The sequence below is a fragment of the Phalacrocorax carbo genome, chromosome 3, assembly GCF_963921805.1.
Source record: "Phalacrocorax carbo chromosome 3, bPhaCar2.1, whole genome shotgun sequence".
Lineage (NCBI taxonomy): Eukaryota > Metazoa > Chordata > Aves > Suliformes > Phalacrocoracidae > Phalacrocorax > Phalacrocorax carbo.
Genome location: NC_087515.1, coordinates 110,982,841 through 111,127,019, shown reverse-complemented (window position 1 = coordinate 111,127,019; position 144,179 = coordinate 110,982,841). Strand labels below are relative to the sequence as shown.

Sequence of the window (144,179 nt, the reverse complement as noted above, 5' to 3'; positions counted from 1 at the left end):
GGATTTTTTTTGAAAGGATGACATGCTTAGAGAGGGTTTATTGTTGTAAAATTATTTTCTTCTTGGAAGTTTTGCTTCCAGTTTTAAACTCTGGATTCATAGTTCATTTAAGAAAATTAGTTATAGAAGCTACCAGAACTGAGGTGTTTTCAAGTTCCTGAGTAGTGTATCTCCCAGCTGTATCCTTATACTGCATTAAGGCATCATACTGGTGGAAGCTGCTATTCTCATGTCTAACGCTAAGGTTTTAATGTAAAAACGACCCAAGAACAAGACAGAAAAAGCACAGTGCATCACTTGAGCAGCATCTTTATCTGGACACTCCAGTTCCCAGAAGTGCACTATGGCGCGCCCCAGGAACTAGAGAGGCGCAGCTTGCTTTCATCAGCAATCATAGTCTCCAAAAGGCAAGAACTACAGTTGTCTTTACAGTTTGATCTGCTGGTTAAGTGCGGTGAATCTGTAGGAAAATAACAGTGCAGCACACACTGGACAAAGACTAGAAATTGGAGCCCAAGAGTTAAAGTCATAAAATATGTCATTGCAAAAAGATTTATATAACATTTATCTACCCTGCTGTGCCTTTCAGAAACTTAATATTATTTGACTTTGCTTGGTATTATTTAGTGCTGATGAGACTTATACTCACTGCTTTAAATAACCCAGTCTCATGTATACTATTTGTTTGTTACTACAGATGCAATGTTATCTTGTATATTTATGTTCTTTACTACCATTTTCTCTTGGAAAATCTTAAAGCTTAAAAATATTGCAATAAGAGTGGCTGATTTTATCTGATGTGATTTATCCTTGCAAGGGCAGGTTCAACCCTTTAGGTCTCTCTTTTTCAATGAGCGTATGTAATTCAATGACTTTTCCTGCATCAGCAGGGAGATTGCTGCATTATCTAATAGGCTTCTTCCATCTCTAACTTGTAAGATCGTATTAATGCCAATAGGAGTTTGAATTGTGTAATAAGGCTAATGTATTTACAGAAGGCCAAGATAATGGAAATAATGAAATCTGGACTGAGGAACTTTCAGATTTTAATAAGATAATCTGCTGATTTTTTTCCTGGACCAAGATTTTTTCTTTTGTACTCAGCAGCTCTCCTCATTGACTTTGTCCTCCATTTCAGAGAACTCTTATATGAATGTAATCCCACAAGAAATTAAGTATGGCCATATATAAACTGATTAGTTAAACAATGCTTGACAGCAGGGGCTTACATGCAGAGACTGAAGGGAATTTGGGACAAAAGTCCAGACTGCGACCTTCCCAGGTACTAACGTCACTGTGTAGGAAGGAAGACTATGCACCACCCTAGAGGAGCCCGGAGTGAAGTCCTCTTTTGATCTTTGCCTACCCCTACAGAATTCATTGACCTTGCTCATTGCATTACCACTTTATCACAGTGAGGTCTATTCGATGCAGTAACATGGGAAATATAAGGGGTTTAAAACTGTCCCAGCCTGGGCTACCCATCCAGGCAGACGACAGCTAATTTCATAAGGTAATTACACTCTCCAGCCTGTCCCCCTCACAACACATAAGAGTAGAGGCAAGTTGGTTTTAGAGGAAGTACCAGTTGGAAGAGTCTATTTTATGAAGCACTCATGTAAAATGTGCTCTTTGATATTAGTGAAGCAGCACTGATAATCCAATGTGGTCATAGAGTTTTATAAAACACACACAAATACAAAAAGCTTTTCCTTGCTAGCTGAAAAGTTTAATTTCCAAAAAGAATAGTTGCTGGGCAAAAAAAAATACTTCTAATATCCACTTCAAACACTCTCAAGATAGAATGAAATCTAAAATATGATCAAAAATTCAGAGTTTGTTGCTCTGTGGCCTCTCTGTTCTGAAGCAGAGTGACATGCACCTGTCCACAAACATAACATGATTTTTTTGTTTGTTTTCTGAAGTGTTAGCTCAAACTCTGTGATGTTTTCCCTGGATTTTTGTGTGCTGCCAGATGGGACACACTGAGTACTAAAACGTTGACTGTTAGCACACCAGCATCACTTTCTGTGAAGCACTTTCAGACTTGAGTTTATTTTAGAGGCAGTCGAACAGTGAATGTCTCCAGAGGAAAGCTTATTAGTATTGTGGCATTTCTGAACCTGCTTTCCTGCAGCTCCTGTGCAGAGTGTCCGCTGCGCTTTTTGTGGTACAGCGTCATTTTCCACTGGCTCCAAAGAATGCCTTTTTGTGTTGCAGTGGCTCACCTGCTTAATAATGGTAAATTGTTGTATAATCATTAACCAACCAATATCTGTTAAAGTAAAACTGAAATAAGGAAAAACAGATGTTGTTTTCTGTGTTTAATGAAAAAGGCTTATGCATCCTCATACCGTATTGTCTGACCTTTCTTGGGTTTGGACCTTATGTACCAGACAGAGGCATTTATCACATAATCCATGTATTTGAATGCAGTTTACAGAATTACCCAGAATACATTAGGAAAAGCAAAACAACAGCCCTTGGCAAACGAGTTAGTGAGCATAACCTCTGAGCAAATGAAAGCAGGACACCTGAGAGCTGCAGATCCCAGAATGCAACTGCTCACATGCTCAGTCATCCCCCAGAGGCATATGAAAAGTTTTACACTTAACAAGAAGCCAGAACATTTCACTTGCTTCAAAATTTCACAGCAAGGTGAGGAGGAATAAATATCACCCCATCACCAGTGCACTTCAATTATTTCATTCTATTGTAGAAATAAAAAAAGCCACTATTTAATTTTTTTTTTTCAGATTGAAACAGTTTCTGACACATCAGAGCAGAATGGAATAAGTACTTAACCCATAGGGCTAATAGCAAATGTGAAATGGGGACCACAAGCTAAAACTTCTGTCTTCAGAGGGCACAAGTCACCTTAGAGATAGTATTGCCATGGTAGTAAAGCAAACTGCAAGGATAACTTTGAAGGTATTGGACCCCATTTTACTGGTATAATTCAGGTGATTAACTCAGAAGATTTTCCTCTTAAAACAAGAGATTTTATAGCCTGAAAGAAATGATCCTTTTATGGTAATCAAGGCTTCAGCAGGGTCATTATTCTCTCTCTGGGACCCAGTCACCACTGGAGAGGAAAGGTATCATACCAAAGAGGCAAGAAGAGCAATAAGACTAGCAGCTGCCATAATCTTACTTCATCACTAAAGACATTGTACACTAGTGCAGAAGTTCAGTATCTCATGAGGGACCCAATCCACTGCAATCATTTCTAATATTAAGTAGCAAAGTCATATAGATAGGCTAAAATTAATGTCATTGCTATCAAAACTATGTCAAAAAAACGCACCTCCACCCTCTCACTTATTGTCCTCTAGGAAACCAACACCTTTCCTCTCAAGGGAAGTCTATTGACATGATTTTGGCTTTCCTTGTATTGAGCCAGATCAAAGGTTCATCCAGTTTAGTAACTTGACTCTTACAATGAGCAGCAACGGATACACAGGAAAGAATAAGAGTAGGTCACGTGTAGAGTGCTCCCTTCTCTGTTATGCACTTCTCGTTTCTGATAATCTAGGTGTACTGCATCTTGTTGAATGAAATACACAAGTTCATTCTGTTTTGATGCAAAGCAATACCTTTTATTTTCAGCTTTTTGTTTGTTTGCTTGATTTTAAGCTGTTGCCAGCTAATTTCACTATTTTCCCTCATTGTATTTTGTCATACCATGGTCCACAGATACAAACATGACAACTTTCCAACTATACCAGTTGCTCTAATTAAAGATAGTCTCTCTTCCTGCAAACATCGGTCTGCCATTGGCTGCTTCCTAGCTCTTGCTTGCTGAGATATAATGATGAATCTACCTTACATGCTTTACTCAAACAATCCATGGTTTTATACACCTTATCAAATTCTCTTCCAATTGCCTTTTCTAGATAAAGAGTCCAGGTCTAGCCTCGCTTCTAACAGAGATGAGAAGAAGGAGGAGCTACTGGTATAGTGTCCGAGGTGTTTAGTTAAGCTGGTCAAGAATATTTCACCAAAATATTTATTCTTGGAAATGTCAGTTTGTACAAACTTAGTATTTTTCCAAGCGCATTCCAATCTTGACAGATCTTTAGTAAAAGATTTCTCGAGTCAGGGTAGCTCTTCTGGCCAAAATAAAAAGGAGGAATGAAGGCATAAGTTCACAGCCTTTAGCTGTTGGGGTGGGTGAACACAAACATGTAAACTTCATGAACAACCTATCTTCAGGACTGATTCTTTATACTAGGTTAAAGGAATGCTCGCTAGATAAATAGTTAGTAATTTATCCAAGTCAAAGAATGAACCAGTGGAGTAGCATATTGAACCCACATATTTTCATGCCTGTGGCATTGCTGGCACAATGCACTCCATTCTCCTTCACCCTAGAGCTCTTTTACCAAGACTAGCAATATAAGGAGACTTCAAATCATAAAGTAAGAGTAAATTATTTTCCATTTTCACATCCTTTTACACTACCTGTGTGCCTGAGAATCAAACAAACAAATTGCTCTGAAATTATAACAGAAAGGAAAATAAATCTGTATTTACAGACTGGGATTAACCAGAACTGTGAAATCTGCCTTCGTTACTGAATAGTGTCTTGAGCTACCTCTGGACACCAGCCTCTGCCTTTGGTGAATCTAGCTTCGATGTTTTCTTTTGGAGGACTGTAAAGATTGAGGCATCTAAGGGTCATTTATGGTGAAAGCCAGTTTTTCGGTTGTATGCCACAGTTGTCAGATAGTCAGCACGTTGCTGCTTATTTTGTATAAAGTCAGCTGTAGTGCTAGCTAGCATCGAGGATGTCATATTTAACATTTCATTTCTTGGCTCAGTTAAATATTTCAGAGAAGATGCTGCTGACTGTGAAAAGCTGGGAATGAAGTATTTGTACATGGAACTCAGCCCTTAGTAGATGCTTGACTTAACTTTAAAAAGTTTCAAGATTTTCTTTTTTTCTACGTTTAATACTGATATTATTTTGACAGAAACAAACAAGGCTGAGCCTTCTAAGGGCTCAATTTTCTCAGCTCCTGCCGAATTCCACATTAAGAGCAGCTCTGAATGGCTAGCGCATACGTGATGCAGATCAGAGCAATACTGTGATACTAACTAGAGTTGTACAGCAATATTAGCAGTACAGTTGTTCCTAGCAGCAAGGCAGACCGTTACACCACTTCCAGCCCTGGACACGATGTGGGTAACCCCACATAGCAGTAGGTAATTTCTTTAACCCAACAACCCAAAGGAATAATTAAAAAGAAGTATGCTTTGAAAAAGTTGCTATTTTTTTTCTCCGTGTAATTCTCTTGTATATTGGAAAAATCTTCTCCCTCCATCCTATTGCTAGGAAAGCAAGTGATCTTTCAGTGAAGCTGAACCAAAATGGAAAAATCAGTGAAGAATCAGTGTTCTTTACTATTTAAGCACCATGTACAAGTACAGCTTGGAACAAATTTACCTCTGCTGACAGGTGGAAGAGAGAGGCTTACTTGTGTTGATATAGCTACATGAGAAAGGAGCTAAATTGTCACTTTTCTCTACCATTCAGTATCCATGCTGGGAAGAGAGCTTATTATCACTATGACAATTACTCTCCTGTGCATTGCAATATGGATAGTAGCTCAGCTAAAGTATGTTGTCTCTGCTGAACTAAAAATGACAAATTTCACAAACTCATATTCAGTGTCAGTTTCTCCTTTGTTCTTCAATTTTTGTAATCCACAAGATTAAACTCCTGGTTAAATTGCTTAACAATTTCAGCACATACAGCTTATTGTTTTCACATTATCTAGCGCACCAAAATCCAAGCCAAAACATAGCCACCCAGATCAAATCTTTGAAAGGGTGTGGCTAGGAACAAATTTTTCTTTGTGAATAAGAATCAAAACCTTATATAAAAGATTCAAGACTGGATACTGTACAACCAGTGACAAAAATATTAATTTCTTAGTGATGGTGACAACAAAATGTCTCCTATTGGGTACCATACTCTTGGCTAAAGCAGGGAACACAGTTTGTACCCTTATTTTATCTGTCACTGTCCACAGTTCTCCGTGTTGCAACGAGTTTATGAAAATGCAAGGTCAGGTGAGGAAAGCCCCAGAATGATGCATGTTACTTTCAGTCACAAATATACCCTGAAGAATTATCAAAGATAAAGAATAAATGATACAAAGACAAAAAAAAGTCAAAAAAAGAACTTTGCAAAATATTTTTTAATCACTAAAAATAATTTTTTAACCTGCTAAAAAAGCTCAGGTCTTCAAGAACCATAAATTTAAGATCTCTCCAGGAAGATAATACAACTGATTTTCACTACTACATACCTAAATCGCTTATAATTCCTGTCTTAATTTAATGTTCTTGGTCTAATGAAAAATTTCATATCTGTATTCTGGAATTAGTTGCTTCCATTAAAGCAAAGGCTTTACAGGAGGCCAGGTAGATTAGGTCTTCCAGATTTTCTTTGTCTCAAAAATCAGATATCTTCTCAAAAAAAAGTGAACAAGCTAGTCTATATAATCTACCTTAAACTCGCTTTTCTTCAGTTTTCAGTTGTATCTTCCAGTGCTTAACTCATTCTTCTACAGTTTATTCTACAGCCTCCCCAGCTTTTAAGGTGAGACCAGCAGCCCCCACCAGGTCCACAGCAGCCAGATGTAGGGAAGACCTGGCCCAAGCCCTTTCTCTGCCCCAGACTTTTGCAGAGATCTTGCATTATTTATTTGTCTGTGACTCCAGTGGTTATCTACGAAATAAAACTGCCCTTCTTTTTGACAAGGCTGTGAAGAGATTTACAACAGTGATCAGTCGCACCCTATAAAGTACTTACATAAACAGCTGCCTACATGCATTTACATGCACACACCCAGCTTTTTCATTGAGATTTTACAGCTTTTACAAATGTTTTAGAAAGCATGAGAGTACTAGGCAGTATTTCTTCTCAGGCAACACATCTTCCTGTGAGTATTCATGAGGCTGATAGACACAGCTAATTGGATACCAATCAGTCTTTGATAAAGGTTCTGGATGTCCTACAGGGGAGGAAACATCACTTGCAAAACATTTATGGCTATGCTTCAGAAAAACACTCATGCCTCCTGCTTGCACATGCTACCAACTATTGTCTTTGCAAAGGAGGCAAAACATGAAATTCAAGGCACTTCTGCTTTAGAAGAGACACAAAAGGAAGCAGAAGGAATAAGTGTTGCAAATGTAGCTGTAGGGGATAAAGCTATCTTCTTTCCACTAAAAATGTCTGCAGAAAAACACTTGAGATAAGCTTCATTATCCTTCTATAGACACTTTTCTAACACAGGTGGGAGTCACTTAGGTAACTAGCAGATGAAGGGTTTGCTCAAGGTCAAGCAGAGTCTGTCAAAGTCACTGCTAAACCCAGTGAAAAAAATTACATTGAAATCCTCCTACAAAAAAGAATTCACGTTTTTTCAGAGAACATTTTGGGGGGCGGGGGGGGGGAGAGATGAGTAAGTTTTTCCATAAAGAGAATCGACAAATGTTTGATTTTCAGTTGTGTCTTTTTTAAGGCCTTGCATTTTTCATGCCTTTCCAGTGTTCTGTGTGGACAATACTGCTTCCCTCTTAGCTGCAGTCAGTGCCAGTAGTGGAATCTGGAAGTACTGATTTCCAGACTAAGTATTTGATTTTATGCTACAATATTTCAGACACATTATGTTAAAAACAAAACAAAAACCAAAAACCAAAAACCAACAAACAAAAAACTCAAAGAAAATAAAACTCACAAACCAGCTCCAAACTATCTACATAAAGCAAACAGAAATGCAGACACCGGATTGCGTCCAGGACTCCTGGTTTCCTACAACACTTACAAGACAAAAGTTAGGGCAGCATGCTGCAAAAAGATATGGGGCCTTTCCAGCAGTGATAGCCTTCCCATGTCTGCGATGCCACAGCTATAGAATTAGCTGTCAGACCCAAAATATCTCTACCACAGGCTGTACTTCCCAGATTTCCAAGGCCATAAATCAAGGCCATCCCCTGGAGATGGGGAGGGGAAAGCTGGGCAGTCCTGGCCTCAGCCCCACATGTATCTCCCACCTCAGTCCCTTTGCGGCAGCTCCTCTGCACCTGGTTTGATATGCGTTGGCCTGCTGGAGTCATTGGGGGATCTAAGGGGAGAGAGATCAAGGACAGAGCTTTAAGATGTGTATTTCCAATCAACTTCTTAATCTTTCCAATGTTTTGTTTGGATGGTTGTTTTTTTTCTCCTCTCTTCCTTATTATTTTGTAAAGGCCATGGGAGCTGCTGAAACAGGTGCTGGTAGGAGAAGCATAAGGTGCCTTCAGAGCTGACTCTTTAATTAACAAGTGAGGCTATTATAGGAGCAAAGATAGGCTAAAATAAAAATAATATTTCTGGATTTAAATGTTGCTGAGCTGTGACCAGCTCAGACAAAAATTTCAGGTATAGACAGGTACCTTCAGAAGCAGCTCAACCAAAACAGCAGAACTGAATTAAAACCTGGTTTGAGCCAAGTTCAAAATAAGAAGTTTGATCTTACATCTCATTACTTGATACTTGTCTTTGGTGATTCCTAAATTAATAGAAAGGCAGTATTTGCACTCCTTTTTGATTTTAAATTTTTCTGACTTCAGAAAAAATTAAGAGTTTCATGGGAGGGGAGAAAAATATGTGAGTCTTGGAGTGGGGAGGCTCCTGCATTTCTGAGGAATCACAGCGAAAAAGAAAATTTTCATCAGGGTTGGAAACCTGAACGTACATCCCAGTAGGAAGGCAGCAGGCAGCTGAAGTGCCACAGCACCATCTCCTGGAAGTTGGTCATTCCTGAATTTCTAAAACGAATTTAATAGTCATACAGATACATGAAATTTAATTGTCAAAACTTGGTGTAACTTTAATACATTTTTCTTTATGAAACTCCTTTAACAAATTATGAAACTAATAAAAATTATTCACAGTACTTATAATCTTTGCAGATATTTTTTCCATATAGGAAATTATCATCATTGGGCAGCACTTACTCCTTAAATTCAAGCATTTGATAGTAAATTATGAGAAAACGGCTAGTCATAAAACTTGCCAGTAAAGTTGGTTAGAAGTTGTCCTTCAAGAAAAAGAATTTGCTTAGTGTTTTTATTGTCTATGGTGAGAAAAATAATAATAAAAGTATCATCTAATTAATTCTGCAAAAAACATTTACAGCAGTCTTTAGGTCTTTAGAATTTTTAAATTATCAAGTTCTGCTGTCCTAGAATCATCTTTATAGCCTGAAAGTATAACCTGAAAGTAACCTTTTAAAAAAAAGTGATAGTTAATGTGTAAGTATGTCTTCTAAAAACAAAATACTAGTGCTATAATATTTTTCTGCCATGAGGGTTCTTGACGATTTCCTCCCAAACACTTACCAAAATTATTTAGCTGATCATAGCATCAGTCTTTGTAGGTTTTTCCTGAAAGCAAAGGTTTTCTTCCATCTTAAGAGAGCAATTTCCAACTCCTGCTGAGGGCATGACTCCTTGACTAAACATGCCCTGTTCATCTCCCATTCCAGCTTAGACCCTGTCCCCAGGGTGCCGATAACTTCTCCCAGCTACTGTTGGAATATCTACCTGAAATAATGTTGGCTCTCATATAGGAGGGTGTAGAGGACAAGCCGCAGTTTAAAGAGACCTGAGTGATGCAATTCACAACCTGGGTTTGGCAGCTCAGCTTTGTTTTCCAGTTCAAATATTTTGTGGTGGGACAGGACTTTCTCTTACTTTATTATTTTTCCATATTATTTTTTTCTGCAGGTGGGTGGACCCTAACTTTGAAAAAAGAGCAGAAAACACTGAGTTTAAGAAGTAGAATTTAGGTGAAGTCTTGCATTAATTAATAATTCAGAGGCCCCCGGAAAGGGATTCCTTTGCTACAACTTGGTTCAGCAATATTGATGAGCGTAACAGGCACACACCAGATCTCAATCGGCTGTACAACAATTTGCCCTCATGTACCACCATTGCGGCATATTTTGGTGTTTAGCCTGAATTTTTCTCTCTTTTCTGCCTGCTCTCTGCAAGAAGCCATGTCTTGTTGAGACACATCCAGAAACAGCTTATGTTTTTGCCGTATTCAGATTTCTGTTTTAAATTTACAGTGTGAAATGTATCAGCCAAGTTCTGCAGTTTCAGGCAGATCGCTCCATCCTGTGGCAGCACTGCTTCTTGCAGCAGCCCTTCCAGGCTCCCCCCGGGCAGGCTCCAGCGAGTCAGACCCCAGCACCCGGGCACAGCGCGGGCAACACACTGCTGTAAAGTTCCACACTGTCTGCACAGTCTGTGAATACTACCACGTGTTCTTTAATGCCATTGGCACCCCATCTATAAATATTGCACGTTCCCTCTGCAGAGTGCCTCTTGTAGCACTTGCCTCGCTGTTATGGCTCACTTTAATGTGCCAACTTGGAACGTTGTCTGGATGCATCCCTTTACGGCCAGCAAACAGTCCCCCAAATGACATGAGAGACACCTCAGAGGCGGCAGGGGTTTCAAATTTTACTCCTCTGAACATTTCTGATCCCAGCTAGTTCCACCAAGACAGTAACTTGAACTGAGCACAGAGGGTTAACACAATAGTGCATTCAAGATGGAAAGTAAATTTCTGTGTAGAAAAATAATGAAGAAACCACATCCAAAGACAGTGTTTAGCATAGGGCTTTTCCAAAATTATTTCAATAGTGAGTGAATCATGATCAAACACTAAAGTGCTATTTCATTTAAAAAAAAAAAAAAACATAGAAAAATAGGGCTAGAAGGAATCTCAAAACCCATATTGCTATAGGGTGAGATCACTTATGCTTTTGAATTATACTCTAACTATGCCTTCTAATTATACATACGTACTATACCTAGACCTTCTAACCCCCAAGCAACCTGTTCCACTTGTTCATTAACTTCATTTTAGTAAGCTTTCCCAGTGTCTGACATAAATGTCCCCTGTTTTTCTTCAATTCCCCTGTTTTTCAGTATAACCCTACTGGATGTGAAAAACAGAGTAGCCCTTTCCTCTCTGCACCAGCTCTCTACATACTAGAAGCCTGTTATTTTTTCTTCCTTCAGGTTCCTCTTCTTTAGGTTGCCCTCCCCTTTCACTATTTATGTCAATATTCCCTCATGCCTCGTGCTTTCTAGACCTCTAATTCAGCTTCCAGACTTTCCAGCTGGTTCACGTATTTCTTGTAGTAGTATGGTACTTGGAAGTACGGTACTCAAAATTAGTTGTAGTGGTCCAGCCAGGCCCTTACCAGTGAAGCAGAAAACTTTTGTTAGCAATTCTTCTGCCTTGCCATTTTTTTTTTCTTTGGTTGTTGTTTTTTTGTGTTTATTTTTTTTTCCCCAGACATGTAGATGTCTGCTTCTTTATATGCTCTTCTGGTATTCTGTCACCAAAGGTACAATATATTATATTATAATTATTATTCAAAATTCCAAAATGAATAAAAGCATACCCACCAGCTAGAATTCCACAGCCTTCAGTTTTGCATGTGAACTCTTCAAAGTCAAAGCACTCTTGTCCTTGAAACAGAGACTTGGTACACGTCAAATATATTAAAGATTAACTTTGTGATGAATGCTACAGTCTAACAAGAAGCTAGAAACCAAATGGGCTCAGAATTTAGAACAATGGCAAAATGCAGTCCTGGGTTTCTGTCCATCATACCTGGCTCAAAGGATTTCTAAGCTAAAGAGTTGTGCTGGCATCAGCTGTAGATTACATATTTTTATGATTTTTGTGAAATTCCAGGAGAAAGAATGTTGAAACGCTGCACATTTTACATATCAAAACCACCTGGACAGATGTTGCTGCAACTATTGACATTACGTCATGACAACTGAAATAGCATTGCATAAATCTCTCTAATGACCTTCATGAAGGTCATCAATCATTTTTAAGTGTGCATAACACTGAAGTGTAAGATAGAGAAGGTAGCATTGCTCCTTCAGATTTAGGGATGCATGGCACTTGGCCACAGCATTTTTAATAAACTCTCAATAATGAGAAAGTACATAGTGGTATGATCATGGCCTTGATTTATAGCTCAGTTACATCTGACAATTTTAAGATTTTATTTTTAAGTAACTTTACTCACAGTGTATCTCATTCTCTATTTCTGATAGCTGTAAAATGGACTTACCTAAGATACAGTTTGAAATCACTTCCTGACCAGAAATATATAAGGGACCTGGAAACATATAGCTATTATTTTCACATCTAGATAATCAGGATAGACTTAAGTAAAAATTAAAGACTTTCCTTAAACAAATAGTTTTATGACCCTTATAGCCCCCTATTTGCCTGGTTGAGGAACAGCAGAGGAGGTAGAGTATTGTAACTTGTAAAGATCTTGCAGTCTAAAACAGACTGATAAAGAGCAGGGCTTTGGGATGGCTAATAAAAGGTACTGGGAAGAATATCAGTTGGACAGAGTGAGGGACAATATTAAAATTAAAATGGCATGTCATTAGATGAGCAGCGTATTTCTTCTTTCCTCTTTGCCTTGAAATTATTAGTCCATGAATTTCCTGCACTCGTCCTGACGGGTGTGCTGAGCAGTACCTGCCTGCAGAGGCAAGGCGCTCCATGCATGCTGCTTTTCCCACACCAGACCTAACTGCACTGTCCAAAACCCCAGGTGCCACATGCAGACCACCCCTACACCACCTGAGTGGCATGGGGAGAGGTTGGACCTGGATTATTTTTGTGTACAGAGGTGATGCTGCAGGTCACTGTGCCAAGCAGCAGGGACAGGTATTCCTCCACAGCAGGGTAGTCTGTCTTACAGAGCTAAGGGATCAGCAGATGGGAGGAAAGGAAAAAGGATGCTGAGAAAAGGATACTGCAGCTAATGAAAGGAAAGGTAATGAAAATCGGTGTGAGAACTGAAAGGACAAAGTGCTGGAGTTTGGAAAAAGGCTAAGCATCTCACCCTCCACCAGGTCCCAAAGGCAGCAGAGATACTGGGAAGCCCTGCAATATACACCTTCCTGGAGCAGGTGTCCCAAGCTGGCTCGTCCCTCCTCGCTCCCCTCGTGGCCAGGTAACCCACACCTCCACAACTCTGTGATTTGGCAGTGTATTAGATCTGTCCCTAGACAAATGAAGAGGCAGTTTGATTGAGGAGGAGGGCAAAGAGTCTTTACTCCCGTTGTGCTGAAGGCAATGGTAAGGAAGAAGAATTTCCATTTATATAAGCACTAAATCCAGGCTGAATGAGCGGGAAGGTCAGTTTTGAATCATTTGTTCTGGAAATGTGGGGAAACAGATTTGATGACTTAGGGGCAGAAAGTAAACCAAGGAAAGGTGGAGGTGAAAACTGTATATAACCAGATGACAGGAAAAGTGGGGGGAAAAAAGGCTTGCTAAAGGAAATTACAAATTGAGGGTCAAAGTGACTGAAGGAAAACCAGGAGAGGACAAAATTGTGAATTTCCGAAAAATGACAGTGCATGCATACTAAAAAGAGCATTTCACTAGGGCTGGTGAGAGTTTCAGAGAACCTGAGGAGTGTCAGTGACACAAAGGGGACAGATTATATTAAATAAAAGACGTATTAATTATTTGGGATAAGCTTAGTAGAAAAACAGCAATTTAAAAAAAAAATGGTTGCTGGTACAGGAGTAGTTGCTCCTAAAAGCTGAAATAGTGTTGCAGTTTTACCAGATTCAGGGAAATCCAGGAAAACTCCTGTTCCCTTTCTCCTCCTGATTGGAAAACCAGGAATCTGATAGGACAGGCACAAAAAAAAGAGGTGAAATTGTATCAGAAATTGTATTTAAAATACAAACATACAACATAGGAGGAGTTATGGGAAGAATTAGATTGAAGATGCGTCAACATTTTAAAATTCAAAATAAACCAAACCAAACCAGTAACTATTTTTCCAGAATTAAAATAGCGTATTGTTTTTTATCTCTCTGCTCGCTGCCTATGAATAACATTTCGCAACAGATACTCTGCTCCTTTGCCCAATATATACTGAGACCACTGATAGCTCTGCAGTAACAGAAGCACTTAAAAACCTCTGTCAGACTTAAGCAGATGAAAATATACTAATGCTCATCAAAAGGAAAATATAGCACCAGCAAAATACAGGAGGGTGTGTACTTCATCTTGTTCTGGAAAATCTACCATACCATAAACACAGCTCTGATTCAATGTAGAAAAATAACCACACAGCAAGCTGGAAAAATAAGCTTTGCCACTTTCCTACTATTTCTTGCAATCTCTCCACATCTTCCTCTGTCATAGGTGATGGATGAAAGACCTGTGTGGATTTTTTAGGGTTTGGGGTTTTAGGAACCTCTCAAAGTACTTTGCTGAGGTTTCCAACTGAAACAATAATAGTCCTAGTCTTATGCCACACTGTTTAGCAGTAACTCTTAGAAGACTTTCTAGAATAGGTCTGTGTAATTATTTTTTTCTATTGACAAGTAAGTAACACCTGGCTCACAGGTAGTTCTTCTCTGAAAGGACTTTTCTTTTAAAATAAATTGTAATAGCAGTTGACTAACAATCAGCCTACTCTGAAGACTACCAAAATCAGTGTAAAAACTCCCAGTACTACTAACCCCAATGGCTTAAGTCAGATTCAACTGCAGCTTTCTTTTAGATCCCTCTCCACATCCCCTGCCAAAAACTACAGACCTTGTTTTGTTTGCCTCATAAAAAGTGCCAACCTAGGAGCTGCTGACCAACAGGTAGGGAGTTTAGGTGCAGTCCTGGAGATATGCACAGAAGTCAGTTCCAGAAATGAGTGGGGTCCTGGAAAGCCTGTTGTGCCTAAGCTCAGAAGTTTAGTCCAGACTGTTAATCTGATTTTAACTGTGGTGGCTCAGACACAGCCTTTGTGGGGGTTAGCTACCACTTGAGAAATGCTTATTGGTAAAATGTGATTGAAAACCTTTTCAGGTCATCAGCTGACAGGGTATCACATTTTGATTTAAAAATCAGTTTCAGCTTTGAAGTATTAAATCAGGGATTTACCTAGAAACACCCTTTCCCCTAGAAAGGTTGGGATTACTTAACTAGCAACAGATGGCAACAAGACAGAACTTTTTAAGGAAATTGGAATAAAACAGGATTCAGAGAGTTTACAGGGCTATGGAAAAGAGGGTAATAAGGCTGAGCAATTTCTCCTTGCTGGAGCTGACTCAGCAGCCATCTCTTCTACCTGCCCTCAGGGGAGCTATGTCCAGACTAGGGTCCCAACTGCAGGTGCTTTTATCTGGTTCACAGTCTGGATTTTCAGTAAATGTGGTTTATAGCAGAACCCAGAGAGCCAGGAAGTGTAATTTCCTAGAAATCAAACGGAAGAATTACAGGTAGGGAGGGTGGGCTGAGAAGCATGAGGGAACACAAAGACTTCATAGACATACCAGACCTGGAGACTCCAAGAACAAAGGAGCTGAGGTCTGCAGAAGGCCCAGCAAAGGAAAAAGGAACACATTTCTCCACAGGGAGAAAGCTGGCTGTGATCTACTGCTTCTGGCAGATGGAGCTTCAGCCTCAGCTGGCAATCTATCAAGCTTTAAAAAAAAGAAGTAAACTGTCTTGGCAATGAATGGAAAACCAACTGCAGTGCTGAACAAAGAAAAACCACATAGTCTGATGGCTAAGTGGTTCATGAACCCTGGTTGCAAAAGAAAATGAGAGGTGGTAATGGTTGGTGACTCACTCCTTTCAGTAGCAGCAACATCCATTTGTTGGTATAACCTAATGCTTATGGAGAGGTTCTGCCGAAATCTGAGCTATTTCACCTAGCCTGCCAAGGCTCATTCAGCCATCTGACATGTCCTCTGCGTGGCTCATTCACTTGGGAACTGATGCTACTGCTCTAGGAACATGCTAGAGAAAGCCATAAGAAACAGCAAGGCTCCTGAAGTGATGATGAGAGAATTGGAGCCTCAGCTGGTGTTCTTATCAATCCCATCAGAAAGGGTAAAAGCCTGAGCAAGGACAGACACATCCTGGAGATAAATATATGGATATACAGATGGTGCAGCTTAGAGGTCTTGGGTTTCCTGAAGGGGGGAGGAGGTATTCATAATAGGGTCATAAGAGGGACGAGAAGGAAATGACTGAATCAGTTGTAGATATGTGTAAACTATTTTGCCTTATATGATGCAGGATGCACATGTTCACTCTGAGATCTGGAATCTGGTGGGAGACAGACCTGTTGAAAGTCTCCAGGGTAATAACAGAAGGAGGAAAGGGCATCTTTGGGAAAGAAATACAGCAGGACGTAGAGAATGCAAAGCTGGGTATATTTAATTTAATTTTAGTCTTTTCATAGTCAGGTATCTAATTTAAACTAGACATGTAAGCTCCTATTGCAATCAGACCCTTCCACCTGTCTTAGACTGCTATTTTAGGATGGGAAGAATTGCCTCTGGATGAGTCTGTCTCACTACGTAGACTATGGAGGAAACCTAGATAACATAGTGTCTAAGATAGTTAAAGTTAAATTAAATGATACTCGCTTATACTGTAAATGTTGTAAAAAAATGCTGAGTGGAAACCAAGCCTCTTCTTGACGTGCTTCTGATCAAAAAGAAGGAAATGACTAAAAATGGGAAGGGGCAGGCAATTTAAGGGAGAATGATCAGTAAAGTGGTAGAACTGATAATTGTTTGAAATGGAGGAGGAGAGAACAGTAGAGAAGAGGCCAGTGGGCTTCAGAAAAACAGGTTTTCATAGCTCAGAGAATTGATTGCTAAGACCCAATAGGACACACAGCTGTAGGAAAGACAGTCCAAGGAAGCTGGCAGTTTCTTGAATAAAGGCACAAGAAAAATGAATGACAAAGTCAGTGTACGGAAGAGCAGCCATCTTGGTGACCGATTTAAGATTCTAGTTTAAAGGATCTAAAACTGTTTTCAACAGCCTTGCAAATCAGAACAGAGGAGACTCCTTTCACTCCCTCAGAAGTTTCTTCCTCTCTTGCCTCTTAGTTTCCCTTTAGTTGTAATGAAGATTAATCTTAGTTATAAGTTCCACCTCAAATTCTCCTTAATAACAAATACATGAACTTAACAGTGAGAGGCTAAACTTGGATTAGCTCTTCAGTACTTCACTCTTAAGAAAGAAATGAGTAAAATAAACACAGGTCAAACTGCTAGTGGCAAGCATGAAGAATAATATAAACATGCAGTGGCAATGTCAGAAAGACCAAAACACAGGATAACTCCAGTATAGTTGTTACAAAACAGTAACAAGAAAAAGAGTAACGAGAAAGCATTCTGTAATTTTTTAAGTAGTAAGATCTAGTCTTCTGCTTAATGGAGAGGGAAGGCTGATGACAGATGTTGCCAATGGATCTGAAATGCTTCGTGTTTTTCTGTCTTTAATCTTCACCAACTGCGATTAGATAGCTAAGACAATTAACATTGATGTCAAAGAAGTATGAAGTCAGCTGGCATAGAAAAAGAGCAACTCAAAGACTATCTAAATAAATTAAATGTTTTCAAATAATTTGATAACCTGTTTAAACTCTCCTCAGAGTACTTATGACACTGTCTAGCACAGTACTAGAAAATCTAGTGATTATGGAGGATAGCCGGGCTCCAGAAGACTGAAAAGATAAAATACAGTATAACACATATAAAAAGGGGGAAAGAAATCCTGAATCATTTATGGACCAGTGGAGCTTAACTTCAGTGCTAGAAAGACACTGGAATAAATAAAAAAGATTATAAGTATTTGATACATGGATTTGTAAAGTAGGAAAACTGTCAAGCCCATTGAAAGGCCTTTGATGACAGAAAAAAAAGGCTGTGTGAATAGGAAAGAAGAAATAAGTATGACATACCTTTGTTTTCTAAGCTTTTGACTTTGTCTTCTATCCCAGTTTCACAAACAGGTTAGGAATATGTGGTTAAAATAAATGTGCACACAGAATTAAATGAGAAAATCCCACTATTTAGTACTAGTTTTTTAGAGACATCAAGCTGGGAAGATGCATAAAGGTGCGATCTATAAGGTTCTGTGGTTGGTCTGGTACTCTCCAGTATCCATATTAAATAACTTGGACAGCAGAACAGAAATAATGTTTCTGAAATCTGAGGTTGTACCATCCTGGAATTGCAGATGTATTAGAGGGCAGGATTAAAACTCAAAATTACCGTGATAAATTGAATACATTCTTGATGTCAAGAATGACACTGAGAAATTGAATAAATGACATGCAATAAATGGGGCAAAATTCAACAAGGATTTGTGCAAAATATGGAACTGTAAGAAATAAACAAACCTGAAGTATAAATACAACAGGAAATCAACTGGTTGGAAAAATTCTAAAGGAAAAAGCTCTTGAAAATATGGTGTATTATGCACTAAACGTAAACTGGTGGCGACATAGATTACAAAAAGGCTAACATCACACTGGTAGTAATAATAAGGTGGAAGACATGATGGAATCCCTTCCACTTAAAATAAAATGTGACTTCAGACAGTGCTCTGTTCTACACATGCCCTGAAAGACTTCTGGAGAGGGTCCAGAGGTCAGTGACAAGTCTGATCAGAAATTTGGTGATAAAGACCAAGCAAGGAAACTTGAATTTTCTTTGGCAGGTTTGTTTTTGTTTTGTTTTAAATGCAAGTAAAAGAATTGGGGGAGAGACTTAAAATAGTTTTCACCTATATCAAAGTTTATTGAAAAGGAGGAAGAAATATTTAGTTCTAGTTGTTCTGAACGTCATTTTTTTTCATGCACACAAGAAGTAGAACAAGTACTGTGGGTTTAAAATTGCAGCAGTGGCAATGTGCATAAAATTTTCTTACTGTAAGGAGAGGGAAGTACCCGATTAGCTTGCTAATGACGATATTACTACCCTAAAAGTTTGTGGACTAGGTTAGGCAAGCAGCTATCACACACAGTAAATAGGTAGGTAGGTAGGCAGAGATTTTGCCTTAGGCTTAGACAGTTTAGATTACTTCTTTTAGGCTCTTTCCTACATACTTTCTTTGATTCCATAATGTTTACTGGATCTTATTCTCTTCTTCTTAGGGAACAAAAATGATTCAGTGCAATTTTAATCTCTTTTTGTTGTTTCAATCCTGTTTTCAGTTACTGTATCCATTTTAAGACAGATAAATGTGGAGAAGAGACTATAAGTAATAGTCATGACATTGAGATTACAGTCTGCTCTGGAAGGGTGCAAGATCTGTGATGGACATTACTGCTCCTTTGAGAACATTTCATCTCGCTTGCAGATGAGACTTACTGTAAGGCATGCGGTTATTCCAAAGGAACTGAGTTATATATGAGCCTAGAGTTAGAGTTATTTTTAGAAATCCTTGGTTTAGGCTATAGAGTATCTCGAAGGCTTTGAAACCACCGTAGAGCTCGGAAGACAGGTTGCGTTGCTGACAGATTCATATTCTGGAGTATGGTATGCTGTTAGTCCATTCGGGGAGTAAAAAAAGGCATAAATAACTGTTCCTTTTCCTTATCTGTCAGGTAGAGCATTCTTTTGTCAGCAGGATATGACTGAAAGTTTTACACATGAGCACTTCTGCTTGAAACCTTTGCACATAAGTCAAAAATCCTTTTCACCTTTTCACCTAAAAGTAGAGGGCTACACTCAGTTTTAAATATGTACAAAATAATTAAAAAGGAAATACAGACACCACCAGGAAAACATTTCCTTTCAGCTCTTTGTTTAGTAGATTTTGTCTCATAAACTCTAATGAAAAATGTATATGACAAGCCACTAAAAATATAATGTTTACCTACAAATTGTGTGCTATAGACAAAAAGAAATTATGCTGCTTTCTTCATTTAATAAAGGCTGGTTTCTTGTTTTATGTGAAAAGCACATAAACATGAGTAGGCTCCTTTATGATAACAAATAAATAAAAAATAAATTTCAGTTCTAATTACTGTGGAACTATCTTACCTCTCTTTTTTTTAATACATATCTTAATCCTACAGTTTCACTGTTGCTAAGGGCAGTTTTAATTTTTCTTATGCATGCATGGGAAGAATCTGCATTTCAAGACAGCTTAATTCATTTTGCTTGTGTACACCAAGAAAAAGAGATTTTAAAAAACTGTTAACAGAAAAAAAAAAACACCAAAAAGACATTTTTATGTACCAAGAGAATCTATCATTTTATAAAATTACTTCTAACATCTAACTGGCCTGGTCCTTTTACATTTATATACTAGCTGAAGAGGGAAAACTCAAATAAAAGTAAGTCTTCAGCAGTCCCTGTAAGTATTTGAATGTCTTCTTCTGATTTCATGTGAAACATGGGAATATACTGTAGGCCCTTATAGGCCTTTTTGATGAACATTTATTATCAATTAATTTTGCATTATTATAAACAAAAGAAAACTTGATTGAAGACAGGAATTTTTTATTATATACATGTTTTTTAATGTGCATTAGAAGTTCAAATAAATTGATTTTAGGAATCTTCAGGGGACAAAAATTTTCATATGTCTATTCTATGAAATTACATGAGGCTTCATCTAGGATAAGTCAGGCAATGATTATATTCAACAAGCTTTTACTATATCAGAGGAAAAATGGTCCATACCTTTACTGTTATTTTCAGCTGAGAATGTCTTGCTTTTTGAGAGTGCTATGTACTAGAACTAAACGATGGTTCACTTAAATGTTGTTTCTTCCTCTGAAAAGTTGGAAAAACAGTCCTCAGATACTCTTCTCCCTGGTAAGGTTTTTCAGTGCAAATAATCAATCAATGCCAGTGAAATCAAGGTAGAAGAACTAGTTAAGCTTAAAGTTGCCTTTGAATCTGCGTTATAGAATCATCACAATAGGAAAGACTATGGATCAGTTTGGCTAAATAAATTTTGTAATACATTTTGTAACACTGATTTTACATTATATTTGCACTATCTCCATGAAATTGCAAGGTAGCATGAGGATGATAAAATCTCCATAATATAACTGTTTGATAAAATTCTCTATACCAAAACCTGTGAAAGACAGATACTAGTGGGGCACTTCAAAGACAGTGTGGAGCAGCAGGGAAGGTGGTCCATGTGTCTGTGTCTCCCAGGCATTGAACGGACAATGTCAGTAGTTCTAGAAGTCTGCTGAGAGTATTTAAGGTAGATTTTTCCTTGCAGGTTTCTAGTGTGACTGATCCAAAACTAAGTCAAAATGCTGAGCAAATAAGAAATTATGGGCATATACATCCACAGAATCACACATTCACATGATCACAGAACTGTTGAAGCTGAAAAGCACCTCTGGTCTAGTCCAACCCCTTTTCCAAAGCAGGGTCAGTTAGAGCAGGTTTCTCAGGACTGCATCCTGAGATGGGGACACCACAACCTCTCTGAGCAACCTGTTCCAATGTTCAAGCAGCCTCACCTCAAAAAAGTTCTTTTCTGATCTTTAAACAGAATTTTCAGTATTTCAGTTTGTGCCCATTGCCTCTTGTACTCTAACTAAGTACCACTGAGAATCATAGGTTACCTAGTCCAAACCGCCTGCAATGAACAGGTGCATCTTCAACTAGATCAGGCTGCTCAAAGCCCCCTCCAACTTGACCTGGAATGTTTCCAGGGATGGGGCATCTACGACCGCTCTGGGCAACCTGTTCCAGTGTTTCACCACCCTCATCAGAAAAAATGTTTTCCTTATATCTAATCAAAACCTACCCACTTTTAGTTTAAAATCATTACCCCTTGTCCTATAGCAACAGGCCTTGCTAAAAAGCTTGTCCTCATCTTTCTTACGAGCCCCCTTAATGTACTGGAAGGCTGCAATAAGTTTTCCCTGCAGCCTTCTCTTCTCCAGGCTGAACAACCCCAACTCTCTCAGCCTGTTCTCCCAGCAGAGGTGCTCCAGCCCTCAGATCATTTTTGTGGCCCTCCTCTGGACCCGCTCCAACAGGTCCATGTCCTTCCAGTGCTGAGGGCTCCAGAGCTGCACACAGGGCTCCAGGTGGGGTCTCACCAGAGCAGAGTAGAGGGGCAGAATCACCTCCATCGACCTGCTGGCCACGCTGCTTTTGATGCAGCCCAGGATATGGTTGGCCTTCTAGGCTGCGAGCACACATTGTTGGCTCATGCCCAGCTTTTCATCCACCAGTACCCCCAATTCCTTCGCCACAGGGCTGCTTTCAATCCCTTCATCCCCCAGCCTGTGCTGATACTGGGGGTTGCCCCAACCCAGGTGCAGGACATTGCGCTTGGCCTTGTTGAACCTCATGAGGTTCACATGGGCCCACTCCTCAAGTGCCACTTCTCCTGGTCCCTTCAAATGGCATCCCATCCCTCGGGCATGTCGACTGTACAACTCAGCTTGGTGTCATCTGCAAACTTGCTGAGGGTGCATTCAAACCCACTGTCTATGTCATTGATGAAGATATTAAACAGCACTGGTCCCACTGCAGACCCCTGAGGGATACCACTCATCACTGATCTCCATCTGGACATTGAGCTGTTGATGCTACCATCTGGATGCGACCACCCAATCAATTCCTCCTCCAATGAACAGTCCACCCATCAAATCCGTGGCTTTCTAATTTAGAGAGAAGGATGCTGTGGGGGACTGTGCCAAAGGCCTTACAGAATTCCAGGCAGATGACATCCATAGCTCCTCCCTTGTCCACTGATGTAGTCACTCCATCATAGAAGGCCACTAGAAGGTCAGGCAGGACATGCCTTTGGTGAGGCCACGCTGGCTACCTCGGATCACCTCCCTGTCCATATGCCTTAGCATAGGTTCTAGGAGGATCTGTTCCATGATCTTCCCAGGCACAGGGGTGAGGCTGACAGGTTGGTAGTTCCCCAGGTTCTCCTTTCTACCCTTTTTTAAAATGGGTGCAATGTTTCCCTTTTTCCAGTCCCCAGGGACTTTACCTGACTGCCATGACTTTTCAAATATCATGGAGAGTGACTTGGCAACTACATCAGCCAATTTCCTCTGGACTCTGGGATGCATCTCGTCAGGTCCATAGACTTATGTATGTTCAGGTTCCTCAGGTGGTCGCAAACCTGATCATCTTTTACAGTGGGAGGCCCTTTGCTCCCCCAGTCCCTGCCTTGTCCATCCACTCAAGAGGTGTGGGAAGAGAGGTTGCCAGTGAAGACTCAGATAAAAATGTTGTTGAGTGCCTCAGCCTTCTCCTCTTCCATTGCTACCACTTTGCCAGTCTTGCTCTTCAGGGTGAGTATGCTTTCTTTGACCTTCCTTTTCTGGCTGACTTACCTGTAGAGGCCCTTACTATTCTCTGCATCCCCTGCCAAGTTCAGCTCCAGCCTCGCCTTGGCCTTCCTCACCCCATCCCTGCACAACCGGGTAGCATCCCTACACTCTTCCCAGGATACCTGCCCCTGCTTCCACTGCCAGTTCATTTTCTTCTTTCCCTTTAGTTTAAGCAGCAGGTCTTGACTCAGCCATGCCCATCTCTTGCCTTCCTTGACTGATTTCTTATGCCTGGGGATTGAGAGCTCTTGCACTTTATGGATAGCGTCCTTAAAGGTCTGCCAGCTCTGTTCTGCTCCCTTGACCCTGAGGGCAGTTTTCCAGGGGGTCCTATTGACTAATTCCTTGAACAGCTGGCAGTTTTCTCTCCTAAAGTTCTAAAATTCAGGGTCCTGACTTTATTCTTTGCTTGACCCATATACCTCAGGACTTTGAACTCCACTAGTGCATGATCACTGCCGCCCAGGCTGCCTCCAATCTTGATGTGACAAATTAGCTCACTTGCATTGGTGACCATTAGGTCCAGTATCACATCCCGTCTGGTAGGGCTGTCTATTATTTGGCTTAAGAAGAGTCTGACTATGTGTTCTCATCAGGTATTTATATGCATTGACAAGATTGCCCCTGAGCCTTCTCTTCTCCAAGCTGAATCAGCCTCTCCTCCTATGTCAGATGCTCCACTCCCTTCATCGTATTTGTGGTCATTCACTGGGTCTGCTCCAGTATGTACATGTCTGTCTTGTACTGGAGAGCCCAGAACTGGACTCAGCACTCCAGATGTGATATTCAGGACTGAATAGCGAGGAAAGATCTGTTACCCTGACCTGCTGTCAATGCAACCCTAACACAGGCCAGGATGCTGTTGACCTTTGCCGTGAGGGCACATTGCTGGCTTATGATTGACTTGGTATCCAACAGAACGAACCCCCAGGGCTTTCTCTGCAAAGCTGCTTTCCAGCTGGCTGGGCCCCAGTGTGTACTGGCGCATGGGGTCATTCCTCCCCAGCTACAGGTCTTGGCATCTCCCTTTGTTGAACTTCATAAGATACTTGTTGGGCCATTTCTCCAGCCTGTTGAGGTTCCTCTGAATTGCAGCACAAGCCTTTGGTGTATTAGCTACTCCTCCCAGTTTTGCAACCTTACGGATACAAGCTGAGGCCATGGATTTATGTGCAGCGTTGGTGGTTCTTCTTAACACAGAGACATATATACACACAAACATGGATATTATGCACTAGAATATATATAAGAGGCAGTTGGACTAGGTGATTGTTGTAAGTCCCTTCCATCTGTAATGTTCTATTCTGTTCTGTTCTATATATATACACACACACAAATGTGGGGGGTGGTGTGTATATATATATAGATAAATAGACACATTGATATCCACATAGGTATACATTTGGTGAGGTAGACAAGTTCATAGGGTGTGAATAGGTTTTAGGTAGCTGAATCTCATTTTTAGCACATTTTAAAAAGTGTCAGTCCCATCCATATTCTGCAGATAATGGAGATAAATATGTTTATGGACAGTGAGGTCCCCTCTCCCCCCACACCAGATCTGATTGCCAGCATGTGCCAAGCACAGCCACAGGGACAGAACACACCAACATGCTCCTAGTCTGATTGGTTCTTCAGAAAGTCTGGAGATTGCTCTACATAATATCAAGGTTCACTGAAGCAAACGCATACTGTCTGTCAGCCAGCTGAGCCAAATACCCCTACCTTTACAGTAAACCATTGGGAAGATGGTATTAAAAGGTCTCCTTGCCTCTACCCAGTGCAATGTGAAGGCAAAACACCTTTAAAAAAATCTCTGCACTACAAGAACTGTGCAAGCTGCTAGGGTCAGATATTCAAAATTCAGAAGTCAGTCCCACTTTAATGAGCATTTTAATTAAATGGTACTTAAAGGTGAGCTGACATTCTTGAATGTCCCTTAATAGGTCATTCCACCAACACCAAATCTAGAAAACAAAGCTGTATTTAATGTCCTTAGTAAAAGGGTTTGAATGACACAGCCACAGCAGGAAGTAAAACCTGGGTTTATGTAGAAGCAAGCGGATGATTAGACTGAAATAGATTTAGAGATGAGATTTAGGCAGAAGGAACAGAAAAGATGTAGATGGGTAGACACAGTGCAGAGATGGAGAGATGAAGAGATAGATAGAGCAGATAGATTCTCATGAAATAGTCCTTCCGTGTTTGGTGTGCAGCTGCATAGCACCTGCCTGACATTTACAGCAGATAGCTTTTATTCATTTCATGGGATATTCATCAAAATGTGGTTGAGAGATGGAGAAAATTCCAAGTATGTGTCATCACTTTACTGGCTTGTGCAGCTGTTTCCTAAAGCACACAATGATGTTGTGTAGTTAAGGAAACACACTGTCACCCTGCTGAACAAATAAAGCATTTAGTTTTATTGAGTAACATTACAATAATGATGGGAGATAATAGACTAAAAATACTGTTTATTCAGTGAGAATGGACAAAAACTTTACTGTCCATGAAAGAATCACTTCATGTACAGAAAATAAAAATTGTGTCATGTATTTAGCTAATATTAATTAATTCAAGCTACCTTTTTAATAGTACTGGTGTGAAATACTTACTGACAAAAGCTTTGGTCAAGGGTAAGAGCCAGCAAGCATCCCTAGCAGCAGAACGCATCAGAAATACTAGAGCTCAGACTACTGGAACCAGACAGAGGACTGTACCTGGCAAGTCTAATAGATAGCAAGTAATTTTGCTGGGAAATGCATAAGCTGAAGATAGAGGGGTTTTTTTTGTTGTTGGGATACTGAATTAATAATTTTCTGACCATACCTAGGGCTCATGATACCCTTTCCCAGGAATAAACCTGTTTTGATTTCACATTTTTATAAGATGCTAAATATTTCCCCAAAACTGATGCCTTTAAAAAGTTTTATTTAAAATACTTCTGATGATGGTGATGATATTTCATCTAAGTCTTCTAAGCCACAGTCCTACAGGAATAGACTGTTAATTGTAAGGGACTCTCTTGCACAGGCAAATCTAGCCCCATGTCACAACTTTTTGTACTTTCAATTTTATTTCTTAGATTTTTGCAACTGTTGCAAAAGAAAAAGAAACCCTCCATAGTAGTTCCTTTCAGAAGGGCAGCTGGGATTATTTTGCTGGTGGCAGTTTCATTTGTAGTGGTTCTTCATAGATTTTTCTTATGTTTGAACGTATGTTTTGAGGCTTTTACTTGAATCAACTCTTCTCGCAAAAGCTTAGGGGAAAGATATAGGTTTTACATGGTTTGTATGTGAGACTGTGTGTTGGTCCAAATTGGGTCAAAAATCAGACTTAATTTCTTTTCACACATGTTTCACTTGCTGCATCCTGAACCTGTTATGACCCTCCCATACATCTTAGCTGCCTTTCTGGGAAAGTCACCAGAGAGCACCTTGCATCCTGCACTGCCCCATGCTAGCTCAGTGGCATTACTGTACAATATAATGACAAATCCCACCCTTGGGGTCAGAAAAGCATTCCCTTGAGGGCAGTCCTGAAGTACACACAACCTACAAAATGGCTGTGGGATGAAAGCAAAGGTAAGACCTTACTGGCCCAGGATTACCCAGCAAGCTAGCACAAGCTCCCCTTGCATGGCTAAAGGCCAATGTGCATAGGCAGGACACCAGCAATACGTGATCAGCTATACCTGGCTGGAACAAAGTAATGTATTGCTGCTGGGAGCCAGAAAAGATTAAAAAAGGAAGACTTCTACAAGTGAGAGAGAGGGAAAAAAAATAGTGTTCAATAGATTGATGATGTTTACCCATTTATTGCAAACCTAAAAAATACCTTTTACAAAGAAGCTGCTGCAGAGGGCTGAATGCTGAACTACTGATGTAAGCACTTAGGATGATCTCTGCAATCACAGCTACAGTGACATGCAGTTATGGACCTGTCCAGGCCATCTGTGGTGGCAGCTGAAGAAGGGAGTTGACTTGCACTGTTGTAATTTATGGAGAAATCTTCAGAGCCCCCTGAGAGCCCTCACTGTTCTAGAGGCAGCCCTAACCACTGCAACCACAAGCTTTTCTAACTTGAGCACTCAGTAGCATCCTCTCGACTAAAAGGATAGTGGATTCAATTCATAATGCAAACTGTCGATTGAAGCCTCCTGCAGCTAAGTAAGGAACTCACGAGGGTTGGAACATTTTAGGCTTTGTCCTTCAGAACAAAGTTGTTAAACTGTGACCTCACGGTGCCTCTGTCCTTATTGTGGCCTAGATCCAAAGGCAATTGAAGTCAACTCCTATTGACTTCTGCGGGCTTTGGAACAAGCCCTCTTCCACTTCAGCACAAGGCTATTTTTATTGAATCAAGACAGCCTCATCAGAATCCGTTTGGCCTTTAAAAATGGAGTGTACTGTTGCACTGGAACTGAAAGTCTCATCATGATGCTTGGCTATGATATCAGGATGGAAGGAGAGATAAAAGCCCTTTTCTTGTATCAAGCTGCTTCTGCTGGAGCTGCCTTTTTTCTTGTTTCTAAAATAGGAGCACTATTGTTTGCTTTTATTGGTCTCATCTTTTGGGATTTGGAAATCCCTTCCAGGGGAGCAGAGGACAACCTTCGCGCACACACACACGGAGACACACCTGTCTTGTGTGCTCATTGCTGTCTGTATTTCTGCAGAGGTATTTTATCTTTGTTGTCTACAAGTCACCAGTTGTCTGTACAAAATGAATTTTTTACTTACTTGTAATCCAGGAGAGATTTCCCAGAAGAAGCCACTATCATATTGCTCTGCACAAGCACTTTTTCCATTCCTTAAATGTGCAGCAGAACAACTTTCACACTAGTTTTTGTGCTCAGGGGAGACTTTTTGACTTTATTGCCTTTAGTTTTCCTAGTGTGTTGTCCTGTCTTAAAGGACCAAACAATTTTATTATAACATAACAGGAGATACTGATTAAAGAAAGAAAAAAGAGGGGAAAAAAAGAGATATTTGATTTGTTACTACGTTACTACAGAACAGCTCCCCCACAATTTAAAAAAATTACCAAAAGCCAAACTGGAGTTTTCAATCATATTTCTATCAGATTATGATGTGTTACAGGCAGTGATAGTTTGCATTTCAGAGAGCAATTAATGATAGATGTTGACTGTCATATGTATAAGAGACGAAAATCCTATTTCATAAGTAAAATATAAAACTGAAGATGATCTCTGATTTGGTATTTCAATATCTCAATAACTTCTCAGGTTATTATATTAGATAACATTAATTTCATAAGAAATGCATTGTTCTAAATCAAAATGAGAACACTTTTCAACATGTTACAATTTCTTATCAAAATTAATTATAATTTTCATCTGGCTTTGAACTGCGAGAGTAATAGAAGGTAAGGAAGACCCGTATTTCAAGCCAAAAGGCCTTTATCTTGCTTGATATTAGTAGAACTTGTAAGAGGAAATATTCTGAGCTTTCACTGAACTCTGTGGATGGAAGTTACTATAGAAGTGGAAAGTGTTGTTATTAAAAAGAACAACAGTGATGTGAGGTCCTCAGCCAAAGCGAGCCAGGATATGGAAAGAGCCCAATCCAAAGCCCTCTGGAGTCAATCAAAGTCTTTTCATTGCTTGCTGTGGAACTTGATTCAAACTGTGAATTTCTCATGGTGACATCTGTGCGTCCTTCATTGATGGATGTGGTGAAACAGTGCTGGAGATGATCACAGATAGATGCCATTGCTGCAAAATGACAATTTCCTGGCTTTGTGTAGCATTTCTTCAGTTATTCATGACATTCCTTGAATGTCATCATTCATCTGTTTCCCATGGCACCTTTCTGTTTCCTACTTTGATTTCTTTCTCTCTTTTTTTTCTTTCACAAGATAAAGTAATAACATATACAATCAGATGTAAAACATATACAATCAGATGTAAAACATTATTTTGGAATATGACCAGTCAGACTTTATACTCTGTTTTATTCTGTAGTCTTTTTTTCCTTTTGCAACTACTGAGATTGCTTTTTTCATTTTATACGATACAATACAGGTAAGAAGGGTGGAAATGAAGTACAGTATTGCATTTGTGGCAACCTGGAGAATAACACCTTCCCTCCTTTCCCATGTGAGATTAAATGATGAGTCACATATTTTCCCGCCACTCCTCCATATGTAAATTCTGCTGCTATCTTACATTAGAAATATGCAGGAAAAATGAAAGTGCAGCTGTCTCCGTGCTTTTTACCTCATAGGAGAACACATTAATAGGATTTTGTTCCACTGCTTTGGGAGTAGGGGAGAGTTTAGGTCCAGCTGGGGTCTACCAAATGTGCAATATTGTGTGAGATCAATCTGTGTAATGCTTGCATGAGTACTACCAAGCCTGACTACTGGTCCTCAGTGTGTGTATTGTTCTCAATATAATTGTCCAGCTCATAGCTAGCCCAAAGGGACTAAGGAAGAATATAGTGCACACCTGGAAAACAGTAACTTGCCAGTATGTTCCCGGGAATATTATCTGCACTTTGATCTACACAAAGTGAGAGGAGGAACAATTTGGTTTTGTGCAGTTGGATGTGTAGGTTTAAAAACGGTCTCTAGATTCCGGAAACACCATGGCATGGCAGGCTTTTGAGAGATTATTTCACTCCACTAAAACAATCAGAAGACAAAGAGAGTAGAGATTTAACCTATTGACTTCCCAAGTAAGCCTGACTTGGCAAACAGCACTGCCTGCTCTTTATTTCCCTTCCTAAAAAGCTTTCCTTAAGTGCTGCAGCCAGTATCTGCAAAGACAACAAGTTTTACCTCCAACCAGTGAAGTATTTAGTTCTGTTTTAAATGTAGTCAACCTGGCACAACTGGTGTGCCAAACTGCCCCACAGGTTGGTTATCAAAAAGAGAATAAGGTTATTGAATGTGTCTACATCAGATCTTACTTTCTGGCCAAGTAAACTTGTCTTCTATTGCAAGTTTGACCTAAGTATTTGAAACAAGGCTTTCCCTTACCAGAATTTTTGCTTAAATACCTTTTTTCTCAGTGTTCTTTTGTTTCCTCAGCTCTCTTCACTCCCAAGCTTTTGTTGAAACTATTTCAAAGCCAGTTATTTTGCCCTCTTACTTTTCTCAAAGCCTCTGTAAAACTGAGCCCATTGCACAGGGTGGTCTTTCCTTTCATTCTCTCTGCCTTTATTGTGGGCCAGTAGAGGGGCAATAAAAAGCCTCTTCCATTTACTAAGCAAGGTGTTACCTCTTTTGTTCACAAACAGACACTTTCTAATGATATGAATACCTACACCCCTGTAATCATGAAGCAGCCACTGGGACAGACCCAGACTCTTTCCTTCATACGCTATTTTGAGTACTTGTTGCCAGGGAGCAAGGTTTTGGTGGTCACCCTGTTTTATAAAACACCTTAGGGGCCATAATGACTCACCCAAGTGTCTGAACATGTCTGAACTTTCCTGAAGGTTTGGAGTAGATGCTACTTGAATGGTTATTGATAACACAAGATCTCACCGTGGATTTAGAGTTGTTGAACAGCAGAGTTCAGAGAGGTTTCAGGAGGTCCCAGTGCATCACCAGAACACCCTTCCTATGAAATATTTGTCCAATCTCTTATTAAAACTTCTAACACTGGGAAACCCCCAAATCCTTAGCCTGTTCTGAGGCTTCACTAACTTAGCCATTAGTAAATCTTTGTTTCCAGCTTCACTCTCCTTTTTTGGAGGCTAAAGCCACTGTTTACCCATCCACTACAGACAGAACATGCCTCAATCATCCAACATCTTGCTCTGAGGAAAAGAAAGCAGCTCAAGCATTGCAGGATAGCATGCTACAGTGAGAAAAGGTGATAGCAAATAACCATGAAGCCCTGCCAGGTGAATTTTGAGATAATCTGATTTAGCCATATAAAGTATATATTTTCAAAAGACTCTATAACTCCTGGTTCATAACTCAGAATATTACAGTTTAGGTTTTCAAGGCCTGAATACCTGCAGGTGCAAGCAAGTGGCTGGGGGGTGACCAGTTTTCAGGCAGAAACACCCCTTACCCAGCCATTAGAAGGGCTGTCCAACCCGAAGAGAGCTGAAGAAATCCTTGCTTTTGCCATACAGCCAACGCTGCACCGCTGTGCAGCTAGGATTGCAGGCTACAGCCCACCCAGCAGCCAGGAGCTGGGGCATCCTCTCGAGACATCTTCTCACTTGTTAAACTCAGCTTCTGGTGTGGAGGGTTGCAATAACCTTCCTCAAATGCCACATATACTTCAGCAGCCTTGTAGGCTGCTAATTGCAGAATCCCCAAAACAGTCAAGTGACTAAAAAATAAATTATTTTTATTTTCATTCTGTTCCCCAGAACTTTGCCACTTTGAGTTAGAAAGGGACTTAGAGTACAAAATAAAAATAATTAAAAAAAATAAATAGGTGTTTCATCTTAGGTCTCACTACTACAGAAATAATATTATTGTTCATGGCCTTCAGATTTAGGAGATTATGTTTTCAAACAAAAGTGAATCTAAGATGTAAGTGTGAGCCCTGAATTAAGCCAAAATGCATTAGAGAGGTAAGACTTGCCAAAAGTATGTTAATGACAACAGTAAGAGAATTTAGTTCAACCTATATTTTTTAAACTTCATTTTCATTAATAAAATATAATTTTGGAATATCAAACAGCTCAGAAAGAGGTCAATACTTGTGTTAAGCAAATCTTAGAGAGTTACACCATGTGAAGAATTATTATTTAGCACATTTTTGAATACGAAAAGTTCAAAGCAATCATTCTTCATTGCGATTTTTGAATGTAACACACACATCTATTTTTAAACTGATGAATTGCTCCAAAACCAAAGATCAGTCAGAAACAATAAACTAAAGGGGACTACAGACTACTTATAAATATTCAAAGTGAAAACATATGGCTTCTGACATCAACGTTCTATGGTTATGCTGGAAGAGACACACAGGAACTAGAAGAGAATAGCAAGAAGGAATATTATATAAAATTATATTGATTTAAGCTATGAATGTCCTGATGTGGACCTTTTTATATACAGGCTACATCTGGATATACGAAATTGTGAACTGGTAGCTGGGAAAAGCACACCTGCATATCTGGTGGGTATAAACAAGAATAAACAGAAGAGTTGCAAAGATGGCCCCATGTGTTTTAGGTGAGTTTAGGCAAGTCTGCTGCACAGGCAGCTCAGCTGACTGTTTCTAATCAGAGTTCAGAATAGAGAACACAAAAGTTAACCATTTGCCATTTTTAATCTTAGTCAAATTCAGTTAGTGTTTCCATGTATGGCTACATCCAGTTCACTGTTTCCACTTTCTCCAGTATCAGGTGCTTCCCTCAGGAATTCAACTGTTGAAATACAGAGCGTATGCAATACTCTGTTTCCATTTCCCAAAAAGGTTTCTTGCCTTTTTTTTTTCCTTTTTCACAGAAATAACACTTGAAAACAGCAAGTGTATCCTGTCAGCTCAGAAACCAGAATGGGAACCAACCTCTGTAGTAAACAGTCAGACACATAACCCTCTAGCTGGTCCCACAAAAACAAACACATAAAATAAAACAGAAATAAAATTATCTCAGGAAGTTTAAGCAGCTAAAAGTTATTAAACTCAGACTGCAATTTTACAGTGACTCCAGTGATTCTTCTGACGGCCTGCTAAATAGACATGTGGAAAAGGATCCCACAAGCTCCTGTGTTGGTCCTTGGGAAGGGAAGAACCAATGACTTTTAGAGGAAAGGCCCACACCAGCCTTCAGTCAGGCTGGCTTGGGCTACCGGGAAACCAGCCCCATGCTCCTTCAACATCACTGGACTGAAACAGTGAACAGTTCTTCTCATCCCATCCTTCTTAGACACCAAACCTAAGACAAATCTAAATCTCACATAACTTGTGAGATAAGCCCCCTCTGGAGGTAACAGTTTCTTTCCACTGAATGTAATAGGAGACTTTGCTGTCTGGCTATCTAATTTGTAGACATCCCGTTTGGGTGAGATAAAAAACTGCAAGAGTCAGGGTGAGAAACTCAGTTTTGGGCTCCTCACCACAGCTCTGTGAAAGGAATGAATTAATAACTCTGTGGAGCAACAGAAATGAAGCACACCAAATGTAAATACTGGGAATCTATATGTATGTAAGAGGGAGAGAGAGAAAAAGATTTTTAAGAAATAAGGCTGCCTTGCACATATCTATTTCTTTTAAACACATTTTCACTCTTGCTACCTACATCCCAGTCCCAGACTGAAGTGGGATGGAAACTTGCTGGGTTACTGCAAGGTCTTGTTGCTTGTTATCTGACTGCAGCTTCCTTTGTTGCTTTTAAAAGTCAGAAGTTTCTGCAAGATATTTAAGGATTTGCCTGTTTGATAGAATGAAAGTAAAAAAAAGATGCTGAATAATACAAAACAAGTGACTTTGTGGTTGGCTTTTCCAGCCATTTCTCAACTGGTCTTTGTGTTTGCTTCTGCCACTGAAATGCTCTTAGAAACCAAGGATGGGAAAATCAGGGTCAGAAACTTTGCAAAGGTGGTATGCAACCATACTTTATTGGAAAGACATCAGGACCCTATCAGCAGGGCCAGCATAGGCGTAGTTTTCTATGAGAGGCAGCAGTTCCCAGCCCTGCCTTCTGAGGAGTTTGAACCTCTTATCAATGGCACGTTGTCTGGCTGAGCAGCAGTGCCCCTCGCTCCTGCCAATTTCCTACCAGCATGCTTAAACTCTAATTTGGGCAGGAAAATTACTGACTGGCACAACACCCTTGAAAGGGTGCCAGTCCCTGATTTCAGACCACTTTCTGCCAAGGTCAAATTCTTCTCAGTTTCCAAACTTATTTCATTCAGTTTTATCCCCTGTGGTTGGGAAGAGTTTCCCATGGACACCTTTGGAACTGCTCATCATTCTTTATATCAATAAAATTCTTAATAAATGTTGAGTGACAAGATGCTAAAATTACAGTATCACAAGGTTTGGTTCTTGAACTTGCCCTGTATGAAGATGCAAAGTGCCCCCTCTTTGGTGACCCTGGATGGAGTGCTGAACGAAGGCAAGCCTATTTGTGCTCAGCCAGGTGGGAGAGCTGCTAACATTGAGGGAAAGTGTCCTCCCAGCAGTCCTGGCTTGAGCAGATTTGCATAGTGGGTGCAAAGTAACCCTGATATGTGCTTTTCTACACAGACAGTTTATCAGACATATCATTAGGAATAGCCTTTGACCCAGGTAGTCTATTAAATTAAGTACATTTTACACCTGCTCAATTTACATTTGGTGGTTTTTTTTTCCTTTCACTCATATTTGCATGGTGTTGGGTTTTTTAAAATACACTGCTGTTTGTTTCCCTTTTTAATTAAATACAGTGTTCTCTTGTGTTCTACTGGATACCTCTCCTCTGACTCTTTGTCTGAGTTTTTGTCCTTGCCCCCACTATGAATCTGCTCTGCCAAGTTTTCAGCTGACATAATATTGCTCATATCCAGGAAGTTACTGGGCTCCAACTGCTTTCCCACTCCTGGTTAACTATAGATTAAACATACAGACTCTCTTCAGCCGCCTGCGAGGTCTCACTGTTTTGCTAACTGGGACTGCATTTTTCAGAAGTGGCAATTTAGGAGCATGCTTCTGAGAGAGAGGGGTTACTGGTACACATCAGTCCTCTTAATCACTGTTTGCTTGCCTGTGCATATGGAAAAAACCTGTGTCTCTCTGCATAAAAGAAACAGTCATTTAAAACAATATCCATAATAAATGGCAGTAGCCATTTGTGGAATAATCTGAAAACATGCTAGAGCAATTCAGATGCTATAAATCCTCCAGTATTGTCTGTGGCTATGAAGAAGACTGGCTACAGGCAGTACAGATACAAAACACAGAAAGAGAGCCTCAGCTAAAGCACTACTCCTCACAGTAACTGAGGACTAGTAAATCTATTTGCTTCCTTGTCTCTTACTCATTGTCTGTTAGCGTCCCAGGTTTCTTCAGAAAGCTGATTCTAAAGTGGTATCACACACCAGAATGTCTCCATCCTCCACCTTGGGGAAGTGTCTACAACCCTCAAATATTTCTGTTGAAGAGCTGAGTAACTTTCCTTCTTCAGAAATGCAGTTAACAGAGTCTTTGTTCATCTCTATGATGCTCCATATGTGGAGACAAGAGGAACCAGGAAAGGTGCCTGGACTTCTCTTATACATCTGGTAAGTGGATCAATTCTCCAGCACTCCACCTAGAAGACGTGTCAATGTCTTTTTCGGTGCTTGTTGCTACTTTCCCCACACGTTCTTGCTCAGTTGCTGTATGAGTAGCTGTTGTTCTGACATAGAAATTAGTCACAATATTCAGAGATTAGTTATACAATACCACTGATCCCTGATGCCAAACTCAGGTGATATTATCTTCTGGAAATTCCACTGTCATCAGCACATCTGTGCAATAACTCCCAGAAATTGTGTTGAGACCACAGAGGCAAATAAGGGTGGAGAGACTTACAGTCAAAGTGCCCTCCAGGGTAGCTCTGACTGTATGCAAAGACATGAATGATGGTGAGGTTTACAAGCCCTCAGGACTGCCTAGTGCTTAATTCCTGAGGGATTATCAGTTTAGTTCAAGGTCTTCTCTTGCATACTTCATTTAGTCAAGAATTAAATGCAGACTAATACCTAAATATAGTCTTTGCCCCCTCCCTCTCCCCCCCCATTGGATATAGCTTTCTATTCCAATAAAAATTAGCATTTCTCCTTCCATTTGAAAATGAAAGAGAATATCCTGTTTAGTCAGTGCTAAATTGTTTGTGATTACCTGATACGTGGAACATGTAATTCAGGACTGACTTGGCACAAAGGAAATAAACTGCATGCAGAACATTTCGTACAAACAAAAGAATAAAAAAGCAACACCTTATTAGATTTATTATTTATTCAGAAATCCTACTTTTGGAGGTTTTGCTGAATCTCAGTTTTGGTTTTGCTGTTTGTTTTGGGTTTTTTAAACACATTGATTCTGGTCTTCATAATGAATGAAAACTTGCATACACGGATGCTTATGGTTCAAAAGCCAAGAGATGGACATAAAGAATCCAGAACTCCCCTTTTCTTTATGATTTAGACCTTTACACCTCTAACGATTTTCCGGGAAGCTGCCTCATAAATGGGTCGTTATTCATCATATGGGGGTTACTTTGTGTTACAGAGAAAAGAGGCTGCAGGGCAATCTCAGCCTTCGCAAGATCTCCTGCCAACTGTGGTCCCTTCACAGGATGCACCGTGCTTCTGCGGGTGGAACTAGCCTTGCTGGTACAGATTTGCTGACCTGGTTTTCCAGGTGTAAGAATGTTATCTAGTGGTTAAAGGCTTGAATTTAGCCCTTTATATTGGAAAATTTATGCAATATATGACTTTTTAGGAAGGCAGAGCAGAAGAGAAAAGTGAAGAATTTGGGACTTTGTATTTGAACGAGCAAGTGATACACCTGTTAGGCTGGAAAGCCTAATTGAGTTTTCATTGAGTTCACTTTGTGCACCATCAAAGTGTCATAAAGGTTAAAGCATCATGATGTCAAGGCAGGTACTGAAAATTTCTCAGATTAAACACATTCTCATATCTGATTACTAAGCCCATAAATCAAACATTTTTAGAAGACTTAACAGCAATGTGCCTTGAGCTGTTGCTATTAAAAAGAACGTGCTTTGTTTTACTCATGAAGTTTACTAAAGTTTAACAAGCTCTGTTTCTCTTAATCACTTACGACCTTTTTTTTTGCTTCTCCCTTTGAATCTTCTTTTGTCTGATAACTTTGAATTAAGCCCATCATATAATATAAGTAGAGGCCATCTTGCCTGGATTATAATTAATTTTGAATTCTTCATGTTGCCATAACACCATACATGGAAAGAAATGGCACACATTGTGCAGCACTCAAGAGCCTGTTGGAATTTTGGGTTTTGTTTCCTATGTCTCAAATAGCAAGAAAAATCCATTTAAGTGAAACAAAAGTCAACAGTAACACCAGAGAGATTTTCCTTTCTGTGGAGTGGGAGAGGGATGGATGCCAGATATCTTTTGGAATCTTGCTTATTGGAGGAAATAATGATTCAGAGATGTTTGCTTAAATTGCCTGAATCTACTCCTGACAAATCAAGTGATTATCACCTTTCCTAATCTTTGTGGACTACCCTCGTTTAATATTCCTCTGTGGCGGCTCCTTCCCAGCTCTTTCAGAGGCAGTGATTAGCCAGAGGACAGCACACAACCCCCACACAAACCTTATGTTGACTCTTCAGTAACTCTTCAGCGGTGCTAGGAGAGGGTGAAACACCTGTTTTATACAAAGGACATACAGGACACTCTAGAGAGTAATGGAATATTTTTTGGACCTCATGTTCTGACTGCTTTTATGGCCTTTAAAGAGATTATGATATTTTCCTTCCCCTACCAACAGATTGAGCACTCATTGTATCCAGGAGATTTTACAGTCTGCGGTGGTTCACACGTGGTTGCTGAATACTCAGAAACATAAAGACCTATAAAACCCTTCCGCTAGGACATTGTCAGTTGTTTTATTGGCAAATCCCACCCGGTATAGCCTCCGGACTGAGACCAATAACCACTGCTTGAAGCAAGGCATTAGGAACACCGCAGTCATCTCTGTGGGGCTGCTGCCCACCCATATTTGGAGATGATCATCTGTGAGCAGAAACAATCATGAGCGTTTCTTACTGAGTGCTCCAGCCACAGCAAAGGGGCAAGCAGACAGCTCCCTGTTGCTTTGCTGGTGTTGGGTAGCAACTAGAGTTCCTCTGTGAGCCTCATATTTGCATTGCCGCAAGGAAAGTCACAATCCATATAGTCAAAAGAACTGTTATAACCTTATTGAGCTGTGCTGACAGGCTGCGCACTTGAGGTTGCCATCAAAAGCTTTAAAGACCTTAAGTACTGAGTGTCCTGAAGGGTCATTAAGGTATCCTGTGATTTAAAGCAGATGTTGCTGAAACCTAAGGCATTTCTCAGTTTCCTTTACCTTGCAGCTACAGCCTCTGGCCAGACCCTGTGGCTCAGAAGGGGTTTTCTCAGACACAATGGTAGAAGCTACCAAAAGGAGATGGTTGCCCACTACAGAGCTCTTTGGATATAAAGGAACCTTTGGGCTGTATCTAAAAGGACCAAGGATACTGCCTGCAGGGTCTGTAGCTTTCCACGTTCATTTCCCACAGACAAATGGCAGAGAAAATGTCTTGATTAATTGCCTCAGTTTTAGTGCAGAAGAGGAGCTGACTCAGATAGATAAGCTCTCACATAAGGCTCTCAGATATTAACCCAGTCACAACCTCCCCTCTGCCTCCCTTACCAAGTCTTAGTTTTTAAGGAGATGCCAGTAATTGCCTGCAGAGCCTGCAATGCAGCGTGTCCTAAGATCACAAGTGAAAGCATGAAAATTGCTGGTAAGGGTGATGTCACTAGGCACCAAACATAAATTTCTATCTGTCACCACATAGGCAGAGATGACAGAGAGAAAGGTGCTCTTTCTCAGTGACTTTTTGGTCCTGCTGCTCTGGATCTCTCTGCTTTCTATTTCCTACTGTGGAAGCAGTGGGATGGCTCCTACAGACACACATCTTCCAAGGGCCATTCTTCAACATGCAATGCTGCTCTGCACCTAGAAACCATAACCTGCTGCTGGGAAGCCAGGAGGATTTGCAAGCAGCACTGAAGGACTGGAGGCATCCTGCACTGAGAAGCTTCACAGCCTGATCAATGCTGAAGGCTGGGGAAATCTGCTGAGCAAAATGCAGTGATATGGTGGAAGCAAAGTGCTAGCAGATTGGTAAGACACACTGTACTACCCCAATCCCCTAATTGCACCGTATTGCATAAGATAATTGCAAGGTCCTGAAAAGGAAAAATGGATCCAGCTGAAAAACATGCTCCAAACAGGCTCCATACATTCCTAACAGGCTGTAACTGGCGTGAACCAGAAGTTTCCCAGGAGTCTCTGGAAGTTTGGCAGAGAGATGGTGGCAGCCGGGACAGCACATTATATTTTCTTTAAAAGTTAGAGTTTGTGTTAGTGTTGGCAGAATCCTGGAACATACCTCTAGGCCACAAAAAATACAAGAAACTAACTTTTCACTTTGCTTTATTCAGATACACTGGGGGAGTAGATGGAAGGAAGACATATGAACACTGGAACATATATAAATAGAGTGAGGTAAAGGCAGAAGGACTCACATCAACCCCCTGTTGCAGCTTGCCTCCCCTGCCAAATATGTTGACTGCTAAACGGATGGTTAGAGGTATTGTTTGGACAGTTGCATTGTTTCTGCTGAACATCTGTATTGAGGAACACAGATACAACAGCAGGCGTGGGTAGGAAGAGAGAATAGAATAATTTGGCTCAGTTACAACATCCGTCAATTATAAACTATAGAGAAGATGCAATGTTATTAGCCAATACTTAATCTGTTTTGAACCAACTGACTTTTAGTGTTCTCCCTGCTTCTCTCGGTGCTGATTAATCAGTGCTCTCTGAACATAGCATTTTTTTGAGAGACCTCTGGTTTGCACCTCTCATTTTACATTTGCAGATTAAAACGTCTCTATGCTTATATCAGTTTTCTGAAAGTTCAAATACTTAGGCTTTTTCATTTTCAGAAAAGGTTTATATACACCCAGAGAACAGGAGCAATAACATATGTTAATATCCAGAGACTAGAACAGCCCTGGCAGAGTGTTCAGGCCCATCATAACGTTGTTATTTTTAGCCATGATGTCATCACAATTAACTCTGTGGAGGTTTTGAAACACAGACTTTAAAAGCTTGAGAGATAAATCTTGTTGATATGGATTTATGTGCAATACTCTCAAAGAAAGCCAGTCCTTATTGCCTGCAATGGTGTTCAGAGACTGCACCCTGCTGGCTCACAGCAGCACCGCTTACCACAAGGGCTTAAAATACCCTTTCCCATGTACTTTTCTAATGCATCAAGAAGTTTATCTATATTGCAGCTCAGGTGTCCCTCACTCGACCTATACCCATCATAGAAGTTAAATGTGGCTTCAACAAAATGAGTACACTAATAATTACTGAGGAATGAAAATAAAGAAATGCTGCATTATGCTGATCTGCCAATTTTAAAATTAAATTTTGCACAATATCTCATGCATTTCTCCTGTGGGTAATCCCACAAAATGACAGTGTCATTCTCAAAATATAATGAGAACTCAGGATTTTGAGGCAGCTCAAGCATTTTTGCCACCCACCAAAACCCAAAACATCATCTTAAGAGAGCAAAGAGAAAAACCTAAAATGTGTGCTTGTTTGTAACCATTCTCAAGAATAAACCGCAGCAGAGTAGATCTCAGGAATGGTTGGTCCCACAGAGTTTAATTTAGACTGTCATGAGCAGGTCAGGCCTACAGAACGTGCCAAATTAGTGTGTTATGTTCACTCTCTTTTAATGATATATAACTTTTTTCTATTATAGTCCACAGCAAAATCAGTCTTTTGGATTCTGTCACACAAAACAGATCATGACAACTGAAGCAAATCACTGGCAGAGAAAACTCTGCAGAAAAACAGTTCTTTGTCACAGGTGCTCTCTTACCCAGCAAGATGAGCTCATTGCTCACCTAAAATGAAAATCCAAACTCCTTAAAAAGTAGTGGAAAGACTAATCTGTTTTGATGGGCTCTGAGGATCCAATTCATAGCATGCATGAAGTATTACTTACTCAAGCTTATAGGCATTTGTTTCCAGCTACTTGAGAAAAAAAATAAGGCAGTGTTTTGAAGGAAGAAGTGACTTAATTCTATTCCTAATACACTTTCTTCCACCTAAAGCTACAAAAAATATCCTAGAACCTTTATTATCTATTTCATACGGGCAATCTGCATTGCTCCAGGATCAGATTTCTTGCACTACTACATTACACAGTAGAATTTCTTCTTCCTGTAGACATATACAAGCTACACTGACTAGAAGCCATATTTGACATTTAAGGACATGTTGTGCATAGAAATAAAGTACCACACGTCAACTAGACACATATTTACATTCAGATTTTAGAAAATGGCATTGAGTTAGGACACCTAGAATTTACTCCCAGGGGCTTTCTTCTTTGGGACCTAAGTTTAAATTTAGTATTTATATACAGATTATAGTGTTCCTTTCATTTTTGGCTTTAAAAAAAATCCTGACCAAGGAACACAAGGAATAAATTACCAGTTAGCACATACAGCTTGATGTTGTGCTCTCCTGTGCACACACCACAAAAGAACTGGACTATTCAGTCTTTCAAGTGCATTTCCATTGCTTGCATGTATGAGTTGGTTTGCATGATTTACAGCATCTAAACATTATGTATATGTGCCACATATGTGTCAAGTCATCACACACACACACATACTCATCTGTAAACACCATATGGAAGCTGAATAACCTGGTTCTAATTTGCATCACCAGGTTCTGCTCTGGTATCTGAAAGCAGTACTGTGATAAGGCACTATACGACTATTTCACCCAGCTTTAGCCATGTAAAAGTTATGTGCCTTACAAAGGCAGTTGCCTAGACTTCTTCTGTCATCAAGATGGGTGGGCGAAAAAACCACACCTGAGAAGCACCTTGAGATAGCTCACTAAGCTGTCTAGACAGCTATCTTAGTAAGCAGTACAGGAAGGGAAGGGTCCCAAAGACACAGGAGACATGCCTTTGCACGGACTACCATCAGTTAAGGCCAGACACCTGAATGTTAAGACAAACCTCATACTTAGGTGAATGAACATTGAATCTTGGTTCCCAGAGCACAGATTATGGGCAGCAAAGGCTTCCTTGTACAAAATAGTCTTCTCTCCCTTACTTTCAAAACTGACAAAAGTTCCATCGGTTTCTATATATATTTCTGCATAAAATAAGGCTCTTGGTATAGATGCACTGCTAATTGGTAAGTACCCACAGCACAAAATCCCAACAAAACAAAAAACAAGCAGGTTTGTGGATGCACTGTGCTTGCAGGTTGGCAGTGGTAATGTCTAGCACCACCTCCATATATGTGTGTGTACCTAATTTAATGTCTACTATCACATGTCTATTAGTACCATTAAAACTAGTAGGCTGCTAGAACTAGCACCGTGATTTTGTGCTGTGGTATTCAGCTGCCCCAGTCGTTCAGTTCTTAGAGGACTGGCATGATTTTGACTTAAACTGTGTCACTCAGTGCCCAGGTACATTTCAGAAGTAACTCTGGGGCTGGGCCCACTCCTAACAGAACTTATTACTGTGGATATGGGTCACTTCTGATGACTGAATGATCCTAGACACTCTCTATTTGCTAGAGCATACAGAGGATAGAGGCTTGCCATTTAAGAATTCAACTTAAATGTCCCAAAGTTAGGTCCTCAAAGTCTGTTACTCCACTTAGAGTCTTTTCAGTGCTTGAATCTCCAATTACAGACCTGTTGTGCAGAAATCCAGTAACAGCTGAAGGCATTGGGTAAGAAAATCCTTCTACAGCAAAGTAAGCTGAACATGGCAAGGAGACTGAGGAAATGCTCAGGAGCTACATGTTACTAAACTACAAGATAACTGCACATGACTGAGAAATAACCCTCCTTTATAAAACAAAGTTTCAAAGTAAAACATACCCTAACTGGAAGCAACTGGCTGTGGGAGCAGAGGAAGAAAGTAGAAATATTGCTTTGTTAATAATACCTGTTCCTAGAATAGGTCAAAACCCTTTGTGGCATTTATTGAATATTTTCTGCCCAATTAATTGAATAAAATATCTAAACTGATCTTTCCATATGGAGAAAAAACATATGCTCCATGAAATGGAAAGAAAGGAGTGACTGCGTAGCAGCTATTGTGGCCTTGATTTTTCTTAAACTACATGCATATTGGTTATGCATACCTTTTTTTTTTTTAAGAAATTGCACTTGTACTTCTTTCAAGCATGTAGAAAAATTGTATCCTAACAAGCAAGAAGGAAACTGTGGGGACTGAAGAAAAGACTGCATCCTCAACTGCAGTTCAGGCAAAATGCAAAATGGCTGTTGATGGAGTCAAGAACATGAGAGTCAATTCCCACTGTCAAGAGAGTTATGTTCTGTTGTATGGAAGATTGGGCTTTGCCTTTAAAAGTTTTACCTCCACAACACAAACTGAGGGAAATGCAAGCTTCTCACTGTGGAGGGATCTGTTACAGCCACCTCTACCAGACCTAAATCTGTGGTGCACGAATATACACACATCTCAGTGATCCTTGGAGCAGCACATTCACCCAAACAAAGGGTACACCAACGACTGCAACAGGGGCTCTAGAGATAACCAGACTCACTCATTGGGTAAGCTGCAAGATGATGAGTCAGAAGCTGCAGTTATGCCCAGAAGAGAGGCAGCAGGTCTCCAGGCCACAGGCTCTGCTTGCCCTGAAGGATGAAGAGGCAGATAAGCATAGGGAGTCCTACCACAATGAAAGCACTTTCCTTTAGTGAACATACAGCACTGAAAAGTCACTATGAAGAATCACAAGAGACACATTAATTTAAAATATCTATTGAAATTACAAATTAAACTCTTCAATATGATTCAAAGTACAAAACACAACATTAAAAGGCATTCAACAGTTCTTTTATACATCACAGTGTTAGTGGCACAAAATGTACTTACATTTCAAATACATCAACAGAACTATTTTTACACTGGTCAAATACATTATTTATACATATGCATGACTTCTTCATGCTTATCCCTATACAAGTTTAAAATATAGCCATGATAAAACGATCAAGAAAGGTTCAGTTATGTACCTGCACCTAATGTTCCTGGAATTCTGGTAAGAGAGATACACAAATCAAAGCGATAATGAAGACCACAGGGCTCTAAACACAAAGAGCATGCCTTACTTAGTATAAGTGCATTAGCAATTAAGCACTGATGCAGGCATTTTTGATGTCCTTAATATCACTGTCATCAAAAAATGTATTCTAGCTGTTTTTCTCAGGATTTTAGATTATGTATGTGAAACGTACAAACTTTGGTTTTAAAAAAGCAAACCTGCACAAAGCTTTATGCATGCTGCACCTCACAGGGATGAGAACGGCCTGTATTAAATACATTTATTCTTATACAGTAAAAGGCCTACAGATGAAAAACACAAAACTTAATTTTTATTTTCCTGCCCAAAACAATTTTAAATCAAAAGCACCTCATCATTTTCTGATCTATGAATATTTTATGCTGTCAGCTCCATAAACAAGAGAGCTTTTCACTAATTCTGATTGTGTTTCCTGCATGTCAGGTGACTAACTGTAAGCTGAGAGCTGATCCAGTCAGCTCATATTTTGGATTTTGCCTAATTCATAAACTGGAGTATTTGAGGAAAGATCATGCTCCTTGGTATGTAGGGGAAAGCATCCCAAGTTCTTGGCATGCTAAAGTCAGTAGTAGGAGGTTTCAGGATGAATTCCAGCATGAATAAAATTGAAATATTAACATAAAAGTACAGTAAGCATTTATATGTAATCTTTAATCACAGAATCTTGAAGAGCTTCAAAACCAATGAATTTGCCCTCACAGCCCTCCTGTGAGGTACATAAACATTGTTCCATCTTTTTAAAAGATGGTTAAATTGAGATAAGAAGAGAAGTGACTTGTCCAATGTCACGTGGGGAAATCTCAATGCCATTGACGTCGGTGCATGCCACGCTACTGGTCTCTCTCTCAGGACTGGCTTCAGCCCAGCTAATGAATGGCAAGTCAAGGGAGATGCAAAGCCTCTGGAGTCTGGACTCAGTCCCATGCTTGCTAGACAGGACACCACTTTACCCCAACAGAACATGCAAATGATGTACTGTTACAAACTCCATTAAAAACAGCATTTAAGACAACACAAAAAAAACCCCTAAAAAATAGTATAACCATAGAAATGTAACAGAAATCGTGCAGTGAATCTAATTTTTGTGGTGTAAATCTAAAATGCCAAAGCTGTTGTAACAGAATTTCATCTGAAAAGCAGCATAGTCAAACATTTGCTTTTCCATTGCAGGGGGTTTAAATGTCAGAGTTTAAAATAATTTATTTACAGTTCAATTTCAGGGTATTAAATGTCACACTATCAACATAAGCTGCAACATAAAACCACTCCAGACTCAATATATCTTCAACCAGAAGTTGCTACTTTGGAAACAAAACAGAATTTAAAAAAATAGAAAAAAACAGTGCCAAAAAAGTGCCCAAGAAGAATGGAATGACATTTAGTAAACCTGAAAGGATTAGGTATTTGGTAAATATATGTAGGCATATAGTCTATCCCAACAGCCAGGATGTGAAAGAAGAGCTATGTCATAAAAATCTCCAGCAACAATTCAAGTATGTTGAGATCGGAGACACAGATAAGATATACTGACAGAGTACACAGTTCTGATTGTATATAATATTACCTGTGAGCATTAATTATGAACTGTCATTTTAAAATGTCTGTATTTGTAAAGGACTTTTTTTTTTTTTTCTTCTTCAGTCTGGAAATACATTTCTTTTGACATTGATTAATAACTGGTCACACAAATGTGGAAAACTCAAGCTTCACTATATTGCCACATAAAAGCCATCTCTAAGAAAGGCACAGAGAAAATAAACCTCATACCAGGACAGTCTGGTACTCTTAACAGGCCACTGCACCTCTGCTGTTTACTGTCATCCCAGTAGTAGAACTGGCCATTAGAGCCACTGCCACATACAGCAAAATCCTGTAGTGCTCCCAATTAGAAAATGGACAACCCATGAAATCTTGATGTCCTCTTGTCCCATTATTTTCTCCAGTTAAATAGAATTAAAGGGCCAAGGATATAAGGTCATAGTTTAAGCTTACCTGGAGGAAGCTGTCCTTCGCAGAAGGGTTTCCATTACTTCTGCACACTGAAGCTATGGCTCAGGACGAGCCAGGTGCTCGGCTTAGGGTACCTCTGGGGAGACGGACTGAGTTGCTGCCAGAGCTGGAGTGAGACAATCACTTCACTGCCTACTGAACCCAGCAGCGCTTCACACCCCACCAGGGACCAGCAAATGGTGATTGAATGCACTATCCAGACTCCCCTACAGGCATTTTTGAACAAGTAAGGAATTTTTAATAACAAAGATACCTAAAATACTAAAAATTCTGTGATAACAAAAACAGATATTATGAGTGAGGTTCTGAATTGTGCATTGCCATAAATAATCTGAAGATATCACAAGGAGTTCAGACTTGCTGGAAACCAGCTATCCTTTTTTTTAATTTTATAATGGCTGAACTCATTAAAATCAAGCCAAATAATTTGGCTTGAATTGCAGATAACCTCCAGCTCCCGGAGCTAAAACCTGTAGTTAGGTACAGTTTGATTTTGGAAACTATTAAACTTGGAAGAAGGGGGAGGAGAAGAAATTCAAGAGTATTTTTATAAAAAGACAGTGGCCCTTTCCAAAATTGTACCCTACAGTCTTTTTATTTAACAAATGGACAGTATAAAATGAAAGATAATAAAGAAAGGAGTCATTTCCTTATGCTTGAGTTATGAAAACATATTCCCAGCCAGTGACAGCAGCCAGAAGCAGTTGTATTTAAGGGTCTTATATTTTGAGTGCAAAGTTATTCTGGCTTCAACATATTCATCCACCCTTGTACATTGGTAATACACAGAAATAAATGATGATGAAAAAACCGCAGCCAAACGTCAGTCCACAAGCCATTCAACAGAATGTTTTCCTTCAGTACTACACACAGACATACACGTTGTTTCAGGTGCTCCATATTTCATGGCAAGGAGTTATTAGTCAAATTCTTGTATGCTTTAAAATCAGAACAAAATGGTTTTCAATAAAATATTTTTAAAGAGAAACTACAATGATTAATAGAATGTTGACTAGCACGCTTTACTACCCTGGAAACACAGCACTGTGAATTCCGTAAAACTATCAAATCAAGTGATTACTTCTCAAAGAAAAACTTGTTTCATCACAGCATTGTTATTAACAGCATACACCATACATCATATGATATCAACTCTGAAAATGGGCTAAGTAGTTTAAATATAAAGTACAACTTCCACAAATATCCCAGGCATTTTTATTATTAACTACAGGGATAATCCTGATGTATTTTTATACTTAAAAGGAAAGATTCATTGATAACCGAAGAGTCTGCTAAATAGTAAAGTTAGTCCTGTATTCTTTAATAATTGCCCTAAAGACAGAAGCAAGCTATCTTGAACTTCCAAAATATTTCAAGAGCACAGCTATTTACACATTTGGTTTAAATAGGATTATATATATATATCTATATAAAAAGATTAAGATACCTGGATTAGAAGTTACGTAGCCCTGTAAGTGTAGCAGAACCCTAAACAACAGCAAAAAATAACAGTTCAGAAAAACACTAGTGGTCCAGCGGTAATCAATACCATCAATGCATTTTTAAAAGAACCTTGATTAGATGGCAGGTTTGTGTCAACACTCACCCTTACAGCTTCATTGATTAATTTTTAAAATGTAGCTTTCGATCAAACAAATTTCTTATAAGACTTCAAAAAATTCCCAGAAGGCAACAGGACCAACTTTGTCCTTCTAACCCTCCGCAAATTTAAAGAAAGGCATAGGATGGCCTATATGCACCTTATTGATTTTCTTACACTTGGAAAAAAGGTACTAAAAAGGACGTTGTGATGGATTTAATAAAAACAGATGTGTAATAAACATGTTAAAGTCACACTAAGTTGACTATCTGATTTAAATGATAGGCAACTTAAATATATACAGGAATAAGACACCAAATTTTGAAGTGAACAGATATGCAGGAAGTTTAGATGTGTATGCATTTCTAGCTTGTTTTGCTGATGTGATTCAGCACAGTTCCCAGTCCACCAGCAGGGCATCAGAATTATTTTTAGAAGTATCACCTCTTCATTTCAGATAGCTACCTGGGTCCATGCTCTCCCTTTAGCACCAAACTTGCCTTCCATTACACTCCTTGTCTATTATCAATTATCTATGCAACAGTTCCTGGAGCCAAGACTGTGTGTCAATGAAAAGCAGAACGGGGCAAGTAAGGCTACAGCAATGTAAGTGCAAGAGGGAAACATCAACAGCAACAATAAAATCATAACACATGTTGTGATGAGTCCAATCTTCTCTCAGTCTAGGTAGGTAGAGGGTCGTCATCTCCTTTATTACATTTGCACTTGCAGCACAGAACAAATGGTGTAGCAAGTAGAAGGAAGGGGGAAGCCACCAAAAGTAGAAGACCAAATCCTGCGAAAATTCCTACCACCTGTAAAAGAAAGGAACAGCATTGCAGTAAGGATAAAAACTGTCTAGATTCTACTGACGCCAGTGCATCAGTGTACTTCAAAGGGATCTCAGCAAATGTCATTGATCTTACCAGAGCAAGGACTTTCCCCTACAGTCAGCTCCTGCGATCAGTAAACATGAGTGAAATCAGAGAGCGAATGTTCATGTTTCATTGCTTGGGTCAGAACCATGCCACACAACTCAGTTCCATCAAAGTGATGCAGATGGTTATTTGCTTTTTTGAGTTTTGCTGTATCTCAAAGAACTGGTGAAGCAACTGGCTAGATATTTAATATTTAGGTTTGATCATGAAAAACGTATCAGTTTCAATACTACAAGAGAGTTAGAAACTCCCACTTTCAGATGTTCCCCTTTTTGCTGGAGGAAACTCCAAAAAGAATCAAAGTTCTGGTGTTATTCATGGAGAATCTGGGAAGATTTCCACAAACTTCCCACCAGCAGGAACACAAGCTTGGGAATCTCAGCCACAGATTACAAACAGTATAGACTATAGGAGGACTTTGCATATGCCAAGTGGCTTTTTGCAGTCAGACCTGAGCCCATCCTGCTGCTTCAGGACACATGACTAAACTCTACCTAAAAGCATTTTTTTCATTGACATTTATTGATCACCCTCTGCCCAGCATGGGCAGAGGACCACAGACCTACCCATCCGGTCAGTGTGCCAAACTATATTAGTTTCTACAGAGTTTAAATTTGGGAAATTATTAAAAAAACATTCTAGTTGAGGTTCATTGCCTGAGGAAGTTTCCCATTTGCAATAAGCAACTGTAAGAGTAATGCTGCAACACTATGCCCGCAAATTATTTGAAAAAATAATTTAGATTTATTCATGGGAGAGCATCTGTGAATAATTTTGAATGATGAAGGCAGGAGTGGAATGCTAATCTGCTAGAAAAGCCTCACAACAGAAGGCAAAGAGAAATTAGAGTGCAGTACTCATTAAGAATTCTTCTAGCCAGGGCTAGATAAGCTGCTTCAATTAGCTGGCAAATATTTAATTAGGCATGGTATGGATGGGATGATTTACCGGTACTTTTGTCGGCCACGGACAATTTGTTGTTCTGATTACTATGCATTTCTTTCTGCAATTCCACTATCCAGGGATTTTCAACGGAGGGGCTGAGAGGAAAGGCTGCTGGCAGGAGATGGCGCTGTGGGACAGCAGTCACCACCTTCAGACTGCCTCCTACTATGCCAAATTCCCTCAATCTTGGATTTCAGCTGTCCAGGGATAAGGAACTCAAATTTCCTTGCCCTAAGAATTTTATTTCTTGGCAAGAGCAATTTCTTTTACAGCTTCACAGGTGTACACATTTCATTACTCTTTTTTTTGGGAGATGCTGACGATCTGATGCAACTTCCATTTACTAATCATTGCATTTACTACAGATGTAAACCAAAGCTAAATTCTCATCTCCTTTAAAAACCATGAGCTGCAATTATTGCCATACTGCTCTTTGGAGACAGCACACCCTTGCCCAGCATTCTGCAGCCCAGACTAAGAGTGCACTGGCCAGAGACAAGCTGGAAGTTAGCAATTCAGTGGACCGGATTCATTACTGGCAATTTTAAAGAGATATCTATTTACACCTTCTTTTCAGCCTCAATACGACATCAAAGAATTCATGAAGTTTCATTTTGTTTAGGGTTTCATTGTTTGTTTATTTTGGGTTTGTTTTTTGTTTTGTGGGGGTTTTGCTTGTTTATTTTTTTTTAAACAAAACTACTGAGTGTTACTTACTCATTTTCTACTTGGTTCTGTTGCTTCCGAAGAAGTTGCTGTCCTACTCAGCACCAAGCCATTCCCTCTGGCCAAAGCAAGTATTTTTTTTTAATCCACAAACAACAAACCAAAGGCTCGCCTCAATTTGCCTTGGATAAATATTGGAAGGAACTTAACATAAGGAAATGATTGCAATGTTGATTTGGATTTAGTAGGTTTAGGAGAATTATATCCTGATTGGTGGAGAATTATCACTTACTTTCTCAACAATGATCAGAACACCAAACATACTGTTTATCAAAGATATTTGCACTAACTGCTGTGGCTAAGAACAGATTCCAAATACCAGATTAATGACCTTATATTACAGGTATATCAAGAAAGCTTATGTACCCACACAATTCCTAAGATACCATTACCTAAGCCAAGCAAAACCCAGTCTACAGCTCAGGCACCCAGGGGTGTATGTGGAGGGGGAGGGGTGTGATCTTTCTGCTTTTATTTCAGTTTAGCTGTTTGTCCAGACTAGGGGTTTATTCTCTAGACTTGGGGCTTATGTTCAAATGGAAAGAAATCTGCCCTTCATGAAAAGCACTTCATCTCAAGCTGAGGTAGATATTTACTGGCACATAGTTAATTTAGGAAGAGATGAGACAGATACCCAGATGCCTCTGTGTCTCTGAAGTGACTGTAAAGGCAGTAGAATGGACTAAGTCACACATTGGCATTTATTTTGGATGCATCAAAGTAGTGCAGAGAGCACTTCCATTACCAGCATCCATGCTGGGTCCAGCAAGACTGGATCTAGACTACGAGAGGTATCCCCTCACTCTTTGTAACTGCCAGTTTGAAGCTGTGTTTGGAACTACTGATAAGGTCACTGGGTTGCCTTCTGTCCAACCTACATGAATGGGTTAACTGAAGTCCATAGCAAGATACTGAGCATACTCAGGCTAATTCTTTTCCAGTTCTGGATCTGGAGCCAAAGGACCCTTGCAGGATGAGCTTCCCTGTTAACAGTCTGGATGGTGGCAACCTAGTTTGTCCTCCCTGTTTACTGAGAGCATACCTTGTCACTTAACTGGCTCTGCAAACACACCCTTCCTAGTTTGCAGTGGCTTTCTGCCAAGCAGTGTCCTCTCTGGGAGAGCTACTTGTTCCTCTCCAAGCTACTGCCCTCATTAAATCTGATATGAAAATTTGTTACCATTTGGCACGGAATTTTTCCCTAAGGTGTTAAAATAAGTACAGCAAAGGAAGGCACTATGACAGTAGTAGACCTGTACAGAGCCTTTAAATATCTAAACTTTACCTGTGTTCTGTGCCAGATAACAGATGCCCTGGAGTGTCCCAGCTTATTTCGACAAGGTCCTTTGTCATAATGTATAAGGAGAAAATCATCCTACAAAATATTAAATTAAAAGGTAAGTAATAAACAGAAGTACAAACTGTTCTTCAAGTTACAGAATACTATCTTCTGAGAACTTATAAGCAGATATTTTAGAAGAAAATAAAAGCTTAGTGAGGCGGGTACTGCAAGGTCGAACCTTTCCAAAACGCTTAGTGAAAAAACTTAATTGTAAACAAACAGGTTTGTTTAGCAAGTGTTATACATCTCTAATGAATTCTTCTTCCAAAGGCTCTCAACCTATATATTTAATTGCTAGTACGGAATTTAGCAAGAGGATCCAAGGAGCGGCTGAGGGAATTGGGGTTGTTTAGTCTGGAGAAGAGGAGGCTGAGGGGAGACCTTATCGCTCTCTACAGCTACCTGAAAGGGGGTTGTAGCAAGGTGGGGGTTGGACTCTTCTCTCTAGTAACAAGAGATAGGATGAGAGGAAACGGCCTCAAGCTGCACCAGGGGAAGTTTAGGTTGGATATTAGGAAAAACTTCTTCACAGAAAGGGCTGTCAGGCATTGGAACAGGCTGCCCAGGGAGGTGGTTGAGTCTCCATCCCTGGAGATATTTAAAAGAAGGGTAGACGTGGTGCTTGAGGATATGGTTTAGTGGTGGACTTGGCAGTGATAGGTTAGCGGTTGGACTCGATGATCTTAAGGGTCTTTTCCAACCTTAGCGATTCTATGATGATATGATTCTATAAGCTGCCCACTGCATATATTTTACACACATACAGAATGAGCAAAGGAAAATGAATACTTGTACCAGAGACTTCCCAAACTTGGTTCCTTTTATTAGTTGAAGAATAAAAGGACAATACAGATTTTTGATAAATAATGCCCCTATCTGTCTGCCATCCTTTGCCAAACCAGCCAAAATATCAGGCCTAGTACCAAGGGAAGACTGCTTTTTAACTGAGCATGTGAGAAGCCAGTAACTTAAGGACTGTTGGTAACGCATTCAAGTGGGACTACCACAGGATTTGAATAGTCAGAGTAGCTTTCGGGAGCTTAAAACATTTCTTTTGCTATTGTTAACAATGCTATAAAATAAAACAGATGACATGGAAACAGATGTTGTACACACTGTGATCCTTGGGCATGATAACAGGCTGATTTTAAAAAAACATAAACATGACAGCAGCAGCTCATAGACTGACAAATTCCTGGTGTTAGAACATCGTTTTCTTTTTCGTATGTCAGGTCTATTTCTTGTCCCACAGAATGCAATGAATGATAAACAAATCTGACTGCTAGAATCCTGCATGGTGATGCATCAAATCTAAAATTTATCTCATAAACTTTCACAGACTGAGAACGTTGCTATACTCATCCTGTAATTCCTTCAAGAAGAGGAACATTGAAAAGTCAGTACTAAATGAAGTATTATTAAAAAAAAAAAAAACAAAAAACAAAGAAAAACACCAAACCCATGTTAGTTATCATGTAAAGACTGCAGACAACACTTCCATGAAATTTTACTTTATAATGATTATTTCCTGACTCACATAGGCAAAATGCTAAGATCATAAAGGTCAGAAAACATAAAACAGAGCATACAAATCCTATCAAATTACCAGTGTCAGCTGTGGTGGTAGCAGTCCGCCAAGCTGAGCAGAAGCTAGTGAGCTACTATTTAATTCACTAATGAGACAGCTGAATGGCAAAGCAATGAACTCCAAAGCTTCTTAAAATCAGAGTGCATGGCATGTACTTACATCAAGAGATTCCAGACAGTACCAGCAAAAGGCATGTTTGCAGTTCTTACACATCATTTGGGCACAGCCTTCATCTCGTTCAATGTAAACTTTACACTTTGGACAGCGTTTGATTGGAGCATCATCATCTTCCATTTTAAAAACTGAACTGTGGGAGAGAATGATAAATTAATAAGATGTGTGGCCATGAAGAAGAGAATAACTAAAAAATATGCTAAGATGATAAGCCTACTTTTTTATTAAGAAAAAAAAAAAGATAAATTAGTAGAGATCCACATATTTAACTGATGCCCATGTAAGAGTCAGGACATTTTCTCTACCACCTATTTAACCAACTGCTTGTGTTATCTAGTGATTCTAATAGTTATTATACAGTTTTCTCCTGGAATATATCAGAGAAGCAGCAGGTAATTCACACCTAAATGCTTTGTATGTTGTTGTGGTTTCACCCCAGCTGGCAGCTAAGCACCACACAACGACTCACTCACTCCCCCACAGTAGGATGGGGGAGAGAATCAGAAGGGTAAAAGTGAGAAGACTCATGGGCTGAGATAAAGACAGTTTAATAGGTAAAGCAAAAACTGCGCGTGGAAGCAAAGCAAAAAAATGAATTCATTCACTACTTCCCATGGGCAGGCAGGTGTTCAGCCATCCCCAGGGAAGCAGGGCTCCAACGTGTAATGGTGACTTGGGAAGATAAACACTATCACTCTGAACGTCCGCCCTTTCCTTCTTCTTTCCCCAGCTTTATATGCTGAGCATGACATCATATGGAGTGCTGGTTTTGGCTGGGATAAAGTTAATTTTCTTCCTAGTAGCTAGCAGGGGGCTGTGCTTTGGATTTGTGCTGGAAACAGCGTTGATAACACAGGGGTGTTTTCGTTCCTGCTGAGCAGTGCTGACACAGAGTCAAGGCCTTTTCTGCCTCTCACCCCACCCCACCAGCGAGGAGGCTGGAGGGGCACAAGAGGATGGGAGGGGACACAGCCAGAACAGCTGACCCCAACTGACCACAGGGATATCCCACACCATATGGCATCATGCTCAGCCTATAAAGCTGGAATAAGTTGAAGGAAGGGGGCGATATTCAGAGTGATGGCATTATTCTTCCCAAGTCACCATTACGGGTGATGGAGCCCTGCTTCCCTGGGGATGGCTGAGCACCTGCCTGCCCATGGGAAGTAGTGAATTAATTCCTTGTTTAGCTTTGCTTGCACGTGCAGCTTTTGCTTTACCTATTAAACTGTCTTTATCTCAGCCCACGAGTTTTCTCACTTTTACCCTTCTGACTCTTTCCCCCATCCCACTGTGGGGGAGTGAGAGAGCTGCTGTTTGGGGCTTAGTTGCCAGTGGGGGATAAGTCACAACAAACATCTAGACCATCATCCTTTTTCTTCCTTTCTTCTTTCTCAGAAAAGAAGAGGAAGCAATTGCTTGATGGCACAACAATCCTAGATGACATTTCTTCAGACTGGGCACCAGGGAGAGATTGCTTGTCTCTGTCCTCCTTAAGGGTCTTCCCTAGGAATTTCCTTCCCAATCAGGAACCATGAGGTTTTGGGGGCATGCCATTCTTTCAGAGTTGATCTCTGTCTCTAACACTGTCCTAACATGTCATGGTTCATGAGTTAGGGTCAGCATTGCCTCTTCTTGCCTTGCATCAATGTGCAAAACCATAGGATGCCCCCTCATATAGTAAGCACAACAGAGGAATGTGGAAACACTAGAAAAACCTTTATCTCCCTCAGGTAGCTTTCTACCAACCATATGCAAGTTTTATGCACACCAACAACTGAAATGTACCTTAATGAATTACACTTCCTGTAGCCACTGCCAGTGGGAGATAAAAGAATGACTGATGGCGAATCAACAGTTTGCTGGAAAAGAGGACTGACCCTTAACTGATTGATTGATTGATTGATTGATTGATTGATTGATTGATTTGCCCAACAGCAGGATGAAAAGGCATACACTCACCAGTCACACTAGGGGCAATCATAATACAGAAAAAAAATTTGAATCCATAAACAGTATGTGAAACTGCAAATGCATTGTAGCACAGACTGCTACCAGCACATCATGCTCCAAAATCATTAAGAAACAAACCGTAACGGAGTGAAAAATGAAGCATGAAATAAAAACTAAAAGCAACCAAAACACTAAGGAAAATAAATAAGGGTTTTTATCTTGCTATGAAGTTTAGTGAGCTTCAGTTCTGGTCAAGCACACATAAAAAGCATGTGCAAAAGTTACTGTATTTGACCAGGAACTCATAACAGCATCCTAGCTAGTCATCTGTTACAGCAAAGCTTGAAAAAAGACAAGTTATGAATAGCTAAGTCCAAGGCTGGCCAGTGCTTTGATGATACCTTGAACTGCTATACAATCTTTGAAAAAGCCCAAACATTAAGTAGGACACATGCACAACAGCCTTTCTTATTCACTGGCTGCAGTATGCTGGTGGAAACACCTTGAAGCAGAACTTAAGATCATTGGCCAAATGTGTGGCAGTTGGGATGACTGACAAGGCAGCCTAAAAATTAGTCTGGCATGACGTTACCAACCCTTATGCTCATGAGCTGCCTGGATATTATATTTTTCCCACTGGGGCGAAAGGGTGGCTTGCTAGAGGCTCAAGCAGCTCCTCTGTGCTTTGCCAGGAATGGTGGCAAGGAGTGAGGCTGCCAAGAGCTATCCAGTTTTGGAATACAGCATTAAAGAAACAGGAATTACTAAGTGAAAGGAACAGCTTTAATATATAATATCAGGAAAGCACGTTTTTACTATTCATATTCTGGTTTGTTCAAAATTGAGTGATTTGTTTCTAAATACTTGATATTTTGCAATACTTTACCTTGTTTCTCCTGGAAGAAAAGAGATTGGCATGTTCTCTTGACAGCCTTGACCTGGATGCCAATTAGATTTGCAAGCAGAGCAGAACTCAATGTCACAGGCTTTGCATTGGACCAGCTGGGGGTCCTGTGGGCTTGGTTCCTGGAGCTGGCAAACTGCCTGGCAAGTAGAGGATGGACACCAAGTCCGACACGGATCCAAAAGCACTTCTGTAAAGGCGCACAAAAGAACAAAATTCAAAGGCAGTTACAAGACCAGCCTTCCATAACAATGTATTCCAGCTGAGGTTGACTGGCAGGGCATTTGAAGACACACATTTTCAAAAGAAGCCTTTTAATCTATGTTACCCACTCAGACATAAATCTGGCCTGCTTTGCAAACAGGCACCAAACTAAAGTGAGTTTCCGAGTTTGAATTAATTGCCCACTTTCATTCACTGAACTAAACTTGGTCTGAGAATGAGATGATGTATTTTTTCTTCAGTTGTACTTGTAGTTAAATACAGCATATACTATGGAGGTATAACCCATCAGAAATGTTTTTACAGTGCCTTGCCCAGCAGGACTCTATTTCAAGTTGGTCTCTACCCTAATGTAACCACATGATTAACAATAACATAAACTGTTATAGAGTTTCATCCCTTTCTTGGAGGCTGCTTACTGGTAAGTCATTCCATGTTTCAAAGCCCCCTGAAGTCAATAAAAACCTACCAATGACTTCAGTGGTTTCTAGGCTGGGTCCTGCCCTCAGCAATACCTTACTGTAAGTTCTCTATGGCCACACAGTTCCACATCCCCACAGGCACCCAGTCAGCTTATATCCTCATAAAAATTAACAAGGTTCATGTTATCATTACACATAGAACCATCTAGTAATTCTGCACCAGATGCCATCACAGGAGACAACGGTGGCTCCATAAAAAGGGTCAGTCTGCCTCCCCCAGCCCCTAGAGTACTGGTAGTCAACTCAAACAGCAAAGCTCGAAATTGAAGTCACTCCCTCCCTTAGTTATAGAGCAATATAATACATAGCAATTTTCTTTCCTTAGTTTATTCCCAGAATGTTGCAATTCTGGGAATCACGCAGGGAAGAACAGAAACAATGTTTTTTGCTTTTTTGATTTTCTGGGGATTTTGGGGGGTTTTTTGTTTGCTTGGTTTGGTTTTTTTTTTGTGATGACCAAACAATTCATGTACAATGCTACTGCATGAACATGTGCAGAGCCAGATTCTGATTAACGGGATCGCTCTGGAGTGATACTGTCTCACAGCCTTGAAATGGGTAGTGTTACATGCGTTACCTCTTTCAAACTGTAGCTTCTTATACCTTTGCATGATTTCTGATGCAACCATGCATTCAATCTGTTGAAGGAAGGAAAAGGAAAATAAATATTTCCAATTAGGAACAGCAATAATCTAAGGCATCTTCAACAAATGGAGACAAAATATTTGACCTTTAGAAAATTATTAAAAACATATGTTGGCAACAATGGCAGCTGTAACATACAGAGCAAGACACTTTTAAACATCCTGGGAAGAAAAGAAAAAAAACCAAAACCTATTTGCAGTAAAATTGTACCTCATTTTCTTGCAGATGACCTCGCTTTGGGCAGGCAGCATCAGGGCAGCTGATTGCTGTTTCTAGACCTTCTTTGATCAACAGTTCCACATACTGCTTTAGGCACTGTAAGAGAGCCAAACACTGAATTAAATATCCCACCCAGAATAAATCAGTCAGTATGCTAACAGCTTTCCTCTGAAAATCTGAAGAACTGAAACTTCTTTGAAAAAACAGATACTACTCTGTCCCTTTTACAACTTGGCCATGCTCACAGCTTTTGCCATGGTTATACCTTTAAATAGAAAACAGCAGGCTGATTTCCCCATCAAATAACTCTTTCTCAATTTAAAATACACAACAGATTAAAAATAACAATAAGGGGGGAAAGGGCAAATTAAACAGGCAGCTAGGAAGGGAGGAAAAAAAAAAAAACCACCACCAAGCTAAAATTAGATTAACCACACTCCAAAAATCTTTATGTGACTGGAAACCACAACACAGCTTAGTAAGCAGTAACTACACATAGACAGACATCTGTCAAGCATCCTAGAGAGCAAAAGGGATTGGTGTATCTTGCCTTCTATTTCTAGAAAATAACTATCTGAACTTAATGGCTAAAGGTTTATCTTTTCCATAGGAAGGAAAAATATGAGAATTAGGACTCCCAGAAGAACTACAGTTTCCATGGGGACCGAATAATAAATGTTGGTAATACTAATACTTTTCTCCCCTAGCAACCACAGCATTTTACCCAAGTCATAATTGAAAACGTAGCATCTAACACAGTCATGCACAGCACAACTGTCAACAAAACAGAGAAGAAAGGTGGATATTTTAGACTAAGCACAAATTAAGACCAAACCTAGTTATTCTTGAAGACCAACCACCCCTCTCCACCCCCACACTTCCCACATCAAGGTGAGAGCTACTGCATAGGTGTCTGCTGGGGAGGCAAGGGGAGCAATGGAGACAGAGAGGGAGATACCCTGCTCTCTGCGGATACTGCACAACTTCTACCAGCTTGACACTACACAAAAAGAGCAAACAAGTGTCTGTTTTCCAGCAGATGGGTCACCCTGTGGTGTTCTCACCCTGCTTGTGAGGTCAGCTGGCAGTAGCTAAGTGAAGACAATTACAGAAAGTAGGTCCTTAACTCTCTGCTACTAGATTTGTGAATATAGAGTGAGCCTAGACCAAAGTGAAGACACAAAACAAGCCTAGCATACAGCTGGGTGGGAGGCAAGGATTACATACTCTGCAGCAAGCTGGCAAAACAGGGGCTTCAAGTACTAACTTGAGGTAGAACTTGCAAAAGGTATGCAGCCTCTGATTCACCATCAGCCTAGGAAGGCAGAGAGCTGCATCGCCCTCGCTGAGTCCAGTGTGCCTAACTGTGGGTCAGAGCACAAAGCCACTTCTTTCCCTGCAACCATGCCACCAAACAGGCCCACCAACAAGCACATTTCCAGCCTAACCCTTTGCATGTGGCTTGTAGCTGCTAAGGTCCAGACTTTGAGTCTACTCACTCAACCTCTTCTCTTTCTGTTCTGCCTCTCTATATGTCTATTCTGCTACTTTCAGAGATCTTATCAGCTATATTAACATTTTATTGTAGGTTTTACCTCTCGCAGCTTGATTACAGCAAAAACTTCACCTCCTGTTCGGGTAGACAGCTTTTCTGGCAGCAACATGCCACCACCTTGACAGCACAACAAATAATTTCTGTCAGATTACCCTTCCCTGTGTCTCCTACTATTTTCTTTTTGGAAAAGAAAATCAGAAACTGGATAATCGATATCTTTAAAAGCTTTACATGTTTAAAAAAAAATCCATATGTGATAGATTATGGTTTCTGTCTTCCTCTTTATCAGTAGGAAGTTAATGAAGACAACTGTTCACTTAGTAGATGGTTTGACTTGCAGGCAGTTTCCAAGCCTTTGCTTAGAGCTCTGCAGGTGGAGCAATTCAAGAAAACCACTAGCAGCAACCACAGAAGGCAGAGCTCTGCAAGAACCAGGTCCCAGGTTACCTGCCTTGGCAAACTCTGATTTCAGCTGTAGGGAGGTATTAGTGCTGCCATAATGGCAATGTTGGTTCTTCCTTTTCTCCTCCATTTGCAGACACCAAGTGTGGATTAAAATAAAATGCATACATTTTTAATGCCAGCACTTAGCACTTTTCAAGTGCTAGTGCCAGCACTAGCTTGAAAGTACTTTTCAAGCTGAATGAGCTTTGCCATCGTTAATCATTAATGTGGTTAATTCTCTTCCTCAACTTGTTTGGGACCATTGCCAAAGCCATCTAATTTATTTCCCTTTCCTCAAATCTTCCAAGGAACGACACAGTTCATCCTTGCCACAAACAGTGTCCAGGGCCTTCCCCTGATGTGGTACTGGTCCCTACCTCCTCAAAACCAGCCCAGCCAAAGTGCACTTCTTATGCTACACTTTCTGGAAACACAGATGCTATCTCAAGGCCATGAAATATCACTGTAAATTAGGCAGAGGATAAAACACTCTGTCCACTCAAGACTTCTTCACTCCAGAGATTTCTGGGTGGAGGAGTTACACAAAGTGGTTGAAAGAGAATTTGAAGGAGAGGGTAGCAGTGGCTTCACTTGAGAGCGGACATAAAATGTGCCACTTGTATCAGAAAATTTTAAATCAGCTACAGTACTAGAAATGCACCAGCATGCAAACAAAACAACACAGTGGAATTAGCTACTCAGTTACATACTATGAAAAATTCATTACAAAACAAATACAAAATGATGACAAATAAATTGTTGCTCATTCTCTATGCAGCTTGTTGTTCATTCCATGCTGGAAGGAAGTATCTTCATAGCCTTTTCATTAAGTTAATAAAGCACTATATAGGATGACTGAAAAATGGGGGAGCGTAAGTCACCCCAAACAACTTTCAAAATGAACTGTATTACATAATTTTTCTCAGAGAATATAGGAGCTGAAATCAGGTACCTAATGTCACAAGATATCCTTCTTGTTGTACATTGACCCTTACAAAACCAATACACTGAGGAGCATCTTTATGCTTCTCTTAATGGATGTACGTCAATGGAAAGTTACTGTTATTCAAAGCAATATTTCCACCTGTTTCTTTCTTTAAAAAAAACCTCATTGTATTTCAGTAATTAAATAACCAAATATTATTTAAGTAAGTCACACTTAGAGATACTCTAAACCTATCAAAACTGATGGTGGTTGTTCTGTACGTTTCTGTTTATGTGTATAGCCTGACATGATGAAACCTATATAAGACTTGGCATGTCACAAAAAATAACTCTACTGAATGAAGTAGGTCGTAAGAGGAAACATTTCCTTTGCATTCAGTTTTGTATTTCATTTCTGTACTCTGGTAATCTTCACCTGGAATCATGAAGACCTTCCTAGCCAGCAAGAAGAGGGGATCAAGTGTGTAAATTTTTAGTCAATAGTCCAGCTACAGTAACAAACCATGTGTGTGCTCCTAGTCCTTTCCCAATCCAGAACCATAACAATCATTAGGCAAGCTACCCTGTTTTTTACGCTACTCTGTTTACATTGCAACTAGTGAACAGGTAATTGTAGTAGCTTAGATTTCTGTCCAGCATGCATACTATCAGTATGCCAAATGACTCAGGGCAGGGAAAGAACAATTATTATATGATGGCACTCTAGGACACTACTACGGTGGTTTGGGTTCCTTAGCTATACAGACCTATACCTTAACATTCATTTTACAATTTCCTATACTTGTAAATTAAAAGGAGATTGCAATATACTACCATATATGAATGTTAGACAGGGAAGCCCATGAAAACTACCATATAACTTGTAATTTCCCATAGACAAAGGAAAGCAAAGCACTGCAAAAAAGAAGCCAAGTGTGTTATATATGAAAACTATATATAGGCTATATAAATTATCTGTATAAATCACATATATAAAAACTATATTTAAAACCGTATATAAGGTTATCTAAACTGCAGGTCAAGATGCACCGTGTGCCCCAATTGCTGCCAAACAGCATAAGATCAGTGAGAAGAAACCAGTTAGCTCCCCATAGCATTACACCCGTATTTTTCCCTCTGTGTGTACACTCCTCATGCACCCCTGCTTTGTCCTTTTTCTGCACATCACTGTTGTCCTTTCTGGTGTCTGGATGACTTTCTTTCACCTGGTAATCCAAGAATCCTACTGTCGTTTGCTGTGCCCATGACAAAGGTCAGGAGCACATCCACTTTGAGGAGTTTTGGCCCAGCTTCATTTTCTCACAAGGATCAACTGGAGCCCAAGTCAGCAGTGGTTTTACCATCAGCTTCCTATATAAATTAGGAATACCTATGTTTTTGCCTCAGCCTCAGAGACAGATGGCTAATAAAGGAACAACTTCCTTTCTGAAGCTGCCAAGCATAGCCTAATATTTAAAACTCTGCAAGGTGATTTGTATTACTAACCTTTGTACATCAAGGATGGCACCACACAGGAAGATACATTCAGTGACCATTGATGTGCTGTTGCTTTAGAGCTGCACATCATTGTATCTAACATTATCATTATAAAGACCAAAATACCCTATGAGAATCAAAATAGTTATTTTTTTGCCTAATTTCCAATTCATAACACAAAACTTTACTCTGCTGCATTTAACTCTAACAAACCTGCCCAGGCCACAGCAAAATCTCAATATAAAGAATTAAAATGTCTGGCTTTTAATTTTCTTTTAGGAGAATTTGAGCAACAATTGTGCTTATTTCTGATGGTGGTGCTTTGACTCATTTCTCCTGACACCCAAAGACAAGTAAAACCATCAAAATTCATAAAAGGGAATCTGATTTTCATTGTTTCCATATGGGGCAACATTTATCTACCATCTACTTTGACAGAAAAAATGTGTTCACTTGGTGCCAAAGGTAATTTTATAATACAAAATGCGTGTAATTAAAAACACTTGAAGATTTTTTTTGAGAATATCTTCATTTTTTAAAATAGAAGATCATACCTTTTTGAAAAGTTATAACAAATTTACTTTTAAGAATATGTTATTGCTACTATCATGGAGACAATGAATGGCTTTTCAAGATGTCACCTTTTATTTGAGAATTAGGTAGGCAAAAAGATTATCCTGTATTATTTTCTTAACAGCTGCTAGGTGGATTTTGTCAAAATGCAGACTTCTGACTACACTAATGTTGCAGATGCAAGTGCCAAGTCATATGGGAAATTTTATAAATAAGTCAATGGATTTAGAAAGGCCAAAAAGCATGACAGGATTGCAGAGCCAAGTATAGCATCACCATACCATTTGATTTATTTCTTAAAACTTTAAATGTATTTTAGTGCTGGCACTAGGCCACAGCCATCCCAAACAAAATGTGCACCACACAAAAAATCATCACAGGCTGGTGTTGGTAAAACATTTAAAAAACCCAGAACACCTACTGATAAAATTGAAAGGGGAAAAAAAGAAGAAATAGAAGGAAAGAAATCTAGCATTTACCAAGTTCTAAAAAAGAAAGGGAATGAATTTCTCACAATGCACTTGTTAAAGGTAGACAAAGGCAGTTGCTATTGTGCACAAATATTAACCAAGTAAATAGCCCTTCACCTTGGGCAGGCAATCACTAAGACTTTTGTACTGCACTTCAGGAACACAAAGAAGGGCTGACATACTTTTTCAACAAAGGAGTGGTTTGGGTTTGGTTTTTTTTTGTTTTGGTTTGGTTTTTTTAACCAAAAAGTCTGATTCTAAAATTAGTGAGCCTAAGTTTCAATGCAAATAGGGGAAAAGGAAAATAATACTGGAAAGAAAGCTCAAGCTGAACAAGAAAATGTTTCCAAGATGATTATTACCATGTAGATTAAATTGCTGAAGTCTTGCAAATTCTATATCATCTGCAAAACAGGATTAGATGAACTTCTAAAAATATACATGCATTTATACACACATACATTTATATAAACTTGCATTCAACCACATGAAGAGCCAGGAAACCCTGGTTGGTATTTTATAATCCACATTATAAGTGACATCAAGCTGGGTAAATGTAATGATTGGTTTTGGGCTTACATTCTAGGAAAGAATATGAAGAATATGAGAGGATATTGAGTGAGAAGCACTTATTCAGTGTTATGTAGCTACACATCTACAGTTTGGTCTACAGGTAGTTTTTGTGCTAAAGGGATACCAAGCCAAAGTTCAAAGTTCATGTGATGACCCTACACAGGTGAACAAAACTACTGCAACAACTACTTTTGATACTCTTTTGCCATATTCATATGTTCTGCATACCAGGCATTTTTTTTTATGTTACTTAAAAATTTATACTAGGAACATATCTTTTTTTTGCCAGAAGACAGTGTAATAGCAAGGTTATTCCACTGCTCTGTGCTAATTCCACTAAGCTAATTCTGCAGGCAGTCTGGTGAATAGGTATTTATACTGGTAGACACACTGTCCATAAGTCTTTCAGGTAATGGGATGTAATGCTCATTTTTAGCTTCGGATTAGAACAGCAAACAGTCATGCAGAGTGCAATACTTACCAGGGCAGGGGGACAGAGTACATGAGAGTCAGTGAATTAATGTCTCTCACTACAAATAAATTAGAGAGATATTAATTTGCGTGTCCAGAGCTCAGGTGGAAGCTAATACTCTTAGAATAATAGCTCCCCTCCCTTTTGTCCAAACATCAAATTCTCTCTGGACTAGAGAGAATTTCTTCCCTGAAGAAAACATCACTTTTTCTAGAAAAGCTTTCCATTTAGACAAAGCTGAACAGTCCCAAGAAGAAACACTCCCTAAAATAAACAGCCTACAGCTGTGCTATTCTCTGAAGAGGCGTGAAGAATAACCAAGTACGGTTTGAGCCTGAGTCTTTTCGACTCCTCTACAGCAGGAATTCCTGTAGCCCTATATAACTATCATATCCTACCTTTTTTTAATATTTCAGTGGATACTTCTAAAAACAACAGGAATGCTTATCTGGTAATAAGACAAATGCACTTAATCTTAGTGTTTTGTAAAGAAAGAAAACTACTTTCTCCCAATCTCCATGGTACACTTGGAGCATGCAGGGAAACAAGTGAGAGGAAAGAAAGAAAACAGTAGGTTCCTTGAAGAGATTTTAAGCATTTTTCAAACTTACTCCATGGCCTTCTTGTGTAAAATAGTCGTTATAATCCTGCTCAAATCTATTCTTATTTAATCACAGGCTTAACTTTGAAATACTCTTGCACTGCTGCTCCATTGTGCACAATTGTCTACAGCAGATCTACAACATGGTTTTTTTAGTATCACCCTAACCCTACTTGGTTGACAGATGACTTACTGGAAAATATCTATGCACACTTAATCACATAGACTGTGGGAATTACTTTTTTTTCTTTATTAGATATACTGTCAGCTATACTGACCAAATCCGAGAATAGAAGCTATATCAAACATCACAACCCCCCCAGATCTCAGAGACAGATGTATATTAGACAGATGTTTAATGTTAGTGATACTACTTTGAACTTTAAAAAATAATTTCCACTTCTGTAGACATCCTCTCAGAGATAATAATCTACTTTCAAAGAAACCTTCACTATCAAAATTCCAAATTTTATTAACCCTGCAGCACATTCAACCTTAAGAATAAATAACAGGAGGAAACAGTCACTTATCTTGACATTCAGTACTTTGAATTTACAAATGTGAAAGCAGTAACAGAGAACATTCTTACATGTTTGCTCTTTATATCCTTTGTTTTGTTGCAGAGACAAATCATGCTACACAAGCATACAAAACCTTGACTCTACGATAAGCACCTGCAAGGCTCTCCAGAGCTCTGCAACAGGGAAATACCTAGTGCCCAGATTTGGCCTTCTATGCTGTGAACAAGAAGGTACACACTGAGGAAGGGACTTCAGCCAGCACCAGAGATGGATAACATCACAGGGGAAACCCAAGTGGCAAGTAATTTGAAAAGTGCTGTTCAACAGTCTTCCAGCCATTACCTGTGCAACACTTGGCCTCTTTTTTAAAGAGGCTTTTTTGTTCAAAATTGGTAAGGGTAAATGCATTTTCCTGCCTCTAATGCTGCCAGTTTTTAAAGACTACACCAGCTGTTCTGCAGCCCTTCTAGAACCTATATTGTCAGCCTAAATCTAGTCACACCATCTTGCCTGTGGATGATGGCCAAACAGTGTCTTGGCTGGGGAAGATAAATGAAACCCATGTGCTTCCATATCTGAGGACAAACCATATAATCATCGTTTCCTGAGCTGTAAAAGTTGGCCTTGTCTAAAAGCCCTCATGCTCCTTTCAGCTGGTAGAATCTCAGGATAGGAAATGGCCAGCAGCTTGCCAGGAGCAGGGGCTCACCCATTGCAAATGCCACTGTGCTTAGTGCAAAGACAGTTGTTGATTTAGCCTGTGGACGGCAGAGCAGATTTTTGCTGCTTTGGCTCTACATCTGCCAAAATACTTTGACAGTACACCCAAATATCACAGCAGTCCCTGGTACACACTTCTTAACAGATGCAAACAACTCACAGGCGAGCTATTCACATTAGGGATTAAGTACAGCACCCCTCTACTTGAGTGCAGCCTCCAAAACCTCCACATTGGAGGAGCTGTGCCAGTTTGAGTACAGGGAAATGTCAGCATCAGGCCATCAGTCAATGATAAAGGTGAGGCAAGTAGTAATGTATGTGTCAAAGATGCAGGTATTTTCAGTGAAAACCACCCCTGAAAGAGGAGCCCTGATGAATTCTTCAGCTTGAGAAATATTAGACTATGGCAAATATCCTGAGACACAACAATCAATGGCTGTGGAAGTCACAGGCAGGACCAAGCAAGAAGAACTAAATGAACCCAAAAAGCTGAATGTCTTAAATAGGAAAGGGAAAGCAATGAAGACTTACAGCTGCCTACGGTGGGTTACTGGGATCTTTTTGGTGGATTTTTTTTTGAGACAGAGTTTATATCCACATTTATATATGAGTGTGTACTGTAAAATATATAGAAGATGAAAAATTTTTCTTCAGAGAAATCTTTCACATCAGTAGACAGTCAGCAGAAAATGGCCAAATGATAGAAGGATAATATCTTGTGGCTTATGCATATCTTCATCTTAGAATAGCTATTGCAAGTAGATGTACATGTAAATATTTTTTCATGTTGGATTTTCAGCCCTGTTTTCTTGCATCAGCTGCTTGTTCTCACTTATTCAGGGCTGCAATTAGTAGAATAACAGAGTAAACTTTTAAAATAATTTTATTTCAAATGCCAACATATGCAGGATGAAACATTCAGGAGGCAAAAGCAACAAAAAGAATCAGTCTTCCCTTATATGGTTGTTTGAGAAGAGTTCATTCTATTTCAGAACAGAATGAATATTTCTGAGTGGGAAGACAATACACCTGCAAACAAAGGACCTTTCACTTTTACATGCAAAACCTGATGCAAACAAAAATGAACTAGCTTTCCCAACAACCAAATCAAGACATAATGTTAATCTCATTTGGTAACATCACACAGGAGAGGGGACAGCTGAAGGCTCTGCATCAAGTTTAGTTTTCGCTCAGGGTTCTGCAGTTCTCAACTGTGCAATACTCTGTAAATAGGCAAGTTTATTATTTAAGCAGGGGGTTTTGTCATCACAGCACCTACAAGGCAAGTCAGAACCCAGGCAGCCATGTGAATTGCTATGCAAACACATGACGACCTCTAACCATGAAGCCTCTACTAACATATCACATGTCAAGATTAGTATCAGTTCTCTGCTAAGGTTTAGGGGAAGTGAGCACAAGCAGCAAGCTCTAAGCTTTACCAGCAGCTGGCGGGAAACAGGAAAACATTACAGCTGCTAAGAAGTACCCAGATTCTATAAAACCTCACAAGCCATTAGGTTCCTCCCTCCTCCCTGTTTCAAAATAATCAGGGCATCTCCTCTTGGTAGAGGTGGGAGACTGTCTGGACCCAGCCAGGCACTGCCCTGCTAAGGCACGTTTCCCTTGGCAAGCAGGGACAAACAATGGCAGAGAAGCAAGGCAGCCAAGTCCACCTGCTCCCATACACGCTGCTCTTGTTATCTGCCTTGCCCCAGGGGAAGCAGAAGCTGATGCTGCCTCATTTGAGTGAGGGAGAACACTAAGGAAATTGTGCTTTTTCCTGTCTTTCAACTCAGAGGCCAGCAGAGCTCTATGTGCTTCCAGTCAAGCATGACAACAAGGAGGGGGAGGAAAAAAAAAATAGGATTCCTGCTGCCAGTTACAAGCAGGCTAATGATATTTGCCTTGCTGATCATAGCGTCTTGTCTTCCTTTCAGGTCTTCAGCCTATGAAGAAGCTCAGTTAGGGGAATGACTAGAATTAAGTAGACATGAACAGTCATGATTAGGTAAATGCAGTAAACCTGGTTAAAGAGAGCTAGTGATAGCAGGAGAATCTATCACTATCCCACTATCATGCCACTTGAGATGGAATACACTTAGAAATAGACTTAAATCACAGTTCTAGTAAACTCAGAGGGACACCTATAGGTCCAGGGAATGTTAACCAGCCATCTCAAGGGCTTAAGATAGAGTCTATGGGTAAGAATCAAAGTACATTATCTACTAAACAGACATAAAATTGGCATAGCAGTTATTAATTTCAAACACCACTAAGCTCATCTACATGTCCACAGCTGGCCAACAAGAAATCACAAACAAGCAGCAGAAGGTAGGTCTTAACATTAGTTTTGTTACCTTCTATTTGATTGTAGGACCTCTCTTTCACATATCTGAAGAGCACTTTTTCCTTCCACCAGTAACAAGGTGAATTGCAGATGAGTAATCAATTTTTTTTTCCCAAAGAAAAGTTCTCTCTCAGGCTTCATATTTCTTCTAGACATTTGCTTGTCTGGATTGCTTACTTGACTGATATTTTTTTTTTAAATTTGAGAAAGGTAAGCAACAAATCCTCTGGTACCAGAATGATCAGCACTGCATAAAATCTTGAAGGGGACTGAACAACCTAATGTGAAGCCAGAAGGAGCTTAGCCTGTGTTGAGTTCCACTTAAACATGAAAAAAAAAAAACAAACCACACTTTCCTGTGCGGGTGCCAGAGCAGTGGCACAGGCTGCCCAGGGAGGTTGTGGAGTCTCCTTCCATGGAGACATTCAAACCCCGCCTGGACGCACTCCTGTGCCGCCTGCTCTGGGTGTCCCTGCTCAAGGAGGGGGGTTGGATGAGATGATCTCCAGAGGTCCCTTCCAACCCCTACCATTCTGTGATTCTGTAAGAGCAGTGGCATCACTGTACTTGCAATACATTATTTGGCACTTCTATGTGTATGTCTGTATCTATAAAAATGATATATGTACACCCAATATACCTGTAATCCTGAATCACACCACATTTCAGCAAGTAACTGATGGACTTCCATGCAAGAATATAAACTGGAACAAAACCAGTTGTAACTTTAGTACCTATACAATTGGTAACACATCAGTGAAACATCCTGTCCTTTAAGACACATGAGAATTTCATCATAGATTATGAAATTGCCAGAATTTCAGACAGGAGTTGGACTAAAATTGCCCCCTCCCTATTTCACCTCACCCCCAAAAAAGCAAAGGCTAAGTAATAACTGAAAAATTTTGGTGCAGTAACTAATACAAAACAAAATCAAAAGAAAGAAAACACAAAAAAGTGATGCTCTGTTTGCTTTAACCTCCCTTTCCTTCTGTAAGGAGATAAGGGTCATAAGGAAAGCTTTCTGATGAAAACATGCAAAATCAATTACTTCTCTGGGGACAAGCAACTGCTAAGTGACTATCTTGAAATTTAAGTCTACTAGCTATCTACTGTGTGCTATTTAAGTAGGGAAAAGTAATTTAATAAAAAGCAAGACATTTAAGCTTCTTGGTCCAAAATTTGAAAAGCACACTTAAGATTGATCCTGTTGCTGACATGATTCCAGAAGGGAAGAAATATTAGCTTGCCCCTTGACAATACTCGGAAAAACAACCAAACAAAAAGCCAACAGTAGATAGCTTGTTTTCCTTTCTGCTCTCTAGACTTTTGTTCCTCTGGTACCCTAAGCAATCCAACAATGGATACATTCCTAATGGATGAGATATACAAAACTTGAGAGAGCTCACAGCATTGTGGGCGCATTAACGATCTTAACGATAAAACCCATAATGGAGTATTGTACTAATGGCAACCACTGGCAAAATAATATGATGGGAAATTGTAGCATCTACGCCTTATCAGCAGAGGAGTGGCAGTCTGCTCTATTCAATCCATGCACAGCTCTGCCAGAGACCAAAAGGCAACAGTGTCCCCATTCTATCCTTCTGAATAGCAATGTTGTGTTATTGTATAAGCGTCAGGAAGAGACAATTCTTCATGAGATCTTTACCACAGCACTTCCATGGATATAAAGAGTGAAGACTTGCAGACAGAAATAATATAGGATTGAGAAATCTGTGTGCTGATCTAAATTCTGCCTACATACCCGTAGCATTGCACTTGAAAGATCTCTTTGTAATACATACTCATGCTGTATCAGCTTGCTGCAATTTAAACAGAAGGGCTAGAGCTAGGAGCAAGCAAGAGCTGCAAAAATAGTTTTTCACACTTTTAATGGACATCCCTTTTTCATTTTTGCTCATATCACTGCAGAAACCATCAGTTACCTCAGATCATTTACATAAAAGCAAGAAGGCAGAACAAAATTATATGTTGGTCCATCAAGAACAAAACAGAGACAGTCAAATATTTCTCAATTGTATTTCTACTTATCCTACTATAATGTACTGGAACTACTGTATGTAGGCTCCATCCAAAGTTTTGAGTCAAAAAGATTATTTTTTTTCCCTCTGTTGGTTTTCAATAACCTTAATTTGGCTGTTTACAAAACACAGTTCATATTGAGGACTGCAACTATGATTTCCAGAAACACCAAGTTTCTGGAAATCACTGGAGGAACACCAGTAGAAGAATTAGTGTGTACTTGTGACACTCTTCCTTAACATTTGCCAATGGGCTAAACAGTCTTGCCTGACTCATTATGGGAGTATTTTCTTATGCAATATATTAATCTGCATGCTGTCCACAAGGTAGAGATTGAGCCCTTGGGTTTCAGTCATGTTGAATTACTAGGCTGTAACAGGTTTATAGCTATTGCCTCTTGCGATTATTGGGGCTTGATTCTTATTTCTTCCCCCACCACCATCAATGAAAGCAAGGGTAATATTATTTCCTATTCATTTATGGGAACTTTAGGGTAAATAATTTTTGCAGGGCACCCAACTCACTGTAGTGAAGCTCATACAAATGGCAGACAAGCAGCAGACAAGGAATGCTGGTTTGCTTAAACAGGATAAAGCTGAAAGAACTATTCAAGACAATCAAATACAAGTGATAAAAATGGACTGACGATTCCACCTGGATAGAGTTCAATACAGGAATCTAGTATCACCACAGTAAATTTACTTATGCCAGGTCCTAACAACAGTTTATTGGCAAAAGTTTTACCCTTAATAACTATAACAGATTATGGCTTTTGAAACAGCAGTAAGAGTCAGTAACTGTATTCTACCAAGAAAACAACTGAGGATCAGTGATGGCAGCAAAAGTCAGAAGGAACAAGGTGGAGAGCAAAAGATATATCAGCTAACCTGGCCTTTCTGCTGCCACTTAAATGTTACTGAAAAATGAAATTAAAATATTGTCCTCATCTAGGCAACAGGGAGACACAGAAAACTGAGCTGTAAATACTAGAACTATCCATTGTGCAGTAGAGAACAGTCTTCACAAAGCCTATTATTCTGTTTTTCATGAAGCCTATTATTTTATATACTTTTGCATGCTTGAGCAAACATTCCTTTCAAAGTGCGTAATGAAGCAATAGTTATTTTTTAATTGAACAGGCATAGCATTTGCAACAGACTATACCTGTTTACCTCTTGTGTACTAACTTTCTTTTTTCCCATGGAACATCAAAGTTGGAGTTTTTAGAATATTATGCATACTAGAAACTGAGCTGTTTGCATTATTTTTTTTTGCTGTTTTCTGTAAGCAACAGAAAGGAGCTGTCTGTCCTGTTGGCATCCCCCAATAACTTCTCAACAACCATCAGGAAAAAATCTACTATTTAGAAAGGTAACATTTCCATAAAGAAAAATAAAAGATAGAAAAAATGACTTTAAAAGGAAATCCTTGTTCTTCAACATTACCCCTCCCACCACAAAAAAAAACCCAAACAAACCCAAAACTAGCTTTTTTGAAAAGGACTTTCAAATTAAAAGTCACCTGATCCCATGTCTGAAACTATTATTTCTGAAGAGTTTATGACAGTGTTAAGTTTTGAGCATGTATCCCAGAAATTACATTCTTACTGATGTTACTGTAATTTTTCCATTTTTCCACTGCTGAACAATCATTACAAAGCCATTGTTTACCTGCACCCACTGCAAAATTAAAGGATCTAATATTTTCATTCCAAATCATTAAGAATGGAAAACTACTACTATGACTTTTGTTTTTCTGCTTGTAAACTAGCAATACCAATTTATTATAATATTCTTTGCTACATACTACACTTACGTTCACCAAATAGTGTTTTATAATTAACTGACAAGATTCTTCTTATTCTAGGCACACATTTGTGCAATATGGTATTGAAAACCTGTTATGTGATTGTAATTATGATAGAGTGAAATTAGAATCTAATATATTAAACCCTTTGCTAGTTACAAGTGTGTGCATGGCTCTGTTCCAGAAAGACTTGGGGCTAAAGTAAAAAAAAAAAACCACAAAGAAACACCCACCACCACCAAACCACCCACAAATCCAAGCCACTGATAGATAAAAGGTAAATATGTGAATGCAGCAACCATATTTCTACTGCAGCATCAATACTTCTGGGTAAAACCCACTCAGCAGAAACACACGATTTCTGCTGTTAAAATCGTGCATGGTTGTTTACACCCATTAAAAAAAGCAAACTCACCAGGGTACAGAAGATGCATTGGCATTGTGCTATTGTTGTCATCTGCTCAACAGGATATTCACCAAGGCAGAGCTTGCAGGATACTAACGGGTCAAGTACCAAGTCCCAGGTAGGCCTATATCTTGCTGTAGTCATTGCAGAACAGTCTGAAAAAACAGCACAGAAGTAGAGATGATCTGTCATTCCTTTATATTGATACTCGGTACATTTCTGCCACTGAAAATTTCACTGTCAGCTGCTGCCTGTTAGCTATTTGGGGAAAAAAACCAACGCTATAAACAGCAATGGCTAATTTGACAGCCTCAGCATTTGCAGTAGGCTATACATCCCCTGCCTGATAGAACATGCACATAGCAAGCAGGAGGGAAAAAAAACACACCCAAACAAGTAATACACTCACAAAATGAGAGCAATCAGGAAATATCCTTAGGCCACAGAATTTTATCTGACATATATGCAAAAATCTCATTCCCAATTCCTGTCATTTTCACCACTAGTTACAAGCTTTCTTTCACCAACACAGATTACCCATCACTTAAAATACACTCCTTAACCCCCACAACTCCAGCTGCCCAGGCAAGACTCAAGGTCTTTCATGAACCGGCCTGATGATATTCTAACTCAGAGCCAGATATTCTTGTTCCTAAGAGCATGGCAGATCGATCAGTTCTCTAAGTTAATTTTAGAAATAACAATGAATATTCTGAGTACACTCAGAGTTTTAGCCCGCAGTTTTCTCCCAACCATTGCCATATGCAAAGAGCACAACTTTGTTTTAGCAAAAACCAACTGGGGCAAATAAGAAAATGAAATAAAAGCTATAAAAAGAGGCTGTAATACCTATACATCACCACCCTCAACGCAGCAATAGGATAGGACCATGCAGAGCATCTTTATCCTAGCCTTCAGGGCCCAGATGGAGAGTTGTCAAATGACTAACCACAAAGGAAATCTCACACATAACAAATGTATTCCCACAAAAAGGAAAGCTAATTTACAAGTTATATACATGGGGGGAAACCACCAAAAAAAAACAAAAGAAAACACAAAAAACCACACTCCCCCAAACATCTAGGGTTATTTATATAGTATATCCAATCTTAATACCATATTTACTAGTATTGTTTTGTCACGGTGATATTGACCTTCCAAATGTGGAATATTCATATCCTGAGGCTGCTGGGAGGTCCACATTATCTTGCCTCTCTCCTTCCCAAAATTAACTGGATCCATACCTTCCCTGCACAGCCAGTTACACTACTCCAACTACAATTACAGCTTCTTTTTTTTCCCCTCTTGTAGGCACTTGCAGCAACTGTTCATATCTAAATCATTATCTGTGAACTTCTTAAGACCTCCAGAACTGCACAAGTTACTTTTATGCTTATTAGAATAGGTTTAGGCAGATGTTCAAGAATATGCTTTTTGACCCAAAACAAATCATACGGGGAGTTCACAGAAGTGTTTGTGAGTCTTTAACATTAAATTCATTGTAGACATGACTCCACCAAGTTCTCCAAGTTCTCTGAAACCAAGTTAAGATTTTACATTAGCCCTCCATTCAGTCTAACTCATTAGAAGATGCCCTTCAAGAGATACATGAAGGATACCAAAAGAGCAGAACCTGATAATACTTATTTCTAGTGCAGCCATCAGGAGGTGAGGGGGAGAGAAGAAAGGTTAAACAACTTAATTTCCAGGAATGCTCTGGATCTCTTCCTCCAAAAGCCCACACCCCAACTCCACACTGCTTCAAAGGAAACAGGAGATGTAGTCCGGCAGAACAGCACATGAATAATGGCTCACGTCACAAACTAAGGCTTGTGCTGGGCAGTCTTTTCTGAGACTAACATGGAAGTCTGACATGGCAATATGAATGAAAACCCAAGAGTTTTAAGGCTATTAGACTGCTGCTTTACTGTCTATTGCCACTACTTTTTCATTTAACACAAAATATCAATGAAAACCATTTTCTTCTCCCAAACTTTTGTTTATCTGACATTTGCAGATAGACTCATGATGTAATTGAGAAGTAGTGATCAAACACACCTGAACTAACTCTGTTTGCTATTAGTTCAAGTATCCTTTGCTGCTGCCCAGTTTATTGCACATCTGTTGCTTATAGCAGCAAGCAGATGAACAATGAAGAGGGATAAATTTAAGTTAAGGATGCACGTGCATACATCAGGCAGACCAAAATCCTATTAAGTTTTATGATGAAGATATAAAATTTGACACAACCCAGAAAAAATATATTGATACAATTCAACCCAGAAAGAAACAAGAAGTTCAAATATATGTATTTAGTGTGGGTCAATAAATGATGGTAAAGGGGATAATATTAACCTTTCAGCTCCAAGGCTTATGCTTGTTCCCTGATCCTCACGACTTTCAGAGACTTACTGGTATCACTGTGGTGATTTCTCTTTTGCAGCACAACTATACTGCAGTAACAACTTACTAGAAAGTATTTATCATCTTTGTCACCTCCTGCAAAGTGAAAGTCAGTTAAAGTGAAACTTTTCAAGCTAGCATGTTGCAGGCCAGCAGAAAACGGCTGCCCAGTACAATTGGCATGTAATACATGACAAGCTCAGCCATGGTGATAACAGAAAGCAAAACCTGAACGCAGCTTCAAATGGCAGCAGAGCCATTTCTGCTCACCATTCCTTGCCAAACACCTCCTGCTGAGACAGTAATATGTCCAGCAGAGACTGATTGCCCTCCATTCATACAGGCATGTTAAAAAAATGCTTGGTTGACTCCCAAAAAGGCTTCTATCCCACACTGCTAAAGAAAACAAGTAAAATACTATTTTGGTGACTTGGAACTTTTTTCCCGTATGTCAGTTTTTCAAACAGAGTAGAAATAGTACAAGATAGCATTGTATCACTTTACACCTTTCACTTTAGCCTACTGCAGCGTTACAGCACACACAATCCTTACAACCTCAATTACGCACAAAACCTCTGCTAAAATTATCTTTAATTTTGATAATGAGATCTTACATTCACATACATGGGAATAAATATCTGTTGCTGCTGGTGGCATTAAAGCAAGGATAAAGACATCTGCCACCTAACCTTGGAAAACACATACAGAAAGCTACCACGTCCCAGTGAAACATTTCTGCTCAGTATCCCTGTAAAGGAACACAGGGAATGAAGGTTTTCAAACACCGACTAGATTTTGCTTCTTGATCATCTGGCACACCATTGCAACTAAATAATAAGCTTCTGAGTTCACATCATGATGCTTAAGAACACCAAACCAAAAACAACAAACTCGCCAGAAAAGAGCAGAGAAGGAAAAAATCGTGTTTGTTGGCAGCCAGCTGAACATAAGCCAGCAGCGTGCCCAGGTGGCCAAGAAGGCCAGAAGCATCCTGGCTTGTATCAGGAAGAGTGTGGCCAGCAGGAGCAGGGAGGTGATCGTGTCCCTATACTTGGCACTGATGAGGCCACACTTTGAACACTGTGTTCAGTTTTGGGCCCCTCAGTATAAAAAGGACATTGAGTTGCTGGAGCGTGTCCAGAGAAGGGCAACGAAGCTGGTGAAGGGCCTGGAGAATAAGTCTTATGAGGAGCGGCTGAGGGAGCTGGGGTTGTTTAGGCTGGAGAAAAGGTCTCCCTTCAGCCTCCTCATCGCTCTCTGCAACTACCTGAAAGGAGGTTGTAGTGAGGTGGGTGTTGGTCTCTTCTCCCAAGTTAGCAGCAATAGAACAAGAGGAAACAACTTCAAGCTGCCTCAGGGGATGTTTAGATTGGATATTTGGAAGAATGTCTTCCCTGAAAGAGTGGTCAGACATTGGAAGAGGCTGCCCAGAGAGGTGGTGGAGTCACCATCCCTGGAGGTGTTCAATAAAACGTGTAGACGCGGCACTTCAGGGCACGGTTTAGGAGACATGCTATTGTTGGGTTGATGGTTGGCCCTGATGATCTTAAAGGTCTTTTCCAACCTTAGTGATTCTATAATCTGTCAAAATCAGATTAAGTCTCCTACTGTTCCATAGCTGTGGTCTCTTATGGCTTCAGACTGTATTCTTATGCTTTCTAGTGATGTGCAACGCTTCAGGGAGAATGTAAAGTAACAGCAAGAAATAGAAGGCAACTGAGAGGACCTCTAGAGGAACAAAGTATTGAAAAATATGTCCCAGTGTGCCCTCATGCTGAAGATCACCAGTTACAGCAACAGCCAGTAGAAAATTTCTCTATCTTCTAGGGAACCCCAAGAAATACAGTGAGAGGTACAGAACTACAGTCCAATCCACCTACTGAATAGATCTTAGCCCAATAAATATCCAGATCATTAGAGATTTAGTGTTGATTACCAAACTCAGTACAAACATCAATATTTCACAGGTCCTGGTAATAGGTGTGACAAATCAGACTTAGAGACACAGAAAACCAGAGAAGATGGTTGTCCGTTCAAACTCCAAGGTCTACTTCAGTCAAGGTCAGACTCATTTGCATATTTTTGCAGTCTGTGGTCCATATCTGGTGGTATTGAATTTGTAAGAAATATAGTAATGCAGCCAATCATTTTCTAGGGCAGCATGCCAAAGCAAACTGGGAGTAGGAATCACAGGAAATAACTATTGTAATAGTGGTTCAGACCAGTCTTTTCAGAAATGGTCATTAATCATATTGTTGATTATTTAAATCCGCAACCATGTGCATGTCCACGCAAATAAAAAGGAATCACAGCTTAAATACACAGAAGTGACTGAAATTTTGTTGCTGTAACATCTTAACATATTTAAAACATGACTTACACATTCTGGGATATGAGTATGGAGGGGAAAAGAATCATTTTTTCTGCACAAAAATTAAGTGAATACAAACTGGATTTCTGAACAGTAATCCCTTAGTTTTTGGCTCACCTACACAGACTACATTTTTCAAGTGAGAACAAATGGCTGACTTGATCTCTGATAAGTCAAGAATAGAACAATTCTTTCTTTCCATGCTTCAAGAAGTTGCAGAAAACAGTTAAACAGAAATAACTTGAAAACATCTGTGAAAAAAACACTGTGAAAGCAGGAAATAATGCAACTTTCTTCCATGAAAGTAATCCAAGAAATTATAAAATAGTATGGTTTTTCTCAATGCACTGTGGTGAATTATTTCATGGCACTGTACAGTCAAACTGCAATTGCATCAAGTTAACACTTCATGCATATATGACCAAGTACATGAGAAAAAACTGGCTAGAAAATATGGTTGAATACAATAGTCCTACACAGCATGCTTTAACTGGTGGGTCTATTTTCAGCAAGCAAGACCCAAAATAGAGCTTTCAACAGAATCTAAATTTCAGCTTTAGATCAGGGATGGGTTTAATTTCTAAATAAAGGGCGTCAGTCCCCTGTCCTACTAGACAACTAGTTAATAATGTACACTTAAAGTCATCTGTCTTAAGGAGTTATCTTAATCTGAGTTTACTAACATGGCAGAAAAGAGCTCTTTTAGAAGCCAAAGGAAGGGATTTAAATGGGATTTACAAATTATTCTCATTCCCATTGTCCCTCTTTGATTTCATATAGTAGCCTGGATTATTTTCACTACAGTTATTTCAGCAAAAACATCTGCTATAGTACAAGATTTTTATATATTTACATGTATAAATACAAATGTTTATGTAATACAGGCTACAATTCCTAAATGAAGACACACACATCTGTCATAGTACAGTTTTATACATGTATTTATATATAAAGTATATCTATATATTGAATTTAAACTTAATATTTATAAATATATACAAGTATAAATCAGGTAAAATATCTGGAGAAATTTTTATAATGTGGAGAAAGAAATACACATTTCTGAAGAGGAATCAACTGCAGAAAGGCTATTATAGTACACTCTGGAACTGGCACTGCCTGCCACATGTATTAAGTGAATATTTTGACTCTGTGACCTGAGCAATTCTGAGCTTTCCTCTGTAGCCACAGCTATAGCTCACTGCAGTGATTTGATAAGTATCTCCAAGACCTCCAGGTCAGCAGGGACTAGCTTACATGATCAAGATCAGTGACTGCAGCTTGGATTATTTGTTACCCCTTGATCAGAGTTTGAGCTTGATGCCATTTTCCCTGTTCCTAGGCTTTTCCAGTAGGACTTTTCAGTAGTATTCATATTTCTCTAGCAATATAAAGAAGCCTGTATAACAGAACTGAACAGTTAACAAGTATTTTTTTGTTGGTGTTGCCAGTTTTTACTATGTAACTGTACCATAGACTGATAAGGCCATTTTAAAGTCCCTCTATTAAAAAAAAATAATTAATAAACTCACCCACTAGGTAGATTTCATGGTTATAAAAGTTGGCAGGCAGACTTAGTCTCTCTCACTTACCAATCCCAGTTAGGAACTGGTATCTATCACTACATTAACTGTCTGCCTCCAAGTCTTCATCCCCACAGAACTGCTTGGGAGGTAAAGTAGAATAATTCTCTCTGCGAGCTATCAGGCAAACTAACACATAGAAGATTGGACTTACGTAGATATTTAGACATGGCTAGCTTACAGAGGTTTGGTGCCTGCCTTAGGTTCTTAAATCCTGCCAACCTAACTCTTAAGGCTAACTCATAAATCTGATCCACAATCAACTGCTAATTCAGCAGATATCAGGCATCCTTTAAATTCCAGACAACACCAACCAGTAAAGCCATGTTCTGCCTTCCAGCAGTATAACAGGCTGCTGTTTTCAGGCATAACTTTTCAACACATAAGAAACTTCAGCTTGTACAGAATACTGCAGAAAGTCATGTCAACACATAGTCTATCATGAACTCTGCAGACCTGGCCTTTAAGTCCTTACACCAGCTAACCATCAACTCCAAGCTGACCATCTCTCTTCTTATCTCCGAGCTATTCCAGGGCCTAAGGCCAGAAGAGATAAAAGACTATATAAAAAGCTGACTATTGTCAGCAACTTCAGTCTCCTGGCCAATACAGTGTGTGGGAAACAGGCTCTTTTTTGAGTTGAAACTGAATTATTCCAGGGACTTCGGTCTACCCCACGAGTAGCCACTATGTTTCTTTGCTTTACCCTCCTGACACAAAATGGTATATATATAAAAGTATTTAATATACATGCACATATATATATATAGTACAAAAAATATATACATATGAAGATTATATTCAAACATTCCAATTCCCAAGGGAAAAAAATAAAAAAAGATAGAAAGAACAGCTGATTTCTCACTAGTAAAAGGTGTCTGAACAATAGCATCAAGAGTGGAAAAAAATTTACTGGACTGCTTCTGGGGCAAGTCACTGAGTTAGGGGAATTTAAAAAAGGTTTCTTTGCTAAACATCTGGATAACAATTTTTATTTTTTTCCCTGAGAAATTAGAGTATCCTATAAGGCAAAACAAAAAACAGACAAAACAAAACAAAAACAAAACACCATTTGCTTACATCACAGATCATATACATTACAGATCATGACAGAATTTTTTTTTAGAAAAGTAATGGACAGCTGCTAGATCTATGGATGCATATGACAGTGTTCCTTATCAGATGCATGGGTGGGTAGATAGGAAAAGATATGGAAGCAAATGCAGAAAACATTTTTAAAGCTTCAACTTCTAAAGAATACTACAAATAGACATGCCACCAGCTCATCTTCTGTCCATGCAGAAGTACCTCAGAGGGCCTAGAAAAGCCTAGACACTGTAGCACAGGCCTATCACCTGGACCTGAAACTGGCATGAATTCAACACATTTTGGTCTGGAAAGAATGAGCCTGCCCATCTGATTTGCTTGCTTTAAGAGTCATGAACCCATTAGATCCTCATTTCATGTATCCCAAAAAAATACAGCTGCTGAATAATATGACAGAGCCTAAGACTTTTCTGACCTTACATTTTCTGTGTTTGTCACCAGCTCTGGTGCCACTGTGGCTTCTCAAAGCACTGCCAAACAAACTGGGTGTGGCTGTTATTCAGGCCCTGTAGGCAGGGGTGAAAACATTTCAAAGAAAAAAAATTACTTTACTCCATGTAAAAGAAATTGCAGTCAGGCAGAAGGGAAATAACTGTAACATTTAAAGGTATGAAACCCCTTGTAATTTAATAAAGAGGAAAGAGGCATGAGAAGGAAGACAGAGAACACAGGAGAGATGGGGGAAATGAGGAGAAAATGGGGGAAGAGAGATCTTCCGGGCTGTTCCCAGAACAAGTGTATTTTGTTGTATAGCATACAACTGAAGTGGAATTCTACTGCATTATGTCCCAAACATTCAATATCCCCAAAAGATGACACGAATAAAAAGGACAGAGATGTGGTAATATTAAGAAACATTGTTCAGAATTCATGTGTCTAATTGATGTATACTATCCAAGAGATTATGAGTCCTGGAGCAGCACAGCATGTGAGACAAGAGCTGGGAAGTCCTTGCACCATCCCATTTCCCAGCAATGGAGTCCCAAACCCTTAGCACACCTCAGGGCACTCTCAGCAGCCAGAGAGACAAGGCCTCAAGATAGTTTGAGACAGCGAGGCAAAGACGATAGGCATTTTAAAAGCATCCTCCTCCATGCAGCAAAACTCCATCCCCATGATACTGGAGAGAAGTCTAGACACTGTAGCACAGGCATATCACCTGGATCTGAAACTAGCATGAATGCAACACATTTTGGTCTGGAGAGAATGAGCCTGCCCAGCTTGCTTCAAGAATCACAAACCCATTAGATCTTCATTAAAAACTCCCATGAACTTTAATGCAATGAACCACTGCCTTCAATACTAGGGCCAAGACCAAGGTACTATATGTGAATTATTGTGGCAACCATTAAGCCCATGCAAAAGTGTGGAAGACTACGGGTTAAATCATTAACAGTTGAAATGTTTAAGCTCTATAAGTATCTTAGGAAAATCAGCTGCATGGAGCATCTAGGAAATAAAGGTATTTCTCCATGTGAAGAATGACACACTGCACTCCATTGTTCCTCTTCTCCCCAGGCTTCAACAAACCAGAACCAAGACTACACATTTGAAATAGTAGTAAGGCTGAGATCAAGCAGATTAAAACAATTTATTGGCATCATGACTAGAGGAACAAGAGTTTAGGAAAACACCCCAAACATTCCCTTTCCAGTGACAGTTGAATACAACAAAAGCAGTGTAATCTTCCTTGAAAGGAGTTGTGATATGAATAACCATCTCAGCAGATGCCGGCAACAACTGGTAGACTTTCAGAATGAAAGAGCAACATCGTCTTGACTTAGGGCTTGGTTTTCTTTTTTTGTATCAGAAGGCAAAAATCAGAAACAGTCAAACTCATTTTGCTGGCTGAATGTTTTCAGATTTTGCTTCTACTGAAAGAAAGATGACGGTTACTAAGTTTTCAGATTTACAGAGTATTCTGCATCTTGTAGCCACTACCTTTGTTAACAGAATTCATGCTCAGAACCGTGGGTACAGGAAGGGCTATGCAGCTAGTGTTTATCAGTCAAGGCAGGCAGCTCAGAATGCAGTTAAGTCCTTCTTCAGATTAACATGGCTAAGAAGGTACTTCCATGCTTTCCAGCTATGAGCTCCCATCATAGTTATCATGGCACCTCATGGCTGTAGGTGCCTACTTTAGGTTGTGCTGACTGTTTCGGCAGTTTTGCTGGCCATACCAACTAGAGCTCTACTGCCAGCTGCAGGTAACTAGTAGCCACCTGCATTTAAAATACCTTAAATTTCCACCCATATGCCTTGCTCTCTTGCTGGTCCTAGCTCTCACACAATGCAAGGAGCCCAGGGTGAATTGATCAGACAACATCTGTAAGAGGTCTTAAGGTGAGGTAAGATGAAGCCAACCTAAAAGTGACCAAAGCCAGTTGTAACCTAAGCATACAACTCGTGGCTGCAACCCCCAAACACTATCTAGCAGTGAGAAGTCACTCATGACTGAATTATTTTCTGGCTTGTAAAGGCAACAGTAATAACAAGGGCACAGGCAATTCCACTGCTCTCTAGGGTAACGTTTTATTGTTTTCCAGAAACCTGTAAGCCACCCAGTCAAAAGCAACTGATTTGCTATGCCTTTCCTCCCATCCCTAACATTTTCCCATGTTTTTATTTTCCTCTTCCCCAAGTCCTTCCCCCTCCACCCCTTTCCTTGCTTCCTCCTATTCTTTCCCTCCTCCCTGCTTGCAAGGAACTGATGAATTAGTGTACTCTGAGCTGTCGGCACACTAGCAATAAATCAGTAAGGAGCAGTTTGAAACTTTAACATACCACAAGGTTTTTCTTTCTCCACAGCTGACTCTCAGAAAAGCAAGAGCTATGTTTACACAAAACCCAAGTAACACCAGGCTTAAGATCTGTGGGTTTTTTCTTTGCTGGGGGGAAGGGAAGAGAAAAGCCTTGGAAGCTTATAGCTAGAAACCACATTTAAAGCTGTGCAAAATTGCTGAGAAAATGCAAATATGAGCAAGGGCAGTGGAGCCTTAGCTCTGACAGAGACACTTAGAGATCAGTTGAGCAATTATCACATTTCCACCAGTCAAAACTGTCCTTTTCCTTGCAACTATGAGAAAATGCATGCTGGGTGCATTGCCCAGTGCTGTACTTGCATAGCACTTGACAAGTCTCAGATGAGAGAGCACAGTACACTGGGGTTGAAAAAGCCCACTGCAAACTCTTGCTGTCTTACACTTGTACCCTAACAGTGGAGCTCAGGTTTTAACAACAGGTCTTATCCTAGCTGTAAAACAACAGATACACAAGTACCAGCCCTTCATGTGCTACACTTGAACCACAAAGCAGTAATGCCGGTAGCTGAAAACAGCATTCAGAGGGGAGTGAAGTTTAACTACCCACAGCTCTCTGTTCCTGTTCCTTTTTTCCTCAATAAGCAGCACAAAATTCCAGGCAGATATTTGTAAGAGACAACATTTTTCACAGCTCCCAGTGTGGACAGAGTTGCCAGTCTCATGCCCCAGATCTGCCCCTCAGGGATTAGCATGAAGTTCTCCCCTGTGCTGAAGGGTTATCTTCTGCTAACAATATTGAGAGGGAGAACCAACAGAGCACATCCAGTCAGTAAGACTTAGGAGGAAAATATTGCCAAGTACAAGAAAAGAAAAACACTTCATAGAAAGAGTAAAACTTCATAGATATGTTTTGTGCAGTAATTACAACCATCTGGAAAAATGCTTTTACTTGGTCTAAAACCATGCCTAAAACAGCAACTTCAGCTAGAAGTTGGACAGCTTCACTACAGAAGTAACAGCTTCCATCATACCATATCGCACTGTGCATCAGCTGTGACCCAGAACTGTTCCTCCAGTCTTCAGAGGACAGAAGAGTACAGTGTATTTGAATTAGATATCATGGTTTACAAACTCACTCACCATGTTGGTGTGACACACCAGACTAAGCAGAAGGAGAAACCTCGGATGGGATCCAGGCTACTTAAGATAGTCACTCTATTGTTGGTGCTTAAAGGAGCAGATTTTTTAAGATAACCACCAATATTACCTACTCAGTGAGAGAAAGCAAAAAGATTTTGAAGGCCTTCAGAGGGAGACTGGAGGAGTTTTTTGGTTTTGTTTTGTGGGTGTTTTTTTTGTTTTGGGGTTCCCCCCTCCCCCCCTCCCTTTGGCTGAGGTGCCTGACATACAAACAGGAAAACCCACCACATCTTTCTGGAAGAATTCCATCTCCTGATAACAGATCTAATGGCTTGGGCTGTGCAATGGGCTGAATTATAGATCAGTAAGATTATATTCTTTTTTTCCCCCCTCAGTGTCTGAGGGAGAGAAAACACTGATACAGCCCCTTTGGTACATCTTGCAAACATGATCTAGCCTGATCAACAGCACCAGCTACTCACTGTTTCTCTTAACAGTAGTACCAAATTTAAAAATGCGTAACAGAGTAAGAGATTGACCATTTTACTGTATCCTCCTAAAAGTTTTCATTTTGTCTTTTTATCTCTTTTCCTATACCTCATACTGTTTCTCCTAATAATCTCCTCCTGCCTGAAGCAGCCTGCCCTCTTCCCAGCACATCTGCATTACAATCCAGTTCTTCTTTCTCACCTCCACTGCACATTATCCAAGGCCCAGGTCAGCCAAACAGGAGATGTCAGGGTGTTCTACTAGGAAACTGGTTTGGGACAAGTTTTCCTCTTCTCTCTGGGAGAGGAAGTTTGCCTTTGTTAAGCAGAGTGTTACAAAATTTAATTATCTTATGGCCTGTGTTAACATGTCAGCCATGCTAGCTTGGTGAATAAAGTGTTGTTTGTTCCCAAGTTGCCTTTCACGCATTACAGGATTACATGTTCTAACTACATTTCTGCAAGTCATGTCCCAATGTGACACTCAACCAGGACATGCTTGGTCATAAACCTGTCACTTGCATGGGCTAGGGAACATACAGACAGATTCTTATTATGTGATATCACTTTGACTGGGGCATATGTTTACTTCCGTCTGATTTATTCCTACCTTCTTGTTGGTGATCCGATCAAGTCATTTAGCACAGGCCTTGGAAGACCTTCAAGCATGATCAAGAGAAAGCTCTTACATCATTGTAAACCACTAAGATTTCACACACCAAAAAAAGATGATCTAGTGATTAGAACATCACATGAGATATAAAAAAACACTGATAACCTCTTCTGCCTCAAACTTACTGCATAACTGAACAGCTCACAAAGTTTAATCATGCCTCAGACACTTCAGCTGGTACCTACCACATCACATCGGCAGCTAATGCACTGCTCATCTACCCACCAGCCTGAGTGCATGTTTTCCTTCTCCCTCTGCAGAGTTAGAATCAGCATTTACAGTATTTTCAGAGATATAATCTCAACATCAGCCCCAGCTCTAATTCTTCACAGTAAAGTTACTGTTGCACAGTAATGCTTCCTTGTCTTGTTTGCATTTTTTTTCTCTCCTCCCCACATTTAACAATGTTTGCAGTATAAACACGCATACCTGTTTACTGCAGAAAGCAGAAGCACTGTAGCACCCCATGTGCACATGGGAAAGACTGTGCATAACGCCTCTGCAACAGCAAAAGCAGAAAGACTGAAACCGAAGGTTGAAGTGCTCCGGCATTGAGAGACAGCAGAAAGCATAAGGGGAAGAAAGGAAACAGCACAGGTTCACCACAGTGGAAACACTCCCTTCAGAGCTCCCAGGGCTACAGTTGTCCAGATAACAAGTACTGATCAGTTAGACCTTTGATTTCGGGAACACATGCAGAGGAATGCTATTGGTATTTTCTCCACCCTGCTTTGTATACTTGAGCACAGCTCTTAAAAATCAATAGGTGTTGGGCCTTGGTTTATTACTTTTAGTTTCCATTTAGTTTTCTCCTCTTACTCATTGATTAATTGTAGTAAATTAAGATGCTTTTGGAGCTTGAACTATAATTTTTCTTTCCTCATTTATAACAAAACCTTAAGAACAAACTACTGGCAGTTCTACCTCTGTAAATGGCTTTTCCTGCCCATTAATTAATTTAGTAAAGACAGTACGGAGCTGTTTAGGACTTCTTGGGGTTTTAACCTTTAATATTATGGAATAGAGTTGACTTTTTAATTACCCAAACAGAATATACATTGAAAATTATTAAAAGGAACGTAACTCAGTATAGAATAAACTATCAAAAAATGTAAATAAAGATTTTCTGACATGATATCAACATAGTTGATTTGAATTGCAATAAAAGTATAAAAAAACCATGTTGCCTTACATGTCACTGCATTGCTAGAAAGAGAAAACTGAAGGTACTTAAGTCAGTCCTTTACACATTCTACATACCCACATAATTCATCCTTCTAAAGAGGGAACACATCAGGTGATAATGAAGCAATGCAGAAACGCCCAGGGTGATCAGAGTCCTTGAATTCACTATACATTTGATGTGTCATGAAAGTGACAGCCTACTCAAGATAAGAATTGCCTGCTAATATTTCCCATTGCCTCTTTACATTCCTAGACCATATTAACCCCTTCCCCAAATTAAAACACACACATTGCAACAGCTATGTTTTGTGTATATCCTAGGCTGCACGTTCATAGGAACAGATTTGGTTTGTGGCTCTGTGCAAGCCACCTGCACTCTGCTCAATCTCTAACTCCTACCTGCTCATGAGTGTGAGAAAGGATACTGACACACAGCCCTCACCGCGTGCTCCTTATGGGTCACAGTGCTGATCTGCTTACTAGCAGAGAGCATGCTGGGCATAGGGATAGAAAGCACGTACATATTCTCCACAGTTTCCCAGCAGAGAGATCTGGCATGCAGCATAAAGTGAGGGAAATTTGCATAAACTTATTCTGGCAGGGACAAAAACATTTCTAGGGCAGCTTAAGTTTGTGCTCACCATTCTAGGTGTTTATAACAAAGAGCTTTAAGAACACCACAGTCAAACTAAGAGCTTTTTTCAGTGAGCATTAATGTTAACTTCCTTTAAAAACTATCAACAGATTTAAGTCATTTTACTTCCTAAAGAAGGTAATAAAACAATGACACATATTTAAAACATTGCTATACACAATATATTCCCTAAGCCACTTCATAAAATGAGCTCCTTGCACAAGTCCAAGCGATCAGTCCATTATCTAAAAGGTGACTGAAGTTTATCCCACAAAAATAATACAGGAAACAGGTAATAGCTCTTTGAAGACATGGTTCTCCCTATGTAAAACATCTACAGCAAGCCTCTCACCTTGGACATAAGTTATGTCTGAAAAACCTTTCCATAATCTTGACAGATGCTCAGATGGTTGCTCTGCACTGCCATAGCCAGTTTATTAACAGGAATCAAACAAGCTACCTTAAACACTAGGACAGGTCTTGCTCCATATTGTAAGACACCCAGAATAGGGTCAGTATCACCCTCAGACTAACTCCCCTGTGGGAAAGATATTTTACTTTTTTGTTTATGTTTCCATAGTGCATGCTACAGTGGACTACAGGTTCCAGAAGGTAACATCAATGCAAACAAAGTTATAAAACAATTCAACTAGTACTAATACCCTTAGGACTAAATTCTATGCCTCAAGGAATGGATGAGTAGCTGAATTTAGTGGACAACCATTTTCTCTAGACCCTAGACCCACTTGGGTGTCAGGAAGTATCTTTGCAACAGTATTTGTCTGAGCAGTTCTGACTCCTGTAACTTCCTCCCTTTTGTATGCAGCCTGAAAAAGCAGAAGAGATCACGTCAACCAATTTCAAAAAAATAAAACAGAAAAGCCTTAGTAAAACAAAATTTTACTGGAAAAAGTTATTATTAAATAGGCTGAATTAAAAAACAGTAGTTAAAGATATTCTACACTTTCCACAGGCCACGTGTTGAACATCTTAGTAGGAATCTTTCCAAGTTCAACTCATGCTTTCCCAAACCAAACAAGTCGTAAACCACAGAAGCCTGCCCTCTTTTCAGCTTCTGGGAAGATCACAGATGAGGTCATTCATTATGGTCCCAGCCAAGTAACATGGTACACACACCCTTGAGACATACTCCCCTATTTAAAGGGAATCCACTGTACTAAGAAATGAATCATTTTTGGTAAGTTCTGTAATTGTTACTTTCTCCTATTTACTTTAATGGTCACTATTGCATTTTATGTTAAGGAGACCGTGAAAAAAGCAGCCACAGTGGTCTGACATACCAGTTTAAAATAGAGATGTTTGGAAAGGAATTGCTCCAGAGGTTTTAAATTAAACAACAGAGATTGCGACCCACTGCTTAAAATTAGCTTTTGTGGTTTGTTTTTAGATATTCCTAGTAACAAACTCAATCTGATATTTCTCTCTTGCACCTAGCAATCTAGGCAGCCAATAATAGAAGTTTCGTTTAAAATATGGCTATTAATGCTCCCAAAGATAGTCTATTACGTGAGTAAGCTCTGTCATAGGCCTGAAGTAATTCTCTAGATTTTTCCCTTCTTTTTATTAAAGGACAATAAGTGCTTGGCTAAGAGTTGAGTTCTACGTGCTTTTAGGATGAAATAGTTTGTCAATATTAAAACTAGACAGGAAGAAAACTTTCAGAGGGAAGGAACTGAACCCTGGAATGTCTTTGAATTCCTATTCCATATTTATTGAAAAGACACACCACCCACTCATCCCACCCCCTGCCAAAGAACAAGTGTTTACCCATCAAAGGTATCCCACATTTCTTTTTCTGAAATCCTTTCTTAACTTACATAGTCTAGCAATACAGTATTTTGTCCTAGTTAATTGGCAAAGGCAGCCTTTCAGTTTCTTTCCAGCAGGAAGCCAATTAAATAGATTGAAGACCAAAGCAGTGCTACTTTAAAAACAAATAAGAGGGAAGAACACAGTAGCTGGCTGGTGCTTCTCCAAAAGGGTTTGAACAAGACATTTTTTTAAAAATTGGAGACACAAGGGCAGTGCATCTCCTTTACAACAGTTAGCACAGATGGGAACAAGAGCATCACAACTTGAACAAAGGTGCTCTGTGGGCTGCAGGTCTCATTTACAGGGGCAGAGGCCAGGGCAGAGCAGGTAGGAAGACCCCACAACATAACAGAAGATGGGAAATTCAGGGTTTCTTTTATCCATACCAAACTCTGTTCTGAAGGGAGAATAGGGAGGCTTTTACACCAGCTATAAGCCAAGGCAATGCTACATAAGCATTAAGCCTCCAAAGACTAATAGCTTAAGTCATGCTGTTGAGTTAATAGGGAGTTTGGGAATATGACTGACAAAGCAACTACATTGGTAACTACCAGCACATTTGTAGTCTATCCATACTTCAAAAGAACAAAAAACCCAAACCCCACCAATGAAGGTCTACAGAGGACAATGAAAATGAGGAGATGCAGACCAAGAAACATCCAAATACAATATTTAAAAACAAAAAGCATGAGCTGACCACATGGGGCTTCTAAATATATGGTTGTTAGCAAATGAATGAAAGTAACCATTTGTAAAAATGGCTTGATAAAGATGACAAAAAAAACCAGTAAAAAATCAAATCTGTTCCTTTTACATTGATTATGTTCACAGAAAAATAGCACTAGAGTGAAAATCCAGGCTGCTGGGCAGAGACCTCTTCCCCCAGGTGCTGGTCAGCAATACAGGCTTTTGCACTTGGGTGCAGCACTTTAATACTGAGTGACGAACTGGACTTAACTTCTAACCATAGGTTTAAGTCAACTGACCTGGGTTGAGGAGGATGCACCAATACCTACTAACAATAACCAGGATAACAATAAATAACCAGGAGGCCCAGGTTCCTGCAATGCCAGCAGTAGTCGGAGACATAGCAGATGGAAAAAAGCAGGCAAAGTGTTATGTAGTGCATAAGGCAATATAATTATCCTGTGTCACAGACAGTTTGTACTTGCCTGCCTTTTCTACTAATACTCAAAATGAAATGTTTTCTTCTGGGGAGATTGGCTTTGTGTTTTGGTTAAAGAAAGCGTGGTTGAAAAGTGGGTGTTGTGCTTGGAACAGCAAGCAGTGAGGTTTGAGAGGGCTCCAAGTTCCTGGAGAAGTTCCTTCCACAGCTTCTGAGAAAACTATTTTGCTTGCGCAGCTCAGCTTATGCCTGTGACAGAACAGCCACCAACCTGCTTCTTCCTCAGCCTTGGGCTCTAGTCTTTACAGGAATGAGAACCAGCACCTCAAAATTATGAGGGAGACATTAAAAGGACTACATGGCAAGCTGTAAATCAGCCTTCTAACATGGTGGCAAGGGAATGGGATAAAGTTCACAGGTCCCCTCTGAGATGCAGAGCTCTTTGGCAGCTTCATTCCCACTGGCAGTTCTTATCCTGCAGGATCATTTCAAGCCAACCTGCAAATTTTATAGGAAAGTGAAACTGGATTGAGACATGCAGAAAGCAAGACAGAATTAAAGAAAGAAGGAAGAGCTCGATTTCTAGATATAGGGGATGGGAGGAAGATTCAGTAATACTGAGATGACAGCAAACGGAGATATTGATCCCTGTTGGGATCAATATATTAACAGGAGAATCAAAAACTGATCAGAGGTAAAGTTAGAGGTCCCATAGTAATGTCTGAATCTAGGAAGGGACAATAAATTTTCTAAAGTAGTGCTTTAATTAATTTGTGTAAGTTGTGTTTAAAAAAAAGTAGAAAAAGTGGAAGTTCTGCTTGTGAAAGCTCAGGAACTGACTTTGTTACACAGCAGCGAGACCCTTTTGCATGAGACAGATGTTTGCTAGAAGGACTGGTATGCAGTGGTTGCCTAATTTTTCTCTGTGAAGGTCAAAATACACAACAGCAGACAAGTGTCTTGACTTGTGCCTCTTTCCTTACTTTGTAGGTTGCCAGTACATTCCAGCACATTTAAGTACTGGAATCCTACTGCTTTTCCCTGTTGCTTCATGCATCTGCAGTAGTCAGTGTCCCCTACTCCCTTCCCACTTGCTGAACAGGAGAAAAAAGTTAACTACCCCCAACTCCACTGACTCTACCAACCCCTTCTTTACAGAAAAGTAGCCAGTTATACAGAACCTGGAAAAAATCTACTCAGAAAGCCAGTTTCACATATACAAGAAATCTGGCTGTACTTTTTGAACAGATTTCAGTTCTACAGGCTGCAAAAGGAGGGGAGATAACTCCCATTTAGTTTTTGGCATATTGTACAATCTCCAAACTTCTTATTCTATCTGAACTTAATAGAAAACTAATACGTTTAAAAACAAAACAAGAGAAGCCCCACCAAAACAGCAAAGATAAAAAACCTCCAGTATTTGAAATAAAATCCCAGAAATGCAGCCTACAGCTATTTATTTCAATAGAATGCTAAGTTCTTCTGCAGTAATAGTGAGACATTCAGAACTAAGAATTAGAACTTTGAAGTCTGAGAAGGCCTTGCCTGGTTAAAACCACTCCATGTTGTTCTGCACAAGCCACAGTCCTGCACATATAAACAACTAGGCAAACAAAGGAATGCAGATGGCTCTAGAATGAGCTGATATAAATTGCTTTAAAAATTTTGCTTACTAAAAAGAAAGTAATTTCCCACCTTCACATATTTCTTTGCTATTGGGGGAGATTTTTTGTGGACTAAAGCCAATAGATAGGTTTAATTTTACATCCTGTTTCATGAACTATAATTAAAAACAAACTTTACATTGTGGCCACAGAATGAGTTTGCCACCTCTGCAGTACAGTTCTTCCTTCTTGTCACAGGCTAAAGAAAGCACTACTTGACTTTTGTAGGCAGATCTTACTTACATCTTTACTAAATCTCATTTTAGCTATGTTGGGATGAGTCAAGCTGTGCCTTTGGCTACTGCTACAAGACATAACATAATAATAGTAGTAATAATGCAAATTATAAATGTGTCACTGGAGCTAGATCATCCACACTGCACACTTGTCACTAAATTATGGTACACTGACTCAGAGGTCTCAGCTGCTCTTAAGGTTACCAACAGCTACTTAGAAAACATTATCTTTATCTGAAGCAAAGCCAAAATAATTTTATTTCTTCCTTCCACAGCAAAATGAACCATTTAACTATTTTAAGGTTATAAACAATGGGATGGAAATAAACAACTCCATAAGAAAGCACAACAATTTCAAGCAAACACTAGATCATTAGAGAAGAATTTTGCCTTTTACTGGCAAACTCTGACTTTCCCCATCTGCTCCCTTCTCTCCCTCATAACAAGCAGGAGCAAGCTTACATCTATGAAACATCTCTAAAGATGACAAGACACACAAGCTTTTCTCTACAGTCTTAGGAAAGATCAGTGAACATAGTGGCAGAACTCACTATCACAGTGACCGGGGTGGTGGGCTTATGCCTGCTACATGAGGAAAATCAGAGGGCAACACTCCTCTGCTTTGTAGTAATAGTCTAAAATATGTATGGTATGTTCTTGTTCATTACACAAATACCTCATGATCATCCGTATGCCACAAATATTTTCCAATACAGACCTCTGCCAGGATATGCTCCATTTCAGTAATCCTTCTGAGCCATTTCAGTGAAATAGGGTTGGTGGGCAGTAGAAAGATTCAAAAACTGAAGGCACATTTCAGCTATGTATGTGCATTATACGTCAGAGCTGCTTTCACAGATCGATCACAGAATTCCACAAAAGATTGTAGAAGTCCACAGTTGCTTCATGTTTGCCAGAACAATGACACTAAACTGAGGTTTCTGCTTCTTAAGAAAAAGAAAAAAGAAAGACCAGCTCTGCATGCTTTTCTGAGAGACTGGACAAAGTTCCCAAGAGTTCTTTATGAACACTTTTCCCCTTGTATTTCAGAAAAGAGGATATGGTGCCTGGAGAGGTTTTGGGAACCTTTAGAAACACCTCAGCAGAAAAGTAAACGAACAGGGAGTTGAGAACAAGCTCCACTGCTGATAAGAACACGGTGGGGAATATAGGTGCAGAGGCAGACCACTATGCCTGAAGGCATGGGACCCTCAGAGAGCCAATGGAGAGCTGATCTCAGGGGAGGAGGCTAGGCTAACGGGACCTTAGCTTATTTACCTTCACACATGGAGATCAAGAAGAGATATGGTCACTTCCTGAATACACACAGAATCACAGAATCATTTAAGTTGGAAAAGACCTTTAAGATCATTGAGTACAATCATTAACCACTAGCACTGCCAAGTCCACCACTAAACCATGTCCCTCAGCACCATATCTACATGTCTCTTAAATACTTCAGGGATGGTGACGCTACCACTTCCCTGGGCAGCCTCTTCCAATCCCTGACATGCCTTTCAGTGAAGACGTATTTCCTAATATTCAATCTAAACCTCCCCTGATGCAACCTGACGCCATTTCCTCTCGTTCTATCACTTGTTACTTGGGAGAAGAGACCAACACCCACCTCACTACAACCTCCTTTCAGGTGGTTATAGAAAGCAATACCATCTCCCCTCAGCCTCCTTTTCTCTAGGCCAAACAACCCCAGTTCCCTCAACCTCTCCAATAACACTTGTGCTCCAGACCCTTCCCCAGCTTTGTTGCCCTTCTCTGGACACGCTCCAGCACCTCAATGTCTTTCTTGTAATGAGGGGCCCAAACCTGAACACAGTATTCGAGGCGCGGCCTCACCAGTGCCGAGTACAGGGGCATGATCGCCTCCCTGCTCCTGCTGGCCACATCATTCCTGATACAAGCCAGGATGCTGTTGGCCTTCTTGGCCACCTGAACACACTGCTGGCTCATGTTCAGCTGGCTGTGAGCCAGCACCCCCATGCCCTTCTCCACCAGGCAGCTCTCCAGCCACTCCTCCACAAGCCTGTAGCGTTGCATGGGGTTGTTGTGACCCAAGTGCAGGACCCAGCACTTGGCCTTGTTGAACCTCATACAGTTGGTGTTGGCTCATTGATGTGATGGGCACATGATGCAGGGTAATGTACATCACGTAACAGAACAGGGATTATTTAAGCTAAAAAGACATAATTGACTACAAGGACAGACATGTGTAAACTAGCCATTGCTCATTTATTATAGAAAATTAAGTTTAAGTATCAGAGATGCATTACGTGTTTCTATTATAGTTTCCCAAAAATAGGGGGAGCAGAAATACTGATTATTTGTAAGGTGAAAGTTTATGAAAGGAATTATATTATCTACAGCCCAAAATATGAGGGACCCAAGAAATCCTTGCCACTTTTTTGTAACTAAATCAACTAGTTAAAATAAAATGTAAAGCAATTAAACTGTAGAACTGCTTCTTGAACCTCAACTTGCTTTTTAAGCAAGGGATGCTGAAAATAGTATCAGACATAGTGGTTTTAGATTTAAATCTAATCTCTCTCCCTTTTCCTCCCCATTTTTTTTTCTGCTAGTAAACAAGATGTGACAAAAAAGACTGTTTCACTGAGTATAAAAAAAATTAGGAGAAAAAATCCCAGATGAAAAATATGTAATCAAGCTTTATAATTAAACAGTACTTTACACTAAGATGTGTTACTCGAGCTGAGCATACAGCTTGTTACATTAAAACCTCAATATTTAAATTCAAGCCAATGAAGGTATGATTCAGTTTTCTTCACAAGAGGTTTCTCCTGTGATCAGAAGTCAAGCGAGAACATCATTACACTTTAAGCTAAGAACATGAGTTTCAAGGAAAAGGAGAAAAAAATATAAAATCTGCCAGTCCGTAAGTATATGACTTTTCAATACTATTTCCAGAAGATGCATGCATGCAAAAGTGGCATTGCTTGGGAAAAATGGAAAGCTACCAACAGCAAGTCACGAGCTCAGGCAAATGAACAATCTAAAAAAAGTCATTATTTTTTGCATATAGCCATGTATTAGAATAAGCATAACGCAGCACTGTCAGCTCTAGTGATATTTACAGGATGATGTTTTCCAAACTACAAACAGGGAAAATTGACATATTTTAAATTATTTAAACATAATTTTTACTGCCTTCCAGAAGACAAGAAGGTAAGTGTGCTATGTTGTTTTTTTATTGACTGGAAATGCATTTATCAAATACGTCAAAAATTTGCTATGAAGTACATATAGAGCTATAGCCATATCAAAGATGAAATCACTTTTTTGTTATCTCACTTTCTTTAGAGTGTGGATTTACTGCTGTTTAAAATTGAAAATGTAGTATTGTAGCACACTATTAAATCAAGGACCATATATGAAAGCAAAATAGGCTTTACAGAAATATAAAGATACATATATATGTTATATAAAGATATAAAAATAAAAGCACAGTGAACCCATTTTAGGTAGTATCATAAAACTGTGCTTTGAAGACAGTTATCGAACTGCACCAAAACAAGTGTCTCTCTCTGCACAGTGGACTTTGCTAGGAAGTTAACTAGAATGCAGCTTTTGTTGTTTTCCTACATTTAATTGGTAAACAAACCAGCTCTTTTCATTCTAGAACTTCATAATTAAAAGCAATCTTTGACAAATTCCCTCCTCTGTAGTAGTTTGGGCTATGTGGTTTTGATTTTTATGTGAGAAAACAACAGCAATTCCAAAGATTATAAAACCCATCTCAGGCACTTTTCCACACCCACCCACCCCAGCTCCTCTTGGCATGAAAGCCCTATGAAATAGTGGCTGCATTGGAAACTGCATCTGTCTGTGCCCCGGCCAAGTGTTGTCAAGACAGTCAATGCAAACGCCTACCACAACAATCTCTCCTTTGTCAGTCACAGGGATCCCATGAGAAAGCACCAACCAGTCTAGGAATTTGGCTCAAGGTAGTGTTAGACAAGCCTGAAAAACAAAAAATAAGGGTCAGAAGTTATTTAGATTGACTGTATAAAACCGGAACTAACAGCTCCATTCTGTAAATGAACCTTCAAAATTGTGTGGTGAGACAAGTGGTCTTAGTGCACAAAGACAAAAATCACCAGGTTAAGAGTAAGTGCTCTCTGCACTTACTGGCTCAGTTTGTACTTATCAGCTTGGGAAGATTAATCCCATCACACAGGAGTTTGATTGGTTTTGGTTTTTTTAATTGTTATTATTTTTTATTTTATTTTTTATGCAATGATTCAATGGATTTCCAAGCCGGGGGGAAGGGGGGCGAACAAACACAAAAACACACAAAACACCTCACACCCCACATTTTATTCTTGTTTTACATAGCTGCAGCCCCCATGATCCAGAACTTCAGAAGAACATACTCTGAAGGATCACAAATCCAGCACTGGGTTCAGGGACTTCGTTTGTACAAAACCAACAACAACTTTCCGCACACTTCGCAAAGCATTTCTAGAAACTGTACCAGGAAAACATACCTACGAACCCACATGCAAAGCCCAACAGTTTGAGCAAAATCCGTCTGTAGGCAGAGCATTTTAATAAATGTGATGAGATGCCAGGGAAGAGGAGGAATTCAGAACACAGCAGTTGGCAGGAGTCCTACTTTTACGTCAAGCTATTTCCCATTTTCGGATTTATCCAACAGTATTATTTCTGAGACAGAATTTCTGAGCTCAGCTCCTTTCCAGTGAATACTCAGAAAACTTAGATTTAGGATATAAGTATGTAGATTTTTAGCATAAAACCTGCCCTTTATTCAAATCTTAAAAAGACAGCTTTGGAATTAGCTTATAGTCAACCATGCAAGATTCTGGTCTTCCTTATTTATCTTAAGTTTTAAAAAACATGCTATTTAAAATAATACTTGAGATTATTGAGGTGTGCATTAACCTTTGGAACTTCTAAATATAAGCATTTAATTTCTGCAACATTCTCATCCTTCAGTCTTTGATTTCCATTTAGAGAGATGTGATATGGAAAAAATATCTGCTATACTTTTAGAAAAAAATGCAAACCAAACTAGTAGATAAAGGAATGGCCTGACAACTCAGGCAACCTTTACTTGAACAAGCTCAGATATATATGCACTGTAATATTTTAGGCTACTCATCAGTTATTCAACCAACAGTTATGTCACGAAAAAGACATTCCCTCCTCCCTCCTTGCACATCCTCCTCTCTTTAACCTTCCCCTCCTTCTTGCTTCTTTGCCACAAATCCTGCTTGAAAATTAGGAAATCTGACAAAATTGTGTTATTGCCCTCTTCCCACGTTCTCTTGACATTTTGGGAGGAAAAAAGTGACAAAAAATTCTATTTTCTTTACAGTATATCTGCTTGTGAAGTAAGAAAACAGCTTCTTGAAGCTTAGGGTCAGAAGGACCATTGGATACATTAGCTTGTTAACCTGAACACCACACACTACCCATTTCCCAAGTACCCTGAAAGCAAGACAAGTAACTTGCACATGGCTAACAAATATTGCCTGGGCACATAACATGCCTTGGACTAGGCACCTCAAGAGATCTACCGCTTTTTCTAATGGTGGGAAGGGCAATTTACTGGTTTGAAAAGCTGCAGCCATTCACCTTCTTTCCATTTAGAACTTCAGCCAGTGGTACTAGTTATGCCTCTTGCTCTCTAAATGGAAGGAGAAAAAATAAAGGAAAGTAGAAGAAATTTAGTACAAGATACTTTCCTTTAAAGGCAGCTGTGCTGGTTTTGGCTGAGAAGGGGTTAATTCTTCTCACCGTGGGGGGGTCAGCTACCTTTCCAGCATCCCGCCCTCTGCCGCGTGGCGGGGGGCTGGGAGGGGCGGGGCCATGGCAGGGGCGGCTGACCCCGACTGGCCAATGGCAGGTTCATCCCATACCACGTGACACCGTGACCAGTATATTGGGCGGGGGCAGGTTGCGGGTCAGGAGCAGCATGGCAGCGGGTCGGCGGGCGGCTGCGGCGCGTGCCGTTTCTTCCAGCAGTTCGTTCCCCTCCCCCCGGGCTTTGCGCCTCTCGTTCTCCTTTACATTGCGCTTCTGATGTTTCTTTTAATTTTTATTATTAAACTGTTCTTATCCCAACCCACGAGCATTACCCTTCTGATTCTCTCCCCCGTCGACCGGTGGGGGAGTGAGCGAGCGGCTGTGTGGGGCTGAGCTGCCGGCTAAGCCACCACAGCAGCTAAGATGCTCGGTCTCTTCTCATACTGTCAAGGTATGGTTAATTTTCAAGCTGCCTGCAAACTCCTTTCCTACAGCTCTTCTACAGATGTTTTCCAGCTCTTCTGCCAGCCCTTCTTCCTTAGCACAAAACTTGTCCTGGCCAGTACTCTCAGTCATCGCATTGGCTTCATCTGACTCAGGCATCTCCTGACCTCTTTCTTCCTCTTAAAATCTTGCCCTTGCCAGCACCTCACTCAGCACTTCATTTACTGCTCCACCAGCACTGCCTTCCTGGGGCCCTCTCTCCCACTTCTATCTTTCAAAGGCATGAGGGATCCTGAGAAAACAATACCCTCTTTATCAGTGGTGTTCGTCTCTTCTCCTGTTTGCTTCTGGGCAATCTCTTCCAGCCACAAAAGTTCAGTTATCCTCTCTACAGAGGGACCTCACAGATTTACCTCCTATTCCAAGCCTCCCTCTCCTTATCCAAACTGAGAATTTCAATCCTCCTTTCTGTCATTTCCTTGGAGATATCCAGCTACTAGGTTAAGCTCTACACAGAGCCAGACAAGCCTCTTATCTCCCCTCCCACACAAGGCTTTCCCAAGAGGCTCTTCCTTGATTAACCAGCATCCTGCCAGTCCCCCAGCCTGCAGGCTGATCATGATATTCAACAAGAACCTGTATGTCTAAATCCTGTAGAAATAACATGCATAATACACAAAATGCTGTCTTTTCCTTCTGATCTGTCAGACAACAAAAATAATCATCTGGGCACTCAATATCTTCCTCATTTTCTTGGGCTTCAACCAAGAAAATTTGACTTTGCAAAGTATTTCTGAAGGGATATAAGCAATGGTCACCTCACCATTTTAACCCTTTTTTGCTATTTAATTTATATTAAAAACCCAAACTCCTCTCCATAATTTAATAGCCTCCTCAGCCTGTTTTCTACTGATTTTTTTTTTACTAGTGTTTAAGAGCCATCTGCCTATTTCTGGTCAGCTGGTGACATTGTCCTCCATTACCAACAGAGCCATCTCAGAGATGGACCTGATGGATCAATCCATCCAACCTATTTTAGACATTTGTCTTTGGATGAGATGAAGTCTGTCCTAAAATTATCTGTACCTGGATCCAATAATTACAAATAAGACAAATGCAGGAAAATAAATAAAGCTGCTCACACCCCACCCTTTCCACATTAAATCACTACCAGGAATTTCCTTTTAAAGATGTGAAAACTAGGACCAGGTACAGAATTTGAGTATTACTGTCATTAATGCTGTGCAGAGAAGAAATGTTTCTTTTGTAAACCCATTCAGCCAAGGATTAAATTAGTCCTCTTTCCTCTCCTTGCAACAGTGCACTCGTAACTTAAAGTTCTGTATCCAATATGATACCTAACACCTTTGCAGAGTTGCTGCTTTCCAGGATGCAGTCTCTCATGGTACGGATGTCCAGAAAAACCTCTCACTGAGAAATCTGACTGCATTCAGCCACACCCTACATACCTACCCTTGGTTTTACCTATCAAAAAGAAAGAAATATTTTTTGGTGACCGCTTACTTATCATTAAAATCTGGGAATGATAGACTGGTAAACAGCTTCTTTCTCACAAAAACTGTTAAATGGTGTCTGGTTGAGGCCTAGTCCTTCTGGAGCATCTTGATTTCCAGTTTATCTCCCACAGACATCTACTTGTTTATATTTTGCAGTCAGCTGCTGCTCCATTCACCCAGTGTGCTTTTGCTGACATGCTGTAATGGTTTTCCCAACAAGAAAGCTCTATTGTACAGAGCCACAAGCTGACAGGCAGAATTAGAAAACCTGTGTCAGGCTGAGCACAGGACTAGTGACAGATGCATAAAGAAAGGTTGTAGAATCTGCTCTATATTTGTGTGACAGCCTATGGCTCATCTGTTTTTTGTGTCAGCCAAGAGTAGCTGGGAGGCATGAACGGCCTTGAAACTCATCTCCCTCCATCCTGTCAGAGCCGACGATGGAGCTCATGGCCCACCAGCCACAGGGTCCAAGGAAGAAAGCTTAAGGACACCTAGGAAAAAGGACGAAGTTTGGCGGGTTACATGCACAAGAGGCAATTTCAGCTTTGGATTCTCACCTTTACTTATGGTGGTGACAACATGTGATTATGCAAAACATGATGCCCGCACCAGCCTCCTTGGCCTTGTCAGGAGACTGCATTTCATACAGCCCTACACTGTCACCCCTACAGAAAGAGGGAAGAACCGCAGGGTGAAAGATGAGATCCCTCAGCAGCGGCAGCTCCCGCAAGAGCTGGGGACACAGCGCACTTGTCAAAGGGAAGTTCTGCTGTGCAAGGTATTTACATGCTGCAACCAAACTGAAGGCCTGTGAATATCCTTGTGCCAGAAAGGTTACATAGAGTTACATATTGAAATATTTAAGCAGAACTTAAGTGTGCAGTTCAGTGAAGAGAAAAACACGAGCGCTTTGGGAAAAGCTCCTTGCTTCGCAGCGTTAGCCTAGCTCTGCTGTTGTTCAAGCCAGGAGGCGAAATTCCCAAGGACTCCCTGGAGCAGAGTCTGAAGCTACCAACCCACCACAATCCTTCCCCTCTTTCACTCAGGTTTACATATCCCACATCATTTTCTCTTGGCAAGCATTATTTAGGTTACCACAGCTAAACAGTAATTCATCTGGCTGGTTCATGACAATAAGATGCTTTTTATCAGATCAGATGTGGGAAGCTCTTTAAGGGCTTTTTGCAGAAAGCAGCTACATGATTTCATGAAGACAGAAAAGCTTCAAGGAGAGTGATAAAAGGTATTTTAATAAATCCATTCATATTGATACATGAGATACTGTGTGCTGAAAACAGGGAAATATATTACATTTCTAACATGATAGGCCACAAGATTTAATTACTAGCTTTTCTTTGAACCTGACAGCTAGTACTACTCCACTAACTCCTGGATGCACTTGCAAAAGAAGCCTTGTCATTTTAGATTTATAAGAAGAGGTGGTCTTAACTTGGATCTAACTACCAGGTTTACTGTAATGTGTGCAATAGAAAAGCACACACAATTAATCCTTCATGAGAAGGCAACTCCCCCCCTCACACACACCTGCTCATTAAAGAGTTGAAATGAAAATATCTTCCCTATATTTATTTTTCCCTCCACTGAAGAACAAACAATCAAAACCTACTGTTAACATAATGAAAACAGCACTTCATATTTATCTTACAGGAGAAGATTTTGTAATCCTTCCAGATGATCTTCAAATGCAGTAAAGTTGATGAAATATTGTATGGCTTCCTATCAAAAGGGAGATGTAGGAATATCATACCACTTTGAACAGTCTTAATACTGTGTAGAGAAAAAAATGCTTTTTCCATGTGGCTTGCTAGTCTAGTTTAAAGAGAAGTATTAAAATAATTTGTCTGGAAGGAAGAGCTAGATGGTATAAAAAGGGCTGAATTTTAGGAAATCTCTATCTATCCCTCAGACATGTACGAGAAAGTAAATACATTTTTAGTTCCCTGATTTACAAGTATTACTAAAGTTATTGTTCACTTAAAGCACTAAAGAGAAATTAAACATGAGTCCAAAAGGAGGTTCAGCCTGACCTAGAATTCCACACGGATTTAACCTGACCTCATTTTGACAGTCAGTCACAAAGGCACCAGAGAAGTTGCTGCTCATCTTAGGTACTTTGAAACACAAGAAGAATCTGGCTGAAAAAAAGGGAGATGTTATTTTGTTTGTTTTGGGTTGTGGGTTTTTTTTTTAATGAAGGAAATTTTAATTTTAAATGCCTTAGATTCACATTCTTACAGTCCTGAAGTACCTAACGTTCCCCTTGAAGCTTGAGCATGCAAGAGATTGACTGGGTGAAGCGAAATACAGGGGACTACTCCTTCCAGACTACAAATTGTCCACAAAACATGCAACAGAGGTGCAGAGGTTAACAGAGGTACAACTGCATTTTGTAGAGTCTACAGCAAAATGGACAGACTTGGCAATGGTTTGATCACTGCTGACTAGTAGTGAGCTACACAGCCAAAACAGAGGCCAAAAAGGAGGCAAGAAGAAATCAATGGAGTAGCATTATCACTGTAGGCATACACTCCCTATTTCCCTGGAATTTTGTGGGGGCACTCTCCCTACACCTGTTGGATGAGAGCTGTGCAGTGACTGCCAGTCCTCTTCCCCCAAACGTTGTGTTGTATCAGCACATCTATCAAACATGCTGTATCAGTTAAGAGAGGACTATTGTCCTTTGATGGAAAAGGGAGTTGGATACGTGGTTTATCTTCTGTTTTCTGCCTCAAGTTTCCCATGTAGCCTCAAAACTGAGCCAAGCAAGCTACACACCCTTACATACACAGGGAGAGAACGTAAAAGAAGATGGAAATGATCTGAACAAGAACCGCCAGGAAGGAAAATACTGCTCTGTATTCAGGGTACACAGCCCCTTCTCTGTGTGCACTGTTACTCATTTATAGCATGGCATGCAATGCTGTAATTCATAACACCGCAGTAGTCAAAGGCCCCCATTCAGCCTGGCTGCCTCCATGGTTAACACCAGACAGTCCTCCAGGACAGTTCTGAAATAACTCACATCTTCCCTGTCATACAGTACTGCTCACTTATTCACAGATGCACCAAGTCTTTACACATTAAGAGTTCATACACTTTTAAGATGTACCATCAGATACCCACTGCTCTTGTTCTTTTGAGACAGATTGCCCTGAAGCCACTCTTTGCTTTTGCGTGCTTTGCATATGCGGTACTTCCCCAGAATAGATGACCAAATAGATGCCAAAGCATACAGCATTGAGAGGAAAGCCGCTATATTTACATTATTCTTTTCTGAGGAACTCATATCTTGTTCTCTTTGACAGTTCCATTATATTAAGTGTTAACATCCATAGGAAATGTCAACATTCAAAACCAGCAAGTATTTTTGAAAATAATTTAGGCAAAGTATCCCTATTTCAAAATACCCTCATTTCCTTGTTTCAGTGTACCGAATGGCTGCTGAGTAGGAAGAAAAAAATGAAACTGGAAGAGGCTTTTTGTTATTATTATGAAAAGTAACTGTTGTTTTAGAGAAATATGAGAATAGTATATTTAGAAAAAATTTCTCAGGCAAATCAGAGAATCTTTTCTGATCCATGCAGACTTCCTATCACTGTAGGTATATATTAGTTTTAAGTGGATGGAGTCACCTCAATTAAAGAGAAAGTCAATTAGGCACTTAGACTGCGTAAGCATATAATGCTGAAATCATGGAAGATATGTTTATCATGAAGTTCTCTTTAGCTTTTATAAATGCATCAAAACGTGGTGAGCATATATCCGATATCTGTATTCAAGGTAAGATGTCCATACCAGATAGGTACCTAGCTCTTAAATTATTTCTTACTGTCAAGTTACAGCATTTACCATTTTCAAGTACTACAGTTCTGCCTATCTTCACCGAATGGAAATAATCAAAACTCTGATAAATGCCTAGGACGGATCTTGTTGAGGAACCTCTGATTTTCTCGCACTCAAGCACTCTAACATTTAGACAGGAGGCAAAGACTTTGGCTAACATGAAACACCTAAGCTCAGGTCTATAGCTTCTATAAAGAAGATTTCCCACACATTCCTTGGAAGACCTACTTGCTCGGATACTAACCTCGAGCAGCCTTCCAGCAACTTTCAGGTGCACAGGTACCCACTGTCTTCCCAATCACCACCCCAAGTACCTGTTTAAGTGGGCAGTTCACTTTTAGCTTCAGGTAGTTCTCAGTATGTCCTTTAAGCTGCTCTTTTCCATCAGATAAACATTCACCCACAACCTTACTCTGTATGTGCTGGTTTTCCCCTTCCCTTCCCAAAGGGCATGCGAGCAGCCTGCTACATGAAGGAGTGGACCATTTTGATTTGGTAACAGTTTTACACAGGCCTTGCAGTAATGCAGGCAGTTACACAGGGAAAAGACAGGGCTGCAGTTTCTGAAGCAATTAAGTTTTACTTAAAGGTTATTTGCTTGGTTTGCTTCAGACCCTCTCCCCCCCCACCCTGCCCCCATTAACAACTCTTTAACATAATTGGCAAACATTGAACAAAAATGAAAGTCCATAAAACATTTATCAGAAATCTTTGAACTAGAAAAGAACTAGACTTTGCAGTAATCTGACAGATTTCCCTTAAGTTTCCTTGAATATAAACACTTGGTTTGTTGGTTGGTTTGTTTTTTTTTTTTGGAGAACAGCAATTTCTTCTTTCATATTAAACCCCAGATACTGTGAATTTTTCAAAATCTTCATAACTAGTAGGGCTTGACTTTTCCCATGTCACCCACATTAAGGGAATCATAATACTGCCATATATACCCCTTAATGCTCCCTTGGTATTGAGAGGACAAGTGGATTTTCTTGTCAGTTGATGTGACTGATAGGATGTCCTGATGTGCACATCCACATATTTTACCCTGGCACTCTCCAAGTTGTAATTTTAATAACACTCTGTCCAGGTTAGCACAAAAACTGTTTTGCTGGGTATTTTTCCCTGTTTTTTTCTTCTTCTTCCAAAGAACAGCGCCATCTTTGCCCTTTTCCACAGTTCAAGATCAGAATTAGTTGATACCATAGTGAGAAATAGGCAGTTACTTCAATGAAAAGAATGGTTCAGTCTCAAAGGGTGAAAAATTAAGCTGTATGAGAAAAGATACCAAGGTGAGAGGAAAAAGCAGAGAACCTGAATCACCCTGCTGCCCTTCTAGTGATTCCTCCTGAAGCTGCCAGTGGCAGCAGCATTGCCTGCCAGAAAAATGGTACATTGCTATTATTAGCACAAAGAGGGGCCACGATGATTTGACTCTTCCTTATATTGGCAGCTATGTTAAATCATCCCATCCAAAAGCAATGATTGCCATTGTTACTTTCATTAAATACAGGCCTGTGTTGGTCTGGAGATGGGTAAAGTCATGGAAGAGAATAAAACAAAACCAAACCCAAGAAACACCAAAAAAATCCATGCAGACCTTTCAGACAAGAGAAAACAAAACAGTGATCTTCCCAAGAAAAAGCAGCCCCTGAGAACTCATTTACCTGTAACTATAATACAGCTTCATAGCAGTAGTCTAAATTGAAAGGCAGTGAACACAGCCATAAACATTACATTTCATTCAGATCTGTGAACTTCAGCTGTTTAAGGAGCTAATAGAAATGTGAAGTGACTGGTGAAAATATTTAGCGCTAACTGACAGTTTGCTAAAAAGACTAGCACATTCTTTGGATTTATGAGTCGTCTAAGGATTTGTCATAACTTGGTTTAAGCTAAATATCTAATGTGAACTGAAGCTAGAACTACATTGCTACTCCCTCTAAAGTGAGATTTTTCAAAGGCAATGTCAACCTGGAACAAAAGATGAGAAGTGGGTTATCACCCTATTAATGTCTCTTCACAGTTGCAAAGGGGACAGTAAAACAAGCGAGAACTATAGGTTTTACTCTCGATAACAGTTACTGGTAAAATATTTGAGAATGGATTTTCAGACACAAATCCATGCCAAGTATGTAGCCGGCACTGCTGCTCCAATGGGACATTACATTATGGAAGAAAAATACGCAAGGTTACATATTCTGACACCACCACAGCTGATGCCCATCAATGGCAGCAATTCAATGCAAGCCAAGCTCTGGCAGCATTTGCTTAGGCAAGCAGCAGAGGTGAGAAACTGCAGCAGAGAGAAGGATGAACTCACACTGTGGAGAACTGCTCCCTCAGAGCCACACAGATCCAAAGTACAGGACACAGCCAAACAGATATACCGGAGGCAACAACAGCACAGACAGGTGCCAGGGTCAGCAGTGCTGTTTAATGCAAGCCTTGCACAGCACAAATGCCCCTAGCATAACATTTCCCAAGGCCAGGGACTCTCACATTGCAAGATAAAGAAAAACAAACTAGCTTGGAGCCCCAAAAGAAACTTGTACCCTGCAGGTCACTACAAACAGATGAAAGGCCATGAACATATAGACTTTTAACTGTTTACCATCAGAGCCTTAGATAATACACACCACACCCTTGGGAAGTGGTTGGTATCAACACGTGTCACAACTACAAAGTTCAACACGATGTTGTGCTTAGCAGCCTTTACAGATTCCACCTTTCAGTGATTAATACGAAGAGTTGCCTAGTCCCTTTTACATACAGCTTACCTGGGCTACGGCCCCAGCTTGGTCTTAAGAGCAAGCCAGAGCCCAGTAGGCTCCTGACCTGTTTGCCCCATGCACATGTGGCAAAGTTGCCAGTGACACCTTGATCCTTCAGGAGCCCTCCCGCATCCTCCCAGGCAGCCTCCGCAGCTCACTTTTAATGCTACTGCTGGCACACCTGGCCAGTCTGGTCCTGAGGATCACCTGAGCACTGGTCCCAGCTGGCACAAGCGTTCCACAGCAGTGACCATAGTTATCCTACCTCTCCCAGCTTTCTGGCTACTGTTAGTGGATGCCATCACTACATCTTTGCTAGAAAGCTATACACACAATACTAGGAAACAATGACTGATGCAAGCATGACCTAGTAATTTAAAGTAGAGAAAAGTCACCTGCAAACGTTTCAGAATCTGAGATGTCAACAAATATCAGAAGTAGAAATAGCATCAGGAAAAACAAAACTGGAAAGATTTAAATTTATATTGTGGGTTTTTTGTTTGTTTGGATTTTTTGTGGGGGTGGGGTTTATGTTGTTGTTTTGGTTTTGGGTTTGGTTTTGGTTTGGGGTTTTTTTTGTAATTTAAATATGGACTGCCTCTCTGCAAATATACTCAACATGTATATTTGGTCAGTACTTTTTCCACAAAGGTAAGAAAGAACAGTACACATCAAAGGTAAAAGTAGCATATAATTAATCTAAAGGAGGTATAGGTGTTTTCTCCTCTAGGCTCCAAATGCATGACAAGAAATATATTATACATAAAGGAAGAAGATGGTACAGCATTGTTCCTTCATGCCAACTTGATTAAACAGAAGACCATAAGATGTATTCAACAGATATCACTGTGCAAAAGTGATCAGCTAATTGAAAGGATCACACAGGGTATGTTTATGCAAAACAGATAGGAGAAACACAGAATAAGACTGAACCATTTCAGTTTCTGTCCTATCAAGTAACATGCTCCATTCAGGGAACTACCTTTATACAAGAAAACCACATGAATCTTAAGAGTTTCTGGGTCTCTAAAGAATTGCTATTACAAGACAAAATTAATAAAAGACAAGAGTTAAAATAATTAGCTTAACAAGAGGGAATTAACATAAGCACCACATTACTATAATATATGATGAACAGTATTATAATGTAAAGTTTAAAAAAAGCCTTTTCTTTCTCATCATGCACTTTCTGCAATATTATAAATCTATTTGGGGCTAAAGACCAAGCACTTGCTCTTCCTTCATATTCAAATTTGTTACAAAAATATCAAAAGAGGAAGTGACAGTCTAATTTGAGACAGGGTCAAGAGTAGGAACACAATATAAGTTGATTCATAAGCAACTTAGCCAGTAAAATCCAGTTTCCTAGGAACGTGTGTCAAAGTTGTAGAAAAAGTTCAGACTGCAATGTCTCCTTCAGCAGGCATCTTTCCATCTGCCTAGGCTGCTTACTGCCAGAAAGCTGGTAGATTTATTGGAGATAAGCTTCTGCCCCTCTCATAAATGCTATTAGAATTCATCAAAATGTTTAGAAGTTATGAGCAATAGCGAAGACAGAGGTTCACAGAGAGAGTTGCACATAATCTCTATTTTCTCAGAAAACCAGGCTAAAATATATATATATACACACTGACTGTAAATAGTTTGGTCTTGAAGTCGCTGTTACAACACTGCACAGGAGACATAAGCCTGACCACACAAGTCACAGAGCATCACTCTCATTCCATCAGGATGGATATATATTTTTAATGCAGGTACAGAGAGAGAGGAAGGGAAAGCTGTTTCCTTAAGTAGCAATAGAAGGAAAACCAGAGTTAAATAACATTCATTTTCCTCTTAAGAGGCTTTAGACAATGTTTACATCATCAGAAAAATACAATTGCCTTAGCAATATGGTATGACCCCTCCTGTTGCCCCAGGGAGGAGGCATTTGGGCAAGGAGTGGGCTCTGCAGACCCACACCACCACAGATATCCAGCCTGGTTGCTGTGGGCACGCAGCCCTACCTGCAAATGGGTGCAAATTCCTCCTGAGAGCGCCTGATGTCATGTAATACTCCTTAGCACCTGGCAACAGGTAGGCATTTCCCTGAAGTCCTTCAAGCAAGCACATCTGGCTGGACTGCAGGCTCAGGGCAACAGCAGATCCACCACCCTGAGTTACCCTGGGGATTGCACTGCATGTGTAGCTTCAGAAGTCATCTAGCAGGTTCATCTATGGCAATAACAGAAAGACTGATCTGCCAGAAAGATCCTTTTAAATACCAGAAAAAGAGAAATAGCCCCAGGTTCCTCATCACTGAAAGTGCTCAAGGTCAGGTTGGATGGGGTTTTGAGCAACCTTATCTAGTGAAAGACACTCTTGCCCATTGCAGAGTGCTTGGACTAGATGATATTTGAAGATGCCTTCCCACCCAAACCATTCTGTGATTCAGTAACCTGGCTTCCTTGCCACTTCGCTGCCCCACCAGGAACCGGCTGCACGGGTCTGTCACGGTTTGTGCATACCAACTACCTGCAATAGGAGAAGTATTCTCTGAGTCTGCACTGTTCAACAAAATGAAAACTTCATTACCAGCACATCCAAGTCTGGAGAGGATGTACCTCAAGGGCAATATGATGAGAACAAGAAAGACACCATAAGTCGTAATAACGAGTGCTTCAGGAAAGCCAGTGTGGGTAGGACAGTATACAATCACTTTTGACAATTCTACCAGATCCGCCCCCTACTAGACATTGTTTAGAGACATTCAAGGGTAAAAAAATAATTTTTATATAATATTTTATGTTCTATAATGTTATATTATATATAACTATATACAACATTGTTATATGTGCATGAATATAAGGAGATTATTAATAGCTGTGAGATGAAGAAATCAGCACATGGTTCCCTCTCTCATGTCTTATTGCTTGCAAGGATAAATAAACAGACTGGTAAACAGCAACAGCAGAAATAATAAGCATAGGAAGAAGCTGATCACATAATAGATTATAGTGGGCCAACAACAGTTTGTTGTCTTAATATGTTTTCCTAAATACATTTTCGTATTCCTCACTAGCTAAATATAAGAGTCCTCCACAAGGGCTGGATGTGTGCAACAGTTGTCAGGTATTATCCAATCCTTATGCTGAGGATGACCTATTTACTGGAGGCTGGAGCTGGGATAAAGGCAGGTCCACTGAAACCTTCTGCAAGAGTCACAGTGATAGCTTTCCCAGATTGTAATTTGTTGTGGAGTTTTAAGACGACAGGAAATAACCCCAATACTCCAGAAACAGAACAGTCAGTAAAATTTCTAAGGGAAAATCGAGTAACTATAAGGACTTCAAATATTTGGAACTTAGTTCCAAATCAACACAAAGTGATCAACAAAGTCGAGCACTTGTAAGTAGTGAAAAAAAATTATGCCTGAACATGGTAAGTCAGAATCTATTTCCCAGACAACCTGCAAGACTCACCTTCACTCCCAAGTATTTCAGATTATCATTTGGATATCATATGGTAGAAAAAGGTTCTATTAAGTAAGCTTTAGTCCATTTCTTCAATCATACATCATTTCCATTCAATGAAAACAAGTTGTATTAAACTGTCATAGTGATACCTGTTATCTTAACAGGAAAGTATTTTAATCCAAGAAGTGTCCTGGTTTCAGCTGAGGTAGACTTAATTTTCTTCCTAGTAGCTGCTAGAGTGCTGTGGTTTGGATTTAGGATGAGAATAACATTGATAACACAGTGATGGTTTTGTTGTTGCTGAGCAGTGCTTACACTAAGTCAAGGATTTCAGTTTCTCACACTGCCCTGCCAGCGAGGAGGCTGGAGGTGCACAAGAAGCCGGGAGGGGACACAACCAGGACAGCTGACACAAACAGGCCAAAGGGGTATTCCATACCATAGGATGTCATGCTGAACAGAAAACTGCGGGGAGTTGGCTGGGGGGGCATGGCCGCTGCTCGGGAACTGGCTGGACATCAATCAGCGGGTGGTAAGCAATTGCATTGTGTATCACTTGTGTTGTATATTATTTTTACCATTATTATTATTTTCCCTTCCTTTTCTGTCCTATTAAATGGTCTTTATCTCAACCATAAGCTTTACCTTTTTTTCCAATTCTCTCCCCCATCCCATCAGGAGAAAGCAAGTGAACGGCTGTGTGGTGTTTAGCTGCCTGCTGGGTTAAACCGCAACAACAAGCTACCACTCACTTGCTATTCTTTGAATGAAAGAATGGAAATGATACTATAAAAAGGAAATAACATTGTCTTGCCAAGACTAGAACCATCTGATGAGAATTTTTTTCCTCACAGTAAATAAAACTACCAGTCACATGGGTTCACTTTCTCTGTTCCTCATTTTCTTCAGCCTTTTTGAGAAAGGACACTTATGGTGTCACCACCATAAATGGCACCATCAGCAAACAATCAAGCTATTCAAAAACCCATTTGGGAGTAGCACTGCCAGCTCCAGTATTCACTGTCTGCATATGCAGGAAGACTGTAAGCATTTCTGATCTGATTATGAAATAGAAAAAAATCATTCCCATTACTTTGCAGTACGCAGCCAGAAGAGCAAGTGTATTTTCAACACATCCATCAGAAGTGGAAAATAGAAATTATCATTACGATCTTTTTGTCTGATCTCCTTCAAAAGGTCAGGGAAAGATGATCATCATGAGCTCCCTTCTGCAAAGCAGAATAGAAAAGGATCCTGTCTTATAAAAAGAACAGCTGACCACAGCCTAAGTTAGATACAGCAGAATTGCTAAACCATTCACACTGAGTGGTGGGTTGGTTTGTAATTGTTTTCCATTTCCTTTTTGTAACTCAAGATACGAAAAGGAATACAGTTAAAAGCAAATCACCTAGATAAACCATAGACTGTTAACTATTAACACTACTCCACAGGAAACATTGTGGGAAATATAACAGGTTCCGATTCCTCTACTGCATCAAGTCTCTAGGAAAGAAAAGGTCTATGTGCCCAGATCATGCGGCGGGTTGATCAGAGTTGTTCTTTTTCCCTGAATCGGCACTGGGAGTGCAAACAACAGTTTTCTGCCAGCCTATGAGAGCATTCTTGTAAATACAGCAGATACACTGAAGCCATTCATACCCCCGGTATGGCACTGCAGCCAAAACTCATGGTTAAGACAGCAGCCTTGTCCTTTGGCTCAACTGAAAGGAAAGTTGTCAGAAGTTATAAAAGAAAGCCACAGAAAATGTGACAAAGACTTGGAATGTAGTACTGGAAAAATGTTAGAAACAAAAGCAGTTAAGTAAATACATAGTCTTTTTCACCCTTAATTTTTGCCTTAAAAAACTGGAATATGAAAAATCCAGACTGTTACCAAAGATAACTCATAATACTAGACTGTGCTTCAAGGGCAAAAATCTACAGTAAACATTTGTAGATGATAAACACATGATTTTATTTAACTGCTCCCAGAATACAAATCAGGGTGATTTAGAAGGCTGGAGTGGGAAGGGGGCGGAAATCAACCTTTTGTTTCACCTAAAGGATGTCTCATTCAAAGTAGTTATATCAGATTGAAACATCTGTCATCGTACTCACATTTCAATCACAGATGGTTTCTCCCCTTCGTGAACAATACACAGATTGCACAAGAGGATAATGAGACATGATGGCCAGGGAAAGAAGGGGTAAAGGAATAAAACTTCATCATAGAAGAAATCCTGTATTTTTCAATTAGTGCCTATGCAAAAGCAAAGATTTTTTTTTTTCCCACTCTTTTCTCACTTGATCTTGCTTCTGTCGGGTATTTAATAAACTTCAAGCCAAGTCACTTCGACTGATGCCCTAACATTACCAGGAGGCAGTCACTCAACTTCTCCCACGCTGTAAAGTCCCATCTAAGTATAAACAGAGCAGTTTCTTTAAAGGCACAAGCCTGCCCCTCAGCACACCCCATCGCCGCGCACCCTGCTCCCCCCCCCCGGCCCTTCACTACACCTCACGTCTGTAAGAGGAGCACACACCAGCGCACACCGAGGCCGGCAACCCGGCGTTTAAACCGCCGATGTGACCTCCGCAGTAGCGCTCTGCCCAGACCGCGGTAACTTCGGCTGCAGCCACGCCTGGGGCGGCTCCGATAAGCTAATGTCAAACGAAGCAATCCATTTCACAATGTATACGGTCGTTTGGCTACACAGTTAGAACATAAACAAATGTATCTATTTATAAATCATCGTTCAAGCTTGCTGTAGAACAGAGAATAGTATGTTCCAGGGCAGAAATTACAGTATTTCCAGGAATTTCCAGTGGAAATTCAAACAGCTTGTATCTTCTTCCACCAGCCTGCCCCATTGACACTCCCTGTTCTGATTCTTTAGCAGCAATAAAAACAGAGTGATACAGGGCCTGATTTTTCAGGAATAAGGTACCCTTGATTTAAAACGACATTGGGGATCCAGGGTGTGTTTGGGGAGACGACGACACGGACCCTCATTATCATGCGTGTGGTTTCTTCCAACATCTCAAAAGAGTCAACGGTAGCATCTTTGAAGGGCAATAAGGAAAGAAGAAACAAATACAAGCATGAAAATACAAGCACCGAGCCTTACTCCTCGTTCTTCCACCCCTGCAACCCAGACAACGCAATTTCTCCCTAAACCGCACGCTTCCCTTGCGTCCGAGATCGCTGGCGATGGACGTCGATCCACACACCCCCTTATTTATTATTTTACCTCCTCGAAGAGCGGCTGCTGCACTCCGAGGCACTGGACTGTTTCAAGAAGCTCTAGCTGATTGATGGAACTCACAGAAGAGAAAACACGCGAGTCTAAGTAACCGGTTTCGTTACGTGCGGCTGGAAGCCGCTCCGCCGGCGCCCGCTTGCCGCGGAGGCAGCCTGGCATCGGCCACGACCCCCCTCGCAGCGGCACCGCCCCCGCGCCCGAGCGACCCCCGCCTCGCACCGAAACCCCACCGGGCCGACGACGGGGCGCCCGGCGGGGCGGCGCTGGGTGCCAGGGGCAGCCCCGGGCGCTCGGAGCCACCGGCAGCAGAAACGGCGCTGCCCCTGCCCTCGCCGCTCCCCCGGCGGCGGCCCGCAGCCGGCCGCACACCCTCACGTAAGGGGATGCGGGCGCCCGCGCGGCCCGCCGCCTGCCGCTGCCCCACCGCCGCGGCGGGGAGCGGGGACACCCCCACCCGCGGGGCCCGCCGCAGCCACCCCACGCCCCCGCCCGCCGCCCCGGACGCCTTACCCCGCCGCTCCAGCCTCTGCCGGCTCGGGGCGACCCTCGGGAGGTGCGCGGCGCCCCGCGCTATCCCGCGGAGCCGCGGCAGGGCGCCGCCGCCCCGGGCATGGTCCCCACCCCCGCGGCGCCGTCAGCCGCGAGGCCGGAGCGTGCGCGGCGGGCGCCGCTCCCGGGCTTTTCCCCGGCGGGGGCGGAGGAGGCGGAGGGTGGGGCGGGGGCGGGGGCGGTCGCAGCCGCAGCGAGGCGGGCGCCATTAACGGCCGCCGCCGCCGCCCGCTTTGAAGCGGCCGCCGCGCTCCCCCGCGCAGGGGTCAGCGGCGCCCCCTGGCGGCGGCGGCGGCGAGAGGCGCCTCCCGGCCCGGCGGGCGCCGGGATCCCGGGATTTCCCGCTTGGCAGCGCCGCGCGCGCTCGCTGCGCCGGTCCCAGCAGCGGCGGTGCCGCGCCGTGCCGCGCCGCGCCGCGCCGCGCCGCGCCGCGCCGCGCCGCGCCGTGCCGTGCCGTGCCGTGCCGTGCCGCGCCGCCGGTTTCCCCGCCTTATAATTTATGGTGGTTTTAGGGAATCGCACCTCAGGCCGTCCCAGGGTGGCGCCCCCCGGCCCAGCACGTCGTGCAGCGGCAGAACAGGAACAACAGGGAACTGATTTTACAAAGGAGGGCAGAAGGGTTTGCCTTGCTTGCAAGGAAGGAAAGAAGGGGAACGTAAGGAAACCATGACGGTCATGACTGTTTTGCAAGCGCCGTTTAGCAAGAACAGCTGCTTTCCTGTCGTTGGTTTATGTATGGAGCAACGACCGGCTTTCTTTTCTAACGCACAGAGACAGGAAAGACAGCACACCGAGCTGGAGAGCTTCTGGCTGATTTGGTACCACGCAGCTCACGCCCTTGCTGAGCCGTCGCAGGGGTGACCCAAGGCAGCAGCCCCGGGCGCTCCTCGCGGAAGTCGGGGGGTCGGGGGAGGCAGGAGGCATAAAGCACCTCGCTGCAGCTCTGCTCCTGGGCACCTTCGCTGCCTTACAACATGCAGCAAAGAGCCTGGCAAAGGCAAAGGGGGGAAAAAAGCTAAGCCTCCCGCCACACGCAACGAAATACTGCGAGAAGCTCCATTTCGGGTTGCCTAGTACAGCAGTTACGCTGCAGCCTGGAGAGCGACGAGCTTGAGAAGCCGCTTGTCTTTCCTCCTCCTCTAAACTGACTAGCTTCTGCCTCTTGTTTACCATAACAAAAGATAATCTTTTTTTCTGCTCAGATATTTATGGATAGTTCTGTCTTTCATAATGGCTGTCACCTGAACATCACAAGGTATCTTAACGATCTTCTCCCAACACAGCCCAGGCCACTCAAGGGTGTAACAAATGCTTTTCACCACAAGGAGAATCACCCCTATTGTTCTCCATTTCGGCCTAGGTGCTGCCCTTGGCACTGCGCAAGCAGCCCCCTGTGCTAAACACAGACTGCATCCAGAATTACAGACCTCTTGTGAACGCAGTCACACATTCTGCAATTATGGTTCTGGGTTATATTTAACAAAAAAAAAAAAAAAAGAAAGAAAGAAATTACAGGCAAACTTAAGAAAATAGAAACATTTATTGAAATGTACAACATACTCATGTGAAATATTTAGCACTAACTATGTGACAGTATAATTTAAAAATTAATCATTTGTAACATTCAAATATATCAAGCATCCTTCACACTGAAAAAGAGGGCATCTTAAAATGCATCTTAAATGACAGTTCTATTCATTACCCAGGGTATACTACATGATGACTTTAACTGAAGTAACTCATTCTCCCAAACGCTCCTTCTCTACAAATTTTACAAATATGAACAGCTGCACAATGTTAGTAAACGACAGCGTAAGTTCCTTCCCAACTCAGCATCTCTAGCAAGTGCTTAGCTGCCGTACTGAGATTGCACGTGAAAATACAATTAAGCATGTCTGTGTTTACAGGACTTGAAACTGAATCTGACTCTTCAGGAGTGCGCGTGTAACCGTGTACACGCTTCACAATGTGCGTGTAACCTCTAAGCTTGGGAGTAGTTCTGCTGAATTCAGTTGTATTTTTCTAGTCCCGTGCTGAAAGTTAGGCCCATCTACAGAATGAAAGCCTGAAGTTCATTTTTAGTCCAACATGAACTGTGTTTATAGATTTAAAAAAAATAAACTAGGTTAATCAAGCTGTGGCCAAAAAAAAAAAAAAGTCGAGATTTTACACAAAAATGAGTTTTGCATATAAAAATACAGCTAGTTATTCTTTAACTTCAATGATTGTCTGTCAAACTGTATTATGTCAAATTCCTCATTTCCGATGTACACGACTGGCATTTCCTTTGGAAAAGGGTATCACACAGAGCAGAAACTTTTTCTTAATTATGTATGGTAGCAAGAGGCGATGCAAAATCCTTAAGATTTTAAGAAGGTAACAACTTAAAACCTTCTGATAAAATCCATCTTCAATGGCTTTACATTATTCAGTTCATTTTCACATTTTCAGCTCCAGTTTATCCTGCAGCTTCCTCTGTAGGCACAGAGGATCTCTTGCAAGGAAAGAACAGCCATTTACAGAGAAAAATGCAAAGCAAAGAATGGCAGGATTTCTGGATCTGAATGGGAGTTTGTGCCCTTCACATCTGCGTGCTGTGATACAGCTGGCATTTGCTGCAGAAGCGGCAAGCTGGTAGGTTTAGTGGTACATTGATGCACTAAATCTTTCCCCATGCTGGGAATGAGCCAGCAGCAAAGGAAAATGCTTCTTTTCTATCATGCAGCGTAGATGCTAAAGATGCTGGATTTAACATTTGAGCAATGGGAATGCAGAGGAAGTCAAACCCCACAGTTACATAAATTTGCGCTGCCCGTAGTTGCTACTCAGGCAGAACTCCAACTGAGGTCAGTGAAACAGCTGCCAAAAGACTGTGGGGTTAATGTGTGTGGGCCACATTTTAAATGTCACTTAGTATTAATACAAGAAAAAAAAATACTGAAACGTAAGTGTCTAGGAAGTGTTGTGATGGCAAAATGCAAAATACAAAGAGACAAAAGAGCACCACTGAGACAGTACAATTACAGATAGGACAGTAATAATAGAAACTGAATTAATTATAAATGGAAACATTTTCACAGGATATTCAGAGATGCCCCTTCCTTTATTCAGAAGTAGCACCTCCTACTTATGCACTTTCCCCTTCAACTTTGAAGATGAATGCAAAACATTTGTCTTGAAAAACTCCCTAAAAAAATCGACTAGCATTATCAGAAAAAGGAAAGAAGGTGTAATTTTCTCTACACAGTACATTTAAAGCACGCTGGCTCCCAACGGCTGCAAATATTTAAATGCTTGAGACAGTCCAGGCATTGAGTTCAATGGACAGTAAGAATGAGTAGTGCCAGCTCACTCCTGCTTTGTGCAATGCTTATCCCCGTGCCCTTCATACAGAGCTTTGGGGAGGATGGGACTAGTTAAATTTGGAAAACTGTAATTATAAAGCCATAAAAATTGCCAGAAAACCAAGAACAAGGGCAGCATATTAGACGACTGGTTTTGCAGAGGTTTTAGACTTTTCTCAATCTTATGTTGATGTTGCCAGCTCTTAAAATCAAAGACAGCTATGACAAAACCCAATTAGTTTCACTTAATACCTGCCTGTTTGTAAGCAGCAAGTAAGAATAATTACTGAGCCAAGCAACATTTAAAACAAGGCTACTTGCTATATGAACTTTGTTGTTTGTATTCCATGGCTTAGCAAAATAAATAGCATGCAAATAATGCAGACAGTATGCAACAGAAGATGTCTGTTAGGTGTGCTGTATAGGATTAATTAATTTCAGAATAAATCTTTATCAAAACTCTATGTAGGGGACAGAAAAAATGTTTAAAATATTAAATCACTATTTGCAGATAAAAGGAAAATGGAGGAAGTTATTAATAAAATGCAAATATTGTTTTTACTGTAAATATTTGTTAGGACTAAGGTCATTGCCAACGTGAAATAAGAAGTTGCTCGCTATTGGGTAAAATGCAGTTTTATGGTTTAGGACAAATATAATATTTTTTCATGACTTAAAATATATTTTCAGAGGAAATTACATCCCTCAACTTTTTTTTGCAAACACTGTGTGTATATGGAGGAGAGGGAGAACAAGGACGCTTTTACAGTTAAGTATTAAAGAACGAAAACTGCCAAGTTTTTCATCTTGATTTCCTTTTAAATATACTCCTACAGATAATGATTCCTAGGTTTTGACTGTTATCCCTGAAAAAGGCAAGGGCTCCTTCCAAAGGGCTGCCGGATGGCCCTCTTGTGATCGAGTGAGGAACTGCTATCTACCTTTCTGTATGAACGAGGTGGAAGGCGTTGCCTATGAAGAGTTTCCACTTATCCACCATTACAGCTGTTTATAATGAATTAGAGACTGGGGTGGGTTTTGGCTTATTTTCTGGCATGTGCAGTATGTATTATCTTAAAGCTGTTTCCTGTGCAACATTACTTTAACAGTTCGCCTGTAAGTCCTTCACGCAACGGAAAGCCGATTTCAGAAATCTGTTTATATGATGGCTGTGTAGGTATTTGGTAATGTTCAACCAAACTACAGATAAGAGCATAATCTACATTCTAAAAGCTTTTAACACATTCACACATAGTATTATACTGCACATCAACCTGTGCAACACACCAAGTGTAGTTAAAAACATTAGGTACTTACTTACATATATACATACCCATATATACATATCCTTTTTCTTTTTACATAATGCACCTGCCCTAACTCAGTATATTGAGTTACCAGTCCAGTTTCATGTCTGCTTTACTCCACACATACTTCCCTCCTCTTTTCAGGAACATCTTCTCATCAAATCCGCTGAATTTTATCGCTGCTTCTACACCAACATCTAGGATAGACTTGGAAGGCTCTTTCCGTCCATTTCTACAGTTTAGAAACCGCATCTGGAACATCAATAGATAAGACGTTAGAAAGTCAATTTGTAAAAGCTGAATTTTTCTACAGAATTAAATAAGTTGCAGTGCAATCTCACAAAAGCCTATGTAAGTGCATGAACAGTTTCGCTCTAGTCCTTAGAAAGCTCAGAAGCTCACAGTTAGACACACTGACACATCTCAGCAGGAACAAAGCCATTCCATAGTTCCTGAAAATTAAATATTTGGTCTTCAGTTACATGTAACCTAAGTAGGCTCTTTGAAACTTAACTTTAAGGATTTCTGTATCTTTCAATCAGATAAAAACAGCAAAGACATCCTGCAAAGATACACAACTACACTTCAAGATCCCGGATACAATGACCATGCATGCAACTTGACGGTAACTCCTTCTTAGGCTATACATATATTCAAGTTCACAATATGTTTAATGGGGAAAAAATACATCTATTCCTTGTACTACATGGTGAAATTATTTTATAGAATACACAGTAAGTAGAATTGGTTATCACTGTTGTATACATTCATGTATTAGCATACAAATACCAAGTATCAAACAAAGACTTACGTATTCATCCAGAATGAGATACGAATCCCTCATCTGCAACAGATCAAAAGAAAAAACTAAATTAATTATCAAACCAAAATTCCATTCTAGTGAAAAACCAAGGACAAAACAAACAACTATTCCTTCAAAGCCTGATCCAAATCTTTGAAACAGGTAGTGTCTTCCCACTATTTCAATGAGCTTCGATAAAATTTATAGAAATAAACAACAGTATTACTAGCATGACTTAATGCATGAATAAACCATGAATTACCAAAGTAATTCTTCAAATATGACCTCTCAAGTGCCAAACTGAAATGTGGATGCCCAACTGGATAAAGGTGTTTTAAATAATGTCCAAGTTTTCTCTTAACTTCTACATCAGCAGGACTTACACTGTTTTGCCTACTGGAACGATTATGTCATTTTCCAAACAAATGACATGACCATTTAAGCTGGGGTGTTTCGCTCCAAGAGACAAAGGTGTTCTCCCAGCTCAAAGGTGTTCTCCCAGCTCAAAAGTAATCTCCCAGCTCAAAAAGCTCTCAGGTCTGCACCAGGAAATAGGCCAACAGCTGAAATAAGACATGTTTGCCCAGCTAACTGGGCATCCCCTACATGACCCTCCCTAAAATTCTCTAGGTAGCTGGAGCTTGCTGCTGTGTAGAACAAGAATCTGATCAATTTGGTGCCCATCTTTCACAGAGGTTCAATAGAAATCAGAAACAGTCTTCTAGAACCAAACCTACTAAGGGAAGTCTACTCTTTTTTCGTAGGACTTCTTACATGGAAAAAAAAATGTGGAAACAGTTTTGATTCTCATCTCTGATGAGTGCTCTCTCCCACTGAATGCCTTAACCAATAGACTGCACTTCTATTTCTTCATAGTAGAGGCAACCCAGTCCGCTTACTTTAGCTTTCTACACATTAAAAAAAAAAACTGTGAATGGAGAGTATTAATCTGTGGAGAGGAAAAGGAAGGCAAGATGGGAGATTTAAGGCATTTGTGAACATGGTTCAACTTGGTATCTCCTCACTCAGTTCATAAACTTGCTTAACAGTGGGTCTTCTAACTCTCCTCATGCCATGTATAGGGTCTGTAGGCATCTTACAAAAAGATCCTGAGCTCCACCCATAGGCACTTTACTGCAGCTAACAGAAGCTGGATGGCAGCTCATCAAGTTAACTGCTGAGCTCTGCAGTAGCACGAGGAGTCTCGTGAATAAAGAGCCTGAAAGCACAGTCCAAAGGAGTTCAGATAGACAATGTTAAAAATGTGACTTCATTGCAGACGGGAGTACCTAGTAATATGTGTAAGGCAAAAATACTAGTACTTGTTGCTCAATACCCAATATAATGCTGACTGGGATAATATCTTACTTCATGTAGATCAGTGACACTGCCATAGCATATCATGGTGAATCCCTATTAGGAAACTACGCTTAGAGTATAATGTGTGCTTACATTAACATTCACCTTTTTCAGGATCTTGCGCCCTGGTGGGGAAGAGCTATTCAATTCCAAAGGTCCTAATTATTGTTTAGAGGACACCACTCAGCTGTCTAAAACTCAATTTCTCCAGTTTCTGTGCTGGTACTTCATACATCCACCTCTCTGAGCAGAGGTCACAGAATCACAGAATCACAGAGTGGTAGGGGTTGGAAGGGACCTCTGGAGATCATCTTGTCCACCCCCCTCATTGAGCAGGGACACCTAGAGCAGGGGGCACAGGAACACATCCAGGAGGGATTTGAATGTCCCCAGGGAAGGAGACTCCACAACCTCCCTGGGCAGCCTGTGCCACTGCTCTGGCACCCTCACAGGAAAAAAGTTTTTTCTCATCTTGAGGTGGAACTTCCTGTGTTCCCACTTGTGCCCATTGACCCTTGTCCTGTCATAGGACACTATTGAAAAGAGTCTGGTCCCATCCCCTTGACACCCACCCTTTAGATATTTATAAGTATTGATGAGATCCCCCCTCAGTCTTCTCTTCTCCAGGCTGAACAAACCCAAGTTTCTCAGCCTTTCCTCATAAGGAATATGCTTCAGTCCCCTGATCATCTTGGTAGCTCTCCGCTGGACTTGCTCAAGCAGTTCCCTGTCTTTCTTAAACTGGGAGGCCCAAAACTGGACACAGCACTCCAGATGTGGCCTCACTAGGGCAGAGTAGAGGGGGAGGATAACCTCTCTTGGTCTGCTGGCCACCCTCCTTTTAATGCAGCCCAGAATATTGTTGGCCTTCTTGGCCACAAGGGCACATTGCTGGCTCATGGTCAGCTTGTTGTCCACCAGCACTCCCAGGTCCTTCTCAGCAAAGCTGCTTTCTAGCAGGTCGGCCCCCAACTGTAGTGGTGCAGGGGGTTGTTCCTCCCCAGGTGCAGGACCTTGCACTTCTTTCTGTTGAATTTCATGAGGTTCCCCTTGGCCCAGCTCTCCAGCCTGTCCAGGTCTCGCTGGATGGCAGCACAGCCTTGTGGTGTATCAGCCACTCCTCCCAGCTTGGTATCATCAGCGAACTTGCTGAGGTTACACTCTATCCCTTCATCCAGGTCACTGATGGATATGTTGAACAGGACTGGACCCAGCACAGACCCCTGGGGAACACCACTAGTGACAGGCCTCCAACCAGATTCTGCCCCGTTGATCACGACTCTCTGAGCTCTGTCATTCAGCCAGGTCCACTTGATGCTGTGAGAAGACTCCTGGTGGTTTCCACAGGACTGGGATCAATGAGTTTCTACTCTTCTGTTAATAATGTTGTGCTCAATAAAATGTCTTAAAGAAAATTTAAAACCTTGGCTTCCACTATAACAAAACCAGTTCCTGACAAATTTGTACTGTATCTCTCTAAACCAATACAAAGAGGGAAAGTGTTAATTGCCATGGAAGCTCCTAGTTCTTTTCTATCTTTCCAACTTGATTTCAAAATAAAGTTACAAAAGGTGAGTTTCAACTTTACCTTCTGATTAGATTCCGGTACCAAACAGGAGACATCTTTGTGGCGATCCAGGAACTGTTCAAAGTCTTCATCGCTGATAACAAATTTCTCTGCTTCTCTCAAAGCATCCTCACCAGTGTTCTCCCCTTCGATGAGCAGGCACTGGAATACCTGAAGACAAAAGGCACCTGGTAAAGATTTGATGTTTTCACTTGCCTTGAGTATAAGAGACTGTCACCATGACAAAAACCTTCAGTTGTCTCAGTAGCGATGTCTTTAATTTTTCTGTCAGTGGAGCCACACTGACACAAATTGTGATAAGTGAATACTATACAAAGGGCATGGGCAAATTAACATTACCTAGTTTTAAATGTAATTATAAAGTTGTGGTTCATGACCACGTTTCCAGAGAAATCTTAGCTGCTCTGGTCAAAGCTCAAGTTAACTTTTGTTTGAACCTCAAATAGTATGGCTGTATTATAAATGCCAGTAAGAACTATGTACAATGCAGACTATCGAGTCAATCTGTATTTCTGAAGATTTTAACCTGATTTGTGACCGTAAGTTTAACTATCTTCACATGGTCACAGAAAAGATTGAGAAGACTCCCCAGAAACAAAATGCAATAGCTTGTCTATTTAACAGGCCTCCTTCTAATGGCCAGGTCCTCAATTACATTCAGACTTTGAGGGGAACAAAGGTGCCTTTGCCATCAACGTGCTCTGTAACCCCAGTAAGAAAGTAGACCAGGAACCCTGATAAAATATTAAAATGTATGTCATATTTTCCTTACACTCCCTTAGTAGGACCAAGATTTCACAGTGATTTTTTTTAATGGGAAGTCATGCGTGTACACCAATTTTCATGAAGCAAATAATGAGAAATTATTCCGCAAGTTCTCCCATATTTATAAGTCACATTATCTCTACCCATTTTCAAACTGATAACAAAACGTATTTTATACACTTCCAGTAGAAAATACAATATATGCACACTAACCACTAATACTCTATAATAGAACATTAATGTACATTTACATATTGCTGATATATTAACTCTGATGTATCACTGTACACTAACTTTTCCTCATTTTCTCAACACCATGACACATTTTCAAAGGTTAAAGACTTTCCATCTTACTTTTAATATCGTAAAAAAACTAGATCTATGCATGCTGAAACATATATCATACAGTGCTGACAGGAAGTCCGCTAATGCTGGTCTGAGCTGGAGCTGGAGATCCAACTGATGTCATTAGAGGTTCAGACAACTCCAGAACTTCACCACTGCTTTCCCCTGAGGAAACTTGTGGTATACACAACTTTCTTACCTTCCAGCGCACAGGGTTGAGTGCCTTGATCTCCTCGGTCATATCTTCCTCAACGTTAAATCTGTTGATCACTGAATTTATTTTGAAAGCAACAGAATACTCTCGGCACCACTGCCTCAGTTTATGCAGATTTTCCACATGGTTCTTCTTTCCTTGACCACGGCCAATTAAAACGTTGACACTCTCATCAAAACTGTCACATGAAATTGCCAGAATGTCTAAATATTCACCTGAAAACAAGTTTAAAAAAATTGATTAATATTTAGTCCTTCAGTTAAAAGCTGCCAGGACTCTGCCCACTTTCGCTTCCTTGTTATCTGTCACAAAGTGCCATATAAATACAGTTCCGTGAAGTCATCACATGAACCACAAAAGCCACAGCAGTGGCAACATCAAAACACATATTCTCTCTGTGTGTGTGAATGTGTGTGTCCAGCATACGGAGACAACAGGACAAGCTGCCTATGTTCACAACACATAATTAAAAATATTTCACTGGTATTTACATTTGGTTTGCGTTTACTGTAGCCGAACCACTAACAACCAACCTCCCGCTCGCACCGAAAACCGCCTTGCGGTGCGGCCGCCCCGCGGCGGCTCGGTGCGCCCCGCCTCTGGGCGCGCTGCGTTTTCCTTACCGTACTTCTTGAACCACCGCTCTCTAATCAAGCTGCCGTTGCTAACAATGCTGACACTTGGTAGCTGCAGCTCCTGCTTGCAAAACTGGACCAGTTTGCCTACAAATTCGCCTCTGTCCTGAAGAAACGGTTCTCCTCCTGAGAAATTTATTTTCTCCATTCCTAGAAAAGGACCAAAGAAAGATGCTGTGAACTTCTGCCTGCCCTATTGCCCGCTCCTTCCACAGGCTGTCAGTGACCGACTGACTGCAGCGATAGGAAGGGGGACCCCGGCCGTGGTTACAGGGATAACTTCTCCGACGCCCCTCGGTCCTGCTGGGACGCGGCCGCCGCGCACCCCCCGGCCCCGGCTCCCCCCGCACTCACCTGCCTCCTTGAGCATTGCCAGCCCCCGCTTGGCCTCCTCCAGGGGCAGCACGAAGGAGGTCTTGGCCGTGTGGAAGCAGAAGCCGCACTTGTAGTTGCACTGCCGGGTGAAGTGGTAATTGACGCTGGTGGGCGTCGGGGACGCGTCGTCCCGCTCCTGCTCCCGCCGGGGGCCCGCCGGGGCGGCGGGGCTGGGGGCCGAGACCCGCCGCCAGCCGGGCAGGGGCAGGGACAGGGCGAAGGGAGCCAGGCTCCAGCACAGGGCGCCCAGCCGCCCCCGCAGCGCCGCCAGCACCGCCCGCGCCACCGCCAGCGGCAGCCGGCCCAGCACGCCCAGGGTCATGGCTCGGCTCAGCTCGGCTCGGTTCGGTTCGACGCAGGTCAGCTGGGCTGGGCTGGGCTCGGCTCCGTTAGACTCAGCTCCGGTCAGCTCGGTTCGGTTCGATTCAGGTCGGCTCGGCTCGGCTCGGCTCGGCTCGGCTCGGCTCGCAAGCTGCAGCGAGGCGCCCGGCGCTCGGCATTTAAAAGCGCGACTGCCCCCTCCGTCCCATCCCGTCCCGTCCCGTCCCTCCCCGCCGCGGTACGGCGGGGAGAAGCGCTGGGTTTCGTTTTCCTTTCTCGCAGAAGGGAACCTTGGCACCGAGCTTACTCTAGCTTGCTGTTTCGCTTCTCCCACCCCAGCCCTCCCCCCGAGCCCCCGCCCCCACCCCCCACCCTCCAGACCCACTTCTGGGCCCTGGAGGGCCACCCCGAGCCCCGCCGGCTGCCCGGGTTTGGTAGCACCTCTACGGTAGAGCACGTTGAGCATCTGAGGACCCCTTTTGATATGTGGGGGCTTCAATTCTTCTGGTCTAAAAGGATGTGACCCGTGAAGCAGAGGAAAAGCTGAGCTTGTGTAACTGCGCTCCATCCTTCTCAGAGACAGCCATGAGCTCCTGGAAGTTTACACAGGTTTGCATTGCAGAGGACTCCAGGTTAGGGAGCCTGATTACTTCAGATTTATGAAAAGAAAATACTTGAAGGTTCTTTAATTCTTGGTGTCCAATACCACCTAAAGCACCTCAAGCAAAACTCCTGCACCACGTTGAATATAGGGTTAGCCTTAACAGCAGGAAAAGTTGGCAGCTGCCTGAGATGACACATTGGTGGGGCAGATGGCTGCCCCCCTCATAGCAGCACCAGGAGAGACTGGCACCAAGCTGCCAATTCCCATGTTCCTCAATTCCTCAGTGGCACAACAGCTATTGCCAGAGCAGAGCGCCTCCATCATAGCACCAGTTACTCTCTGCAGTCCTCCAGTGTGTCTAGACACACCAGGATGTCCTCCACAGCTTTTCAGCCTCCACTGCCTTCAGTCAGTCTGTCCTCATTCTTGGACACTGCTGCCAAGGTATGGAGCCATACTTAAATCTCAACAGCTCCCAACTGCATGTTTTCTATGGCAGGCTGAAATGAGAGCTTCGGTCACTTCCACTGACCTGCCAGAACTGCTAATGTAGCAGGACAGTCTTGCCCTCATGTTGACTTCTTTTTTTTTTTTTCCATTGAAAAAGGGATAGGAGAACCGGCTTCATCCTGTTTGCAAATTTTAATGGGAAACAGAACCTGCTTGTGAATAAAAAGTGTTTCCTTTATATTAATTAGTACTGTCATTTCTATTCTTAAGCTCCCATCACCTTTCCTTCACTTTCCTGGAGGTGATCTACTGGCTCCGTAGTGTCTGGATCTGTGAGTAACAGGGCTTTAGGTTCTCCCCTTCAGTCAGTATTTATTGTTATCTCTACCAGCTATTTTTTGCAGGAACAAATTCATGCCAGTAGGGCAGATTGGGAGGCTTCTTGCTGTGTCTAGCCCCAGTAATGCCACCTCACAAAGGTACTGCTGCAGCATGATGGGAAACATCTCAGTTCCTGAGGCTTTCCAAAATTGTCTCTCTGAGCTTGTCAGCAGACACTATTTCAGTGAGTTACTATAGCAGGAATTATCCATGTGCCCTTCCAGTTCCTTGAGGTTTATGTAAGACACAAGCTTAAGGTTGAAAGCAGGATTTTTTATTAAAGGGTTTGTTGATCAAAACTTGAAAATGAAATTGCGAAAGGAGGACGACAAGACAATGAAGTTTAGACTGAAACCTGACATTGAAGTTACTCCTTGGCTGTTTCAGTGTTTCAATGAATTTGGATAAGTTTGGTATGCTCTGTTTCCCCCTTGCTCCATACATCCTTTCTGCTTCATGTTAGGAACTCTATCCCATTTGATCTCTTCTCTGGCCCCAATTAAAATTCCTTTCCCACCTCGTTCTATTTTTTGTTCATGTCAAGTTGAGCCAATGCAGATATAAGGAGTACTTTTACTGACAATACTTGTGGTAAGCTCAAGATCTTAAAGACAATCACAACAGTTCAAATTGTGCATCTGAAGAAATACTCTGTTTTGTGTCTGAGTATGCCACCAAGCTCACATTCTCTGCATTTAGCTTTGCATAGAGATCTTATTGCAGGTGACAAATTATCACTTAGCTCACCTTGTCTCAGAAACTTCCCTGATCTGAATGTTTGGGCATCACAAAAGATCCACTGAGGCTGGCATAGTGACCTAGACCTATTGCAGTGTCATGGTTTAACCCCAGCCAGCAACTAAGCACAGTCCCTTCGACTCGAGTTCACACCAGAGTTCCAGCGTGTCCAGTACAGCAGCACGGAAACAGCAGTGCTGCTCTGGCCATCTATCAGCCTAGGGCATCGCCATGGCTGTTATCAAATGTTCCCAGGCACAGCAGAGCAAGATGACAAGCAGTACATCAAGCAGCAAAAGCAAAAGGCAGCTACTAGGGAGCACTAGACTCTAATATATAGTAAGGCAAGCAAGCCCCATGGAAAGCACAGGAGCCTGCCAATTAATAGCTGAACAGTAATGACAGCTATAAATTTGATCTAGCACATTCCACTCAAGCTTGTCATTAATTCAAACCCTTCAAGCACCATGCTGAGTGCCAAAAAGGACTGTCGTGGTTTAACCCCAGCTGGCAACTAAGCACCACACAGTGGCTCGCTCACTCCCCACACAATGGGACGGGGGAGAGAATCGGAAGGGTAAAAGTGAGAAAACTCGTGGGTTGAGATAAAGAGAGTTCAATAGGTAAAGCAAAAGCCATGTGCACAAGCAAAATAAAACAAGGAATTAATTCACTACTTCCCATGAGCAGGCAGGTGTTCAGCCATCCCCAGGGAAGCAGGGCTCTGTCATGCATAAGGGTTATTTGGGAAGACAAATGCCATCAGCCTGAATGTCCCCTCTTCCTTCTTCTTCCCCCAGCTTTCTATTGCTGACCATGATGCCATATGGTGTGGGACATCCCTTTGGTCAGTTGGGGTCAGCTGTCCCAGATGTGTCCCCTCCCAGCTACTTGTGCACCCCCAGCCCGCTCGCTGGTGGGGTGGGGTGAGAGGCAGAAAAGGCCTTGGCTCTGTGTAAGCACTGCTCAGCAGTAATGAAAACATCTATCATCAACACTGTTTCCAGCACAAATCCAAACCATAGTCCCGTACTAACTGCTATGAAGAAAATTAACTCTATCCCAACCAAAACCAGCACATGCACCTTCAGCCCTGAGCTCATTGCCTAGTGCCTCAGCTGGATAGGAAAATTAGGTTCAAAATACTTCATTTCCAAAATCGACAAAAAATCCTCGATGATTACCAGTTTCTCTCAACACAAGACTTATATTTGATACACAAACACTCCAAAAGCATGTGAGAAGTGTGTTGCTTAATGACTCAATAAAATCAAACATTACCATTACCATTGAACTGTTTTTCTTTGAAGGGGAAGAGCTCTGTTTCAAAGAACAAAATATGCAGAGAACCTAACGCTGAAGCTTATGCGAGACTTCCTGTTTTCTCTAATTTTATCTATGCTTTCTTAGAAAATGGCAATTATAAAAGCTCTCTATTTTTTGCCTCAACTAAGTATGTTTTCAGATAACACTCTTTGCATTACAGAAAAGCCCCACAAAGTAAGCCCAGACTGGGCATGCCCCTTACAGGCGTGCAAGTCCTAGCGGCAACAAGACAGACATGCACATGACCGTGCTCTATGGTGAGACCTAAGAGAAAAAACAAACGTGCGTATTTATGCACTAGCTTTGAATATACAAGGAAAGTTGCAAGCAAGAGCTGTAGTGAGATTTTCAGTCCTGGGGCCTTCTAGAAGAGGCTCAGGAAGTCATGATGTTCTTTGAAAGCAGTACGATGTCTGATTCCTTCCCTTACTTTCCTATAGAAGTCATCCTACGGTGGGATGATGGAGTCCCAGTACTCAAAATTTTTCAGTTCTGCAAATCTGCACCAAAAAACATTTTCAACATAAACTTTTCAAAAATTATTGAATAATAGTAGTAATGGTGTGCTGGGTGGTACATAGGTCCAGAACTAGCATGGAAGAATCCAACTGGATAAACGTGGATAATGCTGTTGTACTTCCTAGTTGCTGGAAAAGCAAAAATTTAGAACAATGAGATATTAATCTAAATAATGTATTTTTATTTATGTAACTGAAGAGGTTGCTTTCTCCAGCGTGGCTAGTTTGCAGTTCCAGTCATACAGTATCTTGTATAGAAAGCAAATTACTAACATGAACCAGTAACATAAATAAGGTTAAAGGAGGAGCTGTTATGCCAACTGTGAGGACCAGAAATGGTCCAAGGACAACCAGGCAAGTGACACGATGGCAGATGTAGTTTCTAGCATTTGATAAATGTATTACTCCTTGCTCCACTCCCAGCTGGAAATTATCTCCCCCATTGCATCTGCAGCACCATAAATGGGATTCTGTGAAGGACCTTGTACTTGCAGTGACTCATCCCTCCTCAGGATGCATGAAACCAAGGGGTGCCACTGAAGTTACCAAATAGAAAGTTAAAACCCACATGCAATCGAGTTATGAAACACATATAAAACACAGAATGTAAATACAGACACAGATTAGGCACATTTGAAAGAAGTCTGCTATGGTTCCTTAGTGGTGTATGTGATCTGCAGCTCAGGAAGCATTTGAACAGATGACTCCTAGAATCTGGGACAAGATGTTGGGAAAAGGATCCTTCTGTGTCCTTTCCATGCTCTCCAAACATCTGGCACTGGCCACTGTCATGGGGAGAAGAGGAGGATCTCTTGGCCTGACACTATACTAACTTCTTTGTTCTTATGATCTTATCCACAGACCTTTAACTTTATTGGAGGGCCCTTTACTGTGCCCTTTGAACTTTATTCTGCATGAAACCCCTATATTCTATTTGTGTGTATGTTATGTAGCTACGCATTTCATGGGCCTTCAACTTAAGTAATTCCTGCCTTGTGTCTCAGACAGCTGTTTATCTACATTACAGGGTGGTGCAGTTAGATACGTTTTTAAAGTTCCAGGCTGATTAATTTTCAGGGTTTTTTCCTCTTTTTCCACTTCCAAAAGTTTTAAAATGCTTATATGGATTCTTGTTGTGTCTTTATCTCTTCCTTATAACTACAGTGGGCCCTCAAAGATGTGCAGAGGCTCCAAAACAGTGTTTTTCACATACTTAGCACATTTGCTCTTCAACATAATTTCTTATATACTGAACACAAAATGATTAAGGTCCTTGTGAAGAAACAGAAAAATACTTACTATAAGTTAATGTCAAAACAGATTCATACTCTCTATAGTGACTTTAAATACAAAGGTCTGTTTTGTACACAAAAGGCAACTCTCTTTTCCTATATTTTCACCTGAATTGTTTGTGTATAATCTGATGGGAAAGACCTAAAATCTTGCAAGAAGATACTTTAAAGTAATTAGCCAGGAGGGCAGACATCATATGCCTATTACCAATGACCTTATAAGCCTATTACAAATGAAGAAGGAAGCACCACCAACTTGGCTCAGAAATGCTTGTAAAAAAGTTTATATCAAGGCAGTGGGAGGGGAAAAGGGAAAACGAAAGTAAGCTTTTCCCATTTAGTCAGCAGGGAGGAGAAAGGCAACCGTGGCATCAGGAAAACAAGAACAGAAGAGCAAGGAGCCAGACATGTCAGTGAGAAACATGGCCAGCTTTTCAAACACTTTGGAAACGAAACTAGGCTGCAGGTCAACTGGACTTAAAAAAAAAAAGAATGAAAAGGAAAGTGGCAGATAAGCTTCAGTGTAGATAAAGGTAAGGTAATGAACATAATAAAAAATAATCGAAACCTTGTATACCTAATACTGAGCTCAGTAGTGACACATACATCTCAGGAAAGAGATCTCAGAGTCACTGTTGCTACCCCTCTGAAATCAGTGGCTGTCATTGTCAACAAAAAGCTCAGTACCACCCAGAATGGTACTGAGAACAAGGGGGGTGACATTATTTTGCTTTTCTGTGAAACATTGGTATGTATAGCCATATCTTGACTAGTGGTACAGTTCAGGTCTCTACATGTCAGCAGGACCTTATGGAGTTAAAGAAGTTATCCCTGCACCTAAATGATCAAGGGGGTGAAGCAGTTGCCTTACAAGAGATTGAAGCTCTCATTTCTCACATGAACAAGCTGAGGGGAAAATCTGAGTGAGATTTACAAAACCATGAAGGTGATATTTATCACCTTCAGGTAAATGTTGAACTGTTATTCACCAAAGTCGGCAATATTATTAGAAGGGGCAACTGTTGAAACACATAGGATATGAGTTTAAAACAAATAAAATAAAATTGTTTATATGCAACAGGTTTTGCATTGCTGGAATTTGAGACCCCAGGAGTTCATGGAGGTAGACTCAATCACAGAGTGAACAAGGGTTTTAGACAGATTTATGGAACAAGGGTCCATAAATAGGTGCTGAAACGAAGAGGTGAAGATGTGCTGTCTAACATTCCTTATCCAATGACAGTGGATGCTGGAGAAGCACAAGGGCTAGGGGAAGGGACCACGGATAAGCCATGCACGGCATGTCATTCTTCCAGTGCTGGAGACAAAATAATTGGATGTGAAGAGCCACTAGTCTGACTCAGTAGTGCATATTATTACGTTCTTAAAATTGCCATCTCTTTGCTTACTATATAACGAACCATGTTTTGCCCTGTATCTTCTGGCATCCATATCCAGGAACCATAGCCATGTGTTTGAGTGATGTGGAATGACACAGGAGTTCTCAGGTATGAAAAAAGACAGATTGCACCTGAAAAAGCTAGTTCAGTACCTGCTGCTGAGGCTACTGAAGAGCCTCCAGGGCTGCATTCCCAGTTCCCATTCTGGCCCAGCCTTCCACCAGCTTCCTCAGCATGGGCCGTTTCCAGCTAGTATAGCTGATCTCTAGCTGACGTACACAGCCTACCAGCTGCTTCCCTCTCCCTGCAGATATGCTAAGCAGAAGACACTTGGACGGCATGTTTGAGCTGACCAGAGGAAGACAGCAAGTTTCTGAGGAGTTTCTGGTAGAGTGTACTGGCTTGTATTGAAAGGGAGAAATAGGATTCTGCAGAGGCGCGGGTTCTCTTACATCTCAAGCTACTTCTTTTGAAAACTCAATATCCACATTTTGGGCAACATTGCTCACAGCAGCTGGCATGAAACTGACTGTTACAAATATTTGCAGGGCTGCTGCTTCCTGCCCCTGAGCCGATGAAGCTGAAATTGACCATCAGAAAGTCATAAAAACACTGCAGGCCTGTAAAAGTCCGTTTTGCTTCCCAAATTATTTGAGCCCGTTAGTCTTGTTATCAAGGTACTGAGTAACAGAATTAAGTTAAGAGGTATGCCCTGGCAGCTCGTTGCAGAGCTTGGGCACTGCCATACAGCAAACCAGTTCAACTCGTTTTATGGCTTGCTTATCAATTTGGCCCACTCCGAGCAGCAGAGTGTATTTGTGCTTTGGGTTATTTTTTGTTCTGGAGACCGCCAGGATTCAGCCACTGGAGTCCGTGGGAATGTGACCCTTTTTTCTGGGGTGGGGTGGAGGGTGGGGAGTGGGGGGAGCGGGCAGACCAGATCGCGAGGCCAAGCCCACAGTTTTCACTTTCATTTCCACTCCATCCATGCACAGAGCCATTTCCCGCGGGGCCCAAGCCCATCCACCCCAGTGCCGCGAAAGCGGGAGGCGGGGAGGCAGAAAACCCTCCCCTGCGAGGCGCAGCGCTCCCCTGCCGGGCTTTGACCCGCAGCCAGGCGCTTTCCCGGCCGGCGGGTCAGTTTCGTTTCCCGCTGGCTCCGGGCGGCGATGCTGCGGTGCTGCTCCCCGGGGTCGCCGGGCCCCCGGCCCCTCCGCCGCGCCCTCCCGCCCGCCGCCTCCGCCGTCCGCGACCGCCTGAGGGAGGTGAGGGGCCGCCGGGGCTGCGGGGGCTGCGGGGGCTGCGGGGCCGCCGAGGCTGCGGGGGCTGCGGGGCCGCCGGGGCTGCGGGGTTGCGGGGCCGCCGAGGCTGCGGGGGCTGCGGGGCCGCCGGGGCTGCGGGGGCTGCGGGGCCGCCGGGGCTGCGGGGTTGCGGGGCCGCCGGGGCTGCGGGGGCTGCGGGGCCGCCGGGGCTGCGGGGTTGCGGGGCCGCCGGGGCTGCGGGGGCTGCGGGGCCGCCGAGGCTGCGGGGCCGCCGAGGCTGCGGGGCCGCTGGGGCTGCGGAGGCACCGGGGCTGCGGGACCGCGGGGCGCGGTGTTCGGGACTTCCAGCTGCGCGGGGGGATGCGAGGGCAGCCTGTGCGGGCGGCGGGAGCAGAGGGTGACAGCTCTCCTTGCAGTGCGCAGCGCGGCTCCCGGAGGCTGGGGCCGTACTCGACCTGCTGGAGAAATGCCCTGAGCACCAGAAGAAGGGAAGTTTTCCCGTCGTGGTTTTTGAGGGGCTGGATGCCACAGGTAAGAGCAATGTGTGGTTGAAGAGCTGCAGATGAGAAATTGTTGGAAAGCAACCGCTATGGCTTTCAGCCAGGCGTGAGGCTTAAAAATTCAGAAAAATCCTGGAAACCTGTCACAGATTTGAAAGAATTAGTAATATAAATCCCAGTCTGTCTTCTCTTATTTGTAAAAGATCAAACAGTCTATGCTGATTTTCATTTAGTGGGTGAATTCCTTGTTGGTATAAATGAAAGAATACCAAGAGTGGAGTACTGGAAATTAAATTTCTTGTGCAGATGATGAGTCACAGAATCAGAGAACGTCAGGGGTTGGAAGGGACCTCTGGAGATCATCTTGTCCAACCCCCCTGCTTGAGCAGGCACCTCCAGAGCAGGGGGCACAGGAACGCGTCCAAGCGGGATTTGAACATCTCCAGGGAAGGAGACCCCACAACCTCCCTGGGCAGCCTGTGCCACTGCTCTGGCACCCTCACAGGAAAGAAGTTTCTTCTCATGTTTACATGGAACTTCCTTTTAACAGAAACATACTTTTACCAGGGAGTTTTCACATAAATGAACTAAACCAGTGATAGTCTGGGGAACTGGCAGCAGTTTGTCTCAGAGAGAAATATTAGTTGCCTCTGAATAACTTTTTTTTTCTGTATTTTTGGTTAAAGAGAACTGAAAAGGCCCTCTAAAAAGAATTTATTGGGTGACGGCGTTGCAACATCCACATGAATTGTGACATAGGAAAGTACTGTAAATGGATAGAGAAATTGCCATGTATTTAATGTATTTGAAGGAGTGAAGACAGAAAGCTGGGAAGAGGGAGCGGAGGAAGGCCCTGAGAGTAGGAAGTGGAGTAATAATTCCTGGAGCCAGGAATCATAATCATTTTCCACTGAAAACCTCACCACAAGATACTCAGGTTACATAGTCAGGTGTCAGAACATGTGCTCCAGGTGAACATATAGAAGCATTTTTCAGTTGTTAAAACTCAGTTGTATCTGATATGTAATGTAACAAATGTTTCCTACTGTAAACAAAATGCAGGCAAAACCACTGTAACCCAGTCTGTCAAGGATACCCTGAATGGCATTCTTCTAAGGTCTCCACCAGCCTGCATCAGCCAGTGGAGGACAATATTTGATGACGAGCCAGCACCCATTAAAAGAGCATTTTATGCTGCAGGCAACTACATTCTTGCTTCAGAAATAGCAAAAGCATCCACTCAGGCACCTGTGATCATAGACAGGTTTGTATATTTAAGGAGTCCTCTTATATGTCATGTATATGTATGTTTTTGTCGTTTCTTGTTTTCACTAACAGTGTAGGCAGCTTTCAGTATTACTCTTAATAAAGAAAGTCTAGATGTACTTTGAAACCCCTAGCTTGTTTCAGTAGATGTACTCTAACCTCTCCCTACAACACACATACACAGAAGTTGTTTGCATATGTGTGAGTGCCATTTTTAACCAGCCTCAAAACCACTGAAATATTGAAAATACAAATCTAGAAAATACAGTGCCTCATAGTGGTGGGTATATTAAATGCAAGTGAAATGCATAACCATTAATAAAGACCATCTTCATTCACATGTGGCTGAAGTTTGTGTGTTCTCTACCAAATCTATCGCATGAAGTAGGATGGGAATCACAAAAATGAGACTTTGAGTATTCTCTTTGGATATATAATGCAACTCTTCGTTTGACCTCTCTTATTATATGAGAATACTTTCTTTTGTTAGGCGTATCTGGAACACTCTTTGCTTAATGTGTAGCTTCTGCCATATGTTTTAATTAATAATTCACAGTAATACTGAATATTGCATTGAGTATTATCACTGTTAAGAAAAAATGGATAGCACAGAATTGTTCTTTACAGTTCCCTTCAAAACCACATTGTCACCTACCTAGTCATTATTGCACTTGTCATTATATTGACACCTGTTTCCTATATTACTGAAGAGTTAGTATCCTCTTTAAAATTTCTCTCTCCTTTTTGTATTTTCCTGACAGATACTGGCACAGCACAGCTGCTTACACAATTGCCACTGAAATAAATGGGAAAGTCCAGGATCTTCCACCAGTTCATGATGAGGTCTACCAGTGGCCTGAGGATCTACTTAAACCTGATCTTGTTCTCCTCCTGACTGTTGACCCTGAGGAACGAGTTCAGAGGCTTCGGTGTCGGGGGCTGGAGAAAACAAAGGAGGAAGCTGAGTTGGAAGCTAACAGCTTGTTTCGCCAAAGGTACACCCTAACAAGGAATAAGAGGATGGAGGCAATCTTGGCTCCCATGGGATCAGCAGCAAAATGTCCCACTCACATTACTGGGACAAGGACTTCCTATGTCTAAGCTTTTGGGTTGGGGTTTTTGTTGGAAAGAGTTTGTGGCTGAGGAGGGTAAATTCTCTCTCTTCTGACTGAAAATGTTTGAAAGCTGCAGGTGAAGAACTTTGTTGTCCTGCAAAGGACCTTGGAGTTAAAATACTTGTATTTTTCTACTTGCTTCTTGTATTGTAGCACCTTTGTTATTGAGGTCGTGAAGGAGAGAGACTTAAAATTTCCAGAACTGGGAAGCAAGAAGTTGAAACGCTTCTTCCCCAGAAAAGTCTGGAATTGAGCTCCAGATTAGAAGAACAAAATTTAGATCTCCTGTTGTAGATGTCTTTAGTTGTGCTAAGTGTTTCAGGTCCCAATATAGTCAATATACTCAATGGAACCTTTGAAATTATTCAGCTCACCACCCGCTTGGAGCCCAGTGACCTCAGTGTAAGTATCTAGAGCCATTTGATATGATCTGAGACATCTGCATGAGGCTGGCAGATGTGATGCAGAACCTGTAGACCCTTTCTGGACCAGCAACTGGAAGCTAAATGAGATAGTCCAGTGCATCTCAAGCAGTACTAGATACATTTGCTCAGGCAATGGAATTGCACCCTGAGTATCCTCCTTCAGGGTGCCCTGAATTGCTGTCTAGGCTCCGCCAAATGTATTGGTTACATCATCATTGTCTACAGTGGAAAATTAAATATCTAGTGCTCATGTAGTTACCTTAGTATAGAGACCTGGATTTTGGTGTCCCTATCTACAAACTGCAAACCTAAATTCTACCTCCAGGGTTTTAGCATTTCTGATTATGATATACCTTAAAAATATCCATTGCTTAATTCTGCCAGAAGCTGTGTGTGGACATGCAGTACATGTAGGGGGACCTGCAGAGGGATGAGAGTGAGCCAAGGAAACATGCTGCCACTTAAGAATCTTTCATGTTTCAATTTTGTTGCTTCTTATTCCTGCCAGAAAGCCTTTGGTTCTTTCTACTTGTTAATTATCGAATTATAGAATCATAGAATAAGGTTGGAAAAGACCTCTAGGATCATCAAGTCCAACCATCAACCCAAAACTACCATGCCTCCTAAACCATGCCCTGAAGTGCCACGTCTACATGTCTTTTAAATACCTCCAGGGATGGTGACTCAACCACTTCCCTGGGCAGCCTCTTCCAATGCCTGACCACTCTTTCAGTAATGACATTTTTTCTAATCTCCAGTCTAAACAACCCCTGACACAGCTTGAAGCCATTTGCTCTCGTTCTGTCACTTGTTACTTGGGAGAAGACACCAACACCCACCTCACTACCACCTCCTTTCAGGTAGTTGTAGAGAGCGATAAGGTCTCCCCTCAGCCTCCTCTTCTCCAGACTAAACAACCCCAGTTCCCTCAACCTCTCCAATAAGACCGGCTCTCCAGACCCTTCCCAGCTTTGTTGCCCTTCTCTGGACACGCTCCAGCACCTCAATGTCCTTCTTGTATTTAGGAGCCCAAAACTGAACACAATATTCAAGGTGTGGCCTCACCAGTGCCGAGTACAGGGGCACAATCACCTCCCTGCTCCTGCTGGCCACACCATTCCTGATACAAGCCAGGATGCTGTTGGCCTTCTTGGCCACCTGAGCACACAGCTGGCTCATGTTCAGCCAGCTGTCAGGCAGCACCCCCAGGTCCTTCTCCACTGCACAGCTCTCCAGCCACTCTTCCCCAGGGGTGTAGCGTTGCATGGGGTTGTTGTGACTCAAGTGCAGGACCCAGCACTGAGCCTTGTTAAACCTCATAAAATTGTCCTCAGCCCATTGGTGCAGCCTGTTCAGATCCCTCTGCAGATCTTTCATACCCATGAGCAAATCAACACTCCCACCCAACTTGGTGTCGTCTGCAGGCTTACTGAGGGTCACTTGATCCCCTCATCACAATCATTGATAAAGATATTAAACAAGACTGGCCCAAAATTGAGCCCTGGAGAACCCCGCTCGTGACTGTCTGCCAACTGGATTTAGCTCCATTCACCTCAACTCTCTGGGTCTTGGACATCCAGCCATTTTTTTACCCAGTGAAGAGCACACCTATCCAAGCCATGAGCCGCCAGCTTCTCTAGGAGGATGCTGTGGGAGACTGTGTCAGAGGCTTTATTGAAGTCCAGGTAGACAACATCCACAGCCTTTCCCTCATCCACTAGGTGGGTCACCTGGTCATAGAAGGAGATCAGGTTGGTCAGGCAGGACCTGCCTTTCTTGAAGCCATGCTGGCTGGGCCTGATGCTCTGGTTGTTTTGCACTTGTCTGGGGAGTTCAGTGAAGATGTCAGCCTGGATGTGAGAACATTCAGAATCTTGCTTGATTCCTGTTATGACTTGTGTCCTGAATGTTTGGCATTATTAATTCTTGTGGGAACACAGAAAATTATACTCACTTTCTCATTCACATCCTCATAGACTAAATGTGGGAGAGTTCTGCGTTATGAGAAGGCTTATAGTCTAAGCAAGGAGGTTTTCATCCTGTATTTCATTCCAGTATTCATTTGGTTAGCAAAGTGGATCAGAGGAACAGGTAAACAACACGTGAACTTTGTAATCCAGTTCTCCAGTGACTCAAAGCTGAGATCAGTCATTGAGCACACTTACACAATGCCATGCCTTATAGTTCAGAGACACCTTAGCAGGCTCTGAGTAAATTAAATCAGGTGTTAGAAGCAGGCTGTCCACTGTGCTGCTGTACTGCACGGTATCCAGTGCTAAGCTGTAAAGAAAGACATACTTTAAAGCCATGCCATGTGAATATAGATAGAGCTCTGGGAATCATGTCAAGGAAACTATGCACTTTGAGGTTCGTATTGTAATAGTTACTAATGGTTTATTGCTCTTTGCAGTAGATTTCATTCTGTGATGTGAAGACTTTCTTCCAAGATGCATGACTAGTGGCATTTCATGTCCCTGCAATTTGTACTTTCATTTATCTTGTTTGGTTTTTAAATAGAGTTGAAGAGTCATACAGAAGGATGGTGAATCCTGCGTGCCAAGAAGTCGATGCCAGCCCCTCCAAGGAAGAGGTTCTCAATACAGTGCTACAACTAATTAAAAAACACTGTGCTTTGTGAAAGTAATTTATGTGTAATAGCACTTAAAAGATACTTTTTATTGTCCCTCTATTCTTGCTACCTGAAAATCCACTGTGATGTCTTTCATCCCACAGAAGAATCTTCTTTCTTCTGTCAACAGCAGTCCAGGCAGGTTATCTGATTCACCATTGCCATTGCCTACTGGGACTTTTCTGTATAAGGCAAAATACCATTCCCGCGTTGTTCAGCTTTCTTAGTGAAGCCACAGACACACTACGGTCAGGTACAAAGTACCTCAGAGTGCTCTCTGACACTGTGACATTTCAAGACGGTATCGTGTTGCATCTTCATCACCAGGAGACCCTGTTCCCACATCTGTTGTGTGCCAGAATTTACTGGACTGCAGCAGAAGCGTTAGGTGCCCAAGGAGAGCCTGAAACGTCATCCAGCAGCAAACAATTAAATGATCATAACATTGAGGAACAGAGAATCCAGTGGCACAGTGTTGTTTACTGGAATAGAGGATGAGCAGCCGCTGCTGTGATGTGCATCCTGCAAAAAAAAGTGTCATAACTGAGGGCCAATAAGCATCTAGGCCTCTAAGTAATAAAGTCGAAGCCTGTCAACATATGCAACTGAAATATCAATTCATTTCAGAGGGAAACAGGAGGATGCTGACATATTAGAAACACACACCTGAGGAAAACCTGAAATTAAAAACATTTGATAAATCAGACTGCTAAAATTTTTTTCTACAGATCTTTTCTATATCCTATTAAAAGCTTAGTTAACGTGAATTTCTGTTCTTTTGAGAGAACGTGAAGTGGAAAACCACAGAGAATCTGAGCAATGTGAATGATTATACCTTTTCACTTCACCATTTCTTTCTCGTGTGGGTTTTTGGACATGTTGAATGTGAAAGCAGGCTACAGCAGCTCTCCAAAGTCTTATTTTTATATACTTCAGTTTCGCTATTGTTACGCGTAAGTGTAAAACTAAACGTATGGATAAGCCTTTGTGGGGTCAGAAATGAACTGCAGATCCAGAAAGAACATAACTAAAATGTAAATTTGATTTAAAACACTCTTTTTATTTACTTTCCTTTGTTAAGCAATTGGAATTATCAATTAATCTGTCTTGTAAATAAAAATGTACTCAGTACTGCAGTTTCTGTATCCAATCTGTGTATGCAAGGTGATAGAGAGAAAAACTTCTAAAAATACGCTTTATTCATGCACTGCTTAATCTCTGTGAGTATATGCTAGTAATATAATGCATTTATACATACTAGTAATAGACACTATTGTATTTGGTGTATTATTTGTATAACAGTAGTCTTGGGATTTACCATACATGCAGACTGGAAATATATGGTTGTTCCACTTATTTTAGAAATTACGAAGCATTCAGATATTCAGTCCTGGATAAAGGAAATTCGCGTATAGGAAGCATCACTGCACATGGATGATTAGGATACAAATAGTGACAAATGTTTTGTCACCTTAGCTTTTCCGGTTAAGAGACCACTTGGCCTGAGGAATGCCACTAAAAGCCTTTTCTGCTTATGCAAACTTGCACATGAAGCCAGACTCCTGGTTTTTGATGCTGAGTTCTTAAAACTGTAGGTTTGTATTTAAAAGAGTGCTGGTAATATATATGCAATGAGCGGCATCAGAAATTATTAATTACATAACTGCAGTACATATTCATGGTCCATGTTTTTCTTCAACCCAAAGCTACTTAGGCAGACTAACAGAACAGCAAAGCAAGGCAGATGTCTTTGTTAGAATTGAAGTACTGCAAGTGTTTGTGTGCCACGTGCAGGATGTTAATGTGCACAATCATACTTCTCATTTCTGTGGCATTTCTGCCACATTTCTGCCCACAGTGTCTTTTTAGAAGACTGCACTATTAGTTTGATTTACATTTATAAAAAATGTAGAGGTTTGTCACTGGCTGCTGAAATGCAGGCAGGTCTGGGAGACAAGCAGCCAGAATACATGAACACCTGCCATCGCACGCCCAGCAAGAGCATCACCTGCTTCATTCATTACAAACTGTTTTGCTGGGTAGTCTGATGGCCACAAGAGGTCAGGATTTTGGTTTCACTGCTTAAAAGACCTGAAGCTCCAAATATTTCCACGCAGATCAAGAAATTTAGGCTATATCTTGGTAGATACAGCTGGTTTTCTGCATCTTTGGAGCGTGGCCCTTGTGTAAGACTGTGAGGTCAGCCCATAACACAGAGCTGGCTTGTGGCCACTGGCCTCCGCCACACAGTCCCAAGCATAGTCAGCCCCTGGAGTATCCCTGTTTACCTGTGGCCAACCCGTTTTTGAGGCCATCATTTGCTAACACAAAGTTTTTTTTCTGTCAGTCATCCTCAGGGCAAAGGACAGGCCAAAGCATGTTTCTTTTATTATTACCCCAGTAAATTTAGTGCTTTGATAATTTACTGATTTGCTAGTGCAGATCTAGCTTTAGGATGTGATCCTGCAAAGATCCCGATACTACAGTCCTCAGAGCATCTGGGGTGTTAGACCAGTAAAGCACACACAGAGAGACATAATATTAAACCTCTCAAAAGTTCTGTTAAATTCAGTGAATCCAACCCTTACTGGACAATAAACACTATTTGTAAAGTCTTGGTGTTTCCTGAAGTACAAAGGAATACTTTCATTTGTGCAAACAAAACTTGTACTTTTTAGTTATTTTTAAAAATTCTCCAAGAGTTTTATATGAGAGAATTTTATAATTAATTTAATTTAATTTAATTTAATTTTATTTTATAGAACTCACCATAGTATTTTGAACACATTTTTCTCATTTTAATCTCATTTGCTTCTATTTTTTTTTAGCATAGAAGGGAATAGATACTTAAATAAAATGGTATTCTGTTGCCTAAACATGGATATCCACAGCCAGTTAATCTCCCGAAGGTATTTGAGATGTCTACGTGGGGCTGCCAGATATGACACGAGACATTTGGTTGAGCTGTTGATCTGTAGAGCGGCAGCTGGAGGCCTGCAGGGATACCATATGGTGCCTAAAATGGCACAATTCACCCATTTAAGCAGTGAGAGGGTTAGAAAGAAGCAGTGCAGCCTCTTTGGGCTGTGTCTGCATTAGCAGGTGGCCTGGAACAAGTAGGGCAGATCTGTAGCGCAGAGGACACAGTGTGTGACCTCCATCTATTTCAGAGATTTATTTCACCCAAGGTCCAATCTGGTTGCATGGGCTGGCCTCTCTGACGTGCAGTAAGTGTGCTTCTACACCAGGTCTTTTGGTTTAGCTTTGTCTGGATGGAGCCCAGTTCACAGGCGCCGGGGCTTTCCACGACATGAAGCAAAGCGTGGTGGGGAGGGGTGGTCAGGAGGAACACTTCAAAAGTGGGTTCCTGATCCAAGCTGAAATGCTAATGTGGATGTATTATGTAGATGTAATGTGGAAGCAACAGGTATCTCTTGGAAAGGTTTCCCTGGAGCCAAAACAGGCTTTGGGTCCGATTTCCTCAGTGTCCAGACTGAGGCTCACCTGGAACATGCTACAGCTCCTTTAGGTCAATGTTGCCAGGTTTTCTGCAGGGCATCACCACAGGATGGGAGCAGGGAAGAGTGAATTTTGTTGTGTGCTTGGCCCCATCCTGCCATAGCATGGGGCATAGCCATGGTGCTCATCCAGCGTTGGGAGTAGTAAGTACTGCTGTCAGCTTGAGAGGTGAGGAAACCACTTGTGAGCAAATACCAAACTTCAGCAGTGAAATGTAAGGCTGGTATTCAGCCATTTCTGGCCAACCTCCCCACACACCCTCCCACCCCCATACCCTCCTGGAAAAAAAAAAAATATCTGCAAGACAAAGACTAATTCCCCTAAGTCAGAAGCTAGAAGGTGACATGCAGGCTCTTTCAGAAGACAGGAAATATCTGTCTGCATTGCAGATACAGTTTCATAGTCATGATTTTAGCATTATATTCTGTAGAGATAACAAGCAAATTTATACACAAATTGATGTTTTATCAATTATGAGTTCACTGTGCTGGTGCCTGGAACTAACACATGACACCTAGAGAGGCCAGTTCTCCACCAGGTTTTCTTAACTGTTCCAAATTCTGTGCAATCTCCCCACAGCATTACTAGCTTCTAGAGGTTTGCCTAAAAGTGTGCATGCTGCCTCCACTATCAGTTCCTGACAGCTTCAGAGGCAGGAGGGTCAGGACACTCCATGGGACTTTGATGAAAGGAGAAATGTCTCTCTTCAATAACAGGATAAACAAAGACACCAAGGATTTTTAATTTTTATTTTCTTTTTTTCTCCTTTTTTTTTTTTTAAGGAATGAATAATTGCTAGTTGTCTGTTAAAATGCATTAGCTTTTTAAGTCCCAGTTCCCCTATTTTCTTAATTTGAATATTTGAAGAAACACATAAGACTGAATTGTTGCTGCAGGGGGCTGCACTGACTTTGATCTTTTAAATGGAAAGCTATGTTCAATAAAATTAAATCAGCTCTTCCGTAAAGACAAAGATCATCACCCTCTGGCTTAATTTAACTAAACAGGTGTAGGGTTTATGTAAATATGCAGTCATTGTAATGTGAAAGAAAAGCTAGAATACCCTGCCATTAGTGTAAAAATGCATTCTGTGTTACCAGCTGGTCAGTCATGACCTTTGACTCAGCCACAGAGACAGTGCATGTCATGTACTCCAAAGCAGGGGAAATATGACGAATAATGCTATGTCCACAAACTCATGGCTTATTTTAAGCACATGGCAGGTACAGAATGAGCTCCAGTGAGGTAATTTACTTTTTCTGCTGCTCTCCCCATCCCTGGGGCCAGCTGTGCAGGTGAAAGGTTAGTGCAGTCTGCATATTTGCTTGGGCTTCCAGTTTTCTTTAGCAAAAGATGCTGTAATCAAGCAGGCATATCTTTTCTTGACAGGACAGAGACACAACTTCTGCAGAGAATCTAGTCCACCTGCCACAGCTCTAAGTCTCCTGGGCCAGTGGTTCTGCGGCTTTCGTGGGTGATATGAATACTCTTGTAGAGGGCCATTTCCAAATAAGTCTTCCTTGACTCCAGTGGAATCAGTGAGGCTTGCACGAGGTTGGAGTGGTAAGTAACAATGCACCAGGCTAACGAGTCTCACCTGCTGATGCAAGCAGATTTTGGTGCATTGACACACAGAAGGTACTGTGCTGCTGCTGTCTCTGACGTTTGCTCTGTATCCAGCTGCATGTACTCCTCGTTTCCAGCCTGTAAGCTTTCGGGGTGAATGCTCCAGTCCATGACTGCAGCTCCCAGAAACCTCCCTTTTCCTCCTGCACTCCAAAGTGCTGGCAACACAAGCTTCAGACACCCCTGATACACATCTTGCCCCTCCAGAAAATAAATCCTCAAACATTTTAAGACTATTTTTAGTTTTGACTCCAAAATGGGATGCAATGCTTCCGTGTCAGGTTGGTGAAAATGTCTCTGTGATAATATTTTTATTTGAGCTGTCTCTAAAACAATATTTTACTGAAGCTGATTACGTAAGTATGTCTGTCCTCATAAGAGCTATATAGACATTCCCCTTAATAATG

The 144,179-nt window shown here is 41.1% G+C and overlaps 3 protein-coding genes across 6 annotated transcripts; 1 reads left to right on the top strand and 2 right to left on the bottom strand.

Moving 5' to 3' along the window:
- Positions 1-45,641: 45,641 nt before the first annotated feature.
- On the bottom strand, positions 45,642-113,825 carry RNF144A (ring finger protein 144A). Of its 4 annotated transcripts, XM_064447999.1 has the most exons (10): positions 113,628-113,825; positions 95,905-95,994; positions 72,806-72,951; positions 57,833-57,937; positions 57,555-57,615; positions 56,256-56,463; positions 53,402-53,549; positions 51,598-51,687; positions 48,630-48,660; positions 45,642-48,518 (listed from the first exon to the last, which is right to left on the bottom strand). In XM_064447999.1, exons 3-10 carry the CDS (start codon positions 72,938-72,940, stop codon positions 48,418-48,420), a joined length of 879 nt encoding a protein of 292 aa, XP_064304069.1. In that variant the 5' UTR covers positions 72,941-72,951; positions 95,905-95,994; positions 113,628-113,825; the 3' UTR covers positions 45,642-48,417. The 4 variants fall into 4 exon arrangements, with proteins under 4 accessions (XP_064304069.1, XP_064304067.1, XP_064304068.1 ...); XM_064447997.1 differs by lacking the exon at positions 48,630-48,660 and having other exon boundaries at positions 113,628-113,821; XM_064447998.1 differs by lacking the exons at positions 48,630-48,660; positions 113,628-113,825 and adding an exon at positions 113,106-113,124.
- A 1,362-nt stretch (positions 113,826-115,187) lies between these two features.
- On the bottom strand, positions 115,188-124,948 carry RSAD2 (radical S-adenosyl methionine domain containing 2). The gene is made up of 6 exons (XM_064447996.1): positions 124,380-124,948; positions 124,014-124,175; positions 123,376-123,605; positions 122,067-122,216; positions 119,129-119,161; positions 115,188-118,569 (listed from the first exon to the last, which is right to left on the bottom strand). Exons 1-6 carry the CDS (start codon positions 124,720-124,722, stop codon positions 118,405-118,407), a joined length of 1,083 nt encoding a protein of 360 aa, XP_064304066.1. The 5' UTR covers positions 124,723-124,948; the 3' UTR covers positions 115,188-118,404.
- Positions 124,949-132,428: 7,480 nt separating this feature from the next.
- Positions 132,429-139,758, top strand: CMPK2 (cytidine/uridine monophosphate kinase 2). The gene is made up of 5 exons (XM_064447995.1): positions 132,429-132,695; positions 133,109-133,223; positions 134,255-134,456; positions 135,220-135,453; positions 138,516-139,758. Exons 1-5 carry the CDS (start codon positions 132,600-132,602, stop codon positions 138,634-138,636), a joined length of 768 nt encoding a protein of 255 aa, XP_064304065.1. The 5' UTR covers positions 132,429-132,599; the 3' UTR covers positions 138,637-139,758.
- Positions 139,759-144,179: the final 4,421 nt, after the last annotated feature.

Bases quoted from the DNA above. Each gene is read 5' to 3' on its own strand.
- RNF144A (XM_064447999.1), bottom strand. From the start codon at position 72,940: ATGACTACAGCAAGATATAGGCCTACCTGGGACTTGGTACTTGACCCG. The intron at 57,938-72,805 runs GTGAGTTTGCTT...GCTCTCTTACAG, and splicing joins AATGCATCTTCTGTACCCTG to TGCCTAAAGCAGTATGTGGA. The intron at 53,550-56,255 runs GTAAAGTATTGC...TCTCTCCCACAG, and splicing joins TTTCTTCCAGGAGAAACAAG to TTCAGTTTTTAAAATGGAAG.
- RSAD2 (XM_064447996.1), bottom strand. From the start codon at position 124,722: ATGACCCTGGGCGTGCTGGGCCGGCTGCCGCTGGCGGTGGCGCGGGCG. The intron at 119,162-122,066 runs GTAAAGTTGAAA...GATCTGTTGCAG, and splicing joins TACCGGAATCTAATCAGAAG to ATGAGGGATTCGTATCTCAT. The intron at 118,570-119,128 runs GTAAGTCTTTGT...TTGATGTTCCAG, and splicing joins ATCTCATTCTGGATGAATAC to ATGCGGTTTCTAAACTGTAG.
- CMPK2 (XM_064447995.1), top strand. From the start codon at position 132,600: ATGCTGCGGTGCTGCTCCCCGGGGTCGCCGGGCCCCCGGCCCCTCCGC. The intron at 133,224-134,254 runs GTAAGAGCAATG...AACAAAATGCAG, and splicing joins TGAGGGGCTGGATGCCACAG to GCAAAACCACTGTAACCCAG. The intron at 134,457-135,219 runs GTTTGTATATTT...TTTTCCTGACAG, and splicing joins GCACCTGTGATCATAGACAG to ATACTGGCACAGCACAGCTG.